This window comes from Meleagris gallopavo, chromosome 11 (assembly GCF_905368555.1).
Source record: "Meleagris gallopavo chromosome 11, MGAL_WU_HG_1.1, whole genome shotgun sequence".
Classification (NCBI taxonomy): domain Eukaryota; kingdom Metazoa; phylum Chordata; class Aves; order Galliformes; family Phasianidae; genus Meleagris; species Meleagris gallopavo.
This window is the reverse complement of record NC_139414.1, coordinates 3290831-3434695: the sequence shown is the minus strand read 5'-3', so window position 1 is coordinate 3434695 and position 143865 is coordinate 3290831. Positions and strand designations below refer to the sequence as shown.

At 47.3% G+C, this 143865-nt stretch overlaps 1 long non-coding RNA gene across 1 annotated transcript; it reads left to right on the top strand.

The window, feature by feature from the left end:
* The first annotated feature begins 33516 nt into the window (after positions 1-33516).
* On the top strand, positions 33517-139298 carry LOC146543605 (uncharacterized). Its single transcript, XR_014885499.1, has 5 exons — positions 33517-33600; positions 47909-48052; positions 127462-127611; positions 128017-128146; positions 132149-139298. It is a non-coding gene; the product is annotated as an uncharacterized LOC146543605 (long non-coding RNA).
* Positions 139299-143865: the final 4567 nt, after the last annotated feature.

Here is a 143865-nt window from a genome sequence, read left to right as displayed (position 1 = left end):
CATAACAATAATATTGTTAAATCATTAGCAGACCTTTAAAGAAATATTAATTCTCCCTAATAAAATATTGAATAATGCGTTTTGCTGTTGCCTAGGCACACTGAATAAGCAGCGTTCACCTGATCACACCTGCCCCTACTTAGATTTCATAGCCACAGAAAGCATGCACTTATGTATGCTAGGCAGAGGCACAACGTTTTCAGCAATAATTCTGGCAGTTCAGGCAGGCAATGATCACAGAGGGCAGCGCAACTAAATTCATGCTGTTTTTGTTGGGTTATGCGTTTATTACCGGTGTGGAGGTGGCATGGCCAAAGAGATGCTTCTGGTGCTTTCTCCACACCACCATGAGTTCTGAGGATGCTCTGGTCCCTTCCTGAGCCACCCACAGGGTCTGATCCTGCACTGTGGAGCCAGCAGAGCAAGGCCTGGCCCTGGACAACAGAGGACGTAAAGCCAGTCGATGCTCAGTGAGTGCAACTGGAAAATCATTCCCATAATGATGCTGAAGGAGTGGACAGTGGTCAGTTCTCTTCCTCCTTGTCCTCTCCCTCCTCCTCCTTCCGTAGCTCTCTTTATTTTGATTCATTTTCTTCTTGTTTAATATGGTGTGTTTATGGGCAGAGTGTGCTCAGGATGGTGTATAATGGGACCAACTGTGCAGAAATGTCATGCATGCGAAATCTATGCAAAGCCCCTGCTATGCTTTTGCCTGAATCAATTTAAAGAAGACGCTCCATAAAACAGGATAAAGCCAGATTAAGTGCATACAAATGAGGCAGCCCAGGCAAGGTTTTCAGAATTTGTTGAAGGCAGACGGAATACAAATGGCGAGAGAAATTGCACCGGTGCATGTGTAAAACACACTTGACAGATATATCCAGGGAGGTGGGAGGAGGAAGAACCGCCCTAAAGAGGACCCTGCAAGGTCACCAAGAGACCAAGGGACAACGCGCCCAACACGAGGCAGTCCAACTCCACCAATTCAACAGAGGCACAAGCCAATCAGAACTGCTTCCCCAGTGTTATTTGCTTTGCTTTTGCATACATTTGATATTCTCCAAGTGTTTCACTTCCCAGCCTCTGCAGATTTCCCTGCTGACAACACGCAGCAGCCTCCACAGGACAGCGGTGCATGGGGACAGAAACATGCACAGCACACTGTGAAACAGGGAAAGCAGATTGGGAACTTCTGTTCTCGTGAGCTGGGAATGAGAGCAGCACAGTGAAAACTGATGAAAGGAAATACTTCTTTCTTTTTTTTTTTCACACAGTTTGCTGCTGGAAATCATTGCCAGGAGATTTCGTTGAGGCTGAAAATTTGGCAGGCTTTGAGATGTGAACTGGGCATTCCTGTGGATGGCACGAACGCATAGGGTAGAGATTTTTAAACAGGTTGCATATTAGGAAAATTTCTTCTCAGAAAGAGTGGTGAGGCACTGGCACAGACTGCCCAGGAGGTCCCTAGAGGTGTCCTAGAACCATGGAGATGAGGTACTGAGGGACATGGTCTAGACTAGTATGGGTTGATGGTTGGACCAGATGAGCTTAGAGGTCTTTCCAGTCTTATTCTATGATTTAGGCTAGCTGCAACAAGCTGAAGAACCTCTTGTAAGGAGTTTTAGTTTGGCTCTGGAGGAAACAGGGCAACCTGAATCCCACTGCAGGTTTGCATGTCCATGCAGGAGCATCTTGGGTCTTTCTCCATCCTGTGCATCTCCCAGTCGTGTCCCCCCAGTGACCAAGGGCTGCACAACTCAAAGGCACTTCACTTCCCAGCAGAGTTGTCAAATAGCAGTGATCAAACAGAGATGAAGATGCGCTTCCATTGCATCTCCTGAGGATTGCTCAATGGGAAGCAAATTTTCTGCTGAGTTCATACCTGGGTGCAACCACTGTAAATCAGGAAGCAGAGTCACACAGCGCTCGAGGTACTGATGGAGAGTCCATGGTTTTCATGGGTACTTTGGGAAAACAACATGGCCTCAGGCTGCTGGGGAGAAAATCACTTGGAAACAGTGCTTGAGGTCTCCAGATCTTGGGAGTCAGGTACCCATGTGAACAGAAGCTGCTGTTGTTGTTTGTGATGTCCCCGGGATGTCAGGCTGGTGGTGATGAGGATGCTCGATGCTCCCAGGCCTCTCCCCAGCACTGAAACCCATTTGCTGTGTTGTTTGGGGGCATATTTTAGAGGGAATTTATTCAGAATCTCTTTAGGAAATCCTAAATATTTCATTGGCAGGGCTTGAGATATTCCCACATCTTCAAACCAAGCATATGGCCCTAGGAGGAAAAAAAGGAATTGAAACTAATGACAATCAAACTCTGCAACCAATCTGCAGACCCTTTTTGACAAAAAAGAAGAAAAAAATAAAGAAAGAAAAAGATATTTTAATGCCAATTATTTCAGAAAGTTAAGTGAATGCAGAAGCCTACGTATCTGGCAAGTCTGGAACTGTTTGGTTGTTGCTTGCAGAGGACTTTGTTTTTTGTCAGAGAGCTTGTTATTCAGCTGTTCAGCATTTTGATAGGAACCTCATGTGGCCAATGAACACCTGAAAATGCTGCACAGAGCAGGACTTTGCCTTCTGCTGTTAAAAAATATGTGGCCAAAGAATCAGTCACGTATTTCATTCTGATTGAAAATCAGAAGATGTCGAAAGCTTCAGTTTTTAAGAGTGAAAATCCATCCCTGCTCTTCAAGAAATCTCTTTTCAAGAGGGAAACTGGGAGATACTTTAGTATGAGGGTGGTTAGGGGCTGGGATAGGCTGTCCAGAGAGGCTGTGGATGCCCCATCCCTGGAGGTGCTCAAAGCCAGGTTGGATAAGGCCCTGGGCAGACTGCTCCAGTGGGAGATGTCCCAGCCCATGGTAAGGGATTGGAACCAGATAGACTTTAAGGTCCCTTCCAACCAAAACCATTCTGTGATTCTGTGGTTGTAGGAAGCCATGCAGCCTGTAAAACTGGACATACCACCTCTTATTTGTGCATGTTTGCCTCCGCCCACTCCTTATGTGCTCTGCTAGAGCTGTGTGAGCACCAAGGGCACAAGGAGCCGGGCTTGGAAGGAGGGAGGAGGGAGAAGACAGCTCAGCTGCAGCTGAGCATGGCTGAATCCATGGCTGAATAATTTAGGCTTTCGATTTGGATTCAGGTGCCTCTGAGGCTGACAATTTCACGGCCTTCACCAGAACAACAAGCCCTTCATTTAAACACGAGGTTGGTTTGGCTGCAAGCCTGAAATGCTTCTTGTAGATGCAAGGGCTGCTCAGGGATGCCACGGTCTCTTCCGAGCAGCTTAAGGACTTCTGCCAGGTCCCAGATAGTTCCCTCTGCTCTCTTGCTGCTTGCTCCAAAGAAGAAGTGTTTTGCATTGGTGGGAAGCAGATCAGGACACTCCCAAGGCGACTGTTTGGGAACTTCCCTAGTTCCCAAAGCCTAGACCAAAGCCTTGGGAAGGGGAAAGGCATGAGCAACAAGAATACTTGGTGGGCAGCTGAGGTGTGATGGCTGGGCTCAAGTCATAGCAAACACACAAAGGATGTTGGGTTGTCCTGCAATCATACATGCTGGGTTCAGACCCTCCCAAAACCCCATGAGGGCCACGGAGCATCTTCCAAAGGTGTCTCGGCAAGATCTCCTTTAACTTTGATGGAAGTGTTGAATCGAGAGCTAGCAGAAATTCTTTCTTTGAAGTATTATTTTTTGCTTTCCCATCCTCCACCAAATAAAGCCTTTTTAAAGAGATGTGAAATGCACTTGATGAACTGCTTTCTTGACCAAAAAAAAAAAAAGAAAAAAGAAAAAAGAAAAAAGAAAGAAAGAAAAGGTGAGGGGAGAGGTAGGGATGGATTCTGAATGTGCAAAAAGTATCGTTTCAGGATTTTCTTCCTGTGACATGGCTCCCTTAGGAAATACCTTGCCATTTCATTTCCATGTTTTCATTGCTCAGCCTTTCAGAAATAGCATTTCTTTGTTTAAAACTGACCCAGCTAGGAATGCAAACGCAAGGTCATTCTCAACACTCTGCACTGCTCACTCGGCATCACCTCCTATTAGGGTGATGCCTGTGCCCTCGAGTTGTGCAGCATCTGTGCAAAAGCAGGGGAGTATTTTGGGATGCCTTGGGAAAGAGAATGTATGGAAAACAGAAAATCTGAAAAACAAGCAGAAAAGAAATTATTTTCCTGGTTTCTAAGTGGTCCCTGGTAGGACCTGAGGACATCCATCAGGTGAAACATCCCTGGAGAACTGGAGCCGGAGCGGTGCATAAAGCCAGGCCAGCCGTGGCTCGGCATCCCCTGGGAGAAATATCACATGAAGCAGCGATTGTGAAGGAAAGGAGCAGACATCCCAAGCAAGACATTCCACGGGACTTTATACATCCCGAAGGAGAGATAATTAAGAGCTTTCCTACCAGCCCTGTGAACTGGTGCGTTGCCAGACAGCAAAACCCAAGGCCGGTTTCCACATCCAACACCATGTTTCCCCCTCGATGGCTGTCCCTGGTGGCCAATTCCAGTGAGCAGCCGGCTCCAGATGAGGACCACGGGTTCATTAGAGTTGATAAGGCACATAGGGTTGAAGCCTATAAAATTCTTGTGGCTCTCTGCTGGCCGCAGGATGCTGGTGAAAAGCTGCCTGGTTGTTTATAAAGGCTCTGCTCCTGCTTCTGCTGTGGGGAATGGCATTTAGGCTACACGGGAATGGCTGAAGGGGAAACTGCAGGAGCCCCTGGAGCCTCGCAGCTTGCTGCAGGGAATAGAATAACGAGAGGTCTTGATTTCAAGGGCTTAAGCAGAGGAGCACACAAAGGATGTTTCACAGATTGTGCTAGTTGGCATCTAGAGGGTCACAGGTTGGGCTGAACCTGGCTTTCCCCAGTGCAGATGTGATTCTTGTACTGCCCTGTCTTCCTTTCAGCTCACACGACTCAAACTTGGGAAGGACACTGCTGTTGGCTTCCCACCAGAGCAGTCATATGTTATCCTAACGAGAACAGACCAGTTGCCTTCGAGCTTCATGCCCAGAGAGGAAACAATTCCTGTTTTCATCCTTCTCTAGCACAGAGCATTTGTTTGCTATTTTCCCTGTTATACACTGCATTTTGAAAATGAAAACATCTAAATGGATCCACTCAAACCTCTGTCTGTCCAATGGAGGCTGCCTGCAGCCTGCTTTCCCAGGTGGAAAGTTGCACCTTGGAGCTCAATGCAGGGCATCCCAGGGGGGTGCAAGGTGGCCAGATGACCCCAGACTCTTCCCAATGCTTTGAGAGACCTCTGCGGAAGAGCAGGTAAAGGAAGAACACAAAGTTTTTGAAGATGCATACAGGGGAAGGAAGCTTTATTTGCTCTTGTAGCAGCAGCTGCCTGGTGCTCCTTTGTACGCTGTTCATTTGCAAAGCTATCCATGGTCATTTATTTAGGAACCTTCCTGGGAACAGTTGCTCTGAACAAAAACATGGCAAATCCTCTGCAGGGCCTTCTGTGCAGGGGATTTTTGGCAAAGAGAAGGAAGAAAAGGTGAAGGTGATAGGAGCTGTGCAGAACTCGTCGTGCTCACACAAATAGCCAGAACTAGCCCAGTGTGTGGTTCCTACTGGAGCTGGAGTTTTGCTCAGGGTTTGCGGCTGGAGATTAGGTTCAACTGAGTGGAACTCCTCTGAGGCGTATCCTGCAGTGAATTTAATAAGTTTTTGGCTGTCTGACTGTGTGGGAATGCCTCCTCCTGGCTCAGGTGGAAGTGTCTTGTGCTCTGCTGTATGGCCACTGTGTCAGTGGAGATCAGAGTCTGGCGTCCAGAATCCACCCAGTGACAACAGCATCCCAACAAGGCTGCTCAGGACACACTCTGCTCCTATGGGAAGGGCAGTGCCTCACTGGGAGATGTGAACAGGGCGCAGGAGGGGAGCGAGCACCTTTGGGAACCATGGTTAAACAGCTGGGGTGGCAGGGTAAATCTCACTGATGTCACAAGTGGTGAAAGCCCTGCTGCTCTCAGGTATTTGGGTACCTGCAGCACAGCTGACTGAAGGTGGGCTTGGAAGAGCCCAGCTCCTTGGCCATGGTTGTTATGAGCATCGTTAAAAACCATGAGGTTTTCAATGGGAAGCGGTGATAAAGAGCAAGGTAAAAGACTTGGGGAGGTGGATGGGGGTTCAGATATCTGCAAAGGAATCAAACATTGCAAAGAATGTTCTCTGTTATACCAGCAAGGAGAATGGGCTGGGAGCTGGTAGCCCCTACTCTGAGTCCCTGGCCATGGATGGAGCTGGGTCAGCAGCGAGCTGTACAACCCTGCATTGCAGCCTCACACACTGCCACATCCCCCTGTGTAGAGGAAAGATGCCGGGAATGGAGTTCCTGTTGTCTCCAGCAACATACCAGGCGGATCAGCACAACATCCAGGATGCAAACCAGGACCTCACACCTCGATGCCTCTCAAACCCTTCCATCCATCCATCAGACTGGAGTGCTCACAGCCCATGGGCACTGCTGAAAAGGGACATGGCAAAGGCTGCAAAACAGCCCGAAATCTGGGATGTGCCACTCCACAATGGGGAGCGGAGCAGGGAAGCAGTGAGGCAGAGTAGATACAGATTTGCAGTAACAAAGGGGTTCTTTTTTTTCTGTTCTCATTTTTTTGTGCGCCAAAACAAAGGAGAGACTGAAGAGCGCCTGTTTAATTTGCGAATTTCACAGATTCGGCTCACACAAGGGAGGGGGGGAGAATCAACAAAAAGCCCAACAACAGGCATGGAAAGAGCCCCAAGTATTAATGGCAGCTGATCAATAACTAATCCGCAGTGTTCCAGTTACCAACTTGATGGAGAAAATTCACGGTGCTTAAGTAATTCCAACTAATCTTAATGAATGCCTCCATGCCTACATGCCTGCAGAGCTGTGTGAAATTTATAGAAAAATGTCATTTCGGCTCTCTGAATATTTTTTTTCCCCTCGCAGTCATCAAAGGAGCATAAAAAATGCTCTTAGAAATCTGCTATCTCTCTCTGCCAGATGAGGGCTTCAAAAGGCAAGCACTCATTTTTTTTCTGTCGTAAGCAGGGAAGATTATGAATACATTATCTAGTTAACATTAAAAAAAAATCAAAACACCCAATTTTACATTCTTACTTATTTATCCCGTGCCTCTGTCCCCTTTGTGCGCCTTGCCTCGTCCCTGCTGAAGAAAATAATGCCCAAGTAGACAAATCAGCGACAAGTAGAAAACGGTGATACGTATTTTTGTTCTATTTTTATTTGCCGCTACTTGGAAAAGAAAAAAAAAAGAAATTTCAAAGAGGAAGATCAGTATGGTGGTTTCAAACCTCCTCTGTCTTTGCTGGGTAAGAGCTGACGGGTTCCCCTCTGAAGTTCGGGAGGAGAGAAGCAGATGCTGACTTGTCACCGAGCTGGGGTTGGCTGATGAGCTGCCAGCCAAGGAAATAGGCTTTGTGGGGTGGGAAAGAAGGGGGAAGATGTGGAGTGAGCTGGAAGATTTCCAGTGGCACTGTTTTGCTCTGGAAAGGGGAAGGTGGGGCTTAGCATGGGAATGGGGAGAAGTTAGAACTGGGATGGGATTTGGAGAGGACAGGAGGAAGGATCTTTTCTGTCATGGGAAGGGATGAGGGCACAGTCTGAAGTCTCTGCTGCTCATATTAGTGTCCTCCCACTCCAGGTGAATCTGCGTGATGCTGTGGGATGAAGGCTTCCACCTTCACCAGCACTCCACATCACTCCAGCTCCTCGCACCATCCTCCTGCAGCCTGAGACAGGCATGGCATCATCAGTGTCAGCATCTCCATCCTTCCAGCTAAGGGACCTCACCAGTAAGGCTATCTGGCATTCACGTCCACCCAACTCTTAATACCCACTCGCGTCAGAAGGGTCCCATTTCCTCCTGCATTTCCCCCAGGGTCCAGCTATGACTCCATCATTAATTGACGTACAAAGTATGAACAGGGCCAATTTTTTTTCTAACAACTTCAGTGACCATTGTAGTTCATAACTAGGCATGCAGAGTTCTTATTAATTTAACAGTGCTATTCCCCTTATGAAATATTCATCCCATAGGATTTCTCCGCACTTGAAGGTTTTGAAGAAATTGATCTGCAATGCAGTTGCTCCTTTAAAAGAATGATTTCTTTATTATCTCTCCCTTTCAGTGATACCCTATGTACAAACGGCGACTGATTAAATGTGCAATCAATCTCGTGAGAGCAAACAGATACGGTTTTAATTGTGGATGGATCTACTCTATGGGATAGGTGTTTGGAGAGCCTGGCACGCCAGACCAGTGTGCGAGTGCTTTGCTTTACCTCCTTGCCCTTTGAGCATCCCTACAAGACTCAGCCATCCCATGACCTTCGTCCCATGGGCTGAGCTTGCTGTGCTCTCCCCTTAAGGCAAGTGCAGCTCATGTGATTAAAGAGCAGAGCTTGAAGGCCGTGTAGAGACGGGAGCTATTTCGATGCTCATCACAGGAGGATCTTCAGAAGGGCTGACACAGCAAGGCACTAAATGAGAAAGCCATCGATACGTCTCACAGGGAAAGCACTCTGCTGACCACTGCAGTCAGTTTTAGCCCACGTGTGATCCTTATGAAGTGTTTGGAGACAAAACACGTGGCCGTGCCCACGAGACATGCAGTGATGAGCTGTCTCCTTGATGGAGATGCACAAGACAGGGATGCATTTGTGTGAGCTGGACCAGCAGCGCAGAAGTCACAGAATCACAGAATCATAGAATGGCCTGGGTTGAAAAGGACCACAATGATCATCTAGTTCCAACCCCCTGCTATATGCAGGGTCACCAATCACCAGAACAGGCAGCCCAGAGCCACATCCAGCCTGGCCTTGAATGCCTCCAGGGAGAGATCCTCTGTCACCTTCCACAGCATCCTTACAGACATCCCTGCTAAGACTACACTCCCAAAAAAAAGGCATTGAGTGGATTATTATCATCTCAGCCCTTCTCAGAACTGATATATAGAATCACTCTACTGCGAGGCTGTGCAGAAATGCCCTCTTAGGGAGAACGGATTCTCTGGTGGACATAATCTGTTTTGACTAGAGTTGTGACCATGCTGTGCCTGAGTGTTTCCTCCAGTTTTCCTTCTCACATTCACTCTGAAAGGCATGGGTTGATTCCACTTCAATACAAAGGATGCACAATTCAGCTCCTGCAATCCTTGCAAGAATGAGGAGCCCTGCAGAAGATATTAATGGCTCTTCTTGCATTCTGCCTATTTTGAATCTGGGCATGGAACCTCCAAGGAGGAGTGAGAAACAGAAGAAAACGTTGGGGAATCAGTGGCAGAACAGAGGTCCAGATGAATTAGCAGGTCTAGAAAGTAAGGACCGAGGCCCATAGAAAATCAGGTTTCATTCATCATGTGGATGGCCAGTACTCTGTAGGAGCAACCTAAACTGCACAGTGTGGGCTGGGAAACTGACTCAGAAAAAACCTAATTGCTATCATCTAAGCAGGAAGAAACCTGAAAAGTGGAACCTGTTCAGAGGAACTGCTTAGAGACAGGGCACTCTTAAGTAGCAGAAGGATTTAATAGAGAAATGCCACCCTTGAAATCAATGAAACGTAAAAACCCCTGGTCTACGGTCTAGGGGTCTGAAAACATTTGTTACACATGAAGGCCATTCTTTGAGTACTGATGGAAGAAGCTGCAGAGGTGAGGGGGCTGGAGGTAGCACACTGCTGGATAGATTGTGCTCACATGGACCAAATAGCATCGTTTGTGGCCGGACATCTCCCCTCCCTGCTTGCTTGGCTGCCCTTGGCCAATCTCCCACTTTAAGCAACTTATACATACATGTAGGTATGAATATGCACGGTATTTTGGTGGTTAATTCAGCCCCTTTGTACGAACACTGAAAACCTCAAGGGACCACATTCCTCGGAGTTGCACTGTGATTTGTATATCCTCACCTACACAGAGCAACGACAGGAGATAAACACGTTAGAGATTCTGCAGAGCTTTGACATAATTATTATAGTAAAAATCCAGATGAATTGTGTTGTTATCTAGCATAACTCCCTGACCTCAGCACTTCCTACGTCTGCGACCCACGAGGCAGTATTGTATTTAGAGAGCATACCTTAGGATTTTGCTGTCTGAAGCTGGTAAATAAAACTGACTGAAGAGATATGTGAGTCTTGGTGAGCTGAAGTGATGCTCCCAGGCAAAGTACTGGAGGCTGAGGGGATTATCCCAGGTAAAACAGCCACTGAAACAAAGTTGATGTCAAATGTAGTTGTCTCAAACCAAAGTGGTTGATCTGTCGAATTAGACAGACATGGGGAAAGACTGACAGCTGTGAGAAGACACAGCCCCAGTGCCCATGTGTGTGATGTAAGGGATGGAAGTCTACCCAGACCCAGAGCAGGATCTGTGCAGTTCCTCCCAGACCTGGAGGACTATCAGCAGGCTCCTGGGGCTCCAAGCATTCCCCTTCCACAGGCAGCAATTGCACTGCAGCAATCGCAGATCGTTCCAGAAGGTGGCATGAGTTTTTTGGCAGAGGAGAAGAGGGAAAGGTAGGCAGAGGGAAAGATTTAGAGAAAAGCAGCAGTCCAGAAACCACCTCGCTCTTCCCCTGCTGAGGATGGTGCAGCTTTTTGCACAATGCTGGCTGCTAGGAGGCTGATACCTGGTCTGAAGGCTGCAATTTCTAAATGAGTGGCTATAAAATAGCATGATTCCCACCTGGTAACTAGCACGAAAGACAAGAGGGCTAAAAGAGGGAGCCTTCCTACCTGCAGACTTGTAGTTAAGTGTTATCAACAACATTTCAATATTCCATCACATCTGGGTCACTTGTAGTCACATGCTGCTTAATGGCGATGTATTTAAGTGGAAAGGGAACCTGCCAACCGTCCACAGGAGGTCTGGGTGCCCAAGATGTCTTTGCTCTTCACATCGCCATCCATGGGCCTCTTAAAGGAGACTGCACACCTGCCCTGCAAGCCATGCATTTGTGGCTTGAATTTAAAGGAATCATAGAATGGCCTGGGTTGAAAAGGACCATGACGATCATCTCGTTCCAACCCCCTGCTATGTGCAGGGTTGCCAACCAGCAGACCAGGCTGCTCAGGGTCACATCCAGCCTGGCCTCGAATGCATCCAGGGATGGGGCATCCACAACCTCCTTGGGCAACCTGTTCCAGTGCCTCACCACCCTCTGTGTGAACCAACAAACATTTAATATAGGATCATTGTCAGTGATGTAATAGCACCAGGAGTTGCTGAGAAGCATCAAGACTGTTGTACACAAGTTGCAAGAACACAGCATTGCTCAGGGGCTCATTCCCACCATTCAGCACACAACCCAAATGCTCCTGATGCCCTGGGTTTTGTAGTGTCCTCTAAACTCATCCTCCTGACACAGCCTGGGATTACAGCAGCAGGGATGTTTTCTCAGGGAGGAAAACCTCTGTTCAGAGATTGATTTTTTTGGGGCATACTTTTGTGGGACATTATTGAAACCATTTGTAAAATTGCTGTGTTCTATTCCTATTGTATCATGCAGGAATTGGAGCAGCAGTGTGGAAATGAAACGTTTCAATCTCAGCTAATATGGATTGTTTCAGTCATTAAGACATTTCAGGAAGGTCAAAGGAAAACACATTCTTGACTGGTAAAGAAAAGTGGAGAAGTGCCTTTGAAATCCTGATTTGAGCGAGCTCAGCTTTAAATGCAGATATATGTGGATGTAGCAGCTCCAAATTTGGACACATTTTAATCACACTTCCCAACTACGAGTAAGGGTCATAAATTGACTGTGGCAGTAAACCAGAAGAGTCTGCTCTTGGACTTGAATACAGCTGGGATCACAACTTCCAAACAGGAGGTGGATGGACACCAGAAGGACAATCTTGTAAATAGGTTTAGAGCTCCATTATACTTAACGCAAGATTAGAGTGATATTCATCTCGCTTAATTTTAGCCCATCTAGCAGCTGGTGTCTGGTCAGAGATGTCTTGGCTAGGGCTATAGTACAGGTACTTCTGGGGAACAACCTGTCAGGTCCTCAGATGAGTGAACAAACTGCTGATGGCAGAAGATGTGTTGAAGAGCCTGAGTGATTGACTTGGACGGAAGGACTGACTTTCATCCAGTCAAGTATTATTCCCCCAGCAAGGGATAAATCGTGCATGCTCCAGTAGCCACCCAGTAAACAGACTCACTGCAAAGGGTCAGTACTCCTGATTTTCAGTTATTTACACTAAAAATCCCCTGCATATGCAGCGTATTAGAAATCATAGTGAACAAAGTGGAAATAATTTTTGGCTGACATGTGAGTTCTTAATGGTGCTACCCCACCCCGTCGATGGTTGGTTTTCACTGGGTTTGGCTTCACCGAGTCCCAGGTTTCATTTATATTTGTGCATGCACATGTATTTGTCCAAAGCCTGGCGCCTGTCAGCAGACCGAAGCATTTGTAGGTTGATCTCAGAGTATGTGGGCAGCTTTCAGAGGACTGATGTACAGCAGTGGGTCTGACCAGGGCTTCACCTTGGGATCCTGCCTTAGGCACCCCTCAAAGTTGGTCTGCTGTGAGCGTTAGGCGTGCTCTGTAGGGACTCCACAGAGCAAAGTTTCTGCTTTAAGTGTCGATACATCAAAAGGCTTTAAAACCTGGAGGTGGACTCAGATTCCACTTCTGTTGATACTTTCAAGGAAAACAGCATGAATTAAATCAAGGAGAGACAGAAAATCTCTGCTAAGCACTTGCTTAGGGGAACATAACTGTGTTTTGCTCTCATCTCTCAGGACAGATATACACCTTAACTCCTGAGTTCTTTTGGTACTTGTTTCTCAGATGCATCAAGCTCCTGAAAAAGTGCCAACTGCTGAGTGATCCTTAAATGTATCTGCAGAAACTGAGAGGTAGCACATCTATCTTTGGGTCCGATAGGGGACAGAGAGAACTGAGGGAAAGGGAGCTCGACCCAAGGATCTTTTTTGAACCTGTGTTCATAGCCCATTTTGCACACTCCAGACAGACCCTAAGATGGAAGACATGCATGGATGGTCTCCAGCCTGAAGTGTGTGAGGGCTGACCCTCTCCACTGTGTTTTGGTGCAGCTGTTGTGCAAACTTCCAGTAACAGCTTTAGCTTGTGTCTTCTGCCTCTCGGTTTCAGGCCAATCAACGACCTTTCATTTTGTAGTTTATTTTTTAACCTCCCTGTGGTAAACTCATCACTTATGCTGGAAAGTTGAACGTTTCTTCCCCACCTTATCTTCCGTCCCTTGTTAATCCCCTTGTCTCCTACCCTTATCTGCAATACAGAAGATTGAGAAAACACCTCTTTTAATTAATTAGCAATATTATTAACATCAGGTTTCTATGTTTTCTTTTGCACAAGCCACCAGAACCTCCTTCAAAGGAACAGCATATATCTGTAGCCAAGTTTTGTGTTCCTTGGTCATTAACAAACATGGTTTTATGAAATTCTGGCAGTTCGTTGCCTCTTTGTCACTGAAACAGAAAACCCTTCTGCTCTCCTTTGAAAGCATTTAATGCCTTCTCCTGGTAGTTTCTCTGCAGCTCATGCCAGGAAAATATTCTTGCAAGGTCAGATCTGCTGGAGAGGCCAAATGAAATGTTGGACCTCAGTGGAATTATGGGACCATCCAAGCAGGAAATATTGGCCTTGGGAAAGAGCTTTCCTTCATGAATTCACAGCACTGGCTCTAGGCAGCTTGTTTTTAAAGAAATAAAACCAAGTGTTTGAAGGGCCTTATCTACAAGTAACACTCACAGGCTTAAGACCATCAGTGCTCAACCTTTTGGCTTGCCTGGGCCATGCTGAGGGAAGAGGAATTGTCCAGGGCTGCATCTGTGAAGGTTGCTCTGAAAGTAATACTTCCTAGTTATTTGCATGGAAACTAGAACAGATACAAGGAGCACCATAACACTATTTAATAGAGCAAATTCTCAACCACAAAACACACTTTTTCAGTGTAACCACCATCATTAGCTATGTATTTTCCCCAGCCATGAACAAGAGCCTGAATGCTATGCTTGTAACTGTCTGCATTAGCAGAAGTGATCCATGTTGTCTCTGCTGAAATGTACCACCCAGAGCCTCGCTGTGCTACATCATCTGTTTGGTCTCCAGAAATGCTCATCAAGCATCCATGAATGCCAATGGGTGCCATTTTTTTCTGTGTGGAGGAGTTCAGTGACACACCTTTGCTACGCACGCATCCATGTCAACCACCATTTTGTCACACTGCCCCTCTGCAGTCACACAGCAATAAGGCGTAACAGAATATTGGTGGGAAGATTCAGTCTCTACTGCCATCCCTAACCTCATTTAATGGGTTGACAGGCAGAAGGGTCCCCTTTCTACTTGGAGCATCCAATGAGCCCTGATCCTCAGAAAGGGGTTTTTCCTTCTTTATTACTGAGCTTTGACCACTGCCTTTTTTGGGTGATGCAAAACTGGCAGCTGGGTGTGCTGTGTGGGGCCATGGGTTGGAGATGCTTGCTAAAGCCTAAGAGTCCCTGGGCTACAATGTGCGGCTTTTTCTGTCTCCTGCCCCATCTCTAATGCCACCTCACTTCACTGTACTGGCTCTTCTTTCCAGAGATATTGGAGAAATGGGAAGCTTTGCCTCTGAAATGCCAGAAGAACTTTCTGCTCAAGCAGAACCACAATATCCTACCCAAGGACATCCCAGGGGCTGTCAGCAGGTGCTTGCAGAGGCAAATATTCACCTTTAGTTCTTCTGGGAAGAACTTGGCCTGACTGAGCTCTGCTTAGAAGCTGTGTCCAGCCAGTCAGCACCCCAACGGAAATATCTGCTCATGGCTTGACAGTGAAGAAGGGAATTAGTGAACCAATGTTTTGCTCTAGCTGCTCAGCCACATGTGCTAATTCAGTTAAATTAATGATGGCCACAGGTTCTCATGACAACCCAAACAGCAACAACACAGAGGACATGTAAATGGGCAAAAAACTCCCGTGGAATTCTTTTTCTAAAGCACCGGGGAGCTAAAGAGCAAGGCAGGGCTTCCAACACTTGCAGACCCATTCTGGCATCCCTCCTCCTCCTCCTCTCTCTGTCTGATGCAATGTTGTATTGGGATTACATGGCAAGGTTCTGGGGGCTGCAGGGGTGGTGTCTCTGAGAAAAGCCCAGAAGCTGCTGTAATCAGTTATCAATAGGCAATAAATTACATTAACCTCCCCATGCTGAAGCAGTTCTGCCCATGGTGATGAGTAATCTCACTGTCCTTGTCTTCATTTCTCCTTATTTTCTCCCTCTGCCCTTCTGAAGAGGGTGGAGCTGAGCTGTCTGTCGGTGTGAAACCACCATGGGTATTTGTGAAACAACACTATTACACAGAATTACAGGATGATTTAAGGCCTGCAAGGTCTCTGATGTGACAGAAGCTCCGGTGCCATGAAGGACGAGCCCAGCTGTCCTCCTGGGGTGGGCAGTGATGGGAATGGTGATGTTCATAAGCAGCCCTAAAAAATGTCACCGCTTCAGGAACTTGCATTTATTTAGGAAGAGTATTTCTCTGTCTGATTAATTGCGTGGGAGTCTATATGTGCTGGGAAAGGCAATACTGTTTACTGGAATTGTACTATAAATGGCTGCTAACTTCTAATTCGCTGCGTGATAAATATCATCATTGATACTACAATATGTTAACATTGAAAGCGTGAGCTCTTTTTTCCTATGGATTTATTTTCATGCATAAAGGAGCTCGAAGAAACCTTTCAAAGACTGGGAGATCTCTGCGTTACGAAGAGAATAAGACGTGGCTGTGAAAGAAACAGATATCAGCAGCCTTCTGTTTGCAGAAATAAATTATTAAAATTAAATGTATTCCTTGGAATTTGCAGATCTGGGCTGGACAATTTGTAGATTTGTTGGATTTGCCCTTTGGGTCTTCCTCTGGGAAGTGGTCAACCAGCCCAAGCACTACTTCGTGTCTGAGCAGACAGCAGTAGGCTTGTGTTAAATGGTGGAAATGCCAACGTCATGCCCAAGCACGGAGGGGAAGCCTTCCTTTTAAGCTGTATAACTTTGGAAAAAATATGCTTTTAGCCATATGTGGGGTTAGAGGACAAGATGGAGTAATGCAGGAAGGACAGATTACAGCAGTATTATACCTCCTTTCATTAAACGACTAGCTTTAGATATGAATTCTAAATGTTCCTTTGCAGTATATTTTTATGCTTAGACTCTCACTTTCAGACTCTCAAATTTTATTTAAGTGATGGATTTCTGTTGAAATCAGTAGACATTTAGCACTGAAGTAACACTGAGCTACAAATTGAGGGCTTTAGGGCTTCTGGGTTTCATGTGCAGAGCCTGGGGTTCTCATCCCCCCTATTAACCCTTGTACAGGTTTTCTGTTCATGAATATCTTGGAATAATAAATTGGCATAGGTTTCATTTCCTCTTTAATTGGAGATGGATTTTAGTAGGGAATCCTGCAAGGCAGTGGGGGGGAAGATTTTACGGACACTTAAACTTATTGTTAGTCCTATTAATTAGCAAATGGCTTTTGTTCTTTTTATTTTAACACATTAGCCCTCCTTCCAGGGCCAGCAAGGTCTCTTCCAGCCTTATTTTCTCAGGGTACAACAAGCTTTGAGGAAGAGCTTGCCTGTAGATGCCTCTTTTTTTTTTCCCTTCCCTCTCCACATTTCCAAGTATTTCGTTTTCAGCTTTAGGAGGTCTGAGGTTTATGGCTGTGTGTTTGTCTGCAGGCACTCATAGTGGGGTGTCTCTGGCTTTATTTTTTTTTATGCGTGTGTATTCTTTCTGTTTTCAAGGCAGATCTCTTTTGCCATGCCTGGGCTCAATTTCCTATCAGGAGGACTGTTTTGGTTTTAGTAGCAAAATGGGATTAGGCAAGATTTCACAAAGACAGTAACTACTTTCTACATCTTGGCATCGTGCCTTCAGGGAATGTGAACGTTTATGATCCTTTGAGATGAAGTTGGCTTTTTTTTTGAGAGAAGTAGGTGCCTAACACTAAGCTGGGAGGGTTGCCATATATCCAATCTGTGCTTGAGTATTAATTGCACATCTTAGATTCAGATCGCCCTTTCTGCACAAAACCATGATGCTATCCTGATGTTCCCTACTGAATAAAATACCCTGGTGACTTTATCTGCTAGATTTGCACACTGGGGAGCTGGGTTTTGTTTGTGCATGGGATGAAAATAACGCTAAGTTCCCCACCAGATACCTGAACTTTGCATCTCGTTGCACTCCAACTTGTATTACCCATCTGTAGACAACATATTTGCTTGAAGTGGAGGGTCACTTAGAGCTGGCAAAGCACTTACTGTCATTTAGCATCAGAAGGAGGCACGTGCTGTAGTACTGGCAGCATCCTGGCTACTTATACAAGTTTCCCTTTTGCAGAGATGCCTCATTGGCCCTGCACATCCTACCTGCTTGGCCCAGGTGTTTGTTTTAAGAAGAAAACCCATCGCCAGGGGTTAGACTGCAGGTGGCAGCAACAACCTTTCCCTGCAGCAGCTGGAGATGCTGCAACAGCCTGCATTGATTCCTGCGCATCATTCAGCTCCTTAGAAAACCAGCTCGGTGGTAAAACAGACAACTAAGTGGAGAGTGTGGAGATTGTCGTCTAACAACTGAGATGCGGGGACGTTCTTTGTTTTCCCCTCCCTTTTCTTCTCCTTAAGAGGAATTCAGATGGCTGGAGGGAAAATTATGGTCTGCATTGCACAGTACCAGACGCACGCCAGAAATCACATTTATGTGCGGTGATTGGTTAGTCTGGCAGGGTTTGTCTGAGTCCTCTATTGAGCAGCTATAGGCTTTTTGTGCTTTTGGGTGTGTATTTTTTTTTTTTTTCGTCTGCTATTCCTTCTGTGCAGCACTCTGATAGCAGGGAGCTGTTATTTCGTGATACCAGTAACCAAAGGCAGCAAGTCGTTTTTGTGCGTTGTTATTCCAGGCAGACACACAGACCTCTGGGGACTTGAATGCTCCATACAGGAACTTTCTGGCTGAGAAAAGCATTGCTTTCCAAAATCCCTGATGCTGGCTGTTGGACCTGTCTATGTGCTATGAGGTGTGAGCCCTGCAGCCTACCTGCAAGCACTAGTTTGATCATTTCTGTTCAGTCTCTATGTGTTGCTTGCTGCGGTTCTGGAATTGTTCAGTGCTGTCACTCAGAACCACCTCCATGCTGAAATATCTTCCCCTGGGGAGTTGCTCTCAAAGTGGGCAGGCTTGGTCTGTACGTGTAAGGCAGGTTTTTGGAAGCTGGCTGGAGCTGCAGGTGTAGCCCTGTGGCTGGGCTCCTGCTAGCAGGCATTCTCGTCCCCTCTGTTGAACACACGGGGGAACTTCATCACAGTAGCATGTTGATTGACTATGATATGAGTAGTACATGAATATGCATGTGATCTGGTGCCTACAAAGGGAAGGTTAACAGAGCCTGGTATTGCTCTGCAAGTTGATGGTGGTGTGGAAGGTGCATGGCCATTCTGTGGTGCCAATGCGTAATATTGTGTATGGCTTTCTAAGAGACCTAGAATTTTGGAGTATGCAGGTGTACAACACGTGGTTCCTTTCTGAGGGACATGCCTAGGCAAGGCAGCATGAGTCAAATGCCTACAGCTGTCTTCAGCTGCATTCAAGAACCCAGCATCTACGTTGTTTAGATGCTGATGCAGTTCCCTTGTGAGTGAAGGGCATTGCTGCCTGCTAAGTGCAACTGTGTGTTGTGGCTTTATGCTGCCCATCAGAATGCCCTCTGGGGAAGAAAGAGAGGGGGGAGAACTGTGCATCCCCATCACGCCTCTTCCACCTTCCTTGTGATCTGCAGGGGGAGCAACCTGAGGGAGGAGCAGCTCTGTAGAAAGCCATTGCTTTGCATTTCAAGTGTTTAAAGGAAACTGATTTCTTAGTGTTTTCAGAGATGGACTTCTCTTCACATATGAACTGTCCTTGGAGATGTTTCGATGCATTTTATTTATTTCTGTACGAAATGAAGGCTTGTTAATGCTGACACAATCATGACACCTGAGTGATTGGACCGGATTGTCACAGAACACAAAACCATGGGGAAAAAAGTCCAAGTATTTCTACTAATGTTTTCCAAAGTCTGTCTTTTTGCTTCTTTTTCATTGAGCTGACTTTTCATTGCAGGCCTTTCTTTAAGTTGATTTTGGAGAAGTTTAGCAATGCTCCTAACAGACTTTTTCAATTTTGTTGAAGCAGATATTGTAGTCAAGAGAGAATAGGTTTCCCTTTGTTCTCTTCTTTTCACCCCCAACTTTCACAATGTGCAAATCAATCAAAGGAGAAAAAAAAGTATTATTTGCTTGGATTTCTCATCTAGCAGCTTGTGGATAGGGCAAAGTGATTGGATTTGTGACCCTTTGGATCAAAATGGTTGACAACACTCGCTTTTTTTTCTTCCTGCTGAGGCGAATGACAAGATCCTTTATCCGCCCTTGGGTTGGGTATGAATCAGTATAGAAAGATGTCTGTCTGTCCCCGCACAGACAGACGTTCAACGTGTCTACTTGTAGCAGGGTTAGTGGCCAGTGTGCAGGTGGAACTACTGGAGCACACTGATCAACACGTGCCAGCACTGGAAGCAGAGTGATTTGCAATGCATTAAGGTAGGCTGCCTCGTTTCAGCAGTCTGGTAGTACAACACTTTAATTACTGTTTATGCAACCTGAGACACTTCTGTTTCTTCTGCCACCCTTTGCTGCAGCACTGAATGCTCCCAATATGAAATCCAAAGCAGTATCCACATGGACTTCTTGAAGACTGTGTTTTCATAGGGTGTCTCAGTAGGTTTGGGTTTTTGCTTTGAAAGGTTCCTACACTGAAGAGGAGTAAATTAAATTGGAACACCATTGTGCTTCTCCAGCTAAACCTTTTTTGCAGTGCAAGTCTTCCATCAACTCCTGAGGATGGCTCACTTCTTTCCCACCTTCCCCCTGCAGTTATGTGATGAGTGACACCAAGCTGTTATTAGCAGCATGACGGACTTGTGCTGTGGTGCATCACAGTGGGCTTGGTCCTCTGCCACAGCTGGCTGTCATTGAGCTCAGCTGAATGGCAGGTACGGGGAGCTCCAGTAATGCAGAATGGATGGCAGCCAACTGTAGAAAACAGATAAATACGTAAATAATAGATGAATTCATCCCACTCTGCCAGATTATACACATGGATAATGCAGCCAATGAAATTGATAAGAAATAATTGAGTGAAGACATGGGATTCTTTTTTCTTCTGTAATCCGAGGCAAAAGAACCTGTGAAAAGATTTTGCCTGGTCGTCTTATTTTAAGGTTGGGATTTTGTATTATTATTATCTTATCTTGTGTTTTTCGGAACAAGAATCTCAGGGCAGGAGCTGAAAAAGTCCTGAGCCTTCCTGTTGGGGCAAGCAGGAATGCACTTAAAATCCCATTGGCACTCAGTCTGTAAGTAAATAGACAAATTGCTAGTGGCATAATTTCTTGGAAATAAGCAGAGCAAATTAGACTTGTTAAAGCAACTGCTAAAAGGTCTAATGCCATTGAATTGTCAAAATAGAGAACTGTAAAGATCCTTGGTTAATTTACATATCACCAAAGCAAAAATAATGGGAAAATAATGAGCATTTATTGTCCCTGTCTCTGTATTCATTATTTGCAGTTAACACTTTAATTTCATATTGATAAATGTCTTAAGATGTGCGTGTCACACAGTTGTATAGGTCAGTCAAAACTAGAGGAGATGATGAGGAATTTTTGAGGTACTCATTAGAGGATGCAAATGGGCGGTAGCAGTAATAGTGCTGTAAGAAAATCTGCATTAGAAGGAGCAGTCGGGACTATTAACATGTGTTAACAGGGTCTTGATCATTTGGAAGGAAGAGTGAAACGTTGTTGGGAAGTGTGCAACAAGATCTGGTTCATGTGCAGGAGAAATCTTGTCTAAACATTGGAAAGTGGTGTAAAACATCAGGGCTGTGGTTGGGTTTGTGAATGTTGCTGATGTACCAATGGGGCCTGCCAGCTTCTGGTGGAGCTTGAGCATTCTCTGTACTCCACAAACCCTCCATAAGATGTTGTAGCTAGAAGGGAGATCCTGCCAAAACAGACCAAATGCACAGGACACAGATTGGGGTACAGTGGATTGTGGAGGATTTATTTTCTTGTAGATGCCATGGAAAGAATTTACTTGGGGTGGAAATTTGGAGAGTGCTCTCCATCCCATCCGATCTTCAAGTTTGACCCTACTACAAAATAATTGGTATTAGAATAAAGACTGCTGCAAGTTGGGCTGCCTGTGGCCGCAGGCTGTCTCTGATCTGAAGGTTCAGCGGCTCTGCAGGCAGGAGAGGCTGCTGCTGTGCCTTGGCTTCTACCAGGAATGGTTCCTCTGACCTTAAAACCCACTCACTACTGGCTCAGTAGTGATTGCTGCTGAAGCCAGTGAGGCAATTCACAGGGCTGAGCACGGTTTGACTTGCACAGCTCCTAGCTCTGCAATGAGGTTTGACAGATGCTATCAGTGTATCTCCCCATAAATAAATATGTAATCGGGCTGCGTGCTACACTTTCACATCCTGAGAAAGAAATTCTGACACTCCTGTCCTTTTATCTCTCGCATCCCTCGGCAGCTGTGAAAAACCCTCTGACCTCGGATGCTCATTTTTATCAATTCATTTCAGCAGGAGTTGGTGCCTGTGGAGTTCTGTTAGTCCATGTTATGAAGGAGGAGGAAAGCAGCAGGCGTGTTGTTTAAATTCTTAATTGCAGGCACAGTAGGATTATGGAAATGTCAAGAGGGAAATGACAAGGAAGACCTGATGAACACAAGGGGGTTGGTTGATTCATTGCTTTTGCTTTTGCTCTGGGGCAGTGGGTGGATTATGAGTCCAATGAATCCTGTGGGCTCCTCAACCAGTACACCCATATGCCATACAGACTGGACTGGGTGGCATGCAATCTGTGCTGCTTAGCAGCCCTTGCTCAAGACTGGCCTAGCCTTAGAAAAAGGTAACAGAATTGGCGTGTATTGCCAGAGAGGCAGAGTATTGCAGCAAGAGTTTGTGCTCCTTTGTACGAGCTAGTGTGAGATGCTGGAACAGCACATGCCCATGTTGTGTCAAACATTGTGCAAAGCTTGGTTCTCCTGCTCTGTGACACTCAGGCTGAGTATGGGGCAGGAAAATTCCAGAAGAGGGCCAACTCCAGATAACATCAGAATCACTATGACTGGAAAGACCTCCGAGGTCATCTAGTCCAAAGTTGACCCGTCACCACCATGCTTGCTAAACCACGCCCCTGAGCAGCTGACAAATCACTGCCTCGCTGTGATTTGGAGGACAGTGCTCTTCAGTTCCCTCTTCTTCAATTGGACCTTTTCACTAGGTTCTGTTCTTCACTGCAGCAACCAGGAGCCCGACGGCTTCGTTCTCACTTGTGAGCATGTATGGAGATGGTGCACGAGTTTCTGAGCTACGTGGACCTGGCAAAAGCAGTGATTGTACCCCTCAACTAACCACACTGAAGAAGAGGCACACAGATCCTGCTGCTTTTGCCATGATCTCCTGGGTACCAGACTAACAAGTGAGATTCAAGCCCTGAGCTCTTGCAGAAATAAGAGTTTTCACAGCTTCTCAAGTGACTGTTGTGCTGCCTGCTCAAAGCCCACTGTGCTCAAAGGGCTTGTTCCAAAGCAGACCCTGTGACTTCATTTATCCATCATGCTCTGAGCAATCCTCTCCAAACAACATCCACCTTCTGTGCTTGATTTTGCAGTTGTTTTCACAGTTGCCTGTTAGCTATTGTAAAGTCAGGGGCATGAAGTTCAAGCCAGCACACAAAGGTTTCTCATCCTCTCCCAAAGAGAGGAGTTGCCTCCAGCAAGTCCATTAGGTTGGATGGTAAAGCTGAGTGGAAGCTCAGCAGAAGAAATATGGGAGGCCATTGCCAGCCGGCATCTCTTCAGCATTTTGGGGACTGGAAAAGGAAAAAAAAAATGAGGAGACAGAAACATCTGTTTATGAAAAAGGCTCCCAGGGAGAAGCAGAGGAGAAGATGGGGAGTGAGGGTCAAGATGTGTGGCTGGCACTGGGAAGAAAGGAGGGATATGACAGAAGTGGGGACAGTTGGTGGAGAAATAGAGAGAAAAGGTGCCCTTGTGGGACTTGTTGGGAGTGCCAGAAGATGGAGAGGTGGGACCTGGAGTATTGCTGCGATGGCTCCTTTCTAATTGCATCACCTCTTGGTGAAAGCAGTACAGCCTGACTGCATTTTTTGCGTCACATAACTTTGGTCCCTCAGAACTCATACTCACTGCTGGGGAGCATCTCTGACTTTGTAACCTGGGTAATCTTTTGAGTATGTGTGTATTTTGATAACCCTTGGGAGCAGAAACAGCCCTGTTCTGCTCCTGGCTCTGAACTTGGCCATGGGAGCACTGGGTCACAACTGGAAGGTATTAAACATTTTCCCACCAATGTCAGTGGAATTAGCTTTAGGACTTAAACATTGTGTTTTTGCTCTCTGTCCTTGCTTGTTTTCACAGCTGCTGGGGGAAGGAGCTTGTTCCTGACTTTTGGGGCTATTTTGCTGCCTTGTTGCTTGCTAAAAAGGTGTTATTCTGCAGTAAGGTATTAGAAGAGATGTTTGTGACTTTTTGAGCTAAACGTTGCTGTTTCAGCAGCTACCAATGAAGGTGATACCAGGCAATCGTTCCGTAAACAGCAGAACTAATGAGCCACTGGGTTTGTACCCTACTTTCCTGACCTCTGCCTCTTCCCTCATAGGATTAGCTGTTCCCATGCAGCTCCTTTTCCTCTTCCCTTCCTCCATTTCATTTAACCAGTTGCTGTCAGGAGCTTGCTGGGACTGGGTGCTTGATGGCTTGTTTGTGTGGATGCAGAGGGAAGAGGCCTGCTTGCCATGCAGAGCAGGCATTTTCTGAGTTCATATGACAGCTGAGGCACTAATTTGGCACTCTTTTCCCCATTCCCAGCATATTTTTTCTATCCCCAGGATTTCTCAGTATTTAATTATCTCCAAGCCTGCTGTCAGTCTGTGGGAAACTCAAGTTCCTAGAAGAAGGAACCTGATAGTCATATGGACAAGTTGCAATGACAGCAGTAAAGGGAATTCCTAAAGAACAGATTTCCTGCATGATGATGTCCCCTGTCCATCTGAACCTGTATGGAAAGCCAGCCACTGCCACACTGCACGCTGACGTGGCTTTGCAGGGAATAGCCAAGGCATAGGCAGAAACAGAGCAGAGGGCTGAGCGGTGTGAACATGAGGACAACAGATGCTCTTGAGAGGACAACAGATGCTCTTGAGAAGAAATCTGAGATGTTTGGGATATTCTGAGCAGTTCTTTGGTACTCAGAGAGTACCCGATAAGTTTTCCAAAGGCCAGGCAGAATTTAAGGGACAGATACTGTGCTTGTCACAGCAGCAAGAGCAACAGCTGGAGTTTGTCCCTGCAGTGCTGGTGTCAAAATCAACCTCTAGCATTTAATGGGAGATGGGAGAAATATGTACTGGGGGGTGAGGATGTTCCGTGTTCGCAGCCATGCTGTGCAGCTCTGTGCCCAGTGGTCCAGTGCAGGTAAATGTCTTGGGATAGACTCTGATACAATTTCTCACATGAATCCTGGTCCAAAGCTAGCTGAACTCACCAGATTTCAGCATGCCACAGAGTCTTTCACTTAGCTCCATAGCCACTGGATCAGGTCCGCTAAGCATGACCAAAGTCATCGCGGTGCAGTTCAGATTTGGACATTCAATACCACATCTGTGTGTTGTGCATCTGAATGTGGCCCGAACCAGACCACTGGGGAAGAAGTGGGAAGGAGACAGGGCCCTGCATTGTGCCTGCAAATCTACTTCAAAGTCAGCATCTTGTAAGGGCCCAAAATTTATCGCGCTGCCGTTGTCATTTCCCATTCAGCAGCCTGACTGAATAAAGGAGTGCTGCACAGAGCTCTGCATAACTTGTTTGACTTTAAGAGTCAGTAAATGATAGATGTCTGTATCCTTGGATGAGGATAATCCAATTGTACAGTCTGGCTGGATTTCAGCTGCTCTCTGAAAAAGGAGGAAAGGAGTGAAATATTTACTTCTGGTACTTTTCACAAGGGGAGATGACAGAGCGTGGGAAAATAAAAGCCAGTCCTGGTGGACAAGGGCTGCAGGGGAAGAGAAGTGGGGAAAATCTAATCTGCTTGCTGCTAGGACAGGATATAAAGGAGCTTGGCAAGAAAAGAGCCATTCTTTTGATTTCTGAGGCGAAAAATGAAGGCAGCATATTCAATGAACATAACTCCCCAGTTGTCAATGCAGTCAGGTCTGTTTGTGCCAGCCAGTCAATTTGACCCAGAGCTTTGATTAAAAAAAATCGGGATCCTTAAATGTTCCAATAAAAGAGAGGTTATGAAAAAAAAGTGTGCCTTGGTTAAAGAGTGCCCGGCTCCAGAGTCATTTATAATGGCTGAAAGGATTAAATGTCATCAGGAAACCAAAAAGAAAATGAATCTGTAATTAAACGCTTAGCCTGGCCAAGGCGGTATGGCATTGCCAGTCTGAATAATGTATAGAGGAAACATCCCAAGATCTGTGCTTACTTCCCATTTTTTTCATTAGCTGAAAATCTATATGAATGCAAAACAAGCCAGCCGGGTGGTTTTTAACAGACTCTGGATTTGTTAGCATTTTGATGAAACCGGAACTCGAGAGCTTCGGTTGAGATCAGTGCCAGCTTGTGTGCTGAGTTATGCAAACATGTAAAGATCTGACACCTGCCAGAAAGAGCAAACACGAGAGCAAGTCAAAACAAACAGTGAGATGTCTACCAACCCATGACCGTGGCAGAACTGTGGTTGGGGATCCCTGTTTGCAGCAATCTCCTCTCTACCTTCCTTGACTGTGCAAACCTGCACAAATTGCTTAAGAATTGGGAGCAAGTTTCAGATTTATTTTTTTTTAATTATTGTTAGTAATGAAATAAAATGTAAAAGGGGTGGTTGGCTGAAAAGCCGAGAAATAAATTTATGATGTTCAATAGAGGAACCATTGGGTTCTTCAACGTTGGGCACACTGAAAGGTGTGAGAAATGAATGATCAAATTCAACTTATAAGGCATAGCAATCAAAATGGTGCAAAGAGGTCACTTAACTCAATTGTATGTTATGATTCTGGGAAGATATTTTTTGTCCAAATACAGAGTCTTAGTAATTTTAAGTCTAATCAAGCTTACCAATTAGTGGAGATGTTCTCCGAGACAATTGTCAATTAACCTCAAGGCTAGAAATTCAGGATAACCTCAACCATTGCTTAAGCTCGTGTCTGAGTTAAAAATAATACTCCAAAGCATTAAAATAAACCTTCATCAAATTTTACATGCATGCATATAGCCCGGTGGCACGCTGCAAACCCCTCAAGTATCTGCTGCATTTTTTGGGAAAACTATTTTTCCAATTCTTTTGAAAGTAACTTTATTTTTTGCAGCTAAATAGCACTATTAACCTTCAGAGCCTGCTGCCCTACTTCTGCTCTTCACGGCAGCAATAACTGATCTTGTCAGATCATTGATTCTTCTATCTCCAAATCACTTATTATTTCTGCCTGCCCCCTAGCTGTGATTACATCCATTGGGGTGTCGGATTTTGCAGGTTTCTATGAGTTTTACCCACTCTTCCATGTTGCCTCTGCTCTAGTTATAAAGCGTGTGCTCAGCTGTTACAGTCAGCACAACGAGCGCTGTGCAGGATGGAACTTTGCCTTCCTTCCCCTCCTTCCGCCCATAGTCTCGCTTCCCATGTGGACAGCCAAGATGCAGAAGAATCAATAATTAGCAGAGAAGTTCATTGGAAGGCTGAGACTCCAACCCAGAGTCTCTGGGAGCCAGCCAGAAGCTCTTTTTCCAGGTATTTCCTCCCTCCCCGTGCAAGGAATCCAACCACAGCATGCTTTCACTTCCATCAAAGGATTTCTGAGGCACCATGTCTGCTCTGGGCTGTCCCTCTTACAGCTGGGTGTGCTCCCCACATACCCTTACCACCAAGTTCCTTTGACAACCTTTATCAAAAAGCATACCAAACGCAGAATGTTGAGAGCTGGTGTTGGATGCTGATGTGTCGTCGTGCTGTGGGTTGGTAAACCTGCAGCTCTTGATGTTATTTGATGGGCAAGAGGGGTGATTTCTTGTTCTGGCGAGTATCTTATTAATTTCAGTCAAATGTGCTAGTAAAATTGCATACAGACTGAGCATGAAACTCAAACTATCATTACACTAAAGCAGTATTTTATGAAAACTTGTCTGCGTGGAAATGTACAATAATCAGAAACACCTTGACCTGATTTTACGAGCAGCAGGAGGGTCCTGGAGAGGTGCAAGCTTAACTTCCGGGTTGCCCATAAGGTATTCAGCTCTGGGCATTGTCAGGAGAGCCTAAAGATAAGAGCATGAAGGGTGATGCATCCTGAGGAGATGCTGGCCTTTGTAGAAAAGGGCTGTACCACCTTCTTGAGCACTGTCCTGCTAACCCAGCTCTGGCTCTGTGCTCTGAGAAATGCTATTAATGGCCCTGCAGTGTTAAATAAGGGCCAGGAAAACCTGGAATTACTTTTGAGATAGCCCCTGCGTTCCCAGTGAGGATGAGTTCCTGATGTTGAAAAAAACCATCTTGCTTCAGATATAGGCAACGCTGTCCTGGAGAAAGGATGGCCTTCACTTCTTCACTTTCAGTGCACGGGAGGATCCATTTAGGTGTGACTGGTGAGGACATCTGTGGCAGAGGACTGGCCAAATGTGAGGGCTGGGCACAGGGAAGAGCCAAATTGAGACAGAATTGAGCAGCCTTTGAATGCAGGCACTGGAGCTGGGTGGTTCCAGGCACGCAGTCTGTGTGGCCAGGAGAGAAGTTGTCTGCACACCCAGATGGAGGAGGCAGCAGCATCGTTAAGACATCGCACTTTATTTTAGCAACCCCTGGGTTACAAGGAGAATTTTAATGGGGTTTGGGTTACCTCTCAAGAATTCTGCAACATTTTCAGGTTAATAACAGTGACATGTCTTATCATACCTTCGCCATCAGAACTGTAATGGGGAAAACCCAGCATATTGTTAGGAGTTTTAAAACTGCCTTGAAATCTGTCAAGGGAGATAAACTATCTTTATATCAGAAAATAGCTTCCCTCTTGCTGTCTTGTGGAAGAACACACAGCTCCAAAAAGATGCTCCTGCCTAACAGCTTATTAGGAGGAGGCAGACTCGCAGGGTGAAAGGTGAGAGAACTGAGAGGATTTTTTGTGCACCACTTGAAGAGGGAGGGACTCTGGGGTTTGGAGGAGATGAGGTTTTAAGTTGTGTGAAAAGATTTCTGGAGATGGGCAACTACATGTCTTGATGCTGTACGTAATTGGTACATCTGTAGTAGCCTCCTGCCTTCAGCTAGAGTCAAAGCTGAAGTGATGGGAGATGAGATGCTATGGAGTTGAGGTAATAAGTAATCTGCTCACACCCCTCCTGGTTAAAGCGTGGAACAGGATGCTATGTTTCACTGGCTGTGGCTACAGCATCGTACCAAGATCTGTACAGACTTTGGTACGGGTTAGACTGGGCCATGGCATTTTGGTGGCTTGGAGAATGCTTAGAATGCTTTTCTTTAAAGTTTTTTTTTAATGTAAGTAGAGCACTTCCTTCCAGAAAGTCATTTTGAGATGAGAAGCTGAAATGTTGCATTTGCAAACTAGCCAAACCAAGGGACTGGGTCAGTGGATCCAGCTGTATGCATCGCTGGGGAGGAAGGATAGATGTGGCACTGAGGGATGTGGTTAGTGAGCAAGTTGTTGATGGGTTGGTGGCTGGACTCAGTGGTCTTAGTGGTCTTCCAACCTTAACAATTCTATGAAATGTTACTAAAAGCCAACATCTAAATTACTTCTGTTAAAACATGTGGCTTCATTGAACACGGGCAAATGAAACAAAACAAAACACAGACATGTAGAGAAAGGAATTCTGAAAATGGGAACATTTCTGACAGTAGTGACATGTAACCAGATGTCCAAAATTACTTTTGGAGAGCATGAGGTTTCCAGCTGGAAGTCCTGTCAGACATCACAGGTGCCAGCTCAGATACACCAGTCTGAAAAATCACTTATTCTTCCTGCTCAGACCACATCTCCCATGTGGCTCTGGATTCCTGTGCCAGTGTATCAGCTCATAGGACGTCCTGGAGGGTGAAGTTCATCTTCAAGAATAGGTGAGCAAACAACTGAGCTGCTTCTGGCATGAAGTGCCCTTGTAAGAGATGGTGACCAAAGGATTTTGGAGCTAATGAGAGGTAAAGATGGATGAAAAGAGGGAACTGTGGGAAGATTGTGGGGTGGTGGAGTTTTCTCCCTACGGAGCTGAAGCTGTTGGGACCTGTTCTTGCAGTGTTCAGGGGATGCAGATGACATTGTACCATGCTCACCTGTTGAGGATGGACAGATGCTGGCTGCACGAACACAGAACTCCAGCCAGGGCCTTTGGGGTAACCCACAACCACTTGCAGCCTGAGATCTTCCCTTCATTCCGGCCTCCCTGGAGCTGCATTTCCATTCCAAGTTCAATATGAAGATGCTCAAAATCCTTTTCAGGCTGATATCCTCATTCTGCTGCGGGCCAAGCACTGACCTGCTCTTGTCTAGAGACTGCAGAGATGTTCTGGGGCAAGATGTCAGCAGGACTCTATAATGAGTTTTCCTTCCCTCTTTTTCATCAGAGAGCCTGGTCTACATGCCAGGTGCCCCAAACATCTAGAGAGGCAGCAGCACAAGCCCCAGATTTGTGCCTGGTGTGTGTTCTTGCAGGGCAGCGTAGCCTAGCTTCAGAAGGCCTATGTCACCGAGGCAGGCTCAGCCTGGAGAATAAAGCACTGGATTGTCTCATGCTGGTCCTGTTGAGAAGCTGTGACCCTCTGTGGGTCACTGTGTGTGGTCATGAGCAACGGTGTGAGAAGAGACACTTCAGGGGTCCTTGAGCCCAAGGCAGTTTTGTGGGCAGGAAATCTGAGGCTGTTCAAGTTTAACATCTCTAAAAGTAACATTAATAGTAGTGACTAGGCTTTAGGAGGTGGGCTTTCTGGTTTTGGTGGGTGTGGAAACCTTTCCAACACCTTTCCTTTTGTTCTCAATCTGCATTCTGTGTGTCAGGTTTTTAGGAGTGGGAGGTTGGCTGCCCTTTCCTGCAGATGGCTCATCTGAAGACTTTCTCGGGATACTCACTTCCACGGGGAGGAAGCATACAAAAGCAGATGAGATAAAAACAGCGATGCTGAAGGTCAGTTTCTGAACTAGGTTGGTTTTTACTGCCACGAGCCAGTACTGAGCAACGAGCTGCCATCGTGTTTGTGCTCATAAATTGGCTAGCGTGGGAGGGGAGGCAGTAGGAAGGATGGGGGAAGCAATGTTTTTAAATAGATATTTATGGAGGATATCAACATTTGGCATTTCCCGATTTCAGAACAGTGGAGGAGGAACGAAGAACTCCATCCTGCCTCCTCCTTCCCTCCTTGCCAATTAGGACCACAGCCTGCTACCCTCGGTCACATGGAACAACTGCTTAGTAACTCGTGCCAAGCAGCACCTTCACACATGGCTTCCTTCCATCCAGTAGTGAAGAGGAACAAACCTCATCCTTGGGAGACTTCATTTCCACTGGCTGTTTTGGTGAATAACATCTACTTTAAAGACTTTCTCTTTAGCTGGCCTTAGCACAGGTCTCTCTTGCCCCTTGCCTTTGCAGGTGCATGGGATCTGATTGACCACCTGAGGCAAGCAATGAGTCAGCCATGGGAGCACAAGTGAAGTCAATTCACCTGTGCTACTGGAAGGAATGGAGCCTGGCTGCATCTCTCCCAGATCCCATTTAAGTGCTGACTACCACTGAGGAAGGATCTCTTTCTGGAGGTTGCTCTTTGTGGAGTTTGCTGTGAGCCTACAACACTGGTGAGCGTTTCCATTTAGTTTGATTATCTTTCTATTGTGATAATCTTACTAAGCCTAACCTTTGTACACCTATGGATTGTATAGCAGGTATCTGAGAGGTAGTAACCTACTTGGCCTTTTGGCTTTGGCTTTCCCCCTGTTTTTACACCCTTGGGAGTAAAAACCTTCCTTTCTGATCTAGGGTGATTACAGCATTTGTTTGAGAACATTAATTCTCTGTACAGCCAGGCGTGGGGGCACAAACCACACAGCATGGGAGCCCAGCTATTTGCTTAGATAAACATCCTACCTCCTGCCCACCTCTCAGGCCATTGCCAAAAGACTTCTGCCAATCTCCACAAGTATCCTTAGCCTTGAGGTACCAAGCATCCAATAGCCTCAGCCTCTCTGATTTGGGCTAGCATCCCAAATATTTGCATTTCTGTTCTCCATATTCTGCCATCACCTGCTGCTGCCCACGCTTTACATCTTGGCAGCTGGCTTTTGTCAGAGGGATCCATCCAAAAACATTGCAAGGTGTTGGAAAACCTTAACTGCAGTTAAATGAGAAGCTGTTGTTTCAGCGGCATCTGGAGTTTCCAATTCTTTTCTGCTTTGCTGATGGTTTCAATCACTGCTCCTTGGCTGGGGTGCAGCATCCCTGGGAAGCTCTCTGCCCTTGAGTCCACAGATCTTGCGTTTCTTGGCCCAAAACCATGTGTCTGTTCTCCACCACATCGTGTCATTACAGGGGAGATGAACAGTCCTTTTCCATGGAGCACTGATTTCCCCAGAATGCCTTTGATTGATGCACACGGGGATTGCAGCAATATGTTCTCGTATTTTGGAACTCCTGCATCCAGAGCCATCTGTGTGCCCAGAGCATGGTGAGGCCAAGCTTTGGGCTTTTCAGCTGTTCCTGGATCTGTGTACCACTTGGCCCAGGGTGTGTGAGGGTCTGTGGTGGTGGGGGACAGAGCCTGACTACCATTCTGGTCTCCCCTGGGGATTTGTGTAGTCTGTGGTAACTTTCTGTGGGTGCCTCCAGTACGGAGCTGAGCAGCTGGAGACTATGGGGATGGTGCTCAGCAGGCTGAAAGGTGAAGCTGGACAAAAAGCCTGTTTTCCAAAGCCAAGCTACTCCAAATTAATAGAAAGGAGAGGTGTGGAGCGTTGTTTGCTTCTCATTGTTAGGTTTAGCTTGTATGGAATAAGGCAAGAGAGGGCAGGGCAGCCAAAAATACAACAAGTTCCATTGAACAACCTCTTCTGCCTCTGCTTCGAGAAGATAGACATTTTTCACTGATGTCCTTGAGCCATAAGGAAAGGTTCAAGCCTGAGCCATTCAGTGTTTCCCCTGCTTCGGTCCATGCCTCTCTGCTGCAACAATGGGAATCCTCACATGATGCGTCTAGGTGAACTCCCTTCCCAAAACCCAGTGCAAGCAGAACCTTGGAACAGCTGCTTTTGTGGGAGTGGGGCATCTTGCTGTCCCTTGCATGCTCACAATGCAGTATGGATCAGGAGGAAACCTCCTAATGCCTTTTGTCTCTGGCAGTAGAGCTTGCCAGAAAGCGTTGGCTTTCTTTCTCTCTCACCAAAACAAAACAACCCTGTGAGGTTATTAGTGCTATATTTTAAGAGAAACAGAAATGAAAAGGGTTTTGGTGGAGCTACGCTGTCAAAAAAAAAAAATCGTGCTGCTCTGGGGAGGTTTCCACTTGCTTGTGTTATTTTTCAGGGTGGATGCCTTGCAAGATTTGTGCAAATTCTGATTTCTTGGAGTAGTCTCACCCACATGAATTCTATCCGCTTTGTATAAAAGGGGATGAGTCTATCAGCAGGGCATTTGTGAGGAAAGGTATACGCTCTGTTTGGGTTGCCTTAGAGTCTATTATAAACATCTAAGCCCCAAGGAGCTCAGGATCAAACGCTGCTTTTTGAAACGGGGAATTAAACCTACAATTAAAAAAAGAAGGGAAGGAAAATAAGTCTTCCCTGTTAATAACGCCTGCCTACCAGTTCTGTGCACATCACCAGAGCTGCTGGGGAAGAACTGGAGGCAGGATTTCATCCCTGTGAGTTGCATGTGCTGATTAAAGGCAGCATCTGAGCCCTGCTGCGGTGTCAGCTGGGAGCTGTCTCTCCCAGCAGCACAGATGCACAGGACAGCCCAGCTAACGCAGCATGGAGAGGTTGGATTTTTGTGATGATGAAAGCATTTGGTTGTGTTTATGTTTGCACAGGTTAGTACAAAGCCTATGCTGTCCTGAATCAGCAGCGAGGGATCATCTGCATTTCTAATTGAGGTGGCTTTGATTGCCTTCAGGCCCTATCAGTGATTGCTTTCTGGGAGCTGCTGTGTTTGCAGAAGCTGCCCTGGACGAGTCAGTGTGCTGGGGGGCTGGGGTTTGGCCTTCACTGTGTCGAGCAGGTAACCCACAGCTCAGCAAACCTCACCCTGCTCCCGGCCTCACTGCGTGACCCTGCACAGTGCTTTGTTTGCTGTTTTGCTTTTGCTTGCAGTTTCCAGGGATGCTTTCACTCAGGCTGCAGGCAGCAGAGGCATGAAGGAGCCCTGGCCTCTGGGGTGCCCAGGGCTCAGCAGGTGAGTGTGTGTATGTGAACAAGATCCAGGCTCAAGTCCTGCTTCTCCCACTGGCTGGGATTCTTTTTCCCTTTTTTTTTTTTTTTTTTTTGAGGGAGTATTCCCATCCTGACTGTCTGTGCTCCTGGTTCAGAGATGGGCCATTTGGGGAGCTGAGCCCTGCTGATAAAACCTGGCCTTAGTTTCTCTGCAGCTGTGCTCTGTGGCAGAGCAGTGCTTTGGGGGCATTTTCCAGGGCTTCTGGAGTGCTGCAAGAGAAAGGAAACAAAAAGGGTGAGTTGGGGTTGCACCAAGTCATCTACTCCAGCAGGCAGGTGGCTTCCTCTTAACCCTCAGTGGGGCAAAGCAGAGGGAACCAGTCAAAAGAAATGGGTCAATCAGTGGACATCCCAGTGGTCCCCTTGACTGATAAGGGGCAGTGCATGCTTGTTGCTAAGGTGTTTCTGGGAGGGCTGAGCAGCTGCAATTCCCCTGTTGGCAATAGATGCAGAGTCCTGCCCGTACCTCTGGTGCATGGGTGATGATGAGGTCTGCGTCACACTGCGCACAGCAGGGGCAGGACGTGGGAGGAGAAGCCCGTGGCTTGTCTGGTACTCGTGGGCCTCAGGAGTGGATCCAGAAAGGATCAAAGCTGGAGCACAGAATGAATGACAGGCAGCGTTCGATCGAGGCGCCTGATGCTGGTTGTCTTTATGTGGCATTTGAGACGGTGTGGGCAGTTTGCTCAATTTTTCTCTGTCGACGCTCTTTGTTTGGAAGGTTGTAGACACATGTCAGCGGTGATGGATAGATTTGTTTGACTTCCTGTCAAATCAATGATTACTCATAGAAATCTCTTTTATTAGTTTATCATAGGAAGTTCTATGTCATTTATCCCAGAGGAGGCTTGGCTTGCTAGTGCCAGTGAGCAGCGCTGCTGAGAGTTATTGCTGAGCTTTATTGGGCTGCTGCTGCTGTTTAATTTCTGATATGGTATTTTTCTCTTGGTTTTACACCGGGAAAGGCTTGCTCTTCTTTTTGCTTGGATTGCAAACAGGCTGTTGTGGCTTTCCTTCCCGTGCCAGCCTGGCTCTTTGGAAATACGCAGGGATGTGCCTGCAGTACCCAGGTTTATCCTCACCCCTTGCTGGGTCGTGCCTTGGCATTTCTGAGCTACCAAAGGTCTCCATTTCTCTGGCATCATAGGAGTTGGAACTAATGGGTATGAATCAGAGGAAGAGGAGGTTGATGAGTTGGATGGAAAAGTCATGGTCATGTTTTTCCATATCTTCTGCTCTTACTTCTCTCTATGCTCAGAGAGGAGGTGGAGCTCCCCATCCCCAATGTTTTTGGGGTGGCTTCACTGCCTGCTGCATCACAGCTCTGTCAGTCACCCTGCAGAGATGAGTCACAGAATGAAGCCCCTTTGTTAACCCCTTAATGGCTGTCTATGAGGGTGGATGGTGATAGGACAAGGGGGAATGGTTTTAAGCTAAGACAGGGGAGGTTTAGGTTGGATATCAAGAGGAAATTCTTCACCCAGAGGGTGGTGAGGCACTGGAACAGGTTGCCCAAGGAGGCTGTGGATGCCCCATCCCTGGAGGCATTCGAGGCCAGGCTGGATGTGGCTCTGGGCAGCCTGGTCTGCTGGTTGGTGACCCTGCACATAGTAGGAGGGTTGAAACAAGATGATCACCATGGTCCCACTCAACTCAGGTCATTCTATGCTTCATGTGGATCTCCATGTGCAGAGGCTGGAGAACAGCTTGTGGGGCAATCTTGAGTGTAGCAATGTCACTGGTAAATGTTACCTAACATTTCTTCTAAGTCTTAAATATGGGCAGAGAGATGTACTCTTCAGGTGCAGCTTGTGCTGCAATACAAATAACTGGGGCTTCAGCTCTTTGTCTGAATTCGGGGAGTCACTTCCCATTAATCCAAACTATATTTTTGCCATTGACATTTTAAGAGATCTGAGGAAGAATGGCTTAGGATCATTGTGAAAGGAAAAATGCTTTCAAATAAGTTTCAAAACTAATCTTCAAAAGACTTTTTCCTAAAATCTCAGTTTGATTAAATGAATCACCTGTGCTGTTCTGTTATCGAGTTTTCTCACTTGTAAAAGAAATCAGTAGAAACTTGAGTTTATTTTCAGCCTGCTTTGTCCTGAAGGAGTTGTCCCTGGGCTGAGCTGCTGCAGCCTTTTGCACCCTCCTCAGTGGCTGAGCACATCCAGAGCTTGAGTCTGCCAAGCTAACAATGTTGACCTCCAATATTGAGCAGGATAGACTTATGTTTTCAGGTCAAGAGATCCTTGGCTCGGTTCCTGCAGATAAGCCAAGCAAGGAGATGACTGCATGAGAGCAGAGCTTCACTTTCTGAACACACAGAAATCATTTCAACCATCAGTGAAGCGAAACCACTGGGGGAATTGAGGTGGGTGTGGTGCTGCTTCACAGAAATACAATGACTTCACACAAGTTGTTGATGCTGATGTAGCCTCCTTCTGCCTGGAGGCTTCAGCAAGTTTGAGAGAAGTTCTTTCCCTGTTACTCCAAGTGCTCTGTAGTCAGGCCGGACCATGCTTCAATGTGCTGGCCTTTATCTTTCATGAGGAGAGAAATATCTGCAATTTTTTTTCCCCATGAAATGTAGTTGGATGGTAGGGAAAACATCACTGCTATGGAGCCAGAAGGGGACTCTGAGCCCTACTTTGGTTTGGAGCTGAATGGAACAGTTTGTCTTTGCAAAAGGATGTTTGCTCCTGGAGGCTGGAGCACCACAGCCAAGTGGATACTTCACCAAATGCTTCTTGTGAGCCCCTCAGCAGGAACGGATGTGGTCCCACATCCTGCCTGTGTCCTGGTTGTCTGTCAACCTTGAGCTCTGCACAGAATTCTTTGAGGGATAATAACACCCAGCTGCTATGCTGTGTCACAGTGGTGTCCAGGCTTGGAGTAATTCTCTGCTTCTATGAAAACAAGCTGTGGGGAGAGAAAGGGAGTTGCTGAAGTTTTCAGTGCAAAGATAAAAGACTTTTTTAGATCAAAGATGGTGGAGGAGAGGTGTGCGCTTCCTGAAAGCAAATAGTAAACCAAACAACCAGTCTCCAAATGATAGACTTGGATTTCTCTATCTCACTGAGCCGAGGGCATATCATATCCCTCCATCAGCAGCTAATCACTGGCTCAGAAATAGTATCCTGGCAAGAGACGGCAACTGCCTCCCTTCTGATGGGTTGATAGAACTCTGCATGGGAAGAAAGCAATAGCCTGTCGCCCTTCCCACTGAAGGAATCCTTTCCTTCTCTGATGGGGAGTATTACCAGAGAGAGAAATCGATCTGCACTGCTATCAGACTTTTCTAGCCGGTAGTTAATGGGACTTAACGTCTGATTTGATTCTCAGGTAGTTCACAAATTAGTGGGAAGTGTAGGGTGTAGGAAGGAATGGAGGGGTGGAGGAACCCTCAGGAGAGGTTTGAGGTGCTTCCCAGCCCAGGGGCTCCATTACTCCACCAGCATGTCATGCAGAATGCAGTGATTGTTCCAAACAGAAGTGATTTAACCTTGAAGGAGAGAAACATAACCAAACAGCAGCAGTGGAACAATAAAGAAATTCCATCTCTGATCTCTTGTGACCCACGTTCTGCTCAAATGGCTCAGATGTCACCGATACATTATTTTCATGAGTGACTGTAAGTGCATTATGCATGAGTGTGTGGCCACTGGTGAATAAACTGAGAATTCTTCAAGGGAGCATATATAATCTATTTGATTTCATAGAGCTGGACTGTGCTTGTATTTTTTTCTTCTTTTCAAGGATTGTTGCTGCTCAGCAGAAGAGTGTGACTGTGCCTGTAAGGGTTTGGCACAGGAAGGGATTTGTCATGCAATCCCCCGTGGGTATGAATTGTTGCAGCCCCAAGCAAGAGGCGTTGTGCTTTAGCTTGGGTGGTGATAATATGTCCAGATGCCTGTGCTGGGTTTTTGCCTGGGACAGAAGTTCAGAGGAACCTGGAGCATGTGTGGCTCCAGCTGAGGGTAGAGCAGGGACTGCTGGCAGTCCTACCTGGCCACTCATAGCTCTTTGGAGATGCACACCTCCTCTTGTCCTCACAGAACTGCCCTGTTTGAGAGCCAGCATCCCACTCTGGTAGTGAGTGCCCATCCCTCCTGCCCTCTGCTTCTGTGGATGCAATTGATTGCTGCATCTGTCATTATAAATTAAAATATCCATCTTGTAGTAGAGGAATGGCTCCCAGTGCTCAGGCTGTGTCTGAAGAGCTGTAGATGGTCCCTGAGCAGGGACCTAGCCTGTGGTAGGCAGGGATGTTAATAGAACCGTAGAATTTGAGTTGGAAGAAACCTTTTAAAAGGCCATCTAGTCCAACTTTCCTGCCCTGAATAGGGAGACCTACAGCTCCATCAGGTGCTCAGAGCCCTATCCAGCCTGACCTTGGGTGTCTCCAGGGATGGGGCGTCCAACACCTCTCTGGGAAACCTGTGCCATTGCCTCACTGCCCTTATTGTAATAAATTTCTTCCTTATATTCAATTAAATCTCCCCTCTTTTAGTTTGAAACCATTTCCCCTGGTCCTTTCACAACAAACCCAGCTAAGGAGCCTGTCCCCTCCTTTCGTAGAGCCCCCTCGTTAGGGTGCTGTGATGACACATTAGCTGCACTGCCTGCTCATGCTCTGAGAGCCAGTGAAGACTGCACTGATCTTGCAAAGCTTCTCTCTTTATTGGTCTTCCCTAATACTTGGTTGTTGTTGCTCTGTGCAAAATTAGTGGCTCTTTCACCCTTCTCTTTCCAGACTATGAGCACAGGATCACTGGCTGTGCTTTTGCAGGGACCAGCACACAGCTCCTCCTGTGTCCCTGGGAGCTGGGCTGCAGTGTTACTGCCCTGTGGGAGCTCCAGGCTGTGATAATAAGCAGCAGCTTCCACCAAATGGAAGCCTGTTTGTTCATTAGATGAAACAATGCAGTGCAGGGAAAGGGATTTTAAAACAACAAAAAGCCCACAGCATATTTTACCTCATCTAATCTTACAAGCTGTGTTGGATAGGCTTTTCTTTTCCCTTATAGCTTATATTCTCCTCGCAGAGCTCAAATTCCCCTCCTGGGCTTTGCTCTACTCTTCCTGCTCCCTGCAGTGCTTGGTGCTCCCTTGCAGCATCCAGACAGTGCCGAGGGTGCCAACAAGTCCTGTCACATAGCTCAGTGCTGGGTACAGATCCCACAAACCACGCAGTGCATCAGTATTGCTGCTACTCGTACCCCAAAGGGCTGTTTTTCCCCCCAGGAATTTAATTAGGCTGCCTGCAGTCAGAAGGGCATGGCACGGCAGCAGCTAATGAAAATCAGCTCTGCTGCAGCCGTTTCAAGGAGCTTTGTCTCTGGGGCCTTAGAGCTGCCTTACACTGTGAGGGCAGCTCATTTCCAGGGTGTTGTTACGAGAGATTTGTGCTGAAAGTTCAGCTCTGCTGTCAGTGTTGTAGAGGTGTAAGGGTTGTGTTAGTGCAAAAACTTATCCCGTGCCTTTGGGGTACAAACAGCCCGTGGTTGACTCAAGTCATTAGCTGGCAGCAGCAGCCTAGGGGCAGGTGGAAGAAAAAGATGGAGATGTTAGAAAGGAATGTTTCAGTGCTGGTGGTCATCATTTTATTGGCCAGTTGTGCAGGGAAGTCCAAGGGATGCACACAGCTGATACGTGGGATGCTGTGGGGCTCCCACCTTGATTCTGTTCCTCTAGAAGCAGAGATGAGGGACGTGTATGCTTCAATATTCAATCCCTTCCATCAGCTTGGGGTTCCACTGATTCATCTTCTGCTCGTGAGGCCAGAAGGAAATGAGCAGTGCTGCTTCCCAGCTGAAAAAAAATGTTGCTCTGACATCCCCAAGCTTGGTAGCTTGGCTGCACTGATGCTGCATCTGAAAAGAAATAGAAGGAACTGGGGGAATTATGCTGTAGTCATGTAGAATATTTGCAAAACCAAAACGTCACACGTCATCCTGATGTCTGAAAGTGCGAAGTTTTGGTGCCAAACGTTATCAGCTTGTGTTTGCTGTCCCCCCAGTGGTTGTATGCTTAAACAAAGCACTGGGATTTGTTGGCTTGTGCCAAGGCAGGGCTCTGTAAGAGGAGCTGGGTGACAGGTCCACCATTCAGTCAATGATCCAGAGCCAGGCCATCGCTAGCTGGTAGAAGCCAGAATGACAAGGGAAATAAGCACAGTGCGATTTTTCAGCAGTTCCTGCCCTTTCACAGCAATTTTGTCAATTTCAGGGCTTTTTATGTTTGTATTATGGGATAGAAGCACAACACATTCACTCAGAGGGTGGTGAGGCACTGGAACAGGTTGCCCAAGGAGGTTGTGGATGCCCCATCCCTGGAGGCATTCAAGGCCAGGCTGGATGTGGCTCTGGGCAGCCTGGGCTGCTGGTGACCCTGCACACAGCAGGGGGTTGAAATGAGTTGTCATTGTGGTCCTTTTCAACCCAGGCCATTCTATGAGATCACGCCTATGAGGTCACACCAATTGAGGCAGGATCCTGGGCCATTTGGCATCTGTAAATGGGAGTCTGATAGATGTGAAGTGTGCTCTTCCCCTCCCCAAGATTGTGGGATTATCTGGAGCAATGAGCTGGGGATGTCCCAGTATCAGTACTGGGAACAAACTCACCCCCAGCACGTGTGCGGAGCAGCAGGCAGAGCTCTGACTGACCTCAAACTGCTCACTCCATCTCTTTTCTTTTTCGGCTTTTGTCATATCCATCCTCCTGTGCGTGCTCTGGGGCAGGAATGTTCTCTTATTATGTATGTGCATGCAAAATGATGAGTCTTTGATCTCAGCGCCTACAATCCTCTATTACAGCCGAAAGAGTATTTAACGACAATACCAGGAATCCGATTAATAATTTTAAACTAGTATGCGTGCAAGCTTCTCTGAGACACATCCAGCCCCTGCCTGCATCCTAAGACAATGCATTTGCCCTGGGTATACTGTGCTATTCCTCACTTTGCCCATTGAGCCAGCACCCGGAGCGCTGCTTTCTTCCCTAGTATTTCTAGCAGATGTTGCCTGGGCTCAAGGGTGTTACCTGTGCAGCCCCAGTGCCTGCTGAGGTGCTGGTGGAGCCCAGAGGCATATGCCTGGTTTGCTTTGTGAAGGGAATCATCCCCCACCTTGTACTGCTGATGTTATAAGGGAGCCTGACACAGCTCATTTTCGCGCTGTGCCTTTGTCTTTTAATTTTGGAGGATGTACTTTCCCTGACAGAATTTCCAATTCAGTTCATTTTCTGTCTCTGTAGTGGGAGGGGAGAAAAAGAGGTGGTTGGAAGGGGGGTTTGCTGCATGTATTATTAATTGTCCTCATTTCAAGACAGCATACTCTTTCTCTGCCTGAGATTCCTATTTTCTCATAACTAATATTGGCTGCGGATTTGGAAGAGGTTTGGCGTAATGGAACAATGCAGATTTCTTTGTGATTGTGGTCTTTTTGAAGTTAGCAAATAAGTTCTTTCCGTTTATCTGCCGCTCACCAGCCCGGTGCCACTCATCACTCAATTGAGCTGCGTGTTGCAGAGCAGTTGATTAATGAAGTTACACGCGTTTCCCGGGCTGCTTAGAACATCACTCAGAAGATGCTGTGTCAGAACCTGTCCACAAGACATCATTAAATCTGCAGGAGCAGGAAGATGCTCTCACACACAGATGAGCAGGGGTGGGTCATTTCCCAGCCCCGTTGATCCTGTTACAGAGCAAATGTGGCCGTAGGTAATAAAATCACTTTGTGTTGGGGCTGTGTGCTGCTGCATGATGATTTTCAAGGCTGTCAGCTCTCCTTCCTGCAGAGCCTTGGGTCCCAGGTGGGACGAGTGTTGTGATTTCAGCCCAGCTCCTGATCGACGCTGTCTCAGAGCGGGATAAAAACGCATTTTCGACTCAGCGGAACACGATTTGGGTTTCTGTTGTTAAAGCTGCTGAGATAGATGAAGCACTTCAGCCCAAAGCAGCAGTCCTAGGGTCAGACCAAGCAGACTGCTTCCATCTGAGCCACACCTGAACGAGGGAGACAACTCATTTCCAGTAGAAATAACTAACCCGTTAATGAATCTCAGACAGGAGCAGTGGGAGATTGCTCTGTGCTCAATGCACGAGTTTGGTTCCTGCTTTTCCTCTCCCCCCGCAGCAATTCTCATCTCTTCTCGTGGCTCTTGTCAAGGCATTTGTGCTCACAGCGAGGTTTGGATGCTAGCTGCTGAGTGCTGCTCCTGCGGGGCAAGGCTCATGTCCACACTGCCCACAGCTCTGCTGCATCTCGCTTCATTCAGGCTTCCCTGCGAAGACACCAAGCCTTCCATCACCCTAAATCCCCGTGTCCAAATCTCATTGCTCGTTCTGCTACTTAGCCCTGACATGAGAGCAGCCCGGACAGCCTCTCCATGGGGAGCAGCTCTGCCCAGTCCTTGCTCGCATAATTTCCCCTAACTTTTATTTCTTTGGCTTTCCTGGAGCTGTCAACATGGGATTGTCCTCTGCCTTGTCTCTTCCCCCAATTAGTCCATTGCAGATCGTCTCCCCTCCCAACCCCCCACAGACAGTGTTGTCTCTGCAGCATGCCTGGAGCCACAGCAGGACCCAGCCATGCTCTTGCTACAAAGGCAAACATCTAAAGGCAACCAGAGCACGTCCAAGAGGATTTGTGGTGCTTCCAGCCTCCCTCTGTTATTGACTCCTCCTTTCAAGTGTGGCCAGGGCTTTATCTGTTGATAATAGGGAGAATTAATAATTTCCTTTAAAAAAAAAAAAAAAAAACAACAACAAAACAGCTGCTTTAAACGACTCTATTTTTTAAATATATTTTTTAACATAAAAAGGCAAGTAAAAGACATAACAAAGTTGTTAAAAGTTCAAAAGGAAAGCTAATCCCTGTAATGTGGACTAATCAACTTTTATCCAGACAATCCCCTTGTATCTCTCCAGCCTTAGTGTGGTTATGGATTCCCATAGGCGAGCGCAGGGCTTTAACTCCTTCAGAGCTGCCTTGAAGCCTGTAGTTACTGCAGTGATGCTGCTGTGCTATCATGCTGCAGTTCTCTGTCCTGTTCTTGGATCTGGAATTCAAAGGTGCCTGTGCTTCCCAGACTGAGCTTATTGCAGTAGATGTGGAACAACAAAGTCCTTTTCCCTCGGAGGGTTGCACCGTGGAGATCTTTAGTGGAGCTGCTCCAGCTTTGGTTGCATTCTTTGCCCATGTCTGCCTCCAGCCTCTGTGGACCTGTCTATGTGCCATCTTGTAGGAGGACAGACCTGCTCCCTCAGCCAGAAGTGTTCTCTTTCCTTTGGCAAAGGTGATGCTATTCAAAGAGTTCATCTTCGAACAAGTAAACCCCGGTCATGCCCTGCATTAGTTAAAGCTCAGTGTTTGTTGGGCTTAAGCCTGGGGCACTAAGTAGGTTGTGCTGCTTTGACTTCAAAAACCAAGACAGGAGAAGATCATGGGATTTTTTTTTTAAATTTCAAATCAGTCTCGGGTCTTATAGAAGTAGGTATTCAGTGGGTTTTGCAAGAGATTCTTTGCTGCTTTCAATACTGTATTAATATCTCTGGATCATTTGTGTGTTGGAATGAGACTTCTGCAGCTGCAGAGCTAAAAATGGGAGATGGTGATGGTCTTTTTTGGAAGGCAGAGGCAATGCAGAATGGCTCAGCTGCAGAGACAGATGTATTTGCTCTCATAAAATCACTGCCAGAGGTAGACAAATAGCCACACTCTTTCACGCCTGTTAACAGTTACTCTAGTAAAGTCTTCTGCTTCTTTTTCATTTTGGGAAGTAGGATATAATTCTTCATGGAATTTCAGCCATCCAGTTTTCACTGGCAATGACAGCCCCTGTTCTTGTTGTGTTTTGTGTGCTCTTAAGGGTTAGCTGGCCTTGTGTGATCCACGTAGAATTATGCAAGGTGCACGTTGCCCTTAGCCCCAGTAAGAAGGGTTTCCCCCTCCTCAAATCCAGCAGCTGGGGCCCAATGGGAGAGTGGGAGGAGAGGGGACAAGGGCTGCCTCACAGCAGGGCACATGGGTTGACCTTCCCCACTTTGTAGCTGTCCAAGCATTGAACCCCTATAGATTTCCTGGTTGTTTCTCCAAACGCTGATAAAAAAGCAATCAGCAGTCAAGCAGCTTCCCTTGAAAGCTGGTGCGCACTGGGGAGAAAACAGCATTCTCAATGAAATGTTTAGGTTTAAAGAACAGAACTTAAAAAAAAAAAACAACAACAAGATTTGTCTAATTTAGTGTTTACATAAATAATTTGGATCTGGCTTCAAAAGCACTCAAAATATTTATGATTATTTTTTCAATAGGCAGATTGTATTCCCAAAATAGTGTCAGGGTTTTTAAACCTCCTCTTTGAAGATGTTTGGGCATTTTCTGAATTGAGTTCCAATGCCTGAAGTGATTTAGAGGTTACCAGGTTAATTAAACACCGGAGCAAGCCACCGAGGTGTGAGCTGGGTCTTCCATCGCTTGGCATCAGAGAGGCAAGCTGGGATGTGGTGTGGGAATCCTGCGCTGCCCTCCCCAGAATCAGGCAGGTTACTGCACTGGGCACTCCTTGCTGTGCAGTTTATTCTCTCTGGACCTATTGATTATCTCTCCTGCCCTGCACAGATTCCTCTCTTGTGTCCAGTTGCACACAAGGTGTCCATCCCCTGGGATGCAAAGCGATGGGTGCTTGGGGTGATCCAGCCCATGGGCACCTGCCCCCATGCATATCCTCCATCTCAAAGCCACAGTGGATCTCTTAATTTATTCCTGGATGTGAATGACTCAAATCTGCCACATCTATCATTGTATCTCCTTAACTAAATGGATTAATTTTTTTTTTTTTTTGTCCTCTTCACAGGCTTAATTAGCAATCTGCAACACAAATTAAATCACTATCAACTAATTCCAACTATCCCTTCAGAGATAGCCATTAGCTAGCTAAATAATCTGGTTAGCATTGAAATGAGCCCGCGTTCTACCCTGGAAACAACTGTGATTTCACAAAGCTGCTTTTATATATATATATATATATATATACACACACATACATTTCCTCCCTCCGATGCTGATCCTGCTTTGTTCCTTCCTAATGAGGGCAGCAGTCACTTGTGCTTGGAGTGTGCTCAGTTGCAGGCATTTGAGCAGGGCTTAGGAATTTTTCTCTTTGTTGCTGTGTTTAGCTGACCCACAGAGAGGGCTGCCATCCTGCCAGTAGTAGGGAAGCCCAAAATCAATGAATTTTAAAATGGATGTGCTCCTTTCTGAATGGAGGTGGTCAGGCTTTGCTATCCAAAGTCAATGCATTTGGCTTCTGAAATGCTATAGGCCATAAAAGCAGGAGCTCACTGATGCCCTGGCATCGCAGCCCACTGACCATCTGGTTTCATGAGCTGTCCCCATGAAACATTCTGGTTTGACAAGTTGTCATTTCCCAATTACGGACTAATCTGAGTGCACGGTTCCTTTCGTCCATCTGTAGGTAAACACAGCAATGTCTAGGGGATCCACAGAAGGCAGCCTCTTACACACACTGATGTCCTGGCTCAAATGCACAACCAAGCCTGCAGCATCTCTTGTGGACATTGGGAACGCTGGGTAGGCCTGTGCTCCTTCAGGCAGACAGCCAAAACCTCATGGACTCCATTCCACCAGTTATTTGCTGCCTTGTCTCTTCCCTGAGCAGCACCACCAGCAAAAGCTGGAGATAAGAGTATGGTTTTGGGCTGGCACCATTTTATAGGGCTTGGATGAGAACAGGACGGTCTGAGGAAAGCTCTGGGGCAGTTCTGTCCACAGAATTGATCAGAACTCTGGAAACTAGAGTGCACTGAGGTTCCCACTGAGGCATTTTCCAGCATCTTTGCTTAGGTTGTTTTCGAGCAACTTCTGTTTTGTTGTCGTGTGAAACACAAGGGCATGGTGACTTTCTTCTTCCTGCTCCAAATCCTCCTGGTCATGAGTCTGTCTCCACTCGTGCTGCAATCAGAATGCAAACTGTTTGGATGCGGATATTAAATGTATGTAGGTCGTAATCTCCAGGGTACTTATACTTGCAATAATGGTAATAAGCAACCAACAATAAATTTTCGCTACGCTCCTCCTCCCCAGCTCTCCTGGCTCCTGCAAAAGGAATAGAAAGAGGAGAATGATGATGAGGAATAGGAGTGGTCTCAAGTGCCCAGTTTTGAGTGTGAATTCATTCAAAAGATTCAGGTTCGTAGGGCGCAGATGAAGAAAAATTGATCCAAAAAGCACTGCTGCTTTTTGACAGCACTAGAAATGTCTGCCTGTCGACTGGAGGGCAGCTTTACTACCACCAAGTATCAAGTTGCTTAACTACTTCCATGTTGGTGATTGTACAGGCTGTTTTGGGTTTTGGAAGTGGTTAGGTTGGAGCAGTATTTTCTTCTGTACTGAAGAAATGCAAATCCCTACCCTGCTATAAATACTTTCTGACTAGACATGCAGTTTCTAGTGGACACTGCTGCTTCTTGTCTCGTGTAGTTCGCATTGGAGGAGCAATAAAGGGAGAGGATAGCTGCTTGTGCTGTATGGTTGTGTCCAGGAAAAGTCCAAGTCATTACGTCTGGTTTCCCATGTGCATTGTATGAAGTACTGGATTCAAGTTTCCTTTTTCTTTTTACTCCTAGAATTTAAATATGGAAATGTAATTCAGGTAGCGGTGAACAGTAAATCCTCAAAGGTTTGTGTCTTTGAATAATGGGGTATAAGGGAAAGCTGGTGGGACTGGGGACTTTCCTCTCCATCCCCAGCTGTACCATCACCGTACCCGCCTCTCTCTGGCACTCTGGAACCCCTCAGCCTCTGCTTCTTTCCCTTTCAGAGCTAAATTGCAGGTGAATTTTTAGTTGTTTAATCCTTTACACCCCTGGCTGCTGCAGTGTACTTTGTTAAGAGGTGACTGTGCCGGATTTGAAGTCATTTGCATTCAGAAATGAATCATAGAATCATAGAATGACTTGAGTTGGAAGGGACCCCAAGGATCATCAAGTTCCAACCCCCCTGCCACAGGCAGGGCCACCAACCTCCAGTTCTGTACGAGACCAGGCTGCTCAGGCCTCCATCCAATGATTGGAAGATGGGGCCAAGCCAGCTGCTCCATTTTAGCGGCAGTGGGAATGCCATCTGTGGTCTGCAGGCAAACTGCTGAGCTCAGATGGCTGGGGAGCAAAGCCCAGCACCTTTCCTTGCAATAAGCCCAATTCCAAACCTCGTTCCTATATGTAACTGCAGTTTCTTAGTCCAAAGTGGGGAGAGTGCATGAGTAGCTCTTGGGGAATCCAAGTGGCTTCGGGAGAGCCCTTTTACTTCTTTGTGTGTTGTTCTGTCTGCATCGCCTGTATGGAAAATGATGCTGGTTGCCTTTGTGTGTGATCTGGAAACCACAGGGCAGAGGGCACAGAAAGTGTTGTTCATGGTCTTGCTTTTGCCTCCACTCCAAGTCCTCCTATTTCTCCTTATGTAGTGGGCAGAGCGCTCACCAGGTGGTTGTATGAAGGACTGGAAGCAAAAACTGCTTAGACCACGTAAACTGGGAATAGGTGAGGCAGAATCCACTGCTAATGGTCTCTTTGCATATTTCTGAAATTCTGTATGTTATCTCTTCACATCATCCTGTGCAGGAGAGACCTCATGGGTGATAAAGACAAGGCCCTGGTAGAGAAGAGGGGAAGAAACAAAGAAGAATGTCCTTACCTGAATAAATGAATTACTGGCACAGATTAGGATGCAGCTGAGGGTTAAACCTCAAAGAGTAAAGATGAGTGATCCATTCTCCATGTGGCAGGAGGTGAAGAGCAGGGTATCCAGAAGACCCAACTTGGACCAGGCTTTTAAACATATAACCCAGCACAGAAGGGGGGGAAAGGTATAAAAAGTGACAGCCACCCACAGCTGTTTGGTGAAATCTAGCACAGGCTCTGAAAAGCTGGGAATAGCTCTATCCAGGCAGGTGAACAAGCAAGGCAATGGCAGATGAAATTAAATGTTGACAAATGCAAGTTAATGTGCATTGGAAGGCATAATATGACCTACTCATACACATTGCTGCATTTTAAATTAACTGTAACCACTCAGGGAAAAGACCTAGAGGTTATTGTGAACAGCTCAATAAAAACATCTGTTAAATGAACAGAAGCAGTCAGAAAAGCAAACAAAACACTGGGCTGTACAAGAGAGATTTTATATTATCATTTATATTATGATAATACATCAGGACACTGAAAACTGCTTTCTGTTGTGCCAGGCTCTGTGCGAGCAGAGAGTGAAAAGGCATCAGAGTGTGACCAGACACCGATGGACAGGGAGATTCCTGGAGCAGAGGTTTGCCTTCAAGCAAGCAGAACTGTGTGATGTGCAAGACTTCTGGCTCTGCAAGCAGCTCACCAAGGTATGCATGGCTGAGTGCAACCAGGGCTTGGGCAGAGCTTGTTAGCTCCAGGTCCTGGGGTGGGCTTGCATGCTTGTGGGTAGGGCACGATAGGCAGCATTTCCCATTACAGCCTGGGAGCAGGGCTCAGCACCTCCAGCACAGATCTTGTTTACTGTTTGCTCGTCGTATCCAGCATATCCTTGTCTCAAAAGAGAATAATGTGCATCTTCCTTCACTCCTTTCTCTACCAAAAGCACAGCTGGCAAAGCTTCCCTGAAGCAGCCTGCCACTGAAGCTGTGCAAAAGCTCCTCCTTGTGCTCTCAGGCTCTGGCTGTTGCAGTGGATGGTTTAGGTGGTCAGTACTGCTGCCCTGATAGCAACCACTGCAGCAGCACAGGGTGGGTTCATTGCATGCTCCAAGTAGCCATTGGTATGCAAACGGTACCACGAGTTCAGCATTTATCCTTAATAGCAAGCAAATTCAGAGTTATACCTGTTGTGCTCTGCCTATGGCTTTATTATAAAACATTGCTCTTGATTTGATGACTTTGTTTAAATTCGCCCTGAGCCATGTTGTGAGCTTAGCTTCCACTTTAAAATTAGCATAGATTTTTATATACGTTATAAATATTTAACCCCCTGACTGACACGAGCACCCACCCTCTTGCCTTTGCAATGTAAAGGAAACCTTATGGAGTGTGCACCTACATCAGTATTCCCCCGTTCAGAGCAGCCTCTCAGACTTGAGACTGAAGGGATGAATAAAATCAAACTTACTGATTATCATTTAGGCTGAATTTACTTTCTGCACTGGGAGGAAGGAGCTCTATTAATCAGCTTCATTTCCTGGCTCAGATGGAGAGTGCTCCTGTGTACCTCTCAGAAACTCAGCGATAAATACGTATAAATATATATAAATACACAAATATAGATATATAGATGTTAAAGTAGCATTTAAATTTTTCTGTCATTTACTCCATCACTACTGTGGTAGGCGATATAAAAAACCCTCAAGGTTAATTTTTTCAAATTTCATTTTCTCATTCCTTGCTAATTTTCAAATACCTGGACCCATAGAGAAACTGGGTTATTAAGTGTGGAATTAAATTAGAATTTCAGGCTTGCACAGAAACAACAACCAATGGAAATTTACTGAGAGGTTAAAGGAGAGGACAAGAGGCAAACTGGGAAAAATCCTTTTAAAATCTAAGTATAGTATATGTTGCCTCTTGCACTTTAATGCACATAAATTAAGACGATAATTCCAGCAGCTGAAGGCTCTAGTTTAACACTTATGGTTTATGGTGGCCCTTGAGTCCCTCTATGGAACTGCAACTTCATTATGTACAGCTGAGGAGACATTATTCCTTACATTATCTACTGTGCTAACACAGTTACCGCCGATGCTCTAGTGCTATTTGGATTTTCAAACGTAATGGGCAGATATGTACTGCAACCATTTATGTGGCTTTTCTGCCAATTTGTGGCTGAAATGACTTTTTCTTTGTTGAGAGACGGGTATTCAGTGCTTCTAATTCCTGCATTTCTGAGTTAAGTCAGCATTCCTACACAGAGGGGTGCTGCAGGCTGCTCCCCTTAGGGGCTGGGTGCCCACCAGCTGGCTCCTGGGGGGACACAAGGAGGCACGGTGTTATATATTGTATATTATATATATGAGTGTTTGAGAATCTGTTTCCCAGTAGGTGCTTTTTTTGGCTTTTGTGATTCCACTTTCTCCTTTTTTCCTCCGCCTTTTGTTTACAAGATGAAAGTCTCCACGGGGAAGAGCTTTTGTTTATGTCTCTTCCGAGAAGGCTTAAATGTTTGGGTTAAATAAATAGGTTCCTGTACTTTCATTTAGGGGAAATTTTAGGTCAGAAGGAGGCCAGGGAGCACGTGTTTATTGGAGACAGCATCTCATATCCTTAGCAGCAGCAAGTACTTCTGGTAGGTCCTGGTAGGCACTCAGCAGAGCATATCACGGTGGTTTGGTTCTATAGGGGCTGGTCACTCTTCCTTTTTGGAAGCTCATTTACATTAAGCAGACAGTTAATAACCTGCTTCCCTAAAACTGCATGAAGCTGAGGTCTGGACTAAGTGTTCTGAGGTGTGTTACGACATTTGGGATTGCAGAGTAGAGATGGAAAGGAGAGCTGGGGCCAAGCTGACATGGGCACGGCTGAGGTCATACCTACAGCCCACGCCCCCCATAGGGACCACCTATGCCTGAAAACAGTGCAGGTGTGGAATTTCTGCAAGCCCTCAGCTCTGCAGGATCCTTAGGAGATAGCTTTTCTTTTGCTTTCAGTTCTTCTACTCGACCAGAGGGAGCTGCAGAGTGGCTGCTCCCCGTGCTTTTTCTCCCTACCTTGAAATGTTTGTTTGCTTTCCGAGCCCCAGCTGTTGGAGTCACGGGATCACACAAGAACATCAGGTCTCCTCTCTTAAACAAACAAACACAGCAGACTTTACCAGAGCGAAACATGAAAGTGCAAATCCCAGCAGCTAAAAACCCTCTGGAAGACAAAAGCTGCAACACTTATTAATTTGTTGAATAACCTGTTGGGGCCTGACTTGATTTTCAAATAAATGGAATTAGAATATCAATAGCAGAATGCCTGGTTCTTAAAATATTCAAAAGCGGCTTCCTTTCATGTTGCGTCTTTCATGAAAACTGCATCATAAGGTGATTTGCAACTCTAAATAATAAATAATAACAGACATACACACACATAGAAATTAACAGCTGCGACCGTGGGAGAAGAAGATATATTTTCGGATGAGATGTAGAAAGAAATGGGGAGTCAATGAGGCAGAGAGATACAAGAGAGGTTGGATCTGGGTCAACTGTTTAATTTTGACCTTGGTTATTATTAGTCATTGGAGATAAAACATAGCTAGTGCCACTGGAGTGTTCTCCATGTTGGCTGAATTACAGGACCAGGGAATTGTGGAGGGAGATGGGAAGCCAGGCAGGGTGTGAGCAGGTTGAGCAGAAGCCTTGCTGCTTGCACGGGAGCCTCCTGCTTGCCATTCTGCAAGTGCACACTCGTGCAGACACCTGGCAAACTCCAAAGATAGAAGCTAACGCTTAAGTCAGAAAGCACTCCAAAAGCTGCAGAAAACTGGATTGATGATGAAGGCACTTCCAGATCCCTCGTGCACACCTTCACCTGGGGACAGGAGAAGGAAATCTGCTTTCCAGACACTTCCCATGTAGCCAGAGCTGCTTTCCTCATTTCTTTTCTACTTTTGCTTCGCTACGTCTGGTGCTGAATGCCATGCCCTTGGTTTGTGCCTGGATGGACTTCAGTCCTCCTGTTTCTTGCTAGGAAATTCCCAACACTAAACGGGTATATGAGCCTTTGAGACCCCTTTCAGCCTTTTGTCTTTTGTGTACGTGGGGTGGGAGAACAATCTGTCCCATACCAGCCTTGCAACACGCAGGTTGGCTTTTCCTGGTGCTTAACTTGATACATAAGGTCAGCTGCAGCAGCTTTATAGCACTATACGAGCAGCAGTTTCATGGGAAGTTAAGATGAATTATGAATAAAGGAGGTGTCCTGTACGTGGTGAGCTCCAAAACCTTCACAAGGCAGCAGTTTTATCCTTTATTTCTCATTTGTACATGGGGAACATCAGCTATTCCCTACTCTCTGAGGGGTCTTGGGGCTGTATATTAAGAGAAAGTGAGGCCTGTACCCATCTTAAAGTGGGTACTGGAGAAGCACTGTAAGTACTGTAAAAGAGAGATTTATTTACTTTGTTTTAATAGTAAACCATCTTATAAACCTGGCAGAACTCAGACCCACTTCTGGCTGGGTACATCCTCACAAAGTTCAGCCCTGCTGTCATCTTTGGAGGAAAACCTGGTGAACTTGAAGACAAAGATTCCATCCAGGAGTTTCTGACATCCTTGTTCTTTTGACCTTGGCCTTAAACCTTTCAGATTTGGCTTTTGGCTCTTCAGGCAGGAATACTCCTGGCCACAAACATCCCCATTGCTGCTTTTCTGGCAGGTTGGCATTACTGCAGCAGGTTTCTCATCCCCAGGACCCACCAGATCCAGGAGTGCAATCACAGCCCCACCAGACCATTCCGTGCCAGCCAGTTGTTACCTTTATATCTTCAAAGACCTGGGATCTGCTTTACCAAGAGAATTGCCATTTGTGAGCACAAGGAATGCACATGAATTAACATTTCTAAGCATAGAGAATACTTAGAAAGGGAACAAAATACCAAACCAGAATATTGCCCACAAATCTTCATCATGCATTATCCTATTTTCAGAAGTTTATCCTGTTATCTACTTAGTGAGAGTATTATGCCGTGTAAATGTGCTTCTTAGCAATTGCTTGCAGCATTTAAGTCTTTAGATGTGTTCTATGCTTGAAGAATTGCCGTTTCTGTTCTAACACCATGCTAATTCTCTGCAGAAATTGTCCCTGTGGTGTACAGATAGGCCCATTCATTATGCCCCTCGGAAGTAAAGGATCAGGATGGGTGCAGTGTTGCAGCCCCAGCACTTATTGACTACAGCTGTGCTCACAGAGCCTGATTGGTGCATCTGCTTCTCCTTGGGGTCTGGGAGGGGACGGATCCTGGCTTCATCCCTTCTGGTCACTCAGGTACATTGCATGCACCTGAGCTCCCCTGGGTTGGCCCTGCCTTCCACCAGGTGCCCAGTCACTGCTTCAGGCCATGACTTAGCATTTCTGCTACGCAAGGGACGGGCAAAACTTCCCCTGGAACCAAGACCTGGTTGTAGGCAGCAGCTCAGAAACTCACCAGATGGAAGTCTTGACATCCTATGATACCTTCCACTCATGCTAGCGAGCACTTCAATGCTTTGCTTTTACTTTTGGTTTTAGAGGTGACGCCTTTCACACGTGGGAGGATGGCACAGACCTGCTGGTACCCTCATGGAGTCCAGTGCCATTTCTACTGGTCCCAGTGGGTGTCATGGTGCTGGAGCCAAGCAAATTGGAGGCAGTCCTGGCTTCAGCATGACCCCTACCCATGTGCAGAGCAGTTTGCAGGCCAGCACTTGACAGGACTGCCAATGAGGCACGGCTGTCTGTGTGCAGAAGGGCTGTAGGATCAGGTTCCTGGTGGGGAAATTTCTTCCTTTTTTTTTTTCTTTCTTTTTTTTTTTTTTTTCCAATCTTCAAAATTTCTTCAAACAAATGCTTTACTGTGAACATGAGTATCCCTAAGACAGAGCTCCAGAGCGAGCCAACAGCACCATGCTGCCCAAACTTCTATGCAGTGCATAGAGTGATGGAAAAGGACTCTAGCAGGAAAATGATTTAATTAGCAAGCATCTGAAGACCTTTGCTAGTGGCTTTCACCAGTTCTGCTTTTCAGTGGGACAGTTACCATGAAGCATCCTGTCCCTGCTCTGAGCTGCTCTGCACAGCTGAGTAATCTGGTTCTGCTCAGAGCTTGGGCTTCTCCACCTTTATTTCCCTGCCCTGTCTCCTTTCCCATCTCTGGGAGCTTTGAGTTTCCACCCCCGCCTCACAGCTCGGGTAATTCCCTGCAAAGGGATTACATTTTCAGCGTGTTCACAGCCGTGTGTTTGCTCAGAGCAAGTGCCTCCTGCGACTGCCCAATTGTGGAGTTTCACTCGAGTGGAACAAGCAATAAGAGAAATATGCAGCTCTCCCTGCCTTCATTGGGCTTCTTAGGTGGCAAGGAGCAAACGGCGTGCCTCCCTCCTGCAAAGCGCTTTACTGGGACCTGTGGCTCTGGGATTGGAGCTAGGCGAGAGTTTTGCACGGCATCAAATGCAGATAAATAATCCTCTTTGACCCTTTGAACTTGGCTTTGCTCCTGCGCTGCTGTGAGTGCTGGAGGCTGAAGCTCTGTGCCAAAGGCTGGAGGCAGTTGCAGGATCCTGACATCAGGAAGGTGTGCAGAGGGAGGGATTGTGTCCCACATCCAGGGGAGCATCAGCCTGCAAGACAGGGCGGTTTGGTACAGCATAGTCCAACTGTCTTCTGCTTTGTGTTTTATTTCTGAAGGAAAAAGCCCAGTGCTGGCTGGGATGAGGAGAGGAGGGAAAAGCTGCCCTGATGTGCAGCCCTGGCATGCAGCGGCCGAGATCTCTGGGTCAGCTCCATCCCTCCATAAGGAACATGACCCCCACCGCAGCACTTTCAGCAGCTCTGTTTGCTTCAAAGGAAAACACAAATAACACAAGTGAGACAGCGGTGTTGTTCCTTCGAATTGTTGTTTGGTGCCCTTGGGCTCCACCAGGCTGGCTGGGGTGGGAGGGAAGGGAGGGCAGCCTGCGCAAGCTGCATTCCAGTGATAGTGCTTTAATTTCTTCCTCTGCCGTGCCAGGTTTACACTTTAACATAGTTTAATTTTGAAGTCTCCTCTTTTATTTTTTTTTTTCCTTTTTTTTCTTTGCAAGGTGAATGTCGAGCAGTAATGTAATGAAAAGTTGACAGGCACAGATCTTTTTTAATAACTCTTATGTTGTGTAGCTTAAATTGGTTTAACTATAGCTGAGCTGAATAATAAGCAGAAGGAATTCATCTGGTGAACCATGAATTTTTAAATCTCCTGTGGGAAGGGTTCAGTAGCTCTGCCTCCATCCCAAAGGGGAGGAACGTGGCTCACGCTCTGCTATACTCACCATGGGAGAGTTGGGATGAGTGTGAGAGACCAGGATGGCTGAGGGAGTGGAGATGCAGGGCTAAGCTGGAGGCAGGCAAGCGACATGGGATGCTCAGGAGCACTTTGGGGACGTGTGTGAGCAAAGCTGCTGGGATTGAGGTGCTGCAGACCCCAGTGGTGAGAAGGAGCCTTCTGTATGAAGGCTGCAGCTTAGCAGCTGTACGTCCTGGGCTGAGGGCTGGGAAATGGCTTCTCCTTGCTCAGTGGAGCACAGACAAATCCCCCATGGCACAAAACGTTTCAGGCTATAGTGAAAAGCCAGTCATACAAGACGAAAGCTCTTCCCGTGTTCTGTCTCGGTGCTTCCTTTATTTTTTCGTTTTCTCAGTGATAATACCATTCATCTTTCTTTCAGTCTTGTTTTTTTTAGGGTGCTTTTGTTGTTTTTCTCCATTTTTGCCTCTTCTTCCAGTCGTTTTGTTTGCATTTACTTTGTTCTCTCTCTCTGTCATCGTGGCAGCCGCAGCGCAATGAATCATCCTTCTGACCCTCTGCTACAAACAGCAAAATGGACCGGAGGCTTCATCCCTCTGGAGGGTTAGGAGTAGAAAATGCAGAGCTGGGAGGGACAGGTCTCTGCTCTGGGACATCCCAGTGCTGCTCCATGTGACTCCCACTCAGGGACATCCCTGCTTTCCAGGCTGGCACGCAGAACAGCTCGTGCTGAACTCCAAAGAGAAGCTGCTCCTGAGATAAAAGGCACGGGAAGGTTGTCACATCAGGCACTTACAGTGTGTCACTTTAGGGACATGCTGTGACATCTGCGCAGCTGCTTTCTTGCACAGCTTCTCATAGCATGGTCACACACAGGTTGCTCATTCTAACTGCTGCCTCGCTTGCTGCTTGCAGTGGGAGCTGCGTAGGGACGTTCATCTCACTGCCTGCCTTTGTAAAATACAGCTTTGATTAGAGGGAGATTTATTTTTTTTTTTTTGCCTTGTGAAATTGTCTTGATGTCAAAAAAGCCATTAATAGAAGGCATTTAGAATGGAAGTTCATGCTTTTTAACATTAACATTTTACGTTGGCTCCTGAGCCGAAGAGTTGATCTGTCTCTGAATTGGAAAGAATTGCACATTAAAAAGTTTGAAACCGAGGGCTGATCTGAAGCTGAGACCTTTCGTTTGACCCAAAGCAGTGTGTTCACCCTGGGCTCATTCAGAAAACATCTGGCATTGTGCTTTTGCTCATTCCTTTCAGACTGAAAGGATGAGATGGTGACCTTTGGTTCTCCATCCTTCAGAAGCACTGTCCTCAAAGCCTCAAAGCGCTCTGTGCAGTGTAGGTGGGGATGGCTGCTGCCCCGTGTTGTATCCCAGAGGGTTCTCCTGCAGGTCGGTGGTCACAGCCCATGGCAGAGCACACAGCAGGGGCTGCAGGACGGAGAAGAGGAGCCTTGTGCAAATACAGGGAGATGGGGATGGCGAGCCTTGCATCTTTTGTGATGCAGAAGCGCATCCATGTGCAAGCACAGGTGACTTCAGCCAGAGGTTGCTGAGGGATTTAACTTGCCATATTGAAGTCAGCAGGATGCTAAGTGCTCTAGAATTGATTGGATGGAGGGTTTGGAGCACAGCGAGTCCAGTTGTTAGCTTCCATCTCCCTGTGCCTCAGTTTCTCGCTGTTGCATGGTCGTGCAGGGTGATATTGTGCTGAGAAATGAATCATCAGTGAAGCCTTCACCTTGGTTAGAAGCTGCAAGCCAGGTTCGCGAGGAAATGAGCACTTTTCTGTTTGACACGGGATTTGGATGTTGTGTACTAAATAATAATTAGGGTCATAAAAGTCTGCAGTGAACAATTATCCATTCAGCGAACAAGGCAGGTGTTTTGGGGGAAAAATAGGAGGCAATTGGGTAATTAGGCTGTACCAGAGCATGTGAGCACAAGTGGGCCTAATAAAATGTGCACAGGCAATTTTAAATCTGGCAAGTCCTTCCCTCTAAGCACCCGACTCAGAACCTGTGTTACTTTTCAGCATCATTTCTGATGGAACACCGCATTCTGATTGCAAACGTTCCCATCCACAATTGCAGGGTGCTCTCTGCCCAAAGCTTGGGCATTGCAGCAGTCCTAGGTGTGGAAGAAACAGCAGGAGAGGTGTTTGGATGGAGTGGGGAGGGGGAATGGCTGTTGCATAGGGCTGGTTGGGCAAGGGCAACAGCATCGCTAATCCACCCTCCTCCTGCAACCCCCAGCTTTTTGCTGAGCAGAAAGCAGCAGCAGGGGGGGATCTGCTTGCCACTCTGCAGGTGGAGCAGCAAGGCTGAGCAGGGAGCCCTGACCATGCACAGCAGTGAGTGCCCTGTGCTAGTCCCCTGCTCCAAAGGAGCCCAGCACCCACCTGCTGCAGGACTGGCATGAGTGGGAGCTGCATGCGGTGCCCAGTGCTGGCACGTGCCCCAGCAGCAACAGCCTGGCTCTCTCAGCAGGTGAAAATGTTTCATCTCCAATAACCACTTGTCTCATTATCCAGCTGCGCTAGTTTTGCACTATCTGGTTACCGCCTGGCTTGGAGACACCTGTTCTGTGTCCAGGCATTTTAGAGAAAAACTCTCCAAAGCTGTCAACAGACAGAGAAGGGCTGCTTGTTTCCATGGGAACGTGCTCCCCGAGCCCTGCATGCAAGGAGCACTGCGGAATGCTGGACACTGCTGGGAGAGCCAGGATTGATCCTGAGCATCACTGCGAGGTGCAGTGCCTGCAGGAAGGATGGGAAGGGGACAGGATGGGGAGCATAGCATCATGTCCCTGCCAAGGGGTGCCTGGGTGCCTGCACCGCTGTTAAAGTCACTGGATAAGGGTGTGTTGGCTGTGGGTTATACCTCCCTGCTTGGGGAAGAAGGAGTGCTCAGCTCTGGAAGACTCCTAGTTGATTCCTGGCCCAGAAAGCCAACCATACCCTGGGCTGCATCCAAAGCAGCACAGCCAGCAGGTCGGGGAGGTGATCCTGCCCCTCTGCTCTGAACCAGTGAGACCTCATCTGGAACTGCATCCAGATGTGGAGTCCGTGAAAGCAACCTGTTAATACCTAGAGGGGGGCTGTAAGAACAGACAGACTCTTTATTGGGGTCTGTTGCAGTGGGATAAGGGGAAATAAGGGGCTTCAAACTAGAAGAGGGGATAGTTAGATTGGATATAAGGAAAATGTCTTAAACAATAAGGGTAGTGAAGGATAATGAAGCACTAGAACAGGTTGCCCTGAGTGATCCATCCCTGGATACACCCAAGGTCAGGCTGGATGGGACTCTGAGCACCTGATGGAGCTGTGGGTGTCCCTGTTCATTGCAGGGAATTGGACCAGAATGGCCTTTGAAGATTGCTCCCAACTCCAACGTCTAAGATTCTATGAGAGATCTTATGCTAACATGTCTGCTTCTTCCTTACCGTGTCCTCTAACAGAGGATTGTGTGCACTCTGTTACAATTGCAAAACAGAGCAGAGCCTCTTCCAAACCTTTGTTAGTGGGCTCTGAGTCCTAACTGGAGGATAGCAAAGCCAAACTGCTGGCTGCAATGGGCAGCCTTGCAGTTAGAACTGCCTTGGTGTTGTAAATGGGTTTATGGAAAGCAGCTTACGTGATGCCAGTTCTCAAAAGGGCTCTGTTGAGATCCAGGTAATTACAGACTGGGATAACTGGAGAAGAGAAAGAATAGGATCAAGAGGAACATGGTTAAGCAGGACTACAGGCCCTCCTGAAAGGGCAGGCGTCGAGCTTTGCAAATCTCTTTAGAAATCTTTAAAGGCATCAGGGAGCGTGCAGACAAGGTAAATCCAGTTGATAAAATACCCTTAGGTTTCTGGAAGGCTTTTGATCAGCTCTCTCAGGGAAGGACCTGAAGGAAACTAAGGCACTGTGGACTAAGAGGAAAGGTCATGCAATGATAACTGCTTAGAGGCAGGGACCCAATGGGGAGAGGGTGCTCAGGTCTGCGGGAGGGAGGCCAGTGATGCTCTATGGGAGTGGTGCAAGCCACTGCCCTGCTCAGAGTGTTCATAAATGACCAGGAAGAGGAGCTGAGTGAGCTTGAAGACTGATGATGATAGGAGACTAAGCGGCTAGGCAATAAACAGCGGGTGAAATTCAGTGCAGATAAATGGGAAGTGATGCACATGGAGAAAGACAGTTGTCGCTTTACATGCAAAATGATGAGTTCTGAGCTGGGATCTCATTCCTCAGCAAAGCTCAGAAGCTGTCATAAATTATTCTGTGGAAATGGCTTCGCAGATCCAAGTGACTGCTAAAATGTGGGAAAGGATCTGAGAGCAAAGCAGAGAGCGTGGCTGCATCTCATGTGCTGAGTACTATACCTCATCTCAGAAGGACTGGAAATGAACCTGTGGACAGGTCTCAAGCCACACAACCCTCCTTTGGGTGACAGGAGGTTTGGAGCTAGGAGATGCTGTTTCAGCATGAGAACTGGGGGGCATCAACCAGATCTAGCAGATGGCTGAATTGAATGCAAGGAGATATTTCCCAGGTAGTTTGTAGCTACCTGGGAAGTCACCAAGGTCAAACAACATCAGTGGAGAGAAACCCATCAGGGGGATCCCACTAAGTACCTCTAGTGGCCCAGATGGTGGAAACATGGATGGTCCTGAAGAATTCTCATCACACTGTTATGTTCAGAGTGCCTTCAGGCTCTGGATGAATCTCTCACCTGTTGCAATGCGGCCATTCTTCTGCAAATGGTGGGAAAGAACTGAGTCAGACACATTGCTTTCAATTCTCTTGGTTTCTGTTTCATACTGCGGTGTCTGGTTGTTAACCTAAAAATTGCATAGGCTTCACGTATCACTTTGTTCTTATCTGTTTGTTATCTGGGAGTTCACGGCCCTTTAAAGGCTTGAGAAAACAGCTTCCCCTCTGCCTGAGCCTCCTGGTTTTCCTAAGTGAGATGAGACCACGTGCAAAGGCATCAGCCCTCTCTGCAGCAATGAGAACAGCGCAGTGTCAAGCAGGGAGAGAAGGAAACCACTCCTGGGAGCGCTTGTCACTTCTGGCTGTTATTTCAGGTGTCTCAGACTCCTGTCATGGAGTTTCAAGAGTGGATTGCTCTGTTTGTCTGAAGTTCTAGAGTGAGGAAAAAAGCCAGGTGAGGAGGTGCTGGTTGACAGTGGGTAGCTGTGATCCCAGAGGAGGAGAACGAGTCACTCTTGCTGCCGGTGAGTGCATCTCCCAAGACCCATTCCCAGCACTGTCACTATCAAAGATGCACCTATAGCCAAAACAAAGCCAGCAAGAGCCAAAGGCAGGCGTAGTGCTCAAGTCGAAGTGCTGGAGGGCTGAATCTGCAGCTCTGCGGTGATTTTCATTAGGAGTATTTGTGCTTTAATGCTCAGGAGCTAGCACTGCACCGCCGCTTCATATGTTAGATACTGGAAGGATATGAGAGCAAACGAGCCTAACTAAGGCTTAAGTCATCATAACGTCAGAGATAGCTGCTGGAGCATCCTGCTGGGGGACAGACATGGTTGGCCCCAGGTCAGGAGCTGCGGGGTGCTCAGTGCCCAGAGGGTGCTTCCATGAGCTCAGTGCCTGGCAGCTCAGCCCTCAGCATCTCCCCAGTGCTACATCTGCTCTGTGAGACCTGGGGCTTCACCTTGGGGAGCCCTGGGGCTGGCTGTTGTGTTGGGGATCAGCAGTACCTTGGCCCCAAGGAGGAGCCTGGCAGCGGGACCTGCTCTCCTGGGCTCCTCTTTTAGGGAAAAACAAACAAACAAAAAACCCCACAACAGCAAATGTAAATATAATAATGAAAAAACATGTAATAAAAAGTTAGTTGTGCAAGAGGCTGACAGGGTTGGCGGAGTGTTCATTATATGCTGTATCAGTAAGTATATGAAATGTCAGTGTGAAGGGAATTCATTTCCCAGTAACAAGCGTGACAGACTATTGAATTGAACTGAGAGGGTGTCTGCAGGCGGCGGGGTGATGAAGCCCTCATCAGAAATTCACTTTGCCGCAGTTTACTTGAAGAGTGTTTTCATTTTAGCTTTTAAAAGTCCAATTTTCTCCCTAAAGCAGAGGCTCCTTGGTCATGGCATTCGGCACCTGTGGGGCGCGGTGGCCCTGGGGATGCTCTGGCCTCCCTGCTTGGCTGCAAACTGCAGACCCTCTCCTCTTTTTGCTCTCTCATTTATCTGTTATGTTTTGCCTTTCCTGAGCTCATAGATCCCCCTGAATAGCCCCTGAGCTGAGCTCAGCTGAGGATGTTGTGCCTCTTGCTGTGTCCTCTTACAGGCAAAGCCTTCCCTCAGCAGAGGCTGTGCTGCATTCAGCAGTGGCTGTGTGGGCATGGAGCGGGGGGTTGGGGTTGGACTTGGGGATCTTGGGGGTCCTTTCCAACCTTAATGGTTCTGTGTTCTCTGACTATGAAAGCAGCTTTTCCTGGGCATGAACTGAGCTCGGTGTGTCGTTGGAGTTAGATGGTCTTTTAGATTCCTTCCAACCCAAGGCAGTCTGTGATGAGCTCAGTGTTACAGCAGCCAGACTGAGGGGCTACTGGGTCTGATGTACCTGAGACTGTGAATATACAGCTCCAGAATGAATGCTCTGCGAATGGGACCTGCGTTAGGTTAAAAAAATAAGAAATAAAAAATGAAGACCTGAGAGGTAGGAATATAAAGATGGAAGTCCTCCAAAAGAGAGACATTTATTGCGCCGTGACTTAGAAAGTAAGACTTAGTATATTATTTTTTTATTGCTACAGGAGTCTGCTCTGTAATTGGTGCTGCCCTATTATTGCAATGGAATTAATTGTGCAGTGGCTATTACTGAGCACTGGGGATCTGCAGCAGGCAGCGGTGGGCGAAGCAGCCGAACAACCGCAGCCTGCAGATCTGGGCTGGCGTGGGAGTGCTCGGCCACACTGCTCTGTCCTTGTGATTGAACACGAAATGGAAGCCCTGAGAATGAAAGGCTGAAACAAATGACAGCATTCAAACCTTACAATGCAATTTTTAAATTAATAAGCGCGTCCCCACTGGGCTACCTGCATAGGCGATGCGGGCTGTCTCGTTCAGCATTCATGCCAAGGGCTGGAGCGCTTGCTTTTAAGTCCTTTGATCCAGCACACGAAGCACGGTGATTAAAAATATGGAGTTAAAAGATGGAAAAGAGTGCGGCAGGACCCAGAGCCACGAAGGGTCGGTGCTGCAGATGTTTTGCTGCTGGCATGGCTTTAACTTCTGGCTGGTGTCAGAGTGGGGCTCGGATGCACAAGGTCTCCCTGAGATGCGTGGTCACATAGCAGGAGGCTCCTTGCTCCCTCGCAGCATCTCATCTCTCATCTTGCTTAGAGAGCAGGCTGCTTTCTAAGCTCCCGTGAGTGTTTGTTGAGCTCCTCTAGCTGGGCTGGCAGTGGAGATGCTGCTCAGTTCTGAGACCACCTGACTTTTGGCAGCATCCCCCAACTCTGCCTCAGGCAGGCACAGAAATTTGCTTGGCCACAAGCAAAATCCAGCCTGCAGCAGGGCACCTGGGGCCAGAAATGCCGTGCTTGTTCTCTTCTAGCTAGACAGAGCCACCCCTTGCAGGCAAGTTTGTACACAGGCACAGTATCCATTCCAACACTATCTGCAGGGTTTCTGACGCCATAAAATAATATGGGTCTAATTAGATCTATGAAATGGCTGGCAATGGGTGATTGCCACATTCGTCTTTCAAGGGATGGCTGGGAGCTGTTCCTAGGGTCCAACAACCATGATCAAAGGGTCCTCTGAACCTCCAAAGTCATAGCAGGGGTGCTTTCAGGAGTTTCTTCCATCACAGTGAGCTGTTGTAGCATCCTTGTCTCATGTTGCTGAGATCAGATGGTCTGGAGGTCACACTATCATCTCTTCATGCGTGGGTTTGGGGAATGCATTCAAACAGAGAGATGAAGTCTGGTTGTTGAATGGGGAAGGACCAGGAGACTGTCTTCTCCACCATTTCTTGCTCACAGTGAGCTGCAAGGGCCCTACACTAGGGCAGAACAAGACTGAAACACACTGAAACCATGAGGGCGTCCTGTTCTGTTCAAAGGAAAGCCACTCATCTAGTGCCTCAGATAGCATTGCAGCCCACTTTAAGTATTTCAGGTATACTTAGGAACATGGCTGAATTTTGACTCTTCACTGAGTATATGCAAAAATATAAACCTGTTATATACCACCATCATGGGAAAAGATCCCACTCTACAGGTTCTGACAGAGCAGAAGCTCTCTTGCAAAGCTGAGAAGAGCCCCCAAACCTGCTCACTGCATTGTCTGGGCTTTCCTGAGCTTCTTCTCTTGTGCTGATGGAGCTGCACCCTTTGGCACCTCATGACAGGGACCATGGGGCAGTGGACACGTCCCCAGCAATAAGGGCTGGGCCCATTTTTCTATCTATGGGTCTCAGAGAAAACAGCTGATAAAGTCTATTGCAAAGCCAATTCTGCAAGCTAGCTCTCCTTAAGGAAGATGCTCACATTCAATGTAATAAGTTAACACAGGCGACATGGATTAGATGTGCTGCCTCAGGATCAGTCACAGCATTGGTTGCTGTGTTGCTCTGTTAGGTCTTCACCTTCACGAAGGAGATTTACCCGAGGGAAAGTATTGCTGGTGTGCAGGAATTAATTGCTGTGAGGTTTTGGCAGAGGAAACTAAAGCAACGTTTTGCTGTATGGCTGCTGCCACCAAAGCCTCCAGATGTTTCTGTGAGAAACTTACATCCTTTGGAATAAAAGTTTCTCCAATTTAATCAAAAATATGCAGGGAAAAAAATATGATTTCGCCCCAGTCCTCACGTCACAGGATAGATAAGGAGATTTTCTGTACCCAACACTCCGTTACATGTCGCTTTTAGAGCTGAAACAAGGTTTACCTAAAGCTACAGCAGCATATGCTCTGCATACACCACAATCACCTTGCAAGCAGGAATATATGTTTGCAAATTGAAGATTAATCACCCCGGGTTCCCAGCCTCGCTCTTAGGAATACGTAATGCAGTGAGGCAGACAGAAGTTCCTTTGAGCAGGGAAACTTTGTCAGGGCTGCCCCTCGCGTGCTCATCGTGGGAAGATGTGATAGTGATGCCATGTGGGAGCGTGGCTGTCCTTCCCAGCTCCAGGGGAGTCGTGCAGCAGCTGGTGACAGCATGGTAATGAACTCACAGCGCTGATGAGCACTACCCATTCTGCTGGCACGTGGTGTGTAATAGCAGGGATTAATTTGGGGTAGCACTCATGTGTTTATTACAAACCAGAGCACCCTCCTGGGCGGGCTGTCGGGGAGGAGTGGAGCTTTGTAGGATCCCCACATTATGGAGTGGAAGAGGTATATGGGCTGTGGTTGTTGCCTTGATACTTGGGCATAATTGTTCAGGTTGATATGCAAGGAAGACTTAAAGTTGTGAAAACAGCCCAGCTTGACCTAGTTGAGATTGTGCCCTGAAATGGCAGTAACAACTCTCCTAATGCCCATGTTTCTCATACCTGTAGTTAGCTAAACTCTGTCAGGCTCCTCTCTCTTCCTCTTGGTTTCCATCTGTGTTCGTCCTCTGGAGTTACTCTAGCACAGAATAGCTCAGGCTGCTGTCTCTGGAGGGCAGGAGCATCCTTCCTCCTGATTTCCCCAAGCCTCTGCATTTTGGAGAAAGATTTTCTATTCTTTGCTTCTCACATTCACAGAATCACAGAATTGTAGGAGTTGGAAGGGACCTCTAGAGATCATCGAGACCAACCCCCCTGCCTGTTCCTTGCTGCTCCAACGTATACTGGAGGAGGAGGAGGAGAGATGCTGGGAAATGTCCTGCTCCATCTCCTCCCTGCCGAGCCAAAGCATTGCCAGTAAGGGGGATGCACATCCTCTCCTCCCCTCCCAGCCAGCACAGCATGAAGAAAACTCGCCCAACAGTTCAGCAGCAGCCTGTATGCATGGCCTCGTTCCCAGTCCATAATGGATTCTGCCTAATATATATTCTCCTTCTCTCTAATTAAGTGGTAACACCTTGGTGGCAGAGCGAGCCTGTAAAATAATAAAGGGTTTTGCACTTGGAGGCACGGGAAGGCAGGCCCTGGGGAGCGATCCTCCCCAAGATACAGAAATTATTGCAATTACAGAGCAATTGTATGGAAAGGAGAATGGAACAGCAGACTTTTCAGACTCACTTTTCCAGCATTAATATTTTTAATTAAGGTTATTGGCAGTGAGTTATGACTTTGGCATACCAGACGGCACAACTTCTGCTGGCAAAGCGTGCGCATTGCACTCCCTTGTCCTGCGGTGGGTGAGAAAGTGCAAACATGCACCTGCAAACATTACCTTGGTCCTGAGCAAAACTTCTCACCCCTGGAAAGTCGTGGGGATGTGCAGTGGGACAAAGAGACCTGGGGTTCCTCTGATGGCTCTGAGAGGCTTGGCTGTGTGCTCTAGGATGAGAATTGTGATATCATAGAATCGTAGATTGCCCTGGGTTGGAAGGGACCTCAAAGATCATACAGTTCCAACCCCTGCCAATGGCAGAATTGCCGACCACTCAGTCATTCGCTGCCCAGTTGTCCAGGGCCCCATCCAACCTGGCCTTGAAGGAACAGTTTTCCTCAATATCTCCAAAGTAGCATCCAAACAGTGACTGTCCTTCTGCTATTTCAGAGCATTTCAGAGAATTTCCAGTAGCCAGTTAAGATGCTGTCAGAACAAATGTGTGCAGCGTTACTAGAGTGATTGGGGGTTTCAAACCTCACTGCATTTAAGACTGCCTTTTCTGGCGCTTAAATAAAGGTCAGCTCCACACAACGATGCCATATTTCAAAGTTAATACCTTTTCTTCCACTTTGGAAAAACTTGACCTCCATCTTTGTCAAAGCTGACAGAAGATTTGCCCAGACTTCCCAGGATAAGGGTGGGAGAGGTGAGGTGGGAGAGGTGGCCTGGAGCTCTATGAATTGTCACCTGTGCCATCCTGATGGCTGGGACCCAGCAGCATGTGAGTCAGCTGCAGTCCTCGTGTCGGAGCCTCTGGGTATTGATATCGTACAGCGATACTCCTTTTAATTATGTAGACACCAGGCAACTCTGCACATCTCTACTCTTTCTCTTTCCCTTTGGACACAGATGCAATCTATCAACATCCAGTAGTTCTTTATTACAGTAATTCTCAAGCTGTTTCTCAGGAATGCACTCAGAGGGTTTTATTAACAGTATAAATTCCCTAGGATTTCTTATTTTACTATGCCTATTAGTGTAGATGCTAATTTAATCGTTTAGATTTCCCACATGACCTATCCTCAAACTCTGAAAGTGAAGTTCAGCCCCGGTCCCTGCGCACGGAGGGATACTTTTCTCTTTAAGACCTCAACACTTCTCCTAAAGTTCTGCAAGAGGGCTCTGGTATGGGCTGTTTCTGTGCACTGCTCTTCTGAAAGGGTGCAACTTGGGTCTTTCTGCCTTCGGTGGGATGCTGGCGGCCTTGGCTCCCAGAGACTTGCCTCTGTGCAGCCAAAGCAGTGCTGACACCTCTACCAACAGCTCCAGGTAAGCCAGGGCTGCCTGCAGCTCACCAGAAGTAATTTCCAGGCAGAATTGCTGTAAAGGAAAAAATTGACTTCTGACATAGACTGATAAGCACTGATGTTTGTTTCCAAGAGCTTGTATTTTATGCAATTTAATGCTTAACAATGAGTGACAACAGTGGCGATGGTGAAAAGCATTAAAAATGAAGAAAGTGTGGTCATTTCAATTGACTCCAAGCTTCTCTCCTGGTGGGTTTTCCACTGCCTGCATTCTGTGGTTTTCAGCAGAAAGCCTGGGCTTTCATATGCCATTGGTTTTGCAAGCTAAAGCTTGCATCCCCAATTACCAATTCCCAGCTGAACATGAAACCAGCTGTCTGCAGGAGGAACACACTGAATGTTGCCCAATCTCTAAGGGGGAAGCATCTTTTCCCTCTCCGATTATCTTTATGAATAGGAAAAAAACATGAAATGAGTAGTAACAAGATTCATCCTCCTCAGAAATGTCCCTTAATTGGGGTTTTTGCTGAAGGGTCTTTTCAGAGGGGAAAAAGGAGTCAGTTAAAGCTCGGTGTTTCAGCTCATCCATCATTTCTGTTCAGATCGATATTTCTGTTTGGACAAATATAACAAGGGTTTGGAGGCAGGAGGCCAGAGGCAGGATGGAATAAACAGCATGAGCGCCCAATTCTTCTTTACTGGTGGTTAATGCAGTACAGCCCAAAATCAAGCACTGGGAACCTCAGGATCTCTTTTTGGTACCTTCTGGTCAGATGCCTTCAGCCCATTCCCTGCTGCTGACTCTTTGCTCACCTGTCCTTCAACATGGCCATGCAATGGCATCTGGTCCCCAGGCAGAAGGGATGGCACAGGAGGAGGCAATGTCCTGTCCTGAGGCTCACTGGCTTGTCAATGGAGTAGAGATACTAGGGTGCAGCCTGTATACGGTACTCAGGAGCTTAGTGTGAAGGTAAATCAAGGTCCTCTGGTTGTTTTCTAAAGCCACTTTCTTGGGGGGCCATGTTGCATCAAGGTGCCTAACTGCATATGACAGCTAGCAAAGCCTCTGCTTTGCTCACTAAGTTGCTGGGTCATCACCATGGCATGCATTGAACCATTTGCCCAGATTTTAAAGACTGCAAGGATCCTCAATCATCATCTTTCCTCATGTTTTAGCTGAGAAATTCCAACCTAAATTCTGCCTGAAGCCTGTATATGATCCTGTAGCTGTGGTTAGGCAGCATTGAGCCCTGTGCTGCCAGGGGGGTTCAGCAAAAGCAGTCTGGTGAGAGCTGACGCATCAGCGCTTCACACCAACTGGAGAGACCCTTTGTTTATCCCCATCTTTATTCATCATCATCATCGTTATTTATTAATTAGCTTTGTTTGCAGAGCCAACAGTGTGAGCTCATGTCTGGGCTCGAGTGCATCTATAATTAATTGCTAACTGTTGCTTGATGGCGTTGTGAGCAAGAAGTGGTGAGTCATAGCAAAAAGCTCCAAGGAATGCAGGGCTGACGTGCTGCAATCCGGGTCCTCTTGGAGCAGGGAGAAGAGCTGGAGTGAAATGCATTGGCCCCATGCCTTTAAAATATATACATTTGGATCACACCTAAATGCTCTGATGTCACCCTGTCAGAAATCTTCCTGCACAGCCCCGACTCCACTCGAAATCAAATAAAGCTTTTCCTTTTAATAACAACTTACTTCCTCCGCTCTGCTGACCTTAAAGTGAGAATCAAAGGGGAAAAGATATCATACATAAAACAAAAAGAAAGGGAAAAAAAAAAAGAAAAAAAAAAGCCACGCAAAGAAGTGAATTGAATTCCACCTAAATGTCACCTTGCGAGCTGGGTTTTATTATTTTGATAGCAAGGCAATTTCGCTGACAAATCTGTTATCGGTGGCGTGTTGTACAAAAGCAAAGGCAGGCGTGTTATAGGTCATTGAGAAGTCATTTTTAAATAACACCGGTCTAAGTGGTGCATCGGGGTGCTTGTTAGGGAGTATGTATATAACTGCTGCTGGAGCACGTGGATGCACAGGGGAATGCCGTGCAGGGGGCATCAATCAGTTCTGTTCAAGCCGTAGTGTTCCCTGGAAGTCTCAGCACAAGCTTGGCTGGGTAGAGGAGGCTTTTAGAGGCCAAGTGCAGGTAGGCATAGCCTGGGAGAATGAGTGTGAGTGAGCCAGCATGCACGCATTCAGCTCAGGCTTTAATTATTCACTTTCCTCTACTGACTGCCATGATAGGGATTTTTATGCTGATCCTCCCATTTCAATACCTTTGTGTGGTGAGGCACTGGAACAGGTTGCCCAAGGAGGCTGTGGATGCCCCATCCCTGGAGGTGTCCAAGGCCAGGCTGGATGTGGCTCTGGGCAGCCTGGGCTGCTGGTTGGTGACCTGCACACAGCAGGGGGTTGGAACTGGATGATCATTGTGGTCCTTTTCAACCCAGCCCATTCTATGATTCTATGATTCATTCTCCCAATCTTTGTAAGCTTTCTTCCGTGCTTCTACTTCCTAATGCTGGTGCAGGGAGAGTTACAGTGCACTTGCTGGCTGTGGATGAAAGAATGTAAAAATGTGCAGGGCTGAACAAAAAAATATGTGCTCAGTGCCACGAGTGAACTGTGAGTTCCAGCAGTGCTCCGCATTCGTCTTTTCCTCCTGTGAAAAGAGACGCTTTTAAATAAGATTTGCAAAATTTAAATCTTGCACAAGATCTGCATGCACTGGGGTGGTTGCATGTTGCAATTACATGCGGAGCAAATAGCAAGCTTCAGTTCTGTCTGTGCAGCCACGGGACTGCGTGGGGTGCTTCTGCTCGGCACGTGCAGAGTTCCAAGGGACCGCATCCATTTGTGTCAGGTACCTCCGTCAGCTGCTTCACTGCAGTTTTTGGTAATGAAACACTTGTGAGATTGATGGGCAAACCTGAAGCTGAAGCCAAATGAGCTGTTTAGGAGTCAGGCCCATTACCACATGCTCCTAGGCTTAATTTAGTGCACATGCAATCCCGTAACTCCGCGCTGTTATGTTTGATGTTTTCCTGCAAGGGCAGCATTCGGGCACAGCGTGTTCTTTGTGCTGGGAGGAGAAGCAGCTGCCCAACTGTTTGCTGTGCCCTCCACGAAGCCTCCCTTCCTTTGCTGCTTGGGGCTGTACGTCGGATGGGAATTGCACCCAAATCATCCCAGGCAGAGGCAAAGCACTGTGCTGAGGATTTGCAGTGAGCATCCAGTGCGGTCTTGCACGTATAGCTGTGAATTTATTCTTTTTTTTTTTTTAGCTTCATCAAGGTCATTCACACCGCTAAGCTAATCCCGACACATTAGCAGGAGTGCTGTCCAATTCATTCTCGCTCCATTAAGCAGCAAGCTAGTCAGGTTTTCCTCCTCTCCTGGTTCTTTTCTCCCAGTTCACACGCCGTGAATCATCCCTCAGCATCCAGGTACCCTTGGGCAGAGCAGGGCGTATCCTGCTTTGCTCACAGCCTGCTTTCCAGGCTGGTTGCAAACCTCGGGGCTCCCAGAGAGCATCCTGGTGGGTGGGATGGGAATCCTGACATGGGCAGTGGGCTGTAAGCTGGACAAATCCTTCCCAGGGCTGCCAGGTGCAGAGCCAGACCCTGGATTCTGCTGCTCACTGACGTGGAGACTTCTATCCTCACTGCAAAGTCACCGACATTCCCAAATGTTCTCATCAGCAGCATCTTCATCTCTGCCAGAGGAAGGCAGCAAGCTAATTTTTCTCCTGCCTCAACCTGAGGTTTGCATCCAGCATCCTCCAGACCCGGATGTGCGTTTCAGATTTGCTTCCTGGTAAAAATGAAGTTCTGGGTGTTTGACAGCAACTTTCCGCAGGATCCAAGAGATTCTCTTTGCCTTCGTTTCACTGACCCGGTTTTGTGACAGAGCTCAGAAAGCCTCGTGCTCCCTCACCTTGCTTGGACAGGTGTCAGTTCTGCATGAGTTAGGCCAGCTTGAGAGCTTTGCAGGAGGAAAGATGCGCTGTCAGTTACATTGGACAAAGTGTCAGAAGGAGAGCTGGCTTTCCATGGGAGCACTCCTCCCAGGAGCTGAGGCGATTTTCCTGTGTGCTTATCCACTCCAGCATGGAACCAGCCAGATCCACTGGGACACAAGCTCCTTCCTTTTAAAGCATCCCACAGTTTTCTTCTGCCCCCCATCAGGGCCCATCCCCAGCTCAGGTTTCTTAGAGGTGCTCCCTACTTTCTCCACAGCTTTCAGACCCGAAGCCATGGCCATGGGAAAGGGAATTGGAAGGAAACCTTGAAGGTGAAGTTGTCATCACCCCTTGCTCTGCTGGGACCAGTCCAGGTGATAGCCCCATGGGTGCCACCTGCTCTCAGTGACACACAGCTTTGCTTCAAATCCCTGAGTTCAACTGGAGCATCGGCAGAATAATGTGAGCCCATGGAAATCAATGGAGAAGAGCCGAAAACAATTGATTTGGATCAAAACACACTGCAATCAAATTTGGAGGGATTGAACTAATGGATCATAAGGTGGCTTGTGAATGGGTCTGATTGAATTGAGCTGAAAGGTCTTGCATCTTCATTACAGCTAACTGAAACTAGTATAAATGATGAATTTTCTAACCATATTTAGTGGTTTTTTTTTCTTTTTTTTTTTTTTTTTCTGTACTTATAACTGGATTGCAAAACCAGAAAGTTGGGAACCAACAAGGGAATTTTCCAGCCATAGGTGGCTACATGTATTTTGGACAGTCTCATAGCTGGATTTCATACCTCTTGCTGATTATGCCTCTATTTTGCTCCCAGAATTAGCAAGCTGTTTCTCCTGCTGAGGTCTCAGAGGAGAGACAGCACTTGGGCTGTGTGCTTTCCAAGGTGCATTTATTGCTGCGTTTCTCGTTTTGATGACAGCAGTTTGGATCATCTCCTTTCACACTACCAAATCCTTGAAACTCTTTGCCATTTGTATTACCCGAGTGTAACTTCCCTCTATATCACAGAAACAGAAGGCATGAATGATTCACTGTTTATTATAAGATCTCATTTTTTTGTCAGACTGAACTTCCCATACTATAAGGTGTGATTTATTACTACAGTGATTAAGGGACATTTTTGATATCTCTAAGAATTCTCTTTCAGACTTGAAGGCTTGCCTGTGAGTCAAAAGGCAGTGGAAATATATGAATAGCTGGGTGTGAAATGGAGCGTTTGAAATTTCCTATTAAGAAGACGCTCGTATTTGTTTCATGCTACCATGGATAGGCAGAGTGAATCGGGAGACACGTTGCCTGACTGCACTTGTCCTATGGGAGCTGTGATAGGAATGGGAAAGGGGAGTGTGTCCTCGTGAGCTCAGTACCTGGATTTATCTCTTGACAGCCTCTGGATGTTACCCTCCGTTCTTATTATGGCAGCTACCCACTAGTTTTCCCCTGCTTGGACTCGCACCCAGTTTTCCATCCAGATCACAGACTCACAGACTCACAGAATTGCAGAATTGCTGGGGTTGGACCTCAAGAGAGCACCGAGTCCAACCCCCCTGCTAAGGCAGGTACCCTACAATAGGTCACACACCATGTGGGCCTCAAGAGTATCTCCATAGAAGGAGACTCCACAACCTCTCTGGGCAATCCAGAGAGCATCCAGAGCAGCTCTGGGCCTGGAAGGACAGCAGGGGACAAGCACAGCAGCACAAGCAATATACGTGTAAGCACTGCTAAACTACCACTGCGTGCTGTATGCAGATGGAGCTCCTTGGCTATGCCTGTCAGGTTTAAGCAGGTACTTGATCTTGTTTTTTTTTTTTTTTTTTTTTTCCCCAGCTTGTTTATCAGACCTAATAGAAAATGAAGTTTCTTTGGGTTGATGAGCAACGTGAATCTCTGTCTCTTTCCTTGTCTACCCATCTGAAAGATGCACTTAATAACCATTGATTGTCTGGGAGGAGAGAGAGAATGGCAGTAAATGTACCTTCCAACTCTTACAAGGTGTCTGATTAAAGAGCAGGGGTAGCAGATCGATGGGAATTGTAGGTAGAGGACAGACATGGTGGGTCCTGGTGGTTCTCATTACTGCAGCTCGTGTGCCTCCACAGCACTAGGCAGAGGTGAGTGTGCATGGTGTGGTGGAGGAACAGGGAAGGGAACACTCTGGGACATGGTCAGCAGCAGCCATGGGGGTTTAATTTCTTCCATACATCATGGCATAAGTCCCACCTTGTTTTTCAGAGCTCTGGTCCTGGTGACAAAGCACAGCTCTGAAATCCCACTGATGTGTTCGGTCAGCATGTTAGCCTTCAGCCTAAGCTGCAGACGAGGAGGAGAGCTGGTAGCTGATTGCAAGAGATGGTTGGCCAAGCATTCTGTGAGTCCAGCAGCTCAAGCTGCAGGCCTTGATGCCAACACCATTGTACTGCTTGGCCAAGACCAAGAAAGATCACTAGAAATAAGAAATGAAGCTTGCAAATGGGGGCAGTAGAGAACACATAATGTTTTGTTTGAGACTCAGGGTATAGGATCACCACAGAATAGTGAAGTTCATGATGAGGCATCTGAGCATCACCTCCCAGTGTCATCGCAAGGCACTCTGGGCTCTTTGTCTGAGTCTTTGGGTGTCTCCACTTGCAGCTGCTCCACTGTTCAGTTCAGTTTCTCCTTGCCCATAGCTAAAAGGATGCTGACTCTACTGTTGCTTGTGTTGAGGAAAACTTTATAATTGCAGCTCATGATCAGTCATGGCGTAATAACATTAGCAGGCCAAGGTGGTGCTGGGTTTGGGGTTCCTTTGAGCTTCTTCCATACTGTGCCTCCGTAACACTGGTGTGTCTTTGCTGGGCAACAGCAGCTTCATAGCTTAAATATTAAAAAAAAAAGCAACAGAAGAAAGAACACTCAGTGAGCTAAATATTTAGAAAGTGGATCCAAACTGAGCCTAATCTGTTAATTAAAATCTAAAGGTTTTGTTTTCAGTTGTAATTCAAAAATAGCTAGGTTTAAATTAAAAAGCAATCAGAGCTCTTCATCCCCAAAGCGGTTCTGTCTATCACAAAGCAATCCCGGGCAAAGCAGTGCACGTATATATCCCCTCACTTGTTACAATATGATTTTTAGAATCCACCTGTTCATCTCCGTATGGTTGGAAGGGGCATCAACACATAACATTTTAGTACTGTTCAAATGTTCTTCCATAAGTTCCTGAGCCAGCACAGTCTGCTAGCTCATCTCCAGGCACAAACTGGTCTCCGTTTCTTCCTTCTTTCAGTGTCCTTCTCCCAGCTCTGCTCCAGGATGGGCCTTTAGGGTACATACCTGGCTTTGATCAATGTATTTTTCGTCATTGTTCCGCTTTGCAGCAAACCCATGCCTTTAGGAAACCCCGATTTCACTTTGAAGGTGGGACTCGGGTCCTTTGAGTCGCTCTGACGCCTTTGAAAACTGTATCCATCAACAGAGGGTGACAAATACTCGCAAAGGAATGTGCAAGGCAGGAAAAGAGAAAGCAAAAGACCTACTTCTGTTGCTTGGCACTGATAAAAATCCCTCCTCGGGGTTTGTCATGCTATTTGCTCTATTTGAGAACATTTCAGGCCACAGAGAGTCAAGCTCACCTGTTCCTCCCCAAAATAAATAAACAGATCCTGGGGAAAACGAGCAGCTTGTCCTCCAGTTGGCCACTATCACAACCTGGGAGAACTGTAGCAGGGAGACCAGCAGAAGTGTATTTGCATAACAATTCAAATCAGTATCAATCACCTCCCAGAGCCGGCTGTCAGCTGCTCGTAAACATGTCCCCACCGTGACAGATTAGCTCTCAGCAAAGGAGGGTTCAGTCTGCAATCAGGGGCTGCCAGGGCTGGCTCTGGGACAGCACATCCTTCACAGGGCAGCTCAGAAACTGAGGTGAGTGGTGTTGGCCCGAGCTGCTCCTGAGCTCTGAACATCACGATCTGAGGAGCTGGCTGTGCATTGCTGCTTTGCTTACTTCCTTCTTTGAGTTCACATTTTTGATCTGAAGTTTTCTTGCCTTTCACTCGTAGTGTTTTTGAGAGCTCTCCCTAGTAACAGGGGAAGATTTGCTCCATCAGCTCTAAATCCAACACCAAACTAGGTTCGGTTTACTTTGCAGCTTGCAAATCCAGAATGAAAACCAAAGCTGATCCAGCTGAAGCCATCCCTGGTTAAGTGATATTACTTGAGCAGCTCCCAGCCACATGGTCGTCCTGCTGCTGGGAGAGCTCTCCTCCTCCAAGCCCAATGGCAGATCCTGCCAGTATCATATCATGTATGTTACCATGCAGGTCTGGGAGCAGACTCAGAGCCATCCCCCAGCAGCTGCATCCCTGCTTACAAGGTGCTAGCTGGAGCACAGTAGGGGTACAGCTGTTGCAAATACCTTTGAGAAATAAGCAGCTTCTTCACTTCACCAACAGAAGTTTGATGCTCCTGGTGTCAGGGCAATCACACGGGCAGAAATCATGGAGGCTTTTGGATCACTTAGAGCTTGCCCCAGCTGAGGACAGCACCATGTTGGACTGATGCTCAGTCAGGTCTAGTGTTCAGCATCCAGGCTTCATATTTTGCCACCTCCTGGAAGGTCCCTGTGACTGTAACAAGGGCAGAAGCTCTGCACAAGGGCTGCCGGTGTTCCTATGCAGATATTGCGGGAAGGCCAGCAAAGCTTTCTCTTGGTACACTTCACGGCCAAGCAGGCAGCAGAAGATTTGTCAGCCAGCTCAGCTCACCCACAGATCCATCAGTCGGGAGCTTTGCAGTTGTCTCAGGGCCACTGCCAAGCCGGGAAGAGCTTTCCACTTCCCTCTGGAATAGGTATCATACCATGTGCTTGCAGGATGCTCACGGAGCAGCATCTTGTCACTGCAGCCACACTCAGGGCAGGGTACATTGGAGATGTGTGGCAAGACCTTGCCACTTTGCATTTGCTTGCTTGAGGGTAATTTAATCAGAAATAATATAAACAGAGAAGTCGCATGTACGTGAATTACCAGTCGTTACTCAGCCGCCTGTCAAATAAGTGATAAAATGTATTCAAATTGCTAGAAATTTGTTAGACACTAAGGGCAGCATTCATTTTGCTAAACACATTTCATATCCCCAGAAGTTAGGCATCTGTCTTGAGCTAAATATGCAAGTTTCTTCTATCAGCAGTGGTGGGAGACCAGAGGCATCTGATGGCATCTCGAGTCAGAGAGACAGAGCCACATTTAGAGGCAAATCCCCCACTCAGAGAGCTGTGTAAGCCCTCAGGATGGTGTATTTTTACTCACGGACACCTCAGCTACTTCTGGTAGCTCCTTTTATTCACACTACTGGGATGAAATGCACAGCAAATCTATTATTTGGAAAGGGCCAAAGTCAGTCATCTGGCAGTATGGTGTAGGTAGCTCTTCCCTTTTGCCATGTTGTCCAGTCTCCATCCTGCTAAGGAACCCCCTGATGTGCACTCTGCAGTACTCAGAAAATGGAGCAATCCACAATCAAGGTTTCACTTTGGTAAGAAGGAATCCTAAACCTGACCACCCAGAGCTCCTCTCACTCTTCATTAATAATGTTGCTGCATGGGATGGAGCCTTGCACTTGTTAGTAATAACTGTAAAAGCTGAACCTGAGGACCACATTTCTTGCTCATCTCTCCACTAATTGCTTGGCTTCACAGTAGTGCTGCAGGCTGCCAGCCTCCACACTTCAAAATTCAACCTGGGAAATTTGGCAGAAAACAGAACACAGCATTGAGGAGCACGCTGCAATTGTTGGGAAAGCCCAGAGGGGCTTCAACCCTGCTTTGGAATAGTTTGTTCTGAGGGGTGAATTTTTTTCCAAGTTAATCACTGAGGAATATAACACTGAAGATTAGGTTTCTCTAAGCATCCTATTAATTTTTTCATTTAGTTTGAGCTGCGCTAATATCTCCTCCTTTTGTGACAAGTAAAATGGAAACTGTAATGCAAAGTATGCAGGGCGATGCTTCTGCCTATCGAGTTCTTGAAATTCATCAGCTTATTCATCTCTTTTGGAGCGGGGAAGTAGCTCTTTCTGCTTTGTAAAATTGTGTTCAATTTTGTCGATGCAGAGAGAAACAGGGAATAAGGTTTTAATGCACGAATGGTTGATACTCTTCCTTGCATATCCAGCATCAGGCCTCAGATTGCACTAGTCCTCAGAATGACCATTTGACTTGCACTATTTGAAGACCCAAGAAATGCTTGTAGCTTTGACCAGGGGCTAGCATATTACATATTGAATATTTTTATACCAAGATTTTAGAAATGACCAGAGGACTTGGAGGAAGAAGTCTTTCTGTTACAATGTGCTGCTTCATTTTGGTACAGAACACAGCTTCAAAAGATCATGGAATCACAGAATTGCTCAGGTTGGAAAAGACCTTCGAGACCATCAAGTGCAACCACAACCTAACCATACTACCCCAACTCTAACAACCCTCTGCTAAATCACGTCCCTGAGCACCACATCCAAATGATTTTTAAACACAACCAGGGATGGTGACCCAACCACCTCCCTGGGGAGCCCATTCCAAGTGCTTAACAACCCTTCCTGCAAGGAAGTTCTTCCTGATATCCAACCTAAACCTCCCCTGGCACAACTTGAGGCCATTTCTCCTTGTCCTGTCACCTTCAATATTCTATAAACGGTCTATAAACTTTGACCAAAATAACCCCTATGCTTAAATTGGTGATCTCAGAATGTCTCACACCACAGATCTTTATTATGTAGCATCCTTAACCTGACTTGATGTGTTAATACAGCACCCATTAGCAGAATGTCTACACTTCAGATGTTCTCCTTTGTACATTAATAATGCAATCGTGAATTTATACAAGACATTTTCTGTTCTGAACTGTCTGAGAAAGAGAGATCTGAGGAAGTAGGAAAACACTTGTGTGCACCTACTGAATAAGAGATATACTGCTTCATATCATTTTGTATTAATCAAAGGGCCTGAAAACAAAATATTTGAGATTTGGAACTGAGATGAAGACAAGGAAGCCAACTGAGCAGGAATGTGTTGGTCAGGGTTAAGGCTCTTTTATCACAATGAAAGATGTGCTCCTCTGAGCTCGCCATGGGCAACGTGTTTGTTCATCATACAGGAAGTGTAAGAAGTCTGGTGTCGTTTCATTTGCTGGCTTTTAACTGCTTGTGCTTTTGAAAATGAGATGATAGGTAATTATAATATAATTGCCACTTAGCGATCTTTATTAGCCTTTGGCACATTGGCCTTTCTGTGTGATTTGGGAGGCTTTTAATTTGGTGGCCTGAGTGAATTCTTCATAGTTAAGACAGGAGCTATTTGGCATACGTTCTCTATTGCTTGTCTGGCTGCAGCTTCTCAATAGATTTGTTTTTCTGTGAAAGGAGAGAAAAGTAGGCAATAAAAAAGTTGCAGTCATCTGGTTCTAAGTATCCCCAGTATTTACATCAGGTATCTTTCTCCAAATCAGCTCGCACAGTGAAAAAGAAAGGCTCAAAATCACCAGGCAGTGTGTTGAATAATTTTCAACAGAAAGAAACCACATTTAGTTCATGCACATGCCAGGAGCAGAGCAAAGACTGAATTTGGCAAGTAAATTCTGGTGAATTATTCACTCCATCTTACTCCAGGCATCAGCAAGGCAGGAGGTTTTCCCAGGAATTCAGTAACCCAAGATGGGAATAAGGGAAGAATTCATTTACCTGGTAGCTCAGAAATACAACTGTTTGTTTCAGTGTGAGTAAGATGAAATGAAACACGCGGAATAATCTGAGGATGAGACGATAGTTCTGGTTTCTAGCAGCTTCTGGGTTATAGATTCTCCTTTTGTGATGAAGTTCCTGTATTGCAGTGATGGCCACTCACGCTGCAGCTGTGTCCTGCCCCTTCCCAAAGGAAGCTCCCTCTTGGAGCTGCCCTATGCCATGCCCACACTGTCCCTGCCAATGGAGTTTGGCCCTCTTGTGGTCCTCCAGGCACTGCCATGGCATAAATAAATCATCATCAAGAGCAAAAGGAGCACAAAACAAAGACGCACCAAATACACCCTCAGTCATTAGAGACACACAGCTGGCACTAATACATCTTTGCTGGTGTGGGGCTAATTTGCATATGCAAATTAACAAGCTCCAGAAGCAATGATTGCTGGATAAGCTCTTTGCTATATCTGTGGGGTCCTTCATGGTGGGCTGTGGGCTCCCACGATTGCCCAGGACCAACTCGACCATGTGGGACCTGTCCAATGGCCATTGCCTGTGGGGCATCAAATGATATTTGGTAGAATTGGGTGAAGAAAGAACTGGGCTGAGATCCACTTCTTGCTACTCAAGGTGGAAGATTTCCTCTTAAGGGTGAAGACTTGAGAGTCCGTCCGTGTCTGTGAACTGGGTTTCTCTTCATCCTCACTCACCATAGGATTTCATGCACAAAGTGTGAGTCCTTCCCATCCATTTGTGCATGACCTTTTGTGTCACTGCCAGCTTCTCACACCTCTACCTGCAGCCTGCCCTGGGAACAGTAAGAATAAAAAAGAGAAGGATGAGGAGAACGACAAAAAGGAGAAAACAAGGACTGCTGTTATGGGGAGAGAGCCCTGCCCCTTTCTCCATGAGCCGTCCCCAGAATAAAGCTTGCAGTAGCACAAAGAGACATTTTCCTGCTTCCAGATGGAATGCTCAGAGACTCTGCTGTGCTTCTCCTGACCTATCCATCGCACAGCAGATATCTTAAGAACAACACAAGGATGTGAGCGAGTACCAGATTCCCTACAAAGCTGATCTGGCAGGAAGGGAAGCCCGTGGCTCATCCCATGGGACTGGAAATACCCTTCCACCTCCCCCACACTGATTTGAGGGCTCCAGATATGCCCAGAGGCAGGCAGAAAGGATGCTCAGGAGCATCTGCACTGCTGGATAGCTGCAATTTTTTCTATACAGAAATACAGGAGGAAAAAATATAGAGATGAGTCCCTTTCTTCTTGCACCACAGTGCAGCCTGGTCAGGTACCATTTGCACTTTAACAGGATGGCTGGAGTTCAAATCTTTGCTCTGGACTCCACAGCCACTCCTTCCATTGCTCTCTATTTTTATTTATTGGGCTCGCCAGACATAACCTCTCCAACAGCATCGAAAGAGCCTGAAAAATAATTGGACCAAGTGGGAAATGCAGCCGTCGCCTTCCTAAACCTACCCAAGTCTTGTGGGAGCAGGGAGCAGGCAGGAGCCCTGGCTGGGAGCTGCTGCAGGCTCAGGAGTGGGGATGCCAGCACCAGAGCAGCCACAGCACCCACAGTTGCACCCAGGGCACTTGGAAAACGGCTGCCACCACACAACACCGACTCCCTGACCTCAATTTTCTCGGCAGAGAAAAGAGCAGGTCAAGTGGAAAGTGCTTAAGGAGGAAATTTGTTTCCTTGCAGACAGGGAGTCAGGGAAGATAGGCGGCTATCGCATGTGCTGGAATAAAGCAAATTAATTTTGTACTGTGCGGTGAATTGAGGAGCTGGGGGCAAGAGGGAGAAGAAAAGAGAAAGCGTGGAGGATAATGGACTTTGATGTTTTATTCGAACTTAACAAAACACCTGGCAAGAAGCAGGGACGTGAGACAACCCTGGCTCACAAGGCTCCTAACCGAGGCAACTGCCTCCCTTTTGTTTTCCTTCTTTGCAATCTAATCCCAGGCATTAGCCAGAGTGGCTTGTATTTCCACTGTAATAAAAGGTGCATTGTGGAGGGGAGATGGAGACAAGAGACTTTATTAACTTCCTCTGCTCCCCTGAAGGCTTGTGCCATCTAGCTCTTGCCATGCAATGCTCCCCAAGGAGACCCAGCAGGCAGATGGGGCTCTGCCAGGCTGCAGCCTTTCAAAATCAGGGTCAGCATGGGAAGGCTCCTTCCAAACAGCCATGGACTGAGTGGGGGTGTCTCAGAGGTCCCAGCACTCAGACCTGTTGGACATGCAGCCATCAACATCACCTCCCCGTGCTGCAAGACTGAAATCTCTGAAAGCCTCTCTGTGTCAGATTTGCATGCCGGGGTCTTGTTTTGCTTTTGTCTGCAGCTACCTGCCAAGCCTCTGGTTGTCCTTGTTGCATTGTTTTGGAATAGGATCGAGCACAAACTATTCCAAATCTTACCCATGATAGCAACTTTTAGGCTGGAACAGAAGTGATGGGTTTCTTTTAATGTGAACTGCTAAAAATATATTACGTGGTTGATAACTGCATGCGAGATTAAAGGCAAATTTTAAGCCTATTTCTGGCAAATTCCCATCCCACCCCCTCATGAAATGTCATTGCACATAGATGTTGTTTGGCTGGGAAATGGAAGTTTTGGTGAAGTGTCGATCTCTGGATTGTCCCTGTCTCAAACCCCTAGATGAGGAGCTGCTGGGGCAGGGTGCCAGCTGAGGATATTTTCCCCTGTTTCAACAAAATGGGGTGTTTTGACCAGAAATGAGTACTTCCTCTGTGTCTCTGTACAAGACATTTTGCTTGGTGGAGGCTCAGCATAGACTTGATGATGGGTAGCATTCTATAGCTGGCTTCCCAAGCATGGACACACGATCTTTTTGTGACTACTGAACCTAAGCAATATGGGATGCTCATGTATATTTGTGGTTATGTCATAGGGGTTTCAAGATGCCTCTTTGCTGTTATTTACAGATCTGAAAATTAATGAAGTGATAAAACAGCTTTAAACTACAGGAGGGTGGATTTAGGATTGATATTAGAAAGGAATCTCTTATTATGAGGATGGTGAAACCCTGGCATCATTGCCCAGAGAAGTGTGGGTGCCCCATCCCCTGGAGGTGCTCAGGACCAGGCTGGATGAGGCCCTGGGCAGCCTGAGCTGGTGAGGGGCAGGCAGCCCATGAACTCTGAATCCTGGTTGGATTCAGAGGTTCTCATTTTTCAGAGGTTTCCCATTTTTCTGAATTCCTGGCCAAAGAAAGCTCTCAACTCTTCTCCTCTGGTGTTCTGTAGCTTTGGAGATCCAAAGGCCAAAGTGTATAAATAAACAAGAAAGCAAAGTCTCATTGAAAACAAATGGCACTTAAAGCATATTTTGAATACAGGTATGTCCAGATAGAGAAGAGCAGTATGAGCCCTAGAAGATGCCCATTAGGAACCTGGCCCTGCCCTCACACAGCTCTATTCCCACTTTCTGAGCAAGTGCAGGAATGATTTGAGGAGCGGCCATACCTCTGTCTTCTGCCACATAAATCCTCGGCACGAGTTCACCGGGCTGAACCTTAAAGATGATGACTCACTTTACAGAGATCTCTCCCATTTTTCATCTCCTGGTGTCAGAGCACATTGGTGCTGCTTTCCTGCCAGGATGTGAAGAGCCGTGAAAAATCTGATCTCTCTGACGCTGATGTTAAACTATGGCAAATAAATACACTGCTCCAATGCAGTTACAGCTGTCCACGTTGTTCCAGCGCCCTATATGAAGTTGTCATCCAAATAAGTAACTGTTTGCCTGATCTCCATTTTACCCATAAGCTTTTTCCTGGAGGAGAGAATGATAATAAATAAAAAATCGGCTATTCCCTGCGGGCTTCTTTCCCTTTTGATAGATCTTATCTTACCTCGGTGCATCTCTCTGCTTAAATCCGATTCAGCACATTAAAAGTCCAGCAGCAGAGTCCTGTGACCACGCCTGGTAAGCCACGGGGCCCTTAAGCAATCTGCTCTAATTAAAAGCCATGCAGAGATGCCATCCTTTGTCCCCACGGCCTCCAAGGACTCTCTCTGCACTCCTGTTATGAATGCATAGTGTTGTGCTGGTGAATGCCCCTTTCCACATGCTTGGGACCAGTGCTAGGAACAGAAATGGGTGCTGCTTGCAGGTGCAGAGCTGAGCATCCACACGCAGGGGCAGGTAACGAGAAAGGAAACGTCTCCCAGCTGCGGACAAAATGGCTCACATAGTGCTCTCTGCAGCCTCTCGTGTGCAGTCTGTGCTTCTAACTGCCACAGAGCAAACACAGCAGCCTCTGCTGATCGCTGGGGACTGGCGAGTGATTTGCTGGGAGAGTCTGGAGGCTTTGTAACGATTTAATTGATAAAGGAGCAGAGACTTTGTGTTGTCAGCTCGCTCTCAGAGCTGTTGAAAGCCAAGCGTTAGCATCGATGTGCTGAGGTCTGATTCCATGCTCCCTGAACGAATGGAAGTGGGGGATGGCAAGGGAGCAGCGTTTGCTATTCAGTTGATGCAGGCTGGATGGAGCAGCAAGAAGCCAGGCAAATACCACCGGGATGCAAAGAGCAATCCTGCAGCAAGTGGAAGAGCAGAATCTGGCTTTGGCAGTTCATGCTTGGTTAATGGTGCATTCCCCTTCATCTGGGCATCTACATGAGGATGCTGTAGCAGACCCCTCATCTTGCTCACACCTCCCTGCAGGGTCGCAGCCTTTGCCTCCCCTCATCACCCTTGTCCAGCCCCAATGGTTCTGTGGCCCTGGGCTCTGCTGTCACCCATCTGGTCGCAGTCCCCTGTGTAGGAGTGGCCCTCCTGCACCGCTCATCAACGCCACGTGTGGATCAATGCCTCGCGCAGCGCCGCTGCATAGCAATGCGGTGCTATTGATTCTCTCTGCTTTACTTTTTCTTACAAGCCCCGAAACATCTCCTTTTCGTCAGGCTCCTGTGAGCCATTCTCCTGAGCTAGCAGCACTGGGAGGAATCTTGCTGCATTTCCCTCGCAGAAAGAAAATCTGCACTTTTATTGCACATACAAAATGCCTAAGCTGTGTGGTTTTCTTCTTGGTACCTCATTTATAATCAAATGTAAGAATTCTCCTCCAAAAAATAATGTATGACCTTTGCCAGCATCCCTCCCAAAGAACCATGAGAGCATTCAGAGAGGAAGTGGCAACCAGGACTGTATCTGGGGGTACCCTGAGATGTGCTGGGGTAAAGGCAGTGGGAGAAACAAGCATTGTGCTAACGTTAACAATTAACATAATCTTCTTCTACATCTTCTGCACAATAATGGTTATTAAGAAATGCATCTTCTTGAGCCTCTTTTTTTTTCCTTTCAAAGAAGGAAGCAGAGTCTTGTAATATTTCCTTATTGTGTTTTTTCCCCTCTGGTTGCTTGGAATAAGGGTTATTTTCCTATATGTGTGCCAGTGCAAGGCAGAAATTCAAGCTTAGTGCCAATGCGATGGCCCAAAAGGGCAGGAAGAGGTTTTCAGCAGCAGTAAGCATTGCTTCCAGTGGGACCCCATAGGGAACAGAGGGCTGAAATGCTGGTCCCAGTGCTTTTCCAAGGCTGCATGCTTTACCTAGCGCAGGGCTCGAGGTATCTGTTTCATTTCTGAACACACAGAACCATAGAATCATAGAATTGAGGTTGGAAAAGACTTCTAACATCATCTAGTCTGACCTTCAACCCAACCCACCATGCCCACTGTCCACATCCCTCAGTGCCACATCTCCACAGCTCTGAACACCTCCAGGGAAGGTGATTTCCCACCTCCCTGGGCAGCTGAGCAGTGCCTCACTGCTCTTACTGAGAAGAAATATTTAGTACCCAATGTGAACCTCCCCAGGTACAACTTGAGGCCATTACGTCTTGAATTCATTCTCCTGGGGACAACTTTTTGCAGCAGGACAAAGCTATTGCTGACACCCCAACGAGAGATCTCCAGGTGCTGCAAAACCTGGCTAGTATTCCTCTGTTCCATTCACTTGCATTGAGAAGACCATTGCTTCGAGCTTTGAGATAAGTGCAGAAAACCAGATTTCTTGCTTTTGCTCTTGGCTCCCCCCAAGGCCCCACCTGTCTCTCACCTCATTAGGCTGCAATCACCTGATGAGCACACAGCTCCTTGCACCCTGGCACTCTGGGTCATTTTCAGCCACAACACAAGCAATAAATAATGTACCCCCTCAGCTTTATTATTCACCCACTGAATAACTGAGCTGCAAAAAGGAGCCTGGACCACTGCGCACAGCAGAACACCAGCATGGAGTGCAAGCAGTGTAATGCCCCCAGCTCTGCAGCCTGACCCTCTGCTTTGCACCCTGCTGCTTGCAGGAGCAGCATGACTGCTGTTCTCATGCCACGTTCCATCCAAACACAGCTGTTGCACTGGGAAGCAAGCTAGGAGCACTGTCTTTGTTCTCAGGTGGGTGAGCGATGTACAACACTCATTTTGGAAGTATTTCCCTTACCCACGAATGCAGGAGCATCTATGTGACAGATCCCACCACCTAACTAGCCACCGTGCTTGTGGCTGGTGAAACGACTGAAGTTTCCTTCCCTGCAGACAGGTAGTACATTAATGTACAGATAAGGTAGCCAGGCAGGCAGGCAGGCTTGTGGATGATTTGCAGCTTCGGTTTGAAACCCCTACAGAGTATAGTTCAGGCTTTATAAAATAAAAGCTAATAAGAATCATAACAATTTTGCTTTCTCTCTATTGCCCGCAGCAAGCCAGACGCAACATGGGAATTGAAGAATAAAGGCCATCAACTTCCCGTGACTCCCCTTCTACTACCTTCCTCCTCTTGCTCCAAATTGTTTTGAAAACATTGCTTCTCCCTTGCCTATTTCATTTTTCCAATGAAGTCATCAAACAAGATGACAGGGACTTTCCAAGACTGAAATCAATCAGCAAGTTTCTCTTTGGCTTTTTCTGCTCATGCAGGAAATAGGGGAATAAATTTTAGGAGAGTCCAAGGGAAGGGGGCACAGGGTGGGCTGGTGGCAGCGTGGGGAGGTGCAGGTGAGCAGATGGAACACCTATGGCATCATCTGCTCCCAGCACTGCAAACCACAGTGGGCTCACGCCAGGCTCAGGCTGCCCTGCTCACACTGTTGAGTACAAACCCTGCGTCCCGTTCTGCAGAGCTGATGAGACATCGTCATTTTTTTATGATGATTTTTATGCTGGCTTCTTCCCCGCTGCTCTCCGCTGTTCACTGCACGTGGGAAGCGCAGAGTGCAGCAGCCCCAGCTGCCAGGAGCCATCGGAGAGCAATCAGGGAGCAGCAAATTGCTTGGACATTATGCAGGGAAAGTGCTGACCTGGTAACGCGAAGAGATTGCTGTCACAAGCCAACAGGTTTTACTGGAAGAGCATTTGGTTTCAGCAAAAATGTTTGACGTTTTGAATGAAAAGTTGACAGTTTGCCCAAAAATTGCTTCTTCCTTTTTGCACTCTTCACTTTGCTGAGACCCTCCATGTTCTTGCCTTCCAAAAATAAAGCAAGAAAATGATAGGCAAAAACTAGATCCCCTTCCAACCAGATCCCTTCTGGTTCATTATATCATCATCATAGAATCATTAAGGCTGGAAAAGACCCCTCAGATCCCCAAGTCCAACCCCACCCCACCGTGCCCACTGCCCACGTCCCTCAGTGCCACATCCCCACAGCTCTGAACACCTCCAGAAATGGTGATTCCCCACCTCCCCGTGCAGCTGTGCAGTGCCTCGCTGCTCTTTCTGGGAAGAAATTTGTCCTAATACCCTACCTGACCTCCCCTTGGCACAACTTGAAGCCATCACCTCTCGTCCTATTGCTGTTACCTGGAAGCAGAGGCTGACCCCCACCTCACTACCACCTCCTCTCAGGGAGCTGCAGAGAGCAAAGAGGTCTCCCCTGAGCCTTCTTTTCTCCAGATTGACCCATTCCAGTTCCCTCAGCCATTCTCCATAACACCTGTGATCCAAACCCTTCACCAGCAATCTCTTACTGGCAGCTTATTTTAGGGAAGATTGAGTTCAGCTTCACTTCACTAATGAGAATTGCTCAAGCTGGTAACTAAACCAGATTTCTTGTGAGTCCTGTAAGTCTAAAATGGGAGTGTTTACTGGGGATAGTGTCTTCTCCTGAAAGGTTTTATTTCCTGCCTGTAGAGCTGCATATTCATGGCCAAGCCATTATCTCAAGTAGTACCAAATGTTGGCTTCATTTATTGTTATTTGTAACATATGCTCCTGCAGTCAGACCAAGCCAGAGCATGCTTAATAGCAGAAAACTGCATCTCATCTTCCATCAGGGTGGGGAGAGCTCCCACCAGCAGCTCACACCCATGCCCCTTTGGCTTATGCTGGAGCCCAGTGTCCCATAGATGTGGCTTGCATTTGGTAACCATGGAGTTTGAGACCTGTGGAAGATCTCAATGGGTGTGAGGGGAATCTGACTACTGGTGGCAGTGGGATGGGGACTACAGTGCTGTTACCATCTGTACCTGCAGGCAGGAGCTGGCCCCAGCACGCAGCATTAGGACCTGCTGACACCTTTTATGTGGAGCAGCACCAGCAGAGAGAACAAGTTGGTGTTAATATGGAAATATGGATAAGAGGTTACGCTGTGACAATGATTTACTGCTTTGGTAACTACACCTGAAAACACAAATTTATCTTGGTCTCTCTGCTTCAATTAGATTTTTTTTTTCCTAATATGTGTTTTGAAATACAGATTCTCTTGGTCACCTGAATTTGTAGGGATCACTGTGTGACTCAGGAAAATCAAATCAATACATTTTGCATTTTGCTCCAGCGTCTTCCTGTGTATGTTGCACCGTGCCATATAATGAATAATTTCACATACTCTGCATAAAAAAGAACAAAAAGCAGGCAGGCTCAGGCAGCACTGAGGATAATGGATGGCATCGTTCCTAACTGACCTGCTGCCCATTGCTGGCACGGTGTGGAGGGGACGTGGCAAGGTCCTGTGCATCCCTGTGAAATGCATATCCTGCATGTTACCCTCCCTATGCCTTAAGTGCTGCTCCTGGGAGGAAGCACTGAAGGTGCCGCTGCCTGAAGGTGAAGGTACAGCTGAAATCTGCACATCAGCACTCTACCAAAAAAGGCACAGCCCCCGGTGGGCTCTTCATGCCTTGCTAATGATGTGATGGGAAGCCAGGCTGGTCCCAAGCAGAGTCGTAGGTAGCAGTTAGTCTCTAATGAATACATCAGGTGAGAAACCATACCAGGCAGCTGCAGCCACCAGAAATATATTCCTGCCACACGGCAGTAACCGAGGTCACTTTTCAGTTTATGTGAAAACACAGCTTGTGGTGCTGGTTTGGATGCTGGACATGAGAGGGCAGCTCTGACCCCTGAGCGGGAACGAATGCCAACAACTGCATTTGGTCCATAAATAATAAGTGTTGGGTTTTGCTAGTACAAGTCATTAGTCCACCTGCTTGCATTTACCTGCTGATAGCAGCTATTACTCTTAGTCATTCTCCAAATTTCCCCAAAGCAGAACAGGTCCATTATTTTTTGGGGGGGGCAGCCATTGCTCTCATAGCCCTGCTTCTGGCAGAGGTGAGGAAGGATCACCCCCTGGTATCACCCTGGAGGGTCAGGTTGGGTATTAGGAGACGTTTCTTCTCAGAAAGAGCAGTGAGGCACTGGCACAGCTGCCCAGGGAAGTGAGGGAGTCACCACTCCTGGAGGGGTTAAAGAGCTATGGAGTTGTGGCACTGGGGGATGTGGTCAGTGGGCATGGTGGGCTGGGATTGGTTGGACTTGGGGGACTTAGAGGTCTTTTCTATTCTTAATGATTCTATAATTCTATTATATTCTGTAAAATGGAGAGTGAATAGGCTGTGTTCCCTGAGAGGAGAGGGAATGTGGAGATCCACTGAGAGATTTGATAGTTGACATCTCCCCTTGCTCCAGGAAAAATGGCTTAACCAGATGTTGATATGTAAAAATGCTGTGTTTCTCCCTCAAAACTGTGCCTTTCCTTCATCTGTACCTATCTTTTGTATATGTGATAGTTATCTACATAGCAGTTGAAGTGGATCCCTCACAGAAAAAGATCTGTTAAATGCATGGGTATATATAGGTGGATAGAGTGGAAGACGACGAAGACATCATCATCATCATCATTAATATTATTTCTGCAGTTAGATACGTCAGTCACATATAGGTCATCCTGTAAAAATAACACTCTTTGCATGAGTAAGGCAAGAGTCGAAGAAGCTGTAAATTCTCAGAGCTTGCTGATGTTGCTGAGACATGTGGCTGCACTCAGCTGAGCACTGTAAATGAAGTACTCAGAGGGCTGCCAGCTCCAGTTCAGGATTCAATCCAACCACGTCCATGCAAATATTTTTTATTTGTACAAATGTACAGAGAGGGACTTTTGTTCTTGTGGGTGTGCAGAGCATGGGAAGGCCAACACAGACTTGTCCTCCTCCTTCATCCTGTAAGTATCTTGACTTATCACTGTATGGTGATCATGTTACAATCCCTCTCCTTCCCAACTGCTTCCTCCCAAAAGCATCAGCACTGGGGCATCCTCTGAGGCAGAGAATCATAGTCAGAATCATTAATGTTGAAAAAGACCTCTAAGATCATCAGGTCCAACTGCCAGTCCATTCTCCCAGTGTCACTAACCATGTCTTTCAGTACCACATCACCAGGGATGGTGACTCCACCACCTCCCTGGGCAGCTGTGCCGGTGCCTCACCGCTCTTTCTGAGAATAAGTCTTTCCTAATGTCCACCCTGAACCTCCCAGCACATCTCGAGGCCATCACCTCTCGTCGTTTTGCTTTTACCTGAGAGAAGAAGCCGACTCCCCCCCTCACCACAACCTCCTGTCAGGTTACTATAGAGAGTGACAAGGTCTCCCCTGTGCCTCCTTTTCTCCAGACTGACCCATCCCAGTTCCCTCAGCCACCCCCCTAAGACTTGTACTCCAGAACCCTCACAGCTTTGTTTCCCTTCTCCAGACATGCTCCAGGATCTCTAGATCTTAAGAAGACACAGGTGGGGTGGAGGAAGGCGTTAAATCTGCAGCTGTGCCTTCTTCATGCATAAGGCAGAGATGGGTCTTGTGGCTTCTCATTGTCATCAAGCTCTGAACAAGGACAGTGTAGAGACATAAGAAGGAGGTGTCATGGACTTGGACAGCCCCAGTGTTCTTTCGGAGTGCTCCCAGTCCCTGCACTCTGCTTAAGCTGGGGAGAAGGATGGAGCAGCCCCTCCATTTGTACAAGTCAGTTTAATTGGAGACATGTATGGAAATGGCCCTTTGACTGCAGGAGCTGCTGAGGTGTTGTGGAAGAGAGTCACAAGGGGACCCTGACTGAAGGGAGAGGGCTCATGGCACTCACCCGTCACATGTGAGTGATGGAATGTGGTAAGGACAGTGTGTGGTCCAGGCATGGGATCTCTGTGGGTACCACAGGTGAAAAAGCAGCTTGAACATATATCCCAGCCTATAAATCTAGCTCATGTTCTTTTTTTCCTCTCTCACTCAGGGAAAAGACCTCAAATCACTACAAGCAAATAGAAAAATTTTTATAGTGGAAAAAAAATCCACAGGAAAAGGTTTAGGGTGAGACAGAGGGCAGAATTGGAAGAAAAAAAAAAAAAAAAAAAAAGCTGCAAAAATCCTTCAGAGGTCAAAGCTTGTAGGTTTAAGCATATTTTAAGGTTAAGGTTTGCATCCTCCCAGCTCCAGCCTCCCCTTTTGCTTAGCTCTTTAAAGGGAATGAAGGGATGGGAGAGGCATTTTCACTAGCAACATGTGCCGTCGTTTCAAGTGTACATTTGTCCTTTGCTTCGTCTCTACGTCGATCCCATAACAGCATTACAGGGGGAGAGGGGAGATGTGTTTATTTGTGTCTGCTGAAATTCTGTCCTCCAGGAAGAGGAACAAGGCTCCATTTATCCTTCAGCGCAGTGATGGGAAAATAGAATTACTGGTTAATAAATCAGGTTAAATTATTTTCCTCTTAACGCTTTAGGAGAGGAACGGTGCCCCCGATGAGCCTGCCTTAAAGCCAACGTGAAAACCCCACTTGAACAGCACTGTGCTCTGTATTCCCTTCCTAAATGCCACCAAACTTAACAGCTCGCCCGTGCTTCTCAGCTGGATGCTGGTGGCCCTGCTTAAATCTCTGCTGTGATGGATCAGATTTCCTGTGCACAAATAAGCACAGGACGGAGTAGGATTATTGGCTGTGGTCATGAGCAATAGGAGGTTCCTGCAGCAGTAACACGGTGCCCAGAGCTATTTTTTGGCAGGAAGGATTTGCCTGCTTGCATGCTTTATTGTTACCCTTCCTGATTGTTTTGCCTCCCTAACGAAAGCACTTGTCTCTTGCAACCAAACAGAAGTAGTTGGAGTAAATGTTTTCACTGCAGCAGTAGTTTTTCTGTTAAATAAATAATTAGGGAATGAAAACTTCTTGCCACTTCACACGTCTGTGTTGTGAAAAACAAGATATTTTTTTTAGGCAAGCTGGAAAACAGAACCACAAACAACCCCTAAAGAGTTTTGCTCAGCTTCTCAAAACCAACTAACTCAAAGGCGAAGAGGAAACGCAGTGTGCCTCCATATTTCCCTTTATTCTGCAGATGCTCCCCATGCTCCTGCCCCTGCATTTGCCCCTAGTGCCTCCTAGTGCTCCCTGTGCCCCCAGTGGCTCCTTCCAGCCTCAAAGGCTAGGAGAAACTGTGAGATTGACCACGGAGGAAAGCATCAAATATGCACCCATCACTTGCCATAGGTGTGGCTGCTCCAGCCCTGACATATGCTCAGCCCCAGCCCACCAAACTCCACGTTTGACCTTGAACACGAAAGGCATTAATCCACTAACCTCACGGTTTGTGGTGCTCCTAATCCTCTTGTTGATGAAGGACAACATTATCATGTTGGCAAAGTCAATGGTAATGGCTTACGACAGCCTCCCTCCCTGCGGCTGCTTCTGCATTATATTAACTTTATCTACAGCTTGCTGAACTGCTGGTGGAAGGAGGGGGAAAGAGGGCTTTCTACCTGCCACGTTAGACAATAACCTGCTTAGAGGCAACCCTACGAGAGGAATGTTAACGAGATGGGGAGTGGGAGGTCTGCATTCAAGGGGCCTCGTGCCTACTGCTGGCATGCAGCATCCCATGCGCAGTACTGACCCAATCCTGTATCTCTGCCCCATGTATCCATACCAGTGAGTGATGGGATGCAGTCACTGCCATCCATTTCTCCTTTTCCTCTGTACTTCCTCTTCCCTCCAAAAATTCCCCTCGCCTGCAATGCCAGGTGAGTGTCACCTTCCATCCCCTGGGGATGGCTGGGCAAGGAACAGGAGTTGGGAATTGCAGACTATCTCACGGCTTTGGCATTTGCTCTGTGTCAGATTATTAGGTCTCACGTAAAGCAAGGGGTGAAAAATTACCTCGGGGTGCCTCCTGCCTAGAGAAGCCTTGAGGAGTTGCTGTGTTCAATTTGGAACCAGGGCTGGCGTGTGAAGGAAGCCACGTCAATGCCTCAATCCCATCTTCAGGGCCAGGAGTTTTCCTCATCCTTTCCCAACATGTCATCAAGTGGAGAAGGCAGAAGAGCCCCAAAGAGGAGATGGCAGTCTCCCATGCTCCAGGCGTGCTGCAGCTGAGTTGGCTCTGGCTTTCTTGTTATCCCTGCAGCGTTCCTCGGTCTGCCTCTCCCTCATCGTTGTCACCCACAGCTCAGGAAGCCTTCCCATCAAAACCAAGAATTTCTGGTTCAAATCTGCAATCTCTGGCCAAGGGTAGAAAGTTAAAGAACTACATCCCTGCCTGTGGGCCCCTGCTGTGCTGGGGCATCCACAGCCCCCAGCATCCCACAAGGTACCTGGGACCAGCTCTATGTTCTGGCTTTGGGAGCCAAGGGAAGGTTCTCAGTGGCTCTTCAGGGCTCCTGTCCTTGGCACAGGGGATCAGAGTGGGTTTTCCTGCAGCTCGGTGATTAACCACATGTCTAATTTAAAGCATGTGTAACTCTCTCTTCCTGCAGCCAGCTGGGGTATAGACATATGCTTAATGTTAACTGCAGCTTTATGAGGCTACAGACTCAGGAGGCTCTCTCCGGTCCTGGATAGCATGGAGTTTGCCAAGAACATTTGCTTGCTTGCGTCAACTTTTACAGGAACACCCCAGGACAGATAACCCCGAGCAACTGCTGTCCTTCTATCAAATGTCCTCCTGTTCTTGTCCCTGAGGGTCTGCTCCTGCTGCACTTAACTCGATCCCTCCCTCTGGGTGCTACATGTCCCACACTGCTCCAGCATCAGCATTTTCCTTCTTAGGCCAGAATTTCAGTGGGAACCTGAATTGTGTCCTAGCAGCATCCAGGCAGCGGGTGCGTCACTTCATCCGTACCATCCAAAGGCCCTTCAAATGCCAACAGAAGGTGTCTCTATATTTCTTTCTACGTTTTCCTGTCCCAGAAGGAGCAGCAAGTGAAGGGGAAGAGATGAAGTTCCATGATGAGGCTGGGCAGCACGTAACACACATTTAATAAGAGAAAAAAACAGCTGCTTCAGTCTGATATCCTCAGCATTTTTGGAGCCTGGCTTTGTCAAGCAGCCACAGAGCTTAGCGGAAGGAACATCTTCCCCACCTCCCTCCACCTTTCCCCTCCTTAAATCAGTCCCTGCCCTTCCCAACAGGCTGGCTGTGCCACCTGTCCACCTCTCCCACCAGCAGCCATCATTCTCTTTTCATTTTGCTTGCAGCTTTTGGGTGCTCCACGCTCTGCCCTGACCTTCAGAGGGATGAGCAAGGAGATAGCTCTGTGCCTGTTGTCCCCAGAACGGCAGCAAAGCTGGAGCCGAGGGCACTGGAAAAGCTGCTGGGACCCCCTCCAGGGATGATAGCTGCCATTATGGGGCTGGATTGTTTCTAATTGCAAGCCCAACCGAGTGATAGGAGAAATAATGCTGCAGACTGCTGTGAAAGGGACAGAAATAGGCACAGCAGGCAGCGGTGGAAGGGAGGCCATTGGAAACAAGGCATTGAGCCCCACTTTGAGGCCAGCTCTGACAGCTCTGTGGATGAGGGTTTCTTGTTTTTTCATGGTCTCCCTTCTGCAGAAGCATGGTTGTTTTACTTGCATTGACTAGGGGCTCTGCCATCCATATTCCTGGGTGCATCCAGTGTCTGCATCCAGCTGTCTGTGCTCTGAGCCCCATAGCTAGAGGGCAGGAACTTTCTCTGGGCTGCAGGCACCTCAGTGCTCAGACAGACAGAAGGACGTGCATCTGGGGATGGAGCTAGGGACAAGGAAAACACGTATGGGTCATGCAAGCCATGGTGAGGCTGGAGGGCACCTTTTGGATAGATTACAGAGTGCCACTCTGCCTGGTGCTGGGCTTCACGAAGTTTCTGCTGCATTGCCACCCAACTCTGCATCCCCCTGCTGCAGCAAGAGGTGAGCTGGGAAGCACTCCCACCCCTGCGTCCATCCACAAAGGGGGAAAGCCAGTGCTGGAGAGCAGCCAGTACTGCCTTATCTGCCTCACTCGCAGCCGCTACTGAGAATTAAATGTTTCTCACTGCACTGTGTTTTTCCATTCCCTTCTACCTCCTTTTTTCCTTCTTCCATTTTTTTTTTTTTCCTTTGGGTACGTTCAGCACATGTGAGGAGCAAAGAGTGGGAATCCACTTATCACTGGCTGCACAGAGTCCCACCAGCCCTGCCGCAGCTTTGGGATTAGGAGATGGCAGCCTGCACGCAGCTAATAGGAAAAAGAAGGGAGAGGATTATGGCAGCTTTTTTTTTTTCTGAAAGTAGCATGGATTATCCATGCCAGTGAGCATCGCTGTAGCATGCAGACATTTTCTCGTGACTCCGGGTGCAATATGGGAGGAGCAGGCTCTGGGTGCCTGCTGCAATGAGCAGCAGGTTTTCAATTGCCCTTCCTGGACCCCACTGCACGTCTTTGCTGACCTCTCGGCTTCTCTCATTTTAATAATGATCTAGAAAACCTTGTTAATTAACTTTGTTAATTTGTTCTCATGTGAAGCTGAATTTCAGCTCCTGCCTTGCTCCCTCCCTGCAACTCCCAGTGCTATGCCCAGTGTTCCTCTAAACTGGCTTAGAGGAGGAAGAGGGATGCTCTCTGAGGGCTGCTTTAAAGGCTTCAAGCCCATTGACCAGATTCATGCAGTCCACTGTTAGCAGTACATACAGAGGGAGGATGCTTTTGCCCCTTTTGCTTTTCCCTCGCAATTATTGAAAGAACTTTCCTTCTATAAGGACCTTCAGGTGCAATCTTCATCCATCCAGAAGTCACCGTGCCCTGAGGAGACACCGCACTGCAATCCTGCAAGGTATCTTGAGGGCCAGAAGCTCCAGCCTTGCTCAGGTCTCCCAGAAACAGATGAATAAAGCAGAGCCTATCTAGAATGGATTCCTGGTGCATTTTGGGCTCCTGTTATCTCCCGAAAACCCTCTGAAATGATGGGCTCCTGGGACCCAAATGCCATCAGAGGTGGCAGCTGATATGATCACGGGCAGCAGGGTGCCTTAGTGAAGCATCTGTCCTCTGTATTGTTGCAAATTCCGCTGATCTGGGCAGACTCAGGGCAGCACAGTGTCTGGCAGCTGCATGATGTAGCTTTGTGCTTCTGGCAGTGTGGATTTTAGTAGCTCTGGCACCTGGAAGTTCTCTCTCCATGTGTGGATGAGGTCAGCAGCATCACCCCAGATTTCCATCTGTGTAGCTGGAAGCAGAGTGCAGCTCATGCTTTCTAAATTCATAAATCACCACCAGAACATCCATTTTAATAGAGTTCAGGCAATGCACCCTTGAAGGAAATCGTTCTGCAATAACCAGCTCATGTGTAATAGTTATGCCCAAAGTGAAATCTCCTCGCTGCGGTCTAGGATTCAACTCCTCCCCCAGGTGCACTTCTTTGATGACTTACTATTATTATTTATTATTGCTACAGTACCATAAATGTGCATGGCACTTCACAGCAAGCACAGGACAATATCCCTGCCTTGAAGAGGTCACAACGTCCCTGCCCTTACTCCAGCCAAACCCATGGCATGATATTGATAAATAACTGGCATGCGGGGAAGGAGAAAGAGTTTTCTGCAGAAATAATTTATCCTCGGTCCCTGCTGCCTGTTCATGGATGAAATACCAGGCATTAACTCAAATGCAAAGAGGGAAGCAGCAGGGAGAACCAGTTCAGGAAATAGAGCTATGTAGTGATGGGGAATCCATAGCCATGTGGGTAAATATATTTTTCTCCAAGCATTGGAACATTTGTGAGCACCCTGCTCTCAGGATGAGATATCCCTCATGACTGTGCATCTCCCATGGTGCATATGCAAGTTCTCAGATGGGTTACGTGTTAGAGGTGCTATTTTCACAGCACTGCAGTACCTCAGAGCAGAATTTGGCAGCTTTTATTTGTCATTACACCAGCACACATCTCACACAACTTTGTGCAGTTGGAGTGCAGAGCTGGAATCTACAGGTTTCCCCCAGCGATGGGCATCCTTGGCCACCACCACTTGCTCAACTTTCTGCCACAGAACAGGATTATGAATTCCATCCTTCACATTTCTAGGCATGCTTTTGTCACCCCACTTTTACAAGACATCTTCTTCAGGGTCTCCAGGGACTCCAGCAGCCGTGGGCCAATCTGGGCACACTTTGGGAACAAAGCCATCACAAGAGGCTTTGTCATGCCTTGGAGTCAGGTTCTCTGGAGCTCTGCAGATTTTCTGACTGTGCTGCTTTCCTGTAAGCAAATTCCGCATTCCTCCTGTATTTTCTGTGGCAGCTAGGCTGAGCAGAGCAACATTGCTTTGACACAAACATTTTTGCCAGGGATTTAGCAATTGGCTGCCCTCCCTCACCTCTGAACCAGGACTTCTTGCCAAGAACGTGTTTCCCAGCAATGCACTTCCAACCCTGTCACCTGCAAACACAATTACTCCTTGCTTTCCATCAGCTTCATTAGTGATGGGGATGGAGAAGGACTGAAATGGAGCATGCTGCATGCACGAGGGGGGGAGTATTGTTAGCAGGTGGAGGGGAAGGACATTTGCCAAACCAGCTCTGTAAAACTCGGTGCAGCTGTTCTTGGTGAAGCTCTTGCTGTCTGATGTAAGTCAGTGAGGCATGAAGAAGGCTTCTGGGAGCTGGAGAAGGACCTTATTCATATCAGTGTATTAAGCATAAAGAGGACATGGCTGTCACAGGTCTACCAGCTCTGCTGGCTCTGACTCAATGTTTCCTTCTGTGGGATGGCAGAGGGACCAGTCAGGAGTTCAGAAATGTACATAGGGAGGCTGTAGTCTTTGTTCAGTCTGTGATATTGGAGTTTCTGGTGAAAAGCCGGTTGGGAGAGTAAGTGTGGTCTTTTAATTTATTGCACAGCCATCTGTGGGAAGCAGACGAGAGATGAATCAAACCTTCTTTCACTCACCACCTTGTGAACTTAATTTTCTTTTTCCTGAATGTTTCCTAAACAAAAGGCATTTGCAGTACCTGTGACCTTCCCTGTTCTAACCCTGCAGGGTTAGGGCTCTTGGTCCCTTCTCATCCTGGGGTTCAGAGCTTCTTGGTCTCCTAGACACATTCCTAGAAGAGGCAGATAGTCTGGGAGAGGGGAAGGGAACAGGAATCGTGTCCTACCCTGCACAACCACTTCCATGTGAGTAAGTGTGAGAACAGAGCATCAGCACTCTTTCCTGATAAAACAGGGAGAGCTAGCCCATCATGAAACAGTGGTTGTGGCAGAGTTGTGCAATGGATTTTGACTGACTTTAGTGTGTCATAGCAGGCAGCTGCAGCCTGTTCCCACCCATCTCTAGGAGTGCAATTTAGCTTTCCAGTTTCTTGTCATATCCATCTTGGAGGCTGCTGATTCCCAGCCTCCTACAGCAAGGATTTCAGCTTTTCTGGCAGAGGTGTCAGGCTCTGCTGGCTGCCACCTAGTATTATTTCCCACAACATGCGTTAATAGGGTGGATTCCCCACGACCCCATCTCACAGAGTACTGCAGCCTACCAAGCTCTGCCATGGTGCACAGTCATAGCTCAGGGAGAGACCAAAAACAGAGGCACCTCTCTCGTGCACCACTGTGTGAAGGCAGCAATGAAATATATATTTATTCTAATCTAATCTAGATTGGATTTTGTGATAACAGCAGATTTTATCACAGAGAACTAAGTTAATGTTGATTTCCAAGTGCATAGGACAGAAGCAACAAGTTCTTCCCAAACAGGCAACGCAGTCCTGGCACCTGTTGAAAATGCAGCATCACCACTTTTGTTATTGTTATAACCACTAATCTGAGCCCAAAGCAGGCAGCGGGCATGGCCAGTTTTTCCATGAGTCATTGCAGTTTGGCAGGCTGTGGGCAAACGGGGCGTACCACATGTTCTGAGCAGCAGACAGTCCCCTGTTGCAGCCAGCAGCCTGCGTCGTGCTGCAGTTTGAGCCACTCTGGCTGCAGGGGCTGAGGAAGCAGTGATGTGTTAAGAAAGGAGGAAACATGGCTTGCATGCTGGCTCTTCTTGTCCTGCTCAAAGCTCCCGTGGGACTGAAGGAACGCCCCATGAGGCTGCATGCTGACCTTGCTGGAGCTGGGCACATTGCAACCCATAGTGAGCTCGTACCTTGTTTCCCCAGGAGCTCTGGGCTGGGCAGGCTGTTCTAAGCAAGTGATTTACCCAGCAGGCTTCGAATGCTGGCAGAATTCATTATGTTGCCAGTGCACTGCGTTATCCAGCTGTCTGCTCCTGTTCCTAACACCTTGCTACCTGAACAGCTTCTGGTAGTGCCTTGAGCAATTCAGCTGGTGTCTGCTTCATGTGATTTGTTTGCTCATCCAATTCCCCAGGAGAAAGGAATGCAGGAGGGTGTGGAAAGACTTCTGGTTTGTTTTCCATTTATTTATTCACAGCTAATGTCTACATATGTTCGTGTTCCCGTTAGAAAAACACACCCAGGTAATGGCCCTGACCCCTGGAGCTGTTGTCTTGTTCCTGGGGTGGTGTAAAATACTGGTCACGGCAGCTCATGTTCCTGGGGAGACTTTGGTTGGAAAGCTCGGATATGACTGCAGGCTCTTTCTAGCATTCCTCTCTGCCTACCAGAATCATGTTGAGTCAGCTTCACCCAGATGTTGCTCTTGGCCAGGCACTAGCCCACGTTGACAGCAGTCATATGGGAAGGCAGGAGGCCTCTTGCAGGCAGCTGGTGCTTGAATCCATCCTATCCGACCATCTTCAGGCTGCTGCTGGTGGTGCAGCAGGGCTGGAGAGAGAACTTCGTGTGGGAAGTGAAGGCTCCTGCTGTCATGTGGGTGCATCCCACCAGGAAGGCCTCCAAGCAGTCCTCACGCCCGCTGGATCCCTGCCACTGTGCCGGCAGGAGAGCGGTGCTCCACGCTCTTTCATTATCAGCCAGCAGTGTGGATGTGACACACTGCTTTCATTATCTTTATTTTTAGCCTCTGTCTCCCTCTAGCACATCTGTTCCTATACCAGCAGCCAGGAGCGAGTGGCAAACGGGATGGAGGGGTGCTCTGCTTGTGACAGACCAGGCCTTGCCTCATTCCTGAGCCCTTGGTGTGGAAGGGAATGGGGCTCATGGAAACCTGGCCAGCCTTCCCTCATTCCCATACACCTGTCCTATCCTGGGAGGTGACTACTGCCTGAAAGCAGCTGGGTTGACAGTTCTCAAACAAGAGCTGGCTGCTCCTGAGCCACGCAGGCCTTCCTGCACACAGCAAGGATGGCCCGGTGTTATCTCTGCCTGCTAACATCTGCCCACCTTTTTCAGAGCACAGCTATCATGTAGGCATCTCATTACAGCCAGAACCACTCTTTCAGTCCTTTTAATCTTCCTTTGTTATATTCCTAAACTCACCACGTCTTCCACGTGCGTAACGGATCCCTTTTGCATTCAGATTAGCATCTTCCTCCCCATGAGGCACTCTCCTTTCAGCAGCTCAGAGCTCGGGAAGGGACACTGCAGAGGTTATGCCGTGAGAACAGCAGCTCCAGGGATTTGTATGCATCCCATGTCCAGGAGAGTCAGGCTGCAGAAGACTTTTCTGCAGGTCCTGTGAGGAGCCACTCGAGAAGCTGAACTGTCAGCACCTAACCTCACTTTAATCCTCCTTCTTGGGTCCCGGTGGATCTGATTAGCCTGACGGAGAAATGAAAGCTGCCAAAGCACTTGCTGTAAGCAGAGTCAGGGCAAAATGAGGCTGAAGAGAAGAGAGCAAACAGTGCCTTTTCGTAAAGGTTTCTCCAAAATGCCCTCATCTAATAGGCAGAAGTGCCTTATTGGAGAGAAACTGACAGAAGCCCAGCAGTTACTTGCTGACATTTCATTCATTTTAATTCAAAAATGTCCACAAAACCATTGCAATCTGAGTAGATTCCGTCAGACCGGATGGGGTGAGCTCTGAGGGTGAGGACAGACTCAGGGAAAAGTGGTCCACTGGCCATGGCCCGGCTTTCCAAAGGGCTCTTCTATCACAACAACATGTCTGAGGTCTGTGTGACAAAACTGCTGCAATTATTGAATCTCATCTCCTCTCGTTCAAGTCCTCTCGTGTGCGTAGTGGTCCTTTTTCAAGTCTTGGAGTCAGTGTGGTCCCCATATGCTATATGAGTTGCAGATTTTTAATGAGACTTACAGGTTGTGGTGGTCCACAGCAGAGCAATGTCATTTGTTGGGCACGTAGCAGCTTTGTGGTGCATCGAGGAGTCCAGGATGTGTTTCCAGGACGTCATCCAGAGCAGCAGTTTTCATTTTTACCCTCAGTTGTAGACACTGCTCTGAAGAAATGGAATGTTACCAGGGACCATAGTCTCAGGCCTTGATTCAGTCCCAGAGGAGCAGAGGAGCAGATGAAACACTGCAAATGGGGACCAGAATGCATTCTGCAGAATGCAGAATGCAGCTGTCTCTGTGCTATTTTGCTGGAAAGAGGTATTGCTAGATCTCTCTGTGGGAATTATTGCTCTGAATGTCCCCTGATGCACACCGCAAATGCTATAAGGGAGTCAAGTCACTATGGGATCCAGCTTACCTTGACACGGAAGATGAATCCATCTCACCTATTTTGGGCTCATTAACGTCAGGCTTCCAGGCAAACCTGGTTTTCTAGGCTCCCACAATCAGAGACAGGCATCTCCAGAAGATGGTCCTGCCCTTCCAGAGGGTGCTGAGTCTGCTCCCTCCCTTTGACATCCACACTAACTGAGGCTATTGGCACTAAGTGAACTGTTCCTTGTCCCTTCAAATAGGGGATCCTTCACGAGGACAAGTTATTTGTCCCCAGTACTCGCAGATGTCTGAGCAGTGCATTAGTCCTGTGGGAAGGAAGTGTTGTAACAGAAATCCTCACAGCTCAACGTGGAACATATGTCAGAAGGGATTTTTACTCTATTATTGCAACTGCCAAAATGAAATTAAATTAATATAGCATGTGAAAAGTCAGGAAAAAAGCCCACCCTGACGCAGCAGGGCTCCTGCGTGGCTTTTTCAGCTGGGCCAGCAGTAACATAGAGCACAAGAAGGTCTCAGTTTTATGACTGAGACAGAAAGAGTGGCATCTCCCTGCTGTCTCCCTGCACAGAGAGATGAGGAAAGCAGGAAGCTGGATGTGCAGCAGTGAATCACTGAGTTGCAAAAGACCACTGAGATGAAGTCCAACCTTCAGCTATCACCACCATGCCCATCAAAACTCATCTCCAAGTGCCACAGCTCCACCCTTCTGAACACCTCCAGGGACAGTGACTCCACCATCTCTCTGGGCAGCCTCTTCCAATGCCCAACCTCCATCGCCACCCCTGAGTCAATTTCTCCCAGTGTTCAACCCAGTTGCAACTTAAGGCCATTACCTCTCATCCAAGGCACCAGGCAGACCTGAGGAGCAAGGAATGCTATCAAAGGCATCAAGTCACATTGGTTATCAATTCTGGGTCATGGATTTCCCAGCACGGAGCTCAGTTTGGGGTCCCAGGAAGCCAGACATCTCTCCAGGTTTCCACAGTTCACGAGTAGAAAGGTGAGCATCTGTGCTCATCCCCAGTGTGAAACTTGCTCTTTTCACTGCTGCTCAGGGCTGGTAATTTCCCTGGCATGTAAAAGCTTTGGAAAATTAATGCAGAGCGCGGGTTTGCACCTTGTCACAAAGATGCAAAGTTTAATAAACTGTGGAGCCAAACTGTTGGTTCCTTCACGTTAATGCAGGCGAGCAGCTGGGAACAGCTCTGCAGAAGCAACTCGCAGCAGGGAGCCAGGCCATGAGCACCCCAACATTCCCCAGCAGCTGCTGTGCTCAGCTGCTGCAGTGGCTGCCTCTGGAAGCAGCACTGTGTGGATCCAGCTGAAGAGGAACAGTGCCACAGCCCAAAAGAGATACAAGTGCATATGCAGAAAGCAGTGGAGTTGGTTATGGGGCTGCGTGGGCTGCCGGGGACCAGGTCCCAAAGGGAAGGAGGGCAGGATACGATTGGCTGAGCCCCCGTTCTTCTTCCTGGTATGAGATCCACCTACAGCCTGTAATTATTCGTATCACTCACTTGTATCACTTCACCTCTTACTTTTCAGCCTATTTAAGCATATTTGCTGCGTCTCCTTTCCATTAACGCTCCAGCTGGGAAGACTGGGGAGAGCTTAAGAGGAAGAAAGATCCATGCAATCCAAGTGCTTTGGCTATGGGATGGCAACAAATATATGCCGGGACACCAGCATCATATCCTAGACTTTATGCACGTCAGTGCTCAAGAAAAGAGTATTAGCAGCATCCTTTCTGAAATGCCTTCTCCAGCTCCATTGTGCACCCGGCACAGCAGTAATGGAAATACAAATTCATACGCCAGTGGGATGTAAATCTTCCGCAGAAAATCACTCAATATTGGAACTCCTCTGGGTTTTGGTGGTGTCTGCATTCTACCCACAGCCCAAGTTCTGCAGAACAAGTCGATCTGGGTATTTCATCAAGTGTAGAAAGTACACAGAGCGTAGTAAGCTCCTTAGCAAAGGCCCCATGCTCTCTGAAGAGATCAGTTTCTCTATGCTTAGCTTTGCCGTGACGCTTCAGATGGTGGAAAAAATTGCCTCGAGTGTGCTGCATTGGGGATGGAGCCATAAATGGCCCCATCAGAACAACTCTTGCAGAGGGAATGGGAGACCTGCGATGAGTTACAGCCACCCAGCCGGGGTGGATTACAGCTGGCTTTACAGCTGGTTACCATGCACAGCGTGAGGGTTGGATGAGGGAGTGAGCACGCTGACCAGGCACACGTGACAAGTCCTGGTGGCTCTGCAGGGTGTGCAGCACCAAGGGGGATGCCTTTGGCTTTGCCTTTCATCACGCTGAGGGCTGGACCGCAGCTGTGCAACTCACCAGCAGCAATGTAGGGGGCAGCGTGGCACTGGTATTGCATCCATCCCGCACTGCAGGGCTGGCAAACCCATCTCTCCACCAGGAATCATGATGCCAGAAGCATGCTGGGGTGCTCAATGAGCACTTTCAAGGTTCTGGCATGCGTCATTTGGCTCTGTGGGTCATTTCCCTCGTGGCAGGTTTCAGCTCTTTTTCTAGGCAAGGAAGCTTTTTCCACTGAGAGTCTTGGAAAATATACCCCCAACAGCATTTCCATGAAATTGGAGTAAGGAATGTGAGATAGCCTGAAAGAAAAGCAGATATTTTGCCATCACTAGCAGGCATCCAGTAGCTGCAAAAGGCAGAATAAATTAGCATGATGGTTTTGAGTACAGAACCTGTATCGAGTAAACAAAGAAAACATTACTTCTTAGTTACGCACAAAACATCTGGACAAAGTGCAGATGGAAGAGATGAAAAAAATGAAAGGGGGGGAGACGGGGTGAAGGAGACAGAATTTATCTTTAAACTATTTCTTTTTTGGATATGTGAATGTGCTGGAAAGGCAGCAGGAGGCAAACATCCATCTCCCAACAATTTCTCTGCTGAATGCTTCTATCCCTGCCTTGTGGGCATGAGACCCCACAGAGCAGCACAGCTGTGGAACCCTGAGGACTTGTGGCATGATGGCAATGAGGAGCCAGCATCACCTCGAGAGCACCACGATGGACTGAGATGCACGGGAGCTGCTGGGATGGCAAAGATGGAAGCGTGGTGAGAAGATGTGCATGAAGCCTGGGGAGACTCATGGCATGGAGAATCAAATGCAGCACAGAGGGATTTATGGGGCCATTTGGAAAATGAGTTAGGAAATCCCTCTGTTCAACACAGAAATGCAGTCCTCCTCAGCAGAAGGATGCAGGAGGACGCGTGGTGTTAACTGCATTTGGAGAAGTGCTTTGTGCAAGTGGCTGCGCTGACACAGGCTGGAGTTTGGCTGCGGGTGCTTTAAAATCTCATTAGATCTGCTCGCCATTCTGTCCCATCATTCCTTCACCTCTTTTTTGGACAGCAGCCTTTCCCACCTGTGCAGCTCGGCACAAGTGCTTGGTGAGGGCTGGAAGCAGCATCGGTTGCTTTGTGCACTGGGAAAGGGCCTGGCTGCAAGAGAGCGTGAAACAGAGATGAGTTTTGTACTTTTTTTGTTGTTTTATTTTTTTTATTTTTTGTAATCATGAAAAGCCAATGCACCGTTTCTCCCTCCCCTTCTATCTCCCAGAACCAATATACAATTCTGACAAATCAGCCCTGAATGCAAATCCAATAAAGTTAGCATAATTGTCTTTGTTATGAGGAGCTGGAACAGGCTGCTCTGCATGAAAATCAAAATAATGAACCACTAAAACACAATGCAATTGGGTAATGGCAGACCTGGCGGAGCATCCCCTCGTAGATGGTACAAAGGAGGGGAGCAGTGCCAGAGGGCATAGGGTTGAGCTGGGCGACACCAGGGGCCCTTTGTAAGATTTTGGCCATTTCTAAAAGAAAACATGCAGCGGGGGTGGGGTGGGTTGGTTTATTTTATTTTATTTTATTTTATTTTATTTTATTTTATCTTTTAATGATGAGCAGATGAAGAAGTAAAACCGAAGCATTTCATGATCACGAGAAACTACTGTGAGATCTTGCTACTAGATCATGTTAATTGCATCTGGTTTTAAGAGATTGAGCAAACGAGTATTGCAAATAAAACAATCAAAATACTCAAAATATTTTGCTTAGGAAACACTGACACAAAACCAATGGCTTTTGTTAAGGAACTGTTCCAAAGTAAGCAATGACAATATTTAAGTAGCGAGAGCACTGACTGCTCCTATGCCCTAGCTCCGGAGCCCTGAGCACACGGAATGGCAGCGAGTGAGGAGTACACACCCACTGCTCACGAAAGAATGCTTTTGAGAGGTTCCCCCATGCACTGGGGCTGTGAGGGTGATGTGATGTGGAATGAGCCCTGCCTTGGCTAAGCAGGCAGTGGAGAAGATGCTGTGCTTCCATAGCAGATTTCCAGCAATTGCATTATGGAGAAATGGCTCCAGCACTTTGCAAGTGGGAGAGCAGGACTCAGGGCTCTGGAGGAACCCAGGAGGAGCAGTCTGCTTCCTTGGGAGAAATTGATTTTCAAAGCTAGTGATGTTGCTTTGAAACGCAGCCTGCTGTTCGTCGGCATTTAGATTCCCTTCCCTTCTGCGCGCCTGCCTTTGTTGTTCTAACATCAAAGGAACACTGCCCTGCTCTGCTAAGAAATCGCCTTTTCCCTGTGACTGGGGGAGTTGGTGGTGCTTTGCTCCACTGAGCAGAACTAGGCTGCAGCTCAGACCTGGGGCACACGCAGCCCATGAATGGGATGGGATTGGATGGGATGGGAGTGTTTAGTGAGCCCTGATCCTTGGGATGAGTAAGCAAATTTTTCTTTGACTAGATTGTGATCATCAACATCTTTTGGGTATTTTAGAACTGGTTATATCCCATTGCCTTTCCCTGTGCATGGGATGGGTGGCCCCACTGGGTACCATGGCCCCATGAAAGGATCACATTGTGACGTTTGCTTGTGGAAAACCAGCTCTGTTCTCCCTGATACCAGAGAAGCTTGGCAAGCGAGTCACGTCTGGAAATGACAGCACCAGTCCCTTTGGCTTTGCTTGGTGCCTTCTCCCTCCTCCCCAGTCTCCTGTGTCAACCTATGCTCTCGAAGAAGGCTCTGGAGCTCATCTGCGCTATTGTGCAAAGGAAACGTAAGAAAGGTTAAACCCATCCAAATTGCTGAGCCTTTGAAATAAAATAAAAGTCCCTCCTAGCAGGAGGCTGTGTGAACAAAGGCGCTGCCGCAGTCAGCTTGATTTCAGCAGCTCTTCCCAGCAGACTCAAAGGGATGACCCCACGACTGCTTTCCAACAGCGAGCAGGAATGCATCCCTTTAAAATGAAGTTCCTGGTCTGCTCCTCTCCTTTCCTCCTCAGGTGTAGGAGGATGCTCTGTGTGCTCCACACCCAGCTCATGGCCCCACACAGGCAGAGCACACAGAGTCCGGGAGTGGCTCTGGATCGTTCTGGGCTTTCATCCACAGGGATCCCTCATATCTGTATGGATTTATGTCTTTTGTCTTCGCACTGCAAACGGATTTCATGCCAGCAGTTGCCTCTGCACGAGCACTCCCTGTTCTGGGTGGAAAACAGGCTCCCATGCAGCTCCTTCTCTTTCCTATTTGCATAATTAAGAGCAATCACAGAGCATTTGGCCTGCTCTTAGTATTTACATCATGAGCCTCATGATATTTGCTTTCCTTAAATCTCTCTGCCCAGCCCAGGTATTCCCTCTCAAGTCAGGCAGGCAGCAGGCAATTTCCCCTGTGAGCATTTTTTAGCACAGAGCGGCGACAGATGTCATCAGGGTGCTCCTCTACTGAGTGTATGTGATGGAGTGTCTTTGGAGTGCAGGGGTGGGAAATGAGTGAGCCCAGCATCCTGGGGCAGGGCTGCAGGGCAGTGCTGGGAGCTGATGGCCCCATGTGACCCAACACTGCCACGCTGGGGACGAAGACACCTTGGGATATCTGCCATAAAATTATACATTTATTGATTGCTGTTAATCCTCTTAATCGGTCGCATTACTAATGCTCACCAAGCAAGCCTGCTGCCCTCCCACCACTGGCAGACTTGTTCCACTGGGCTTCTCCATGCACCCAGGAGCCACTTACAAAGGGTCTGATGAGAGAGGAAGGCCTCTTTTTTTTTGGCTCTTGGAAGAGCTTAATTTTCTTCCCTAAATCTTTGCCAATGACAGAAGCTCTCGTAAAGCATTTTTATTGGATTTCTGAATGCTTTAATTAGTGTCTCCATTGGTGGCGGCTGCAGTGTTGGTGTGGAGATGTCCTTGGGCATACCAGCACAGAAGTGCAGAGATGGAGGGGGGACAGCTGTCTCAAGGGCTCTGTGATGTGGGCACAGGCCCGGAAGGAGCGGAGCTGGTTGGGTTCAGCCACATATGAACCCACAGGACAGACCTGGGGATGGTGATGGCCTGGAGTGTGATGCTTGCTGCTGGCTGTGGGCCTGGCAGTGCTTTTGTAAGTCAGTTCTGGTTATTTTCAGGGGTAGTGATAAAGGGGAATCAGGGTGGCTGCGCTGTGCAGAGGCAATGTGTTTATAAGCTCCAATTGCAATTAATTCACTGGGGCTGTCTGGTTTATATCAGCACACGGCATCCGTGCTCAGCTCCTCTTTTATAAGGATAAGGGACGTGCTGCAGGGCTTGTTTGGAGGCCACCAAGTAGCACGGGTTCCTGTGTCTCCACCACATCTGCAGCAACATCTGGATGGTTTGGTGCACCTACCACCAGTGCTCCATGCCATGCCACACCACGCCATTCTATCTGCCAGGTGATTGCTCCCTGAATCCAAAAAAGCAGGAGATGGGAAGCAGGGCAGAAAAGAAAAGGAGAAAGCAGAACGTGTATTTGTGCCTTAGGGCAGGACTGATGGAGGGCAGCCAAGAGGAGCACTTGCAGCCAGCTTCCTGACACAGGATTTGGGGGAATTGGGCTGCTTTGCAGAAGAAATAGGGAGTCTTTAAGCCTGGTGGCTGCCTTGCGCAGCAAAGCTTTAACTCCTTTGAGGGATGGGCCCAAGAATTACACACAACCTTGAGCAATGCCCTTTTTCAGCAAGACTAAAAAGGATAGGTTGGGGTTAGTTTGGAGTGCTGGGTATGGTTTGCTTTTGAGAAACGTGCTTAGTTCTACTCAGTTTATCAATGCAACCTCTCTTCTAAACGCAGGGACAAGCCCCAGATTACTCCCACCAACCTGTTCCATGCAGATTTTCCTGCTGTCTTCTAGGGATTTCAATCCTCAAAAGGTTTATTCCAAGGTAAAGCATGAGAGCCCCCACATTTTAGTTGTCGTTGCTGTTTGTGTCAGCTGGAGGCCTTTCTGGGAGCAGAGAAAGGGGATTTTGCTCTGCGTAGTGGTTTTCTGCTAAAAGAAAGGGGTGGGAGAAATTTAAAAAAAAAAAAAAGCTTTCATTTTTTATTGTAAAAAATGGTGGAAATGACTCTATAGCAGCAAATCTGTCCCTGTGGGTATCCTCTTTGATGTGCAAAGGAAAGTAATGTTTTAGCTGATTGCAATATTTTTAATTCTCTTGCTGATTTAGAAACCCTCTTTAGCTCTAGTTACCAAAGGATGGCAGATTACCCTGTAAAAGCAGTGCTGTTATTGTCTCTCTTAACCCCAGCTAGCCTTCAATTTCCTCCCATCATTTTTATTATGTCTTCTTCCAGCCAGGAATGAGCAATGAGGTTTATTAGAATAAGAGGTGAGAAATGCAATAAGAAACCCCCCACCCCATGACCGAGGCAGGCACCAGCCTAGGCCGTGTGCAGCACCTCCAAAACCCAAGTGCACTCCAGTGGATGGAGCTGCACGACTCCATCCAGCACAACTTGCCCAGTTCAAAAGATCTGAACGAACGTTTCCAGTGTTGCTGTTATTACATCTGTAAGGGCTCTGTGCCTCTGGCACCTTTCTCAGAGTGCTCAGGTCATGGCTCCTATTCAGAACCGGGTTCTGCTCCTCTGTTTTCAGGAGGAATACAGAGGAAATGCATTATTACAGCCTGTTGTGCTGCTTCTGCATTTCCCACACAAAGCTCCAACGTAATCAGAATATTCTTGATGCCAGGACCAGGCAAATGTCTCCTTACAGTCTCAGAATACTAAAGATTCTTTTTTTCCAGTGTAAGTACAAGGTTTACAATTAAGCAGCCAAATGCCACCTGTATTTCAGTAGATATCTGCTTCTGACATTCAATATATCGTTTGCCTACTGATTTTATGGTGCCACTAGTAAAGTAAAGAATCTTTATGCCTTATATTGAAGATTTCGCTCCTTTACCCTCTTTATTTGCACCCAGATTGACTCCTGATGATACAGCTTGCTTATTCACTAGCTGGTTGTTCCAGATAATTGTTCTATTGCTATTAACACAAGTTCAAACGTTGTTTAATTGTGGGAATATACAGCACATTGTTGCCGATCGGGGTCATTTGCAAAGCGAGCTGAATGCTGATAGGGCTGTAAAGGCAGAGTTTATGCAGGAGCTTTGCTCGTTCTCTTTAATGCTTTCTTTTTCATAGCATTTTAAGATCTTAAAATAGGAGCTGCTAAGGTGCATGGCGAGGGAGGATCGAGTGGCAGGTGTCAGGGATGAGCTGCCCCAGCAACAGCAAGCACTGCTTTAGAAGCACTAATATATGGGAAAACTCCCCTGCGTTCTGAGATAAAGGATGTCCTTTGGTTGTGGGTGTTCAAACAGAACACAACATCACCTCCGTTTGTTGGGCACACTGGTTAATTCACAGGTAGGATACATCCCATATAATTGTAACTTAATCCTGGTTGAAAACACCCTGACGATTTTCAGCAGAGTTCTGTCATAGGAATGTTTGCACTTTCAGATCTGTTCTTCTTCAACATTTGGTTTGCTCAAATCCTCCAGCAACAATAAAAAGCCCTCAACCGCTGTAAAATGCATCTGGAACCTGACAAACAGAGTGGGGCTGGAGCCAAGGAAGATTCAGCAGCCTCCATCAGGCTTCATTTGCTGGAGAGCTTTGCAGAGAGGTGGCAGGTTCAGCACAGCAATCTGTGGTTCAGGGCTTGGTTTTCCAACACATAAGTCAACAACATCTCAGAAAATTTGAACAAAGGCAAAACAAACCTACTTTCATTTACATTTTCAGCACAATAATGATGCTTTTCCTTGCTCGTTTCTCCTTTCAACACATGGCCCTGTTCCTCTGAAGGACGCAGCCTTTCCTGACCACCAGGTTGCTCCATACACCGGGATGGTGCCCACAGTTTGCTCCAATGGGAGCACTCAACGGAGGGGATTTTGTTCTCCTTTCATGTGATCCTCCCCTGCTTTCAAGTTGCTCACTATAGCTCCTGAAAAGCTCTTTTTCATTGTGAAGGTGCCCAAACCTAGGCCAGATCTATTGAGCTGGAAGTTGTGCCAGTCTCAGAGGTGACATCACGCTGCAATGGGACTGGCCTCGTCCCATCAGGTGAGCCCTAAGACCTTGCTCAACCCCATACGTTCCTGTCCTCTCAGAGCCCTTCCCATAGAGAGAATACTGCTTCACCTCTCCTCAAAATTGTAATTAACATCTTTAGAGCACCACCATAAGCCCACTACACAGGCTGATGCCTCTCTGTGAGCTCCCCTCCTCTCTCTGTGCAGGACTTCATCATCACTCTTTATCTCTGCTGTTGTGCAGCAGATGAAGGAGCTGAACTATCAAAGGGCTTTGCAGGAAGCCCTCTGGCCAGAACAAGTTCTTCACCAACATGTCCCAAAAACACCCTGCTCACCACTTCCTCTGCAACACTGCCAGGTCCTGCAAACCTGCACCGAGAGCATCATTTGCCTGGGTCCTATAGAAACCAGCTCCCCTTTTTGTCCCCCATGGGCCTTTCTCAGCCCTTCTGTGGGACCAAGGAGTGCTCCCTGCTATGGGGCAGGCAGCAAGGAGGTGACAGCTTCTGTGGTCCCCAGGCTCCCAGGTTCCTCACCGCTAGTGCTGTCCGAGGGGCGTGCAAACAAGATTAAACCCCTGCAAACTGTGGAATGCTGATTGGGTTTATCTGTGCGATGGAGGTGGGGACTTATTTCACAGTGCTAAGTGATACAGGTAATATTTCCAAAACAAAATCTCCAATTTGAAATCCAATTAGGGTTGCTAAGTAACAACGTAGTTAACCAGCCAATGTTTGCTAAACCCAGCCTTTTGCAAGCAAGGGAACAGCTTCAATAAATTGCACTAACAATATATAAATACTCTAATACAAAAACAAAACAAAAATGCATAGTTTACTAAAACACAAAACCTTTTAACATTGACTGCCAGGATTTCTCTCCTTATCTGCACCATTTCAGAAGCTGTGTTAATGCTTTTCAACTTCCCTGGCTGGTCTTCTGTGCTTAAGCTGCAGTGCTGGTGGGACAGGGATCTGTATATTTCCTTTACAGAGTAACGTGTAATATGTAACCTTATTGATGAGTGTATATCTTGCATGCCTGAACTGAGGGTCTGAAAAGCAATTCTGATGAAAAATAGTTGCTTGGGATGGCTCTTTAATTGTCAACCTCAGTGTAACTGATCTGCTGGGCACTGCCTCCAGTCAGTGCTGCTGTCACGGCACGATGCTCTGCTTTCTATCTTGCTTTCTGTCTGGCCTCCAGCTTTTAAGCCCTCTGAGGTCTTCCCTATTGGGTAGGCTTCTTGGTTGGCCAAAGGTTTGTGTAGAGGTTTCTGCCCCTGAAAGTAGAATTTCTTCAGCAGAATTGATCTGGGGCATAAAGAAACCCCTTTGCGTGAGGATCATCCTTTCTCTTGCTTGTTGCTTTTGGACTCAAAATTTGGCTCTTGCTGGGGCAAAGCTTTATGGGATCTGCTCCTGCTGCAGGCTCTGCCCAGCACTGTCCCACTTTACCACCCACAGTGGTAAGGGAATAACTGTGTGCAATGGGTGGCACTAGTGGTTTGCTACAGAGAGAAGCAAGATCAGAATTTTCCTGGCTGGAGCCTCAAGTGTTTGCTGGGCTCCTTTGGGTCCCCATGTGAGAGGAAGCCTGATGCAATGTGTTTTGGTTGGTGCATGAGGCGTGTAGATGTGCAAGGAAACCTGCTGCTTTGCTTTCCTGAATGCTCATCTCTGCAAATTGCTCTGTCTCTCCTCAAGGATCTGTGTAAATATATGGACTGGAGATGGCAGGAGCTGCACACCAGCATTTTTTACCAAGGCAAGATTATATTTCACGACTTCCTCCTTTTACATCAAAGGAAAGCAGAAAATCTTTCTTAGATCAACCTGTCTTGATGCTGGTGTCAGGCTTCCTTACAAGCTTTCTCCTTATTTGCACAGTGCTGTGTTCGAGCCCAGCCTGACAGCAGAGCATAGCTGATGAGCTGTGAAGATACCTGCGTTCCCAGCACATCCTTTCAATGAGAGCTCTAGGAGAATGTTGTCACCACAGGGTGACACCAGAACCCTGCATCCATCCCTCAGAGCCCCACAAGGAGAATTCAGTGCCTGATCTGCTAATCTAGCTATCGGCAACAGCCGTACAAGTAGGGATGGAGCAGAGTCCAAATGGACCTGGGGCATCTGAGCCTACAACTACCAGTGCTCAGGTGGCAGTGCTGGTCAGGTTGTCCCGCAGCCAGCATGCAACCAGGGGCCCAGGGACTTTTATGCAAAGTCAGCTCAGGCCGGATATGATGGAAGTAATGAACAGTGAGGCTTCAAATTAAAATAAAACTAATGGAAAGGGCACAGACCTTAACTGTCACTCCGATGCTTCTGAGCGGAGTTGCTTTCACTGTGCTGAGCTCACCAAGTCCAGGCAGTGTGACCTGCCAGGTCTGGGGCTGGCGTGCCATCCTAATGATGCATACCCACCCTCCCATGGGTCATGGGGTGAAGGGCTTGAGGAGCGAGAGCTTGAGGGCAGGCACCTTTATTTAATGCACCATGACTGTGCAGAGCTGCAGCTCTTTATCTCACTGGATTTTGCTAATAGGTGGCAGTTCTGGCACAGGTCTGATGCGGTGTGTCCCAGCCTTTGCAATGACATTGTTCTGGCTTTTGTCCCCTTGCTGCTGCTGCTGCTCTGCTGTGCTGCTGCCATTCTCATTAAGAAGTGAATAGGATGTCCCTTAAACTAGGGGACAAAGCTGGGACATCCTACTAAAGCTGATTTTTTTTGCCCTATTGGTAAGGACAACATAATCTTTCCCAACCTTGTAGTAGCCACCTCCACAACACTTGGCAGCTTTTTCCCCACAGGAGGCAAAACAAATAGAGATTTCCCTTTAGTTTCCTTGAAGGTCTTCCCCAAGTAGATCAGAAAAGTGAGGTAGAAGGCCAGCCTTCTCTGAGGCTTTAGTTTGAAAATGCACTTGGACAGCCAGGGAATGACTCTGTCGGGAGAGTTCTGCTGAGGAGGAGGGTTTGGTGCCTTGGATGTCATAAAGTCACTTCTGGCAGCTTTGTTTCACCCTTTAAGAGGTTTCGTATCTAACTGAGAATTCAGCAAACACTTCTATGGGTTAAGAAAATAGTGCTTGGACCAACCACATGTACTGGAGGATGATAAGGGTAGGGAGAGATCCATTAAGGACCCTGAGTGTAAAAGCTGCTGGGTTGTGATCTCCAGATATTTTCCTCCTCAGAAATGCCTAGCACATTTCTCCGTGTTGCTCTCAGAGGGGAAAAGTGCTGAATGTCCCCATTGTAGTCCTGGGCAATTAAATCTTAGCACCACCACGTTTTCCACACGTTGAACAAAGTGGTGCCCCTCTTGAGCATCCTCACACCGTGGACTGAGGAGGTCAGCTGCTGGGGTGGTATAGCAGCCCTTGCTTCCATGTGCCAGCAGCCACTGCCCATTGTCACCAGAATGCAGGGCCACCTCCTCAGCTGATCCTGTAACTGCTTGTTGAGCTCTGCATGCTCCTCTGAGCCTTCATCTGCCTTTGCTTCCAGCCTTAATCGTGCCCTTTGCAGCCCACAGGTAGGGCTGCTCCCAAGATATGCAGGTCCTGTTCCTGCACTGCTGCCCCTTGCAGTGTGTAGGGATGTCCTCATCCTGTTCCCATGGGCTCTGCCCTCCCCTTCACTTGTCTCGCCAAGTCAGGAGGGGAATCGAAGCTCTGAGACCACGGCACAGATCGATCTGCCAGTAACCTGAGCAGAGGGGCATCTGCTGACTTGGATGAAACAACCCAGTGATGAATTGGATTAGAGAAAACGCTGCATGTCGGTGCTTGGGGAGGTGGAGACTGCAGGAAGGGGGGATAATAAGTGGAGGTTTGAAATACCAGCCTTGCAGCCTTTGGGGGTTTGTGCTGTGGGATACAGGGCTCCCAGTGCTTTCCAAGGATATGGCTGCCGTGTAGGAAGTCTGTGCTTTGTTTCAGGAGCATTGCTGATAGATTGGGCTAATCACTGCTAAAGGTGAGGTAGTGAAGTGACAGTGTGGCAATAACAGGTTGTGGAAGCAGCCCTGGAAATTGAGCGGCATGAAGTGATCACTCCTTCTTGTCCAGAGAAAGGAGGCTGAGAAAAGGCTCTCTGTCCTCTGTCTGTCCCAAAAGCCATCCTGCTGTCACTGTGTCTGTCTAGCTTCACTGGACAGCCCCAGGGGACTGTGGGTGCCAACAAGGGAGCAGCACGTGGAGGACAGGCAGTCTGATTTGCTCTTTGCTGCAGCAGAGCTTTGGCAATGCAGGACCATGCAATATACTCATACACCAGAGCTTAAGCTGCTTCCCAAGCTCCTTGGAGCAGAGCTTAAGGCAGTGATCTGATCTCAAGAGAGATAAGGAAGGATGACTGAACTTCAGGCTCACTGGCTGGGGTGTGCAGGGAGCCTATGACATGGCAAAGGGATGGCCATGTGTCTGTAGCAAGGGGAAGTCAGGGTGTAGGTGGGTGGATTGGTCAGAACAGGTTAATGTATGCTCTACAGAGAAAGCAAACCTCATCCATGCAGCCAGAGAGCCAAGGAGCAGCTGGCAGTGGGCACACATCACTGCTGAATGCATTTGGAAGGTGTGGATCTATAGAGCAAGAGTAATAAAGTGAGAAGATGCCAACAGCTTCCCACCTTGCCCAAAGCAAGAGAGGAGGAAATGGCTTCAGCCCCTGCTCCTTGCAAAGGTGAGGAGGGGGCTCTCACAGCCTTCATCGGTCTGGAGCAGATCAGTTGTACGGGCTGGCTTGAAATGAAGGCTGGAACTGAAAGGATGCAGGAAACGGCGAAACTGTATTGAAACCATTAAATGCCTGGGGAAATGTGGAGGAAAAGTGTAACATTCAAATGTGCAGAAGAGTTGATTAAAATGTCACTGACTCCTAGGATAAAACAGGTCTTTTCTGCAGGCCCCTCATACTGCAAGCTGAAAGATGTGGCTTGCGGAAAGGCACCTCCTGGGGAGACAGTGATTCAATGGTGGTGAACCAGCCCAAACAAGGCTCAAAGGAGAAATAATCCATTCCATGCCCATCAGCCCAGAACCAAGGGCTGCTGTGTGCAGGCAGGCTGGCTGCTGTCCCCTGCTTGTCCCCTTGGGTTCTGCCCTACCTTCCAGCTCCCAAGAGCATCTGAAGCCCTCCAGCAAGCCTTTCGTGCAGCACTTCTCCAACAAGGAGCTTTGTAAGCTTTTTACAGCTTTTTCACTTCCAAATGAGTGTCTCATAACTCAGCACCAGCTCATTCTGCACTTGGGGCTGTGTCCATGCAGTGGATTCCTCCCCTGCCCTGTCTGAAGTCAGCAGGAGGCTAGGCTGCAATGGATGTTGGCAGTATGGAATTCACTGGCAAAGGTTCAAAGCAAGGGTCATTGAGATGCCAGACAGCTTCCCTTCGAGCTTGAGTTTGCTAATTAAAAATGCATTAATAAATCCAGTGCTTCAGCCACAGCCATAGTGAAGGGGCAGTCAGGAGCTGTGAGCAGTGAGGAGGCACCGCTAGGCAAGGAAAGCCAAAGTGGCCCTGAAGATGCCTGCTAGAACCCATGGAGGAGATCCTCAGTACTGCCTTGCCTTCTACAAGGCATCAAACGTCTGCATTGCCTTCCTTCTTGCCAGAGATTTTGGCGGTGCACCTCCCCATATCCATGAAAGGAGCACCCATACATCTCAGGCAGCCACGCAGAGCAGTGAAGGGTTAAGTGGTGTCACAGTCTCCCAGGTTAATGATGTCCCCAGATGATGCAGGCAGAGCATTATTTACTGAAGACACCAAGCAGGCAATCGTTCTTCAGGAGCAAGTGATAAATCTTGCTACGTCTCAGTGATCCCATCACCGCTGCTTACAGCAGCAGCAGCTCAGGGCTCTGCCTGCTCCATCCGCTGGAAGGCTGGGGCTGGCAGAGAGCCACACTCCCAAAAGGCTAAGCAAAGAGATAAACAGGGGGTATGGACCTCAAATAAGCCCCACTGCTTAGGCTGAGGTGTCCCCTTGCATATACTGGTTGCTCTTCTCATGAGAAGTTTGCTGGCTGTTGGTGAAAGTGGAGGGAACAGCTGTTGTGGAGAAGTAAGGAGACTCCATGTCCTTCCTGACAGCTCCCAGTGAGTCCAACACTCTGTGCCCATAAATAACAAGACAATCCCACACCTTTTCAACATAAACTTTGATCTGATAAAGGATTTGTCAAGTTGAATTGCTACTAGAGCGATTCACCAGCAATTAATGCTTTCCATTGGAACTGTCATGCACCAGGAGCAGAGCGTGATTATTTATGGGAGCAGACTGGCTCTGACCTCTGCATGCTGCTGCAGAGCTCTGCTGAGCATTGCTGGCAGCTAAGCATGGTGTATCGTGTGCCTCCCTATGCGTGCGTGGCTTTGGTCACCAGCCCTGAGGTCAGTGATCAGTAGCCACATCCCCATGACCTGTCTCCATGGGGAACCCAAAGCACTCTAAAGCTGACCCAGCACTGCTCTTGCAGAAGCCTGGTAGTAGTGCAGCTCCTTATGGAACTGAAAGTGGAAAGGGAAGAGAATGAGGATGCAAAGGCAAGCCATAGCTCTGTGGAACTGGGGGGATTATTGGCATGCTGAAGGGCAGGAACGTGACAGAGGAACATGTTTGCATTGAGCAGCTCTTTCCTGAGGCTTCTGGAGCTTGGTGACACAAGTGTTCATGGGATGGAGGCCAGGGATAAGAGGGAAATAAATGTACCATGGTCTGCAGCTGTACAGAAGAGTCACACTGACATAAGGGAGCAGTGGAGTTGTGCACAGCTATAAACTCTTATTAAAAAGTGCTGAGACTCTTCCTGGGTCTGGCCCTAACCTTCAGCTTCTATCTTTCACCTTTTGCTGTAGGATGTGATCATGCCCTCCTTGGGAAGAGCTGTAATGGCTGGTCAGAAAGTCACATTTCTGTCTTTGTCAACCTACTCAAGCACTTCAGAGGGGGAATGGCCATCGATAAATGGATTTTCTCGTCTGAAGCTCTGCCCAGTTGAGTTCTTCAATAAATTAGCATGCCATTTCCTGATGTGCTGCTCAAATGTATAGCATGCAGCTGGCGAGAGGAGAGTCAGCTCCTGTCTGCAGAGACAGGGTCATGTCCTGGTGGAGGAGGGGATGTAGTGGCGTGTCGCCGAGTGTAAACCTATGTGGTGTCCAGAGAGGGTTGTTGTTAATTGGATTGAAGAAGACAAATGGCCATTAGCTCAGTCTCCAAAGGACCATAACTGTACTAATAATGAAGCTGAACTCCCTAATACTGATCTTTAGTATCTGTGAAGTTATGTAATGGATGGAATATCGTTAAGCAAGAGGAAAGTGTCCAAGAATGTGGATAGGGGGGGAGTTTACAGAATTTGCTAAGATTTGGTGCTTGCAGCAAAACTTCAGAGCCAGCTTCTCTACAGCAAGGAGACCTTTGAGTCTCATTTGTTATCCTCCTTCCCCTCATTTTTTTTTAAGACAAAATTACATTCCAGGCAATGATTGCAGTGACATTAAGCTCAAGTGATCAAAAACTGTTTTGCTGCACCAATGTCAGCCGTTGAAGGGACAAGTGCTTGTGATGAATGTTTGATATCTGCCCATCTTGCTTGATATGCATCCCAGGAGAAAGGCAGGGGACAATCTGATCAGCTCAGCAGTCTGCTGGCATTTCCGTGGCCTCTGGAGCCATATTTCTCAAAGAATGTAAGCCTGGCTCGCACTCGATGCTGCTTTGACAAGGAGCCTTTGGCCATGGCTGTGGGACAGAGGAGGTTTTCTGTCAGAAAACACCAATTTGTCATAATCGGACCTTTTCACAGTGCTAAAGAAAACTCAGGTAGGAAATAAGCTTTCTATTAATAAAGTTGGGCTAGAACTAGAGCCGCAAGCAAACCAAGGCACTGTCTTGCATGCTCCTCTTTCACCACCAGTCCAAGGTACCTCTGGGCCAGGGAGGATGAAGTGGGAGCATCCTGGAGCTGCAGACATGACACACAGGGATTGTATGCTTGTGATAAATCACCAGGTGACAAAGAGATGCTTTGTGTTCATCCTGAGCTGCCAACAGCCCTGAGAGACCTTTACTCATCACACCACGAAGTGTGGGGTGCTCCCATCTTCAGGGGCACCCCCTGGCCACTCAGAGCTGCATTAACAGCTGTAGCTTGAGTAAAGGTACGTGGGCTTAAGGAAAAAAAGACTTCCTCTGTTTTGGAGGAGTCACAGGTAGATTTGTTTCCCTTGAAGCAGAAATGCTGCAGCCGTTCCAGAAGCTTTCGGCATAGTCTTCCATAACAATCACAGTCTCCTGACTGCATGATCTCCAATAACATCACCTAAGTGATTTCCCCCCAGGCAATAAGGTTAAGTCATGGGAAACAATTTCTATTTTTAATAACATTTTTGCTAAATATCCTGTCCCTGACTTTCCCCAGAGGCTCAGAATCCATCTGCAATAAGGGGGCTTTAAAAGGGCTTTAATAATAAATATAATACCACCATTCTTTTATGCTTGTAACTATTCATGCTTGAGTGAATTCCCTGATCTTTTTATGGGTCTGTTGAAATATATTGTCCAAGTCAAGGGCAGGCCTGTTTTTAAGCTGCTTGCATTCCCCTGCTTTAATTCTTTTTATCTCTAGGTAACAGTCCAGATAATGCGGTTCTGGCACTGTATTTATCCACGCACAGCAGCAGCAAAGCCCAGGGAGCAGCACACAAAACCCTGCGCACCCTGAGGGGCTGGGTGACTACCCAGTGCTGGCTCTGCAAGACCGTAATAACATTCTTCTCAGTATCTTTTCAGCTCAGCCCTATACACATCCTGCAAAGGCAAAAGTTGCCCTCCCCAGTCTTTTTATTCACCTACAGATTTCAAGCTGCTTGGAGATTCTGTGACTTTCTCCTCCTTTAGACACTCCTCAAGAAGCACACACCGTCTCTCTGAAGCTGTAGGCCCTAATTACTCAGAATGACCTCACCTGAGACCCCCGCCACCCATCTTCAGCCCTGTCAGCTCCACTTAACTCAGCTCTGAGCCCTCAGCCCTGACCTGAGCTGTGCTGTAGGTGTGTCTGTGCCATCCCCAGGCTGCTGCAGAGCCTCTGTAGCTTCTTTCCTTTGAGATTTTTCAGCTGAACTGCTGGTTTCTCTGCCTGACCCCTTTCATCTCAGCCCTTTCTTCTGCAAGCAGCCAGCAGTGTTCCTGCCCTGGCTGTGCCTTTGCTCGGTGCTTTCTCGTGAATGAGCCAGCCAAGTCCTCCAGGGCACAGCTGAGGGAGTTTGCCCTCTGAGCATGACAGGCTGAGAGATGGAGATTTCTGAACTAATTTGCCGTAAACAATGATCCATAATAGGTCACTTCTCTCTTCAGCAGCTCAGCAATTAAATCCATTGGAGACATGAATGTAATCGGACTGCTGGCAATTAGTGCTCGCAGGCCCTGGAGCGGTCTGGAGGGCTCTACCAGTGATTTCCATTGCACATACGTGGGTTTTATTTGTCTTCTGGCTGCGCTGTTCCAGCCCAAGAGCCTTTTTCTGAAGGGTGGTGGAGGATCCAAGGATGTGAGGCCTGTGAAAATGAAGGCTGCTGGGCAAGAAGCTGTGAGGCACCCTTGCCATGCTGGGCTTCCACGCAGAGCAGGGAGGCCAGGCCAAATCCTGCTCAGCCCTGCGGTCTGTCTGCCCATCTGTGGGAGACACCAGCTTGCAGTGGGCCAAAGCGGGCTGTAGAGGGGTCCTGGTGGCTGTGTGGGGCTTCGGTTTCCCCCCGAAGGAGAAAGGGATGGCTAATAGTGAGGTGACCAAGCAGGATCCCTCTGCTAGTTTGCAGGAGGTGTCAGAGAAGAGCTGGGGACTGCAGGTGGGAAGTGGCTGGACCACCCCTGCCCCACAGTTAGGGCAAGCTGCTGGGAGTCAGGATGACAGCAGTCACTGATAACTCTTCTAGGTCCAAGCCAATAATGCCAATCTGTGGACACCACTGCAGCAACTGCAGTGAGAGAACAGCACCCTCCTGGCACACAGAAACAGGTTTGCTCCTATCCATGGCTTTGAGAGGCCCAGGAAAATAGGATTTATCTCAGGCTAATAGGGGAAAAAGGAACAAATTAGAAAATAATACACCAGAGCCGAGACTGAAACACAACAAATTTTAAGTTCTTGAATGAAAATATTTCTAATCCCAGTTCAGAAAGCATGAAGGAGCTTTTTGATTTGAGTCTATAGAGCAGAAATTTAGCCAAAATCCGCCTTTTTGCCCAAAGATTTTGGGCTGAGGCCAGGCGTGGAGGCTGTCTGACTTCCTGCTCAGCAGCTCCCTGGGACAGCGCAGGGCTGGAGGCAGCTCAGCCCAGTCACCTTGCATGTCAGGGACTTCTGTGTCATTTCCAGTTGGGACCATTAAGTATCAAAGCCCATAAAATCATTCATCCTCTTCTGCTGTGGCCTCTTTGCGCTGCCTCCCCTTCTCCTTCATGGTAAACTGTTTCTTCCAGTAGGGTTTGTCTGAGGAACTCTGGATTTCAGCCACATATTATATATTATTATTTTTATCTACCCTTCTATTTTGCTGGGCTTCTGCACATGCAGGATCACTGTTTTATCTGCAATTTTAGCAGTGAGGATGTGAATTAGAGGATTTTTATTTCACTTGTGGCTTTCCATCCACTATTGTGTATTAAACCAAGCTTCGGTTGGAAACAATAATAATAAATATCCTTTGTGTTTTCCCTGTTATAATGTAGTGATCTGTTTGTCGGTATGAGAGAACTGTACTGCAATATCATCACCCTACGTTCTCAATACCTCCACCGTATCCCAGTTAATTATACGGTGCTGCTGTTTCATATGGACCTCAGTAGGATCATTTTGCTGCAGACATTATTCTGGGAGGAAAGCAGATGCTATTAACTTTAACAAACAATTTTTTAACGTGATCAAACCCACCCAAGTCTGGCTTTCTGCAGAAGTCCCAGGAGAAATCTGTGCTGCAGATGTACATGCTGGCATTGTCAGCATGAGTGGAGCTGGCAGGATTCCTCCAAAGAAGGAGAAAACTTATTTTTTGATTGAAGAAAGCTTACTTTCAGGGTAAAAAAGATGAGTATCATCAGTGGTGGGTTGTTTTAGGGACCTCAGTCTTCCCTGCTGTCCTGCCAGATAATTCATAACTGCCACAAGTTTCACGGGAAAATGCATTTAAAATATAGTCATTCAAGAGACAGGAAAACACTGTTGGTTTATTTCATTTTCTTCTTTACTAAACCAAAGTTTGGAGAGGCCTTTCATTTTTGACAGTGCACAAAGTAATTCTTCTGGAGGGACGCAGATGGAAAATTAAAGAGCTGTTTATTCGTGTGGTTTTTACCCTGTCACAAAGCTGGGCAACTTTGGGGACCTTCTCCAGTGACAGCATCTCAGGGCAGGCAGGAACCTTTGGCACTGTATATCTGAGATCCAGTTGACCAGATCGTACCATTTTTCAGCCTCCTGCTCCTTCTTTCCCTCCTGTAACTGCCTGCTCAGGGCAATGCCTTGGCTGTCCGCTCTGTGTAAATGATGAAAGTCAAAGAGCAGCAGCCCTAGCTCAGAATGGGGACACATGAGATTCTGTGGCAGAGGGAAAAGGGAGGGATTAGCAAGGCTTAACCTCGGTGCTCTGCAAGCCTGCTGCTTGCTGAAGGGAGGAGAAGCCCTCCCACCTCTGTGGGAGGGCTGGTGAGCAGGGGTCACTGCTGGCTGCAGGTTATTTGGGGACATGGGATGCACTTCAGGCATGTTTTGGAAAACCCTCTGCGAAGCAGCAGGGGTGAAGCTTGGTGTGGCCCAAGATAAACACCATCTGTCAGTTCTTGATCAGTCTGTCTTTAAAACTTGGTCCAGCTGAGAGCTAGCGATCATTATTGGTCTTTTCTGTAGGTTTTGCAAGGAGCATTTCCATTGAAATGCATGGCCCGACCTTCTTCTCAGGCAGAATAAATAACCAATAAATTATTCAAAGAAGCATTTAACATAGGTGAAAATTAACTCTTACATCAGTGCAGGCAGCCAGTTCCTGGCTGGGTTCAGCACTGTTCCAGCTCAGAGTGGGACTGGGAGCATCCTGAAGACCTCAATCCAGGGTGGGATGAATCCATTTCGCTGGGAGCAATTTGTGGTCCTCCAAGATCCCTCCTTGAACTGCAGGGGTTGCAGGGGGTGTCCTGAGGATGGCAGGAAGCTGGGATGTGCCTGGATGGAGCTGTGCAAGGGAGGTGGAGAGGTAGGAGAGGCAGTCACTCTCTTCACGTTGAGACAATATAAGAACTAATCCTGGAGAAAACCCCTCTGATCATGGAAGAAAATAGACATCTTTCAGCTTTGATGGCTCTTGCTCCTGCTTAAAAAGGGAATAAGTCTGTTTATGAAAGAAAGGGCAGGTGAGAAACTAGATCCTGCTGCATGGATCCAGGCTGAGAAGATGCAGCCTGGCAGGATACAGCTTCTGTCTTGCATCTTGTCACTGAAAGTGACTGCTTTCCATCACGTCATCACAGCCAACTGTGGTTGTGGGTTGCAGAGGCCCCCAGGACTTTCAGCCCCTCAAATGCTGTGCACCTGGATGCTGCTTGGGGCTGGTTTGTCAGAGGTACACACCAGGATAGAAGAGTGCTGATCTGCACGTGTTCATCTGCACCATTAGGGTGCTGCTTGGAGGTGGGTGTGCAGCCAGGCAATTCTTCCTGCTGCTTGCTCTTCTGATTTGAGCAGTTTCTGCCCCGATGCTGGCTCCTCGGTGTCCTCAGCCTCCTTTTCATCAGAAGTTACTGCTGCTTTTGTCCTGCTGATGTAACTTTTGTCCTGGCTGCTCTGTAACTCACTCCTGATGTGCTCCTGGAGTTAAATTGCATGCAGGGGTCACTTGGCATGATGTCGTCTCTCATTTAATCACTGCAGATAATTTAAAAAATAATATTAAAAAAATATCCCTACTTAGCTAATTCATGCTGGAGGCAAAGTAAAGCAGAGAGGAGCAGAGGCAGCCCAGGGCAGTTCTCAGGTGGCCATACCCAAAGGATGTACTCCAGGTCATCAGACAGTCCTTGATTTACCTTCCTCGGTGCCTGGAAAACCATTTCAAAAGCTCAGCCCCATGGGCAAGGAGCTGGAGCTGCCTGTCCAAGCTTTGCTGAGCAGACTTACCAGCAGGAAACTCAACCTGAGCAATCCCAGGAACAGATAAAGACCTGATGAACATGACCATGCTCCCATCTGCAAGTGCCACCTTTTCTCTTGTCCTTTGGCCCCTTATCCTTCAGAGGATGCAGCATTCCATTGTTATCCTAATAATGTTTCATTTTAAGCTACCCTGTCAGCTTCCCTGATGTGACTGAAAGTTTCTGAACTCCTAGGAGCCACAGTTCATCACACTAAGATGCCTGCTCTTCTCTTTGCTCCAGTACAGCAGTTTCATTACCAGGTTGCTCTCCAGCATTTGACTGCTTCTTGGAGGAGGTGAGAGTCTTCTGTATTCTAAGGACAGCCTTTAAACCTTTGTCAAAAAAACCTGAGCTCCCTGCATAGGTATGGGTTGTTATCTAAGGAGCTGTAAGCTGAGTAAGGTTGTAGATGTGTTGGCAGTCTTGCTTTTCCCCCTGTATCTGTCAACCCTGGTGTGTATGTTGGTGAACAAGGCATTTCTTCAAAAGCCTTAGGCATTTCAAGTGGCACCACGCTGTTTTTTTTGGGGGGTACCATCAGGACATTTATTACTTCTAGTCGGGAAAATCATCCTTCCACACCAGCTCTTCTCCCAGACCCCATCCCAGCATTGCCAAGTAAGTGATTTCTCTTGTCCTCTGCCTCAGTTTCCCCATCAGCAGGCTGAAAATAGTGGAAATCAACTTCACCTTGCTGAAATCCACTGAGGTGAAGGCCGCAGTATTTATTGCTGAGCAGAAACTGAACAAGTTGCTTGTTTCCAGCTAATCAGTGTATAATACTAAAGGTCACTCCAGTTGTAAAAGCAAGGTGCTATTTCAGTCCGAAAGATTATTATTAAAGTGGAAACAGAAAATAACCTGAAAAGAGGAATTGGAAACAACACAAATGTTATCCATATTTCACTGAAAACAAGAAATTACTCGAGTCTTGACAGCATCCTTCCTCCTACAAGGATGGATTTTTATAACAGTGCATTATTAATAGTCACATCAATGCGTGACTCAGAGGAGAGATTATCTGGTAAACAGAAGCTGGTTGGGATATTGCCATGTTACATTAACTTTATTTCCGCTGGGCCACCTATTTCCACCAGTTCAGTCTTTTTCTCTTCTTGTCGACGAGGATGTTTGAAGTCATTTCTGCAGAAAGCCCCATTTGTTCTCAACACGGGTGCTTGCAAGAAGTCTGTGCTTTCTGCAGAAACAAGATCTTTTCTCCATTTCTACAAGAGACCACAGAAAAGCCCTGAATGTCTGCAAGGAGATGGAGGGGCTGGGAGCATTCAGGAGGGTTTTGCTGTAGCTCTCTATTGTCGCTGGTGACTCTGGTGGTCTCAGATCTTCTCTGTAGGTGCCAGAGAAGAAACCTTCACCCTAAAGAGCTTCTGCCTTGGGGGTTTTTGTAAGGACTGAAGTGCTGAAAAAGCTGGACATGTTTTCTGTCTACATTTTCCTGGGAGAAACAAGTCACTCCAAGCCAGAAACTGAGAGAGAATCATTCTGATGGGAAAAGACCTCTAAGATCGTCCAATCCCAACCCACCCCACCATGTCCACTGTGCCTCATCCCTCAGTGCCACATCTCCACAGCTTTTTAACACCTCCAGGGACAGTGGCTCCATCACTTCCCTTCATGCCAAGGAAATAGGCTGTTGGGATGAACCTATTGTGCAGAGGATGGCACAAGCAGGGGCTGGGTCCTGGCTCCACTGTTCTCCTCAGTCACCAGCAATGCCAAAACAAGCAACACCATGCTTTATTTTTAGCTCAGATGCCAGCACTGCCGTGGAGCTTCTGCAATGTATAATCACTACTCTCATGCCTCCGGTGCTCAGGGAGCCTTGCACTTACACGGGCAGGTGGAAACCCTCCCTCAGCAAACATGCCACCAGCTGCAGTGTGTCCCACTGGAGGTAAGGCTGCTGCCTCCTGACATGATTAATAGTGCTAAGCCCCGAGCTTGGGTAACAGCTGCTGCCACGATCAGACCTCCAAATGAGGTGCCAAATAGCAGCGAAGCAGGAAAGCTCTCAAATCCAGGGAGGCCAAAAAGCAGGGAAAATTACTCTTGTTTCTGTGGCATGGGGTGTAAATCTAGAAAACCTCTGTGCACCAGCCAAGCTGGGTTGATATCAGGGGTGTCTGGGTGGGTGTTCAGGACCCTGTTCCAAACAAGGGGTGAACCACTGCCTGGCACAGGCTGCTGTCCAGCAGCATCACCCAGGGATCTGCAAAGCTGAAATAACAGGTGTCATTTGTGCTGCTAGATGTGAGTGCTGTGAGCTGTCTTCTTGGCTTTCTTCTTTTTTTTTTTTTTTTCTTTTTTCTCTTTATTTAGAAGACAGAGAACAAATACGAGAAAATGAACTGCAAATAATGACTAACAGCACTTCCAGTCCAAATATTTGCTCACATAATCATGTGGGAACTTTGAAGGCTTGCAAATGGTCTGCTGCTGTTTACCATCCAGCTGGGCCCAAAGACAGCCAGGATGCTCCTCTCCCAATGTCACAAGAGCTCAGGGCACTGGGAGCTGTACTCAGGGCTTCTCACTGCTCCCAGATCCCCAGAGAAGTGGGGTGTTGGAAGTCAGTTGAGCCCAAGATGTGGTGGGGGTGTGCTGTCAGGGAGCATCCTTCAGATCATGGAATCACTGAAGTTGAAAAAGAGCACTAACATTCGTCCAATCCAACCATCAATCAATTCTGTCTTGGGATGGATGGGATGCTAACAGCCTCCCTGGATGGGGAGCACTTAGCATCTTTGCTTTTAAACAGGACTTTGCTGACCATTGCTGCTTGCAGAGGGTGGAGAGGTGCTTCTCAGGTTTGAGGCTGGGTTGAAACCAGTATTTCCCAATTCACTCTTTAATTTCCCCCCTAAGCTGATGTTTTAAGGAGCATCGTGCACAATGGCATTTACAGATTAAGACTACACAGTTCAGGATGTATTGTCATTAGCAGCCAGGCACTTGCTGGCCATTAAAATATGAGATCCTGTGCAGAACACTGGGTTCTATTTGTGATCAAACCCAGCATGCAGGTAGCAGGTGGCATTTCTACAGCTCCTGCAGGGAATATATCCCAAAACGTCAGATAAAATTATTCTGTTCTTTCTATCAGCCAAAAAAAAAGTGAAAAAAGGACTGGGGGAAGAGGAAGAAGGAGGGGGAGAATGTTTCCTCTAGTTAAGAATTAATATTTTAGCTTACGAGTGGCATGACAAAATTAAGAAGCATTGGAAAAAAAAAAAAAAAAAAAAAAACAGCAACGGGCAAATGTTACCTCCTTGTTCCCACTATTTTCATCTTGTAAATTCCCAACTTTGGTCCTTCAGGGCACACATCCTGTCTCAACAAAAATACTCACAGACCGTGGAATAAGTTTTTTTCCAAAATGTGCTTTGAAAACAAAGAACTCCTGGCCCTTAATGCATTACTCCCCAGTTAGTGCTTCCTAACAGAATGTTCCCTAGGCAAGCAGCTCTGGGTGTCCCTGTTTGAGTGGAGGTTGGACCAGATGGACCCAGAGGTCCTTTCCCATTCTGTGTCTCCATGACTCCACCTATTCAGTTATCACTAATCCCTGTTTCTCTCCCAGTGGTATTTTTCCCCAAATGACACCAATCCATTCCCAATCCTGGCCTTGCAGGAGCCACCACACGTGCCTTTGGATGCCTTCTCCATAGTATTATTGCTAAATCCACTTTTAAATGAAAGGGGAAAAGAGTAAACTCAGCTATTCCCACCTGCAAACAGGGCTAGCTTTGCTAATTGCCATCTTCTCTTCTATAATTATCAATGCTAATAATTACATTAAGTTGGGGAAAGTTGTTTTTTTTTTTTTTTCCTTCTTCTCATCCTTGGGAAATTATAATTTATTGCCGCTGGATGCTCACTCATGGTCTCATCCCAGCAGCTCAGTGCAAGCAAGATGTGGGCGTGCTGCTGGCGTGCTCTTCCTCCAGCATCCCTGGAGATGCTGTTTATCTTCCTGCACCCAGCGTGTCGTGAAGCTGAGAATGGTTTATCTCCTATTTTAAAGAGCCTCGCTGCGTTATGGCCCTTGTGCGGCATCATCGAAATCTATGGCAACCATTAATGAGATTTGTTCTTTTTCAGGAGCTGGGCTGACAGACAGAGCAAGGACGGTGGCCTGAGCTTTGGCTTGGCTGCCGGATGGGGAATAATTCTTGTGGGCCCCTTTCTGCTTGTGTGAGCGTTTTCGGAGCATCTTCAGGAGCAGGAGCTCTCCTCCGTCGTATTATTTTTGTTTGTAAATCCTGGCTGAAGAAGGATCTCAGCTCCAACATAAAGCTCCATCTGACCTGAGCAGCACGGGGCAAATCTGGGATCAAGCCTGTGAAGAAAATAGGTTTATTAGACTTATAAATTGAATCTGGAGTTCTTGGTGCAAATAAACTAGTATGCTCCCAAGTGATTCTGCTTTAATGAGCGTCGTCAGAGCTGCAGGTCTCACAGATGTGATAAAGCCTGGACAATACCAGGGTTGGACAGCCAGGTTTCAGTGTGCTTCTGCCCAGCCTGGAAGAGCTCCCTCAGCAACACCACGGCTTCTTTCCCTAACGATGGAGGGAGGTTCCCAGTGTATTCCCAGCTTCCTCCACTTAAAAACTTCCCACCCACAGACATCCCAGTGCATCCCTTTGGAGAACAAAATGCAAGGGGAATCCAGAGATGATGTTTGGCTTCCTGCTGCTGAGACAAATAGTGAGGCTGCTAAACTCTGCCACTGTCCCATGCCCTTTAGAGTGGAAAGATTTTGTACTCCTTGCTCTAAGGTAATATATACTTTAAGCAACGTTTTTTTCTTTTTCCTAGGAAGAGGTGGGTTGCTGCCTTTGGGAAGATTGTGTCAGCAACTGCACACAGCCCCGTCCTGCACATATCCTGCTCGTCTCTGCTTTGATCTCAAAAGCCCTCCAACCCCCATGAGCATCACCCCTCTTCCAACTTACCGCAGCATGCGCAGTGAGTGCTCTGGCCAAGCACCAGTTTGCCCCCAGTTTTTTCCCCTATCACCTTTCCACCTCCTGTTCCCCTCTCCCTGCTCCATCTCACTCATCTCCTCTCCTCCCACTCTAATTCACGCTTTTCCAGACACCTTTCATCACTGCCACGTCCTCCCTGCTCGCCCTTGATCCACGGTGCAGTAGCAGGATGGGGGTGGCAGATGGCCGCGGGGCCGGGGCTCATCCATCACCGCGGGCCGGGCTGTAGGGCCGAGGCAAGGCAGGGTAATTGCTGGCTGAGAGGAGGCATTTTTCACCGCTGACGAGGAGGAGAGGTGCGGGGTTGTGCTAATGCCACGGGGAAGGATTAATTCATCACCATTTCTATTTTTTTTTGCCCTTCTTTTTAATTCATCCTTTCTAGATTTACGTGGCAGCGCTCTCCAACGCCAGGCAGCTGGGAAGTCTCCAGCTGAAACCTCTCCACAAGCTGATGGGAAGCAGCGAGACCCACGCTGCCTTCATCATTGTCATCCCCATCAATGGAGCCAAAGGTCAGAAAACTTCCATCCCCCCACCTTGTGGTCTCTATTTTGGGTTCCAGTGCTGCAGCAGCATTCATCTTCGTTACATCCATGGCATGCCATCAGCTCGCAGGTGATGAGGAAAAGCAGATGCAGTTTGTGGTGAGCCAGTTGTTCTCCCATTTGTACATCCCAAAATGAGTTTCAAGATTCCAAGCATGCTTCACACTGTAGGGTTCTCTACAAGGAACCCCCAGAGGCAAAGTGTGCAGTGCACAGCATCTGGGATGGATGCGACCTTAGGACTGAATGCAGTGTGGGGAACAGAAAAAGTCAGAAAAAAAAAAGGGCAAATGTGTTAATGGAGGGAAAAAGAACATCATGTAGTTCCCTCTATTCCTAGTTTTATGCTTTCAGCCAGTTTTGAAGCGACTGAAAAACTGAGAATTTCAAAAGAATGTTGTGATTTTAGCCGAGTTCAATATTCTTTTTAATATTTTGAAAATTGAAAGTCTTAGGCAGCTGAACAGAACTTTGCCCACTGACAATTCCTGTTTAGAGAATAAACCTATAAGAGAGTAAATAAAGGCATTATAATGGGAATTGGCAGGAGTAAACCATTCTATGCTGCAGTAAAATTTAATTCTAGGTGGTTTCAGTTGCAATCTCCAAAACAAACCATGAATGCTGCTGTCCTGCAAATGCATCTCTATTGGGAAGCAGTTCTCAGCTGTGTCCAACCTGTATTCCCAAAGGCTTTCCTTTGCCATATGCCTGCGCTCAGCTGCAAGTCATTCATGCCGTGCTCATGAGAGTGGGCATCCACCTCACTTTAGTCTTTCAGACCCGAGGTGTCAAGCCTAAACCCACCACCATGGTTCTCTTGTTCTTCAGAGGGAGATTGGTACTGCAGCCTCTTCAGCTCTGCAGCCATGGTGTTTGCTTCCAGCTGACTACGCTCAGGAGGATGCACTGGGCTGCTCAGTGCTTCCTATTCCTCCTCCTGTTACGTTTTTCTTCTCTACCTGCCTTAACAACACTCTGTTTATACTATCTTGGGCCAAGGATCGAAGTGCTATTCCCCCCTTCCAACAGCAGTGCCTTCCTTTGACTTGCTTTGTTGTAACTTTTGCATTGCCCAGGTGCTAAGTTATTCATTATGCGCAGGCTGCAGAGACAATTGTATGCGTTCCTCTTCCTGCTTGTGCAATATTTTGACATTTCCCCGTGCCTATTGGAATTCAGTCTTGCCTTTAAATAAATATCTTGCTTTCCCATGGGAAGAGCTCCAGGAGCTCCTACCTCAGCGCTGCTTTCCAGCTGTCTGAGTTTTCCTCTACAGCATCTTGGGTGATGGAAATGTGGAGGAGTTAGGGGATTTTGTTTGGGGTTGGGGATTTTTTTGAGTTTAAAAAGAGCAACATCAGATTAGGATTCCAGCAGCCTGCATCCACCATTTTCTATGGTATGTTATTTTTTAGCCAGAGATACTCAGTTTTCAGGTCAAATAGGAAATCAGATTGCTAAATGAGAGAGGGATTGTAGAGATTCTGTCTTCTCATATTTCCAGGACTGTGGAGAAGCAGAACATCAACAGCAAAAATCAATTGGTGTCGAACCAATTTCTAAACAATGATATCGTTTTGACACTAAAAACCAAATCACTATAACGTGTCTCAGAGGATGGAATAAACCAATCAACCTGAAGAAGTAAGACATGGTAGCAGGTGGGGCTGTCCACTATGAGTGATGGGGGAAAGTCCATGGACAGAGTCAAAGTATACAGTTCGATTATACTGTTAAGCAATGCCCCAAAGGACAGATATCAAGGATTACCCAGCTCAGGTGTGTTTGGCAGCAGTTGTTGCCTGCTCAGCACACTGGGATGTTTCCTGTCTCCCATTTTAACTTTGCTTTCCTTTGTCTGCATTCTCAGTGCTTATCCTGCCCTAAGAGACATGGCCATTCCCACCTCCTGGTGGCACCTCACACCTCCTTGTCACCTCATCAGCCAGGCATGGATCCCCAGTAGTGCTAGTGGGATGTTCTTCGGTGAGATATTTTTGCACAAGGGCTTTCACTCTGCTTTAACCAAGCAGGCACCCCACTGAGGAGCTCTAATACTACCCAAACCATAAGAGAAATGAGGATGCAAGTTGCTTTTCACCAGTCAAGAAGACTGATCATGGCCCTGATGGTGCCATGTATCATAGAATCCTGGAGTCATTTAAATTGGATCTTAAGTGTCATCTAGTCCAACTGCCTTGCAATGAATAGGGACACCTACAGCTCCATCAGGTGCTCAGAGCCCCCCAGCCTGACTTTGAATATCTCCACAGATGGAGCATCCACCACCTCGCTGTATGACCTGAGCCAGAGCCTCACCAGTCTTCTTAGTGTACAAGGCTTTTTCCTTATATCCAATCTAAATCTCCCCTCTTTTAGTCTGAAACCATCTCCCCTTGCCCTATCAACATAATTTGGATAGTCTCCGAGATCTGATTTCCAGCTTCATTGCAGGCAAGCTGTCTCAGCTGCCTGCTATAAAGGTCCTGTGCTCTCCCAGGACCCGCAGGAGGAGATGGGGCTGTGAGCTGGGTGGACCTCATGCCTGGTCTGGCCCTTTGCATCACCTGTGGGGATTGTGAGCCAGGGCAGACACCAGAACACAAACAATTTGCTGCAAATTATGCTTATTGGCAAGCCACCATGTTAGAAATTAATCTTGTTACTTCCCACATGTCAACACTCCTTCTATTCAAAAGGAAAAAAAACCCTCCTTACTCTGATTTTAATGCCTAGCCCATGTTGTTGTTTTAGCCCTGCTTGCTTCCAAACCTCTTAGTGAGGCAGGATCTGATGGTTTTCAGGGAGCCCATGTGGTTCTCAGCAGCCAGCCGTGCTGACTGATGCACAGAGCAGAGGGAGATGCTCACAGGCGCACGCCCAAAGCAAACCCTGGGGTGGCTGAGCCCGTGCCGTTCCCACACCCTGGAGCAGCCCACACACAGCTCTCAGCTCTCAGCCGTGCTCTTGGTCATATTTGGAGTTCTCAGTTGCTTGTCCAAGCTGTGCAGCAAGGCCACGATGCGAGCCTTTCTCCGAGGAAGGTGCCTTTCCCACCGTTCCCATACTGACAAGAACAGCTCATGGAACAAGCAGAGGGAAGGGCTCTGTGGTGTGTGATGCAGGGCTGTTGCTTCGTGCTACCACGCACATCACTCAGCACGAGGCCATAGGGCAGGCAAGGCTTCATGCTCACACCAACCTGAAGATTTGTAGCCCAACACCCAGCCCTATAGCCTCAGCACTCACAAACAGGGTTGCTAATTCAGGGTTAGCTTGAGCAATCGAGAATAACAGGTTCCCTCTTTTCTTTTTTACTCCCTTTCTTTCAAACTGGTAACTTACAAGCAACAGGTTCATGTTTCTCCTCACATATGCCTCACATATTTGCCTTTGTTGTTTTGGCTAAAGCTATCCTCTCAGGACCCCCCGAGCACACCGAGCAGCATATGGCCTTCTACTTGCTTCATTTCCAGCCCTCATTTTTTCCCACAGTAAACCAGACTTTTTCAGGCAGTACTAATCCCTAGTGCCTGTCACTGGTAGAGAAAAGCATTAATAACTGCAGTTATCCTGGAAATATCTGTCACCCACATTTGTTTTTTGTTTCCCTTTGGGTAATCATGCTCCAGATCTAATTACTGCAGAAATTTCTTTTGCTCCAACGAGCAGCATTTTGGGTTACCTCCCCGGCTGGTTGTAAGTCAGCTCTGCCGGCTGCAGGAGATCCATATTGATGCACATCAGCTGAGGACCTGCTGCTTCGTGTCTTTATTCCGTGTGTGGCTTGGGGTTGATGAGTTGAGGGTGTGATGGTTCACGAAGACACGGGATCAGGCTTGCTCTGAGGCAGCATCTGGAGCCCAGCAAAGTCAGGGAGAGATGTTCATTGGGATGAGTCACTGGGAGAGCCAGGTAAACAGGCTGGGATGCTTTCATCCCCTCCTTTTGCCTGCTTCATTTCAGGGAGCTGGAACAGTTCTTACTGCTCTCATGCCATGGCGAAGGAAGGTGCCACGGGGAAGCTTCCATGAGAGTGTTCATTGCAACCCATCAGCCACGCTTGGGAATCCCATTGGGAAGCCACCATCTCATCTGGGTGAGTTTTCTCCCTCTTTTTGGCTGACTCACATGTGAGAGGCAAAATGTCAGGGATGCGTCTTGTGAATGCACAGCACGGCAGGCTGTGGGGTACCTGGGGGATGCAAAGAGCAGCTGACAGATGCTCATCCCGCATTTCCTCAAATCTCTTCTGGATCACTGATAACACATGCATGAGGAGGCATCTCCTCCATCCATCAGTAAAGGCGGGACCAAAGCAATGCCCAGGGGGAGCATCCTGGCTGCTTGCTGAAGGCTCCGTGCTGCCAGCAAGAGCAAGAAGCATGCCAGCATCATCATTTCTCTATCATAACCATGGGTCACAGTTTCTGATCAACAAAAAATAGTGAACAAAAGCACCCAATTGCCACAGGGTGACCCAAATGCAGAGCATCAGGAGAGCCTGGCAGCACGGCCAGAATATTGGCCCCAGGGACTGGAGTGGTAAGCCTGAAACAAACACTTACAGCAGCCATAAGTCAATGGATTTGGGATGTTTTCTGGCTTAGTGTTGGCAGCTGAGGCCATTGGGGATGATTGATGTTCAGGATGAGGCTCACCAAAGCACTTCTACTTACAAAGAGGTAAAAAAAACCCTTGATATATTACCCACAAGAGGGAAGAGGGAACTAGTGAGTGTTGCATGTTTGCTGCCCAGCAGTGCTCAGGTCAGGAATGGAGATGAAGGGGCTGTACAAAAGGTAGGGAAGGGGGAAACCAATGGAAGGCAAGATGTCCTGTCTTCTTCCCTTAATTAATCTTGGAAGGCGATGACAGCGTAGGATGAGAAATGGGAAATAAATGCTCTAATAACAGCCCTTCATGAAGATCACTGTGTTTGACAAATGAGCTCAAAGCCACAGGACCAGGAAGCAGAGCTCTGCCAGAGCATTAGAGCAAGCATGGCGGTCAGAAGAAAGGGGTGGGGGGGACTGGGGGCAAGAAAAGCCCTCACCCCCTCCCAAAATGCTCCCAGAAATTCTCCAGCCCCACTGCTTGCATTCTGCAGAGCAAGACCTGCCACCTGCCCAGGAGTTGCTAATGGGTGGCTAAAAGCAGGACAGGCAGATGCAGCAGCAGTGTTGGTGTTCCATGGCAGGGGAGGATGCAGGAGCTCGGAGTTGTTCCTGCCAGGGTATCTGTTATTGCTTTGGACAAATCGCTGGATTGCGTTGTGCGCTTGGAGCCTCCAGCAGAGAGGGGTTGTGAGAATAAGTGCAAGGAAGGCTGTGGGTGTGTGAAGGGTCAACATTGGGAACCCCAACATTTGGTGGGATAAACAAAGGAAGAAATAGAAGTCAGTAAAAGCAGAGGATAGCACAAAGTAGAATAGATGAATGCAGAAGAACAATTTCTATAAGCAAAAAAGCCCACACCTTGACACAGAAGGGATTACTTTTTAATATCATCCTTGTTGCTCTTCCGGAATTCTTGATTTCTCCAGCTTCGATCTGGGACATGCAGGAGGTGGCCGCTGCCATCACAGGAGTTCCTCCCCCAGACAACCCACACCATAAATGTTATTGCCCTGTAAAGAGCACGCTGCAGCTTGTCAGGGATCCCCAAAGCCAGCATTAGAAAATCAGCAGCAGGCACCATCCCCATCCCCCAGCCTGCTCTGCCATTCACTTCCAATTATGCTAAATCAGGACTCTGAATTTTGGATGAGAGCCAAACTGCCAATCCCATAATCAGTTATGAACGACGTGGGCAACATCTATCTAATCTGTAAATGACCAGCTAGTCTGAGAGGCTCCTGTAACAACGCTGGAACAGCCGCTGCGTGGGTAATTATTCACGTCTGGAAAGGGGGAAAAAATCCCTTCTGGGAAGTGCTGTTTTATAGGGCATCAAAACCTGGTGCTGCACATTTCCTCAAGGGTAAGAAAAACTGTAGGAAAATGAGGGGAAAAAAAAGGAGATCTCAAGATTGGAGTTGAGATTTTGGCTGTTTTCAGGGACAAGCTCCGTGACCCCAGGGCTTGTGGGCATCATCAGGTGTGATGATCACAGCAATGCAGGTGCAGCAGAGGAGGGATGATGTTCCTTTTCCAATCCCACATGGTGAAAACCAAAGCAATGCCACTGCTTTGCTGGGTCTGAGCATCCCTTGCACGAGTCCAAAGGCTCAGTAGGGAGGGGATAAGCTTTATGGGAACAGCTTGCTTTTCCCTGTTATCGGGGTGCTCTCTGGCACTGCATTCTCCCCGCATGGGCACGCAGGAGGAACTTCCAGCCTTCGTCACTCACCCTTCAGCACAGAGCTGAGCCTCCATCTGCTCTGACGCCTTTCCCATCTCCTGCAGTCATCAGCAGCGCAGGTAAGGATATCAGCAATAAAAAATTAAAAGCTACAATAAACATTATTGATGCCATTCCTAACGAGACAGAGAAAGAGAAAGAGGGGATGCTGCGGTGATAAATATCGTCTGTCAGCAATAAATTACAGCCATCATTAGGTTTCTACAGCGGGGCCTGACAAATTATTTTGTGGAAGTGCATGCTTAGCTGCGTCTCTCACAGTCTCAGCCATTCGGAGGCTGCACCTTAAAAAAAGATCAATCGGATTGATTCTGTATTGAGCTGGGATGCACAGCGGCGTGCAGGAGGAGTGCTTGGTGCTGGTACTGCTGCCATTGGGCCTCATCCAGCTGCTGCTGGCTGGGATACAGAGCATCGCTGAGATGTTCTGTCTGGGGCTGCAGGCTGCCCTGATCCTGTGTTCTGCAGGACATAAGAATCAATGCCCTTTTTTTAAAAATAGTGAAGGATTCTTCCCTTTGATATGATGTGCTAGGAGCTCTGCCTTCCCTTTTTTGCTGTCCTGTCTCACAGTGCACAAAGCTGCTGGGAGTCCTTGTCCTGTGCCTGGGCCATGAGTGACCCAGAGACTTCCTCCACCACGCACCTCATAGACTTCAATTTGCAGACGAATGGAGAGAAGGGAGGAAAAAAAAAAAAGCCCGTTTCAGTGCGGTCTTTACAAAAGCCATTCATCCCGGTGCTTTTACTAACAGGCATCAAATGAGATTCCTGCAGTAGATGATTTGTTTTGTCCTTCTCCTGCCGACTCAGATTAATCTCTGCTTCTGAAGTGGTGGTGTCATTTCTTGGAGACGTACGGCACCAGGAATCACGGAGCCCCATAAATTCACCTCAATTCAGGATCCATCCGTCTTCCTCCCCGCTCTCCATCCTCACACTCTGCAGGGCAAGGGCAGCCCCATGGGTACCACGTAAATAGCCCGGCCTCAGAGCAGGAGCAGTTGGAGCACTGGTGGGATGCTCATGGTCGAGAGCAGTGCCTTCTGCTGCTTACCTGCCCTTGGGACCAGCACAGAGACAGAGCCATGGCCAAAGGAAAAGCAAAGAGGCTGGCCGGTGAAACAGATGTTTAAGCTGTGTAAGTACATTTGGAGGTGTTTTACACGCAGACATGTACATACACACATGTATAGGTGGGTATGTTATTCCTCAGCAATTAAATCAAAGCTCAGGGGTGGCAGCAGCACCGCTGTTAATTATTTATGGAGCCCATATTGTGACAAGCAGGAGAGCAAGCTCAACCTGTCCGCTGAGGAGTGTACAAGCTCCATCAGACACTGACAAACCGATGTGGGAACCCAGAGGGCTGGCAGGAGCCTGGCAAGGCTGTAGGGAGGTGATGAGGCTTTGGCACTCACGAAGATTTGGCTGTTTCTTAAGCAGTAACTCACACAGTGCAGCATCCACCACTGCGTTGCACCACCGTTCCTGGAGCAGCAGAAGATGGAGGTGACACTGTGGCAGTGACAGGTACCCAGCAGAGGACACTTCCCTGCCCCAGGGACATCTCCCATTGGGAGCCATCATTGGTCTCTGCCCACCCCTCGCCCAAACCACGCAGCCACCACCTGGAAGCGGAGCGAAAGGCCAGCTGTTTATTTTGTATTAATTTTTAAAGATGACTTGTTTCAGCTGAGTGCCTGTCTATCTATGTCTATTTGCCACTGCTGAGAAGATTCATTACTTTGATGGATTCATGTAATTTTTCCAAGTGCTTCAGGTGACAAACAAGGCAGTGCACTTCTCGCAGGGGCTCTGAACTGTGCCAATGCTGGGGGCACGTGGTGAGGATTTCCATTATTTGTGAGTTATTTGTGCCCAGCTCCCATAGCCAGGACAGAGCACCTCTCTGGGTAGCAGTGCTTGGGAAGGAATTGGGGGTATTTGGCTATGTCCATAGTGTGGGCAGACTGCTAGGGCTCCAAAACCCATCTCCCCGAGGTGGGGAAGAAAGCTCCGGTTGATGCACACAAATACCAGATTTTCCTGCTCCTTTTCTGCTGTCTGAAACTCAGCGCCCGCACAGCAACTGCATGGAACCCCAAGGAGTTATTCCATCATCAGCATCACTACTGTGATTTGCTGGATCACCATCGCAATCAGCTCCAGCACCTCACGAGGAACCTGAATAGGAAGAGAGATAGGCAGAAATGAAGCAGAGAGAAAAGGGAGAGGTCAGGAAGGATGAGAGCACGGCAAAGAAGTGGCCAAGGAAAGGCACTGCCTACACAGGGATGCTGGCAGCTCATGGATCCTGCCTTGCTTTTCTTGCAGCACTCTCAAGAGGAAAAGATTTCATCCCAAGTGCTGCTCCTTGAGCAGGCATAACTGTGTGGGCTCTGGAGGAATGAATTAAGCCAGGCAGGCTCAATCACAGTTGTGGCAGAGGCAAAGGATTTATGGCTGCAAGGCTCAGGGATGCAGGATGCAGCGTGATTCCGCAAACCCTCCTGCCCAATGTCACAGGAGATCACGCTGGGTCCAAGAGACAAAGGATGCCCTGGTCCCGTGGCACCCATAGAGGAGCGCCCATGTCCAGAAAATAACATTTCTATGCCATCTGCTAGGATTAAGCAGCCCTGGGCATCTGCATCCAGGCCATGGCAGCTAAGGGAAAAATCACAGACACCAGAGGTACATGGGTCCTGAGTGTCAGAAGGAAATATTTGGCTGCTTTGTACAAACAGGCAAGGGCAAAGCTGAGAAGCAGAGGTATTTGCTTGTTCCTCACCCTTCATGTAATGAAAAGCAATAACAGAGGAGAGTGGGAAGGAGAGGCACTAACAGCCTGGATTTATCCAGCTGTTTGAGAAAAGTCTCTACTGCTGACCTCTCGATGAAAGTGTAGATAACTGTTTTAGTTTTCAGAGAGGATAGCCTCAATTCTTGCAAAAATCCCATTTCTAGTCTTCAGGGGAATGAGCAGGGCCTTGATCTATAGCTCCAGTTTTCAAAGAGCAAATGAAATGCTTTCTCTTTTCATCCATATCCCATAAGGGCCAACCATCATGAAAAATGGGAGTGCCTCCCTCAAAGGAGATTACCAGTGCAATTTCCTGGCTGAAAACCTGGGTTCTGTTCACCGCTGCTGTTGTGGGTAAGAGTGTCCCAAGCCTGCTCTTGCTTTTGAGAGCCTCCTGCATTCAGCATGCAGTGTATGATGGGGAGCAGGAAAGGAGGGCAGGTCAAGGGGAGGTGGGGATTTAGAAGCTGGAGGAAGGAGGAAAAGGAAGGAGAGAAAAAAGGAGAAGGAAAACAAAGACAAAGATGAAGATGGGGAAGACAAACATGAAGAAGACAATGGCAAAGAGCAGATATCTCCTCTGGAAGCAAGAAGCAGACATTGGAATTGAGTATTTTCAGCCTTTGAGTTTTGACCTGGGTTTTGCAACCCACAAAAACATCTTCATTGCTCCCTGGAGAACTTGTGATCCATCCAGCAATAACTGAGAGAGCACGTTGGGAGATGTCTGACAGAGTGCCTTTGGGATTCTTTTGAATCTGTAAATGAAGAGTTTCACTTTCCTCTAGCAAAACATCAGGGCAAAAAGAGCCACGTTCCAGGTTGACCAAAACCAATAATTCTTTTAGTTTTCTTATTTGAGCATGGCTGTGGGTCGTTTCCATACCATCTTATTCCCAGGAGTCACAAAAAGCAGCAGCTCCATTGATTTGAAGCAGGCTCATCTGAAAACTAAACTCCAGAGATTCCCAGTTTATTGGTGCAGCAGCAGGGATGACGTGACAAGAGCTGAAGAAGGGCACAGGAGCTGCTCAGGAAAGGGGCAATTTCCTGCCTGGGGCTGAAACCATTCACACATTTGAGGCTTGAGACACTTGAAGATTTCTGGGAAAGAAACAATGGATTTGCTCAGTGTTATTATTTAAGTGACAAGGCTGAAAATTGAAAAGAAAATCTGTTTACCAAAAATAACAATAGTTGAGATTTGTCATCACTGTCAGACCCATGCAATTTCATAGGTTTCATAAGCTCTCATTAATTTTCTTGTTTGGGAGGATTTGCTGTTTTAATGAAACCTATTTACACTGGCAACTGCTGGAAAATCATTCATTAGTGGACAAGAACTATTGATTATTTTCATCCTACCACTCAGCCACTTAGTAGCCAATTTCTGGAACTGAGAAATAAAGAAATATCAACCTTGTGGTCCTGCTCCTATTTCCAGCAGAACTTTTTTCTCCTGGATAACAAATTCTGCCAACACTGGGACAACACAACACCAGAGAAACCTCTTCTAATATTTACATCCCATTGCCATTGTCTGAAGGTCCCTGGAGAGCAGGGTGGCTTCAAATTGAGGGCTGATAGCAAGTGCCCACATGTATTTCCTAAAGCATTTACTGGTTGCATGGAGAGAACGAGCAAAAAAAAATAATACAAGCTTTCAACAATCACCTGGAAGTGTAAGATTTCAGACATTCTTATTTTATTATGCAACATTTGGTGTGACGTGCAGATGTCCTACACTCTGGAGGGAGCTTTCAGCTGCCAGTTGTGGGTTTGTCACTGTGTTTTGGCTGGTGGCTTTGCTCCTGCTCAACAGAGAAAATTATTTAACTATTGTACTCTGGAAGGAGCCATGCCTTTAAACCTTGGCCGACTGCATGCACTTCAATGGGCTCAGTGGAGAGGAGGAAAAAAAAAAAAAAAAAAAAAAAAAAAAAAAATCTATCTCACCTCCTTCTGACAGACTTGTAATTAAAGAAGATTTTTCATAGAGAACATCTGTTTCTCTTGACAGATATATTCTTGTTGGGAGAAAAAGAAGTGCCTGAAAAAAATAGTTTGTCAGTCTGAGCTTTTTATAGGATTTCATCCAAGAATATTTATCTTCAGGCTTTTTTGACAAAAAGTTGATATTTCCTGTGAGAAGACCTATTCTGATCAAGGCTGATCTTCAACAAGCGCTGCCAGGGAGCCCCAGGTATCTGCCTCTGCCTCCTCCGCAGCCCCTGGCATGGGGAAATGCAGCTTTCACCCTTCCAGCCACCCTGTCAACAACACCCATCATTAATGCAGCATGAAAACATCAGAGATGAAAATGAATGGCAGGCCGAAGGGATCATGCTCTCAGCTACGTGTGTATCCAAGAGTATATATGCATGTATACGTACATATAAAGGATTTTCTTCCTATTTCTTTCCTGAGTTGAGAGCACTGAAAGTTTCTCGTGAGTGATTTCCCAGTAGTCCTCGTTAATTCCTTAAGCTTTTCCGCACCTCTTTTCAAAGCCTAAAGTTCAAAGACACGGAAAGGAGCTGTCTCAGCATTTTCTCTTCCCTTTTTTCTTTTCTAGATTTTCAGCAAAGCCCAATCAACCCAATTATCTTATTTCTTCAATTTTTTTCCCCCCCTTCCTCGGAAGAAAATCATCTATGGGACTCAACCGTGGCTTCCAGACACCAGTCCCTTGGGAATTCACTTCTCCACATGGCCATAGGAACTGCTCTGTTCCTTGATGGCTGTTGGGTTCCTTGGCTAAATCTGCTCCTCAGTCCTCCCAGCACGGGCACGGGCACTGGGATGTCTCCTTACCTGGAGGCAGCCTGTCATCCATCCTTGTCCTTCTACAACACAGAATTTTCCAGGGTTCCTCTCCCTCCTTCTTCCCATCAGCTCTCAGTCCCTGATGTGCAGAACCCACTCAATTGCTGTGATTGGTTCACATCTGATGCCACTGTGACCAAAAAAATAAGGGCTGACCTAGCGAGTTTTTCTTTTTTTTTTTTTGTGGGGGTGATTTGAGGTGGTTGGTTTCCCTACCATCACACGTATATGCACCTGCACTGCTCTAACACCCACGCTGGTAGCAAGGACAAGCTGCAGATGAGCAAGTCCTTTAGTTTTCAGCCCATTTCTTGTGGTGGGCAGCAACACTGGCATCCAGTTCAAAAATCCCATGGAGCTGTGACAGGTTGGTGCCCTGTGCAGCTCAGCCTGGAGCATCCCTGATGCTCTGATCCAGTTGCCCCCGTGGATCTGCTGAACTCCATCAATAATTCAATAATTCCATTCAGTTAAGTGATTAATTAAGTTTAACAATAATAAACTCTGGAGCAGAGCGAGCCCCCAGCATCTCCTGGCACACCCTCCTGGGTTCTGGGCCAGGTGATGCATGGGGGAAGCCTCCTGCAAGTGAACACACATCACTTTTTAAGATGCATCGACTCATGTTCTCCTCCTCATTCCTGCTGTTTTCCTCAATTTTCCCTCGCAACACTACTAGAATAAAATTGAGGACCTTTACTTGCTTATAAAGCACAGCCCTGCCTGCAGGCTATGCGCAGCAGTGTCGTTCCTGCGTAGGCATTTCAATCAACCGTGGGTGCAAGAAGTGCTTGGGAAGAATCTCAGCCTCTCCACGCAAGGCACAATAATTAATCGCAGGATCGCGAGCAATGATTTTCCTTTGCCCCTCGGGACGTGCATCTCGCAGTGTCTGAGCGCCTTGCTTCACTATATCACCCTGAGCATTAATGCAAACTGCAGACAGTAATTATACCAGACATTAAAGTTCTGTAATTGTATGTACTATGCACGTATTTATAATGCAGCAGCGATCTCAGAGCCGTTGCAGAGCTTCTTGCTCCGCGGCACCACACGGCTGGGAAGAGGCAATGGCAAGCAGCATAAAATTTAAAATAAAATCCAAATAGATAAAGGTCAAGGTAGTAAATATAAAGATAAGCATCCCTATAAATATTTATCATTAGTGACATTTTCATTATAGGAGGGCTGAGACTTGCTGGCGGTGTAGCAAATGTGGGCATGGTGGGCCCCAAGTCTCAGCTTAAGACCACAAAAAGGCTCCGAAATTGAGTTAGAAAATGTTGGAATTGGGTTGTAGAATCTGGGTATAGATTTTCACGCCCCCTTTGGAACAGCTTTACAGCTGCAGGCTGTGCACTGTAGGCGCATGCTGCTCCTCAGGGTGGCTCCCATGGATGGCCAGGATGTTCCCAAAGGCAAATGGGATCTGGGGCTGGGGACTGGCAATGGCCCAGCTCACGCCTCTGCCAGCTCAGTACCCTCTTCATGCAGCAAGGATCTGGTATGAAGACAGGATTAAAAGAAGCAATTTTGCATGCGGTAGAACAAAGCCATGCCTAACAAAGACATGCCAAAAGGAAAGAAAAGGGATTGAAAAGCAAGAATAACAACAGCTGATGTCCAATTATATCTACAGTGCACCAAACAAACCAAAAAAGAATTTGATTTTATGTGAAGGGAAACACCTAGAGAAGATCTTCCGTGGAGCACGTGGCCACCCTTTGGAACACCAGCAGACAAATCTAAGCAAATCCCACTCCCACTGCATACCTTTAACATGAATGGATAGCCAACAGTTCACACTAAGAAGTGCCCCTCAGCAGAGAACACTCCCTTCTGGAATGGCTTTTGTGAGGGTTTAATATTTTTAAACCCCTTGACTAAGTGCCAATTCATCAATACATTAGAAACAGAACATTAATCTGTTCCTCCCGCCCGTACCTTAATTGTAACATTTTCCTTTTAATGAGGTGGAGCAGGAAAATGGGCAGGTAATTGTGTCACCACTGACGGAAGGTTTCCATTATAATTTTAAAACTATCAGTGACATGAGGCTTGTTTTTTTTTTTTTTTTTTTTTTTTTTTTTTTCTTCCTATTCAGCAAGGGCCTTTTATCCTCGAGGATGGGGATGAGTGGAAGAGGACGGGCTAACCCCACAGGCAAGGAGGGCCTCAATCACACCAGGCCCCTGGGAATGACATAGCTGGAATGACAGAGGGAGTATATCCCATACACCAACAGGCTTTGCTTCTTGCTTTGGGATCCAAGAACCTTCCTCAGTACACCACCAAGCACTTCAAAGGTCTCCGTAAGAAATCAGAGGATAGGTTTGAGCAGCACTGCTCTGGGCAGTGGTGCTGGAAACCATTAGCGTGGTTTGAGCCCCCACCCAAACAGCCTGAGCACAAGGTCAGCAGCCCAGTGGTTTTCCTTCAGTGCCTCCTGCTCAAGTTTCTCCTTCATTTCCACACATGCTATGGTGTCCCAGACGCTGTCCCTGTCTTTCCAGCAGCCCACACTCAAGGCCCAGGTGAGATGAGAAGGGCTGATCCCTTGGAGCCCATGCAGCACTTTGCCATAGTGCCTTCTCCATTGCCTTCCAAAGGAAGGACAACCTGCTGGTGTGCTCCTTCTGCACCTCGGCTTTCTGCCAGGACCTCCACCAAGCTGACTCAGACTCCTTCACAAAAGTCCTGCAGGTTCACAGACTCCTGGGCCTCACAGGGACTCAAATAAGGGGCTCGCTTGGCTGCAGAACATTAATTTTTGTTCTTTTCTTGTCCTCTATCCCATTCAGCCCTGCTCCATGTTTTTGTCCTCCTCTGTGGGAAGCCTCTGTAGAAGTCACAGACTAATTGGGCTTCTGAGCATTCACACTCGCTCATTCAGGAGAAGCTATTAATGTTTGTTGTTGCCATTCTTCACAGCCCAGGAGGGAGCCCTGACTCTATACAGCCTGTTCTGTACCCACATTCACAAGTGCAACAATTTCAGAGAAGTCCCCAGCATGCATAAGTCGCATCCAGATCAGCTTCCCAACCTGCCATCCCACACGGAAAGAGGATTTTGCTGTGTCACCAGATCTGAGGACATCTGTGTGACAGAAGGAGGTGGGTAAAACACCTCAAAAGTGGGACCTGATGGGCCCTCTCCATCGCAGGTGCTCAAGTCTGGGAGGAGTGAAGATGCTTCTGAGATGCACCCTACAGCGTGCACACTGCAGCTACACCCATGGTCCTCTGGATAAACGTATAGAAGAAAGAGGGAGACAAGGGGACACCTAACTGGGAAAGACATATGGGCCTGAATGTCAGAGTCCCCTCAAGTCACCTTCTGGAGGAGCTTCAATCTTCTGCAACTGTGATAGGGATTAACTGAGGCAGCAGAGGTTGCTTAACAGGTACTGGCCAACCTAGGCTTGCAAAATACCACTAATTAAAATTGGCCTTCTGCCTTCTCCTGGCTCAAAAGCCTATGGTGCTTGTAAAACTGAAGGTTGGCAGGGCCCATGAGCAGAGAAATTGCTGGTACCTTCAAAAAAATGCTGCTAGTAGGTTGAACAGATATAGAAAGAGTTAACTCTGCATTGGAGTGTGGTGGCATGCAAAATTCTTGAGTGCTCTTCAAGACTTTTTTTTTTTTTTTAAAAACTAATTCCATCTAGTCATTTCTATGCCATCTCTA